The sequence below is a fragment of the Octodon degus genome, unplaced genomic scaffold (assembly GCF_000260255.1).
Source record: "Octodon degus isolate 3935 unplaced genomic scaffold, OctDeg1.0 scaffold00036, whole genome shotgun sequence".
NCBI classification, from domain to species: Eukaryota; Metazoa; Chordata; class Mammalia; order Rodentia; family Octodontidae; genus Octodon; species Octodon degus.
Genome location: NW_004524612.1, coordinates 16,051,978 through 16,189,141, shown reverse-complemented (window position 1 = coordinate 16,189,141; position 137,164 = coordinate 16,051,978). Strand labels below are relative to the sequence as shown.

The 137,164-nt window shown below is 44.9% G+C and overlaps 2 protein-coding genes and 2 pseudogenes across 2 annotated transcripts in view; 3 read left to right on the top strand and 1 right to left on the bottom strand.

The window, feature by feature from the left end:
* The window catches only part of Xkr6 (XK related 6), a 235,644-nt gene extending 230,610 nt beyond the window's left edge, over positions 1-5,034 (top strand). The window contains exon 5 of the mRNA XM_023714734.1: positions 2,246-5,034. Within this exon, the coding sequence (XP_023570502.1) occupies positions 2,246-3,210 (965 nt within the window). The 3' untranslated portion in view covers positions 3,211-5,034. The remainder of the gene's footprint in view (positions 1-2,245) is intronic.
* Positions 5,035-51,179: 46,145 nt separating this feature from the next.
* On the top strand, positions 51,180-129,469 carry Pinx1 (PIN2/TERF1 interacting telomerase inhibitor 1). The gene is made up of 7 exons (XM_004630757.2): positions 51,180-51,329; positions 57,314-57,423; positions 61,151-61,243; positions 65,970-66,048; positions 71,987-72,079; positions 78,094-78,170; positions 128,777-129,469. The coding sequence occupies exons 1-7, from the start codon at positions 51,311-51,313 to the stop codon at positions 129,284-129,286; spliced, it is 981 nt and encodes a 326-aa protein (XP_004630814.1). The 5' UTR covers positions 51,180-51,310; the 3' UTR covers positions 129,287-129,469.
* LOC101593045 lies at positions 58,260-58,692 on the top strand (annotated as a pseudogene).
* LOC101559666 lies at positions 60,162-60,469 on the bottom strand (annotated as a pseudogene).
* Positions 129,470-137,164: the final 7,695 nt, after the last annotated feature.

Sequence of the window (137,164 nt, the reverse complement as noted above, 5' to 3'; positions counted from 1 at the left end):
AGAAGAAGAAGAAGAAGAAGAAGAAGAAGAAGAAGAAGAAGAAGAAGAAGAAGAAGAAGAAGAAGAAGAAGAAGAAAGAGAGAGAGAGAGACAGAGAGAGAGAGAGACAGAGAGAGAGAGACAGAGAGAGAGACAGAGAGAGAGAGACAGAGAGCAAGACAGAGAGACAGAGACAGAGAAGAAGAGGAGGGGAGGGGAGAGGAAGAGAAGAAGAAGGGAAGGGAAAGGAAAGGAAGGGAAGGGAAAGGAAGGAAGGAAGAAGGAAGGAAGGAAGGAAGGAAGGAAGGAAGGAAGGAAGGAAGGAAAAGAAGGAAAGAAGGAAGGAAGGAAAGAAGGAAGGAAGCAAGAAAGAGCAGCTGGAAGCACAATGTTGCTTGAAAGGAATTTCCGGGTGTGTCTAGGATTGGGACACACATGGCCGTGACTGCCCATGTTCCCTTCTCTCCAGAAATCCATGACCTAAATCTGGTTACTCCTAAGAGAACCTGTTCCTCTTCCTCCCCAACCTAACAGCTCAAATACAGCTGGGCTCTATAGGCCCAGACTAGGAGCTGCTGAGTCCTCCGAGGGGCAGGTGCATCACCCCCACCCTGGCCTGTGTACCAGGAGCAACGCAGGACCTGAAAGTCCTGCACAGGCCGCTCAGAAAAGTCCAGAGGAGCTTGAAGGAAAACACCTTAGCTGCTCGGGAGGTGTTCTCCAGATTGGTTTCCATGGAAAAGTAGGGATTGAGTCTCCTCTCTACTGTTTGTTTTGCATCTCTGTTGTTATTACAGAAGTAACACATGCTCGTTCATTGTGGCAGTTGGCCGTGCAGGTGTTTCCTATGCTTGTGCCAACGTGCTGGGTTTGCCAGGGCACCATATTGTTCTGCAAGCTGAGTCCCCATGCGTCAACTTGTGATGAGGCAAGGAGGGGGGCTGGGGAGATGGGTGGGGGAGGGTAAATGCTGAGTGTCAGGTGGGAGGACTTTGATTCTTCCTTGGGGTTTGGATCACTGTGGGGAGGTCGGCAGAGACCTAGGAGAAGAAAAGCAGGACACAGAGGACTGGGGCTGTTCAGTTAGTCCCTAGATGAAAGGGGCTACTGGAGCCAACATTTTGTTTAAGAGAAAAAATATCTAATGGGTAGTTTTAATTTCAGCATTGAAGAATGTCATAGGGGAATTGTCCTCTGGGACAACAGAAAATATGGGAGGAGGTGGTTGCCATGGGATGACATTTGGGTCTCTAGTTGCACTTAGCTCTGAATTTTTAGGCAAAATGATCCATAAAAGAGGTGCCAAGAAGACTGAGGGGAGCTGTGCCTGCAGTGCTGAGGGTGACAGCAAGTTTGTTTGAGAGGGGGTAGGAAGGCGCATGGGCAGACCTGGAGCCAGTCCAGCAACAATGGATGGTGTACTGTTTGATTTAGTTACTAGAATCAGGTAGGCGGACTTAGAAATAAAGTTGGTCAACAGCCATTCAGTCGCTTGGGATCAGACACTTGGGGACCCTGTGCACTGGAGAGAAATGGAGGGCGGAAGCCTAGGGAACCCTGCCAAGCTGGTGAGGGAAGTAGGTGCTCCCAAAGCACTGACCTAGGAGGGAAATCAGAGCAGGCAGCTGCATCAGGCAAGGCCCAGGAGAAACTGGAGTTGGCTGGAGAAAGCCGTGAGGATGTGCAGAGACCAAGAGAAACCAGAGTGGCAGAGGGGGCTAGAGAAGTGGGTACGACATCCCAGGGCAGCCTCTCATGAAAGGGGGAGAAGCCAAAGGGAAGAAGGTTCAGGAAAGAGCTTCGTGGGCCCTTGATGAGCTAAGTCAGGGAAAAAGAGCACCTCCAGTGCTCTGAAGAGTGGACCAGAGAGTTCGCCACTGGTCTTCGCTATTGTAGTCTCTTCTCTGGGCTTCACTGAGAGCAGAGGCTGTTAGGGACAGGGAGGCCACTTGTCACATGCAACAGGGATCCCTTAAGATAGAACTCCTATGGGAAGACGTGGCCCTGTGCACCAGGCTCAGCTTTACCTCTGAGGCACTGAGAAGCTCCTGAAATTCCAGGACAGAGCCATAGCAGCAAACCAAGACACATGAAGCCTTCAGCATAGGGAGTGGCCATGGGCCCAAGTCTGGTTCCTGACTTTGTGTTTCTTTCTCCCTCTTCCTTTAGATCAACACGTGTGGGCGTCTCCTTGGCCGGCAGCCCTGCTGTAACCTGTGGTTGATGTCCAAGGTTTTGACTGTGTGGGTTTGTGTCTTTCTGGCAGGTGTCTCCTCTGTGACTTCCCTGATGTCCCTGGCTTGGGTGCTAGCCTCCTATCACAAGCTGCTGCGGGACTCCAGGGACGACAAGAAGAGCATGAGCTACAGAGGGGCCCTCATCCACCTCTTCTGGCGCCTCTTCACCATCTCATCCCGAGTTATCTCTTTTGCCCTCTTTGCTTCCATCTTCCAGCTCTACTTCGGGATCTTCGTGGTGGTGCACTGGTGCGCCATGGCCTTCTGGGTCATCCATGGCGGGACAGACTTCTGCATGTCCAAGTGGGAGGAGATCCTCTTCAACATGGTGGTAGGGATTGTGTACATTTTCTGCTGGTTTAACGTCAAAGAAGGGCGGACTCGATATCGAATGTTTGCATATTATACAATAGTCTTGACCGAGAATGCTGCCTTGACGTTCCTTTGGTATTTTTACAGAAACCCGGAGACCACTGACTCCTATGCGGTGCCAGCACTGTGTTGTGTCTTTGTGAGCTTTGTGGCTGGGATCGCACTGATGCTCTTATACTATGGCGTGCTGCACCCCATGGGGCCACGGGCTAAGGTCTTTGCCAGCTCCTGTTGTGCCGAGCTGCTCTGGGGCATCCCTTTGCCTCCCGATGTTGAGCCCATGGCACCTCAAACCCCTGGGTACCGGGGGGCCCAGGTTACGCCCACCAGAGCCGTGACGGAACAACAGGAGGATCTCACGGCTGACACTTGCTTGCCCGTTTTCCAAGTGAGACCCATGGGGCCCGCTACCCCGTCGGGGCGTCCTTACCACCCAGAAGGGCCCCTCATTAAGATTGACATGCCAAGAAAGAGGTACCCGGCCTGGGATGCCCATTTTGTGGACAGGAGGCTGAGAAGGACTATTAACATCCTGCAGTACGTCACCCCCACGGCAGTAGGCATTCGCTATCGAGACGGGCCGCTCCTCTATGAGTTGCTACAGTACGAGTCTTCACTCTAAGACCATCTTGACCCACGTTGAGAAGGGGACCTTAAGTTTGGTTTGCGGTCAGTGCCGCTTGCAAGAAATACAACCCTCCCTTCCCCCAATACACAGAACCACCACACCACCAACACCAACACCAACACTACCACTACCACCACCACCACCACCACCGCCACCACCACCACAAAAAAATCAATAAGTCACATCCCCTTCAGATAAGCTTTCTTTCCAGTCGCTATATGTATACAAAGATATTCTCTATGTTTTGTAAGTAAAAACAAAAAGAAAATCTTTCTTTTGTTTTTTACACATAAGAAACAGTATTGAAAAATCCCACACATGGTTTATAGGGTGGAGAAGGAGGAGAAGTCTCCACTCCAAAAGAAAAAATAAGTTTTATACCTTACACCAAGTGTAGATCATTTATGGGATTGGTGCTGATTGAAAGAACAAAACAAAACAAAACAAACAAACACAAATGAACAAACAAAAAACCTTCAACTGCCTTATGCCCTTAGGTGCTGAGTTTCATTAAGTACTGTCACGTTTTCTCATGCAAAACTCTCTGGTGATTTTTGTACCAGGAGAGGGAAAATTAAACAATCAAATGAAACAAATCTACAAATGAAAACAAAAACCAACCAATGAATCCAATACAAAGCAATCATTCTTCCTATCTGATGATTTGTATTGAAGAAAACAAATTTACCAAAAGCAAAAGCATCAACCCCTCCCCCATTCAGCTTCCCTCCCTCCTCTCCAGTCCCGTCCCCACCCCGCAGAGCCTTCGAGGAGCCAAGGGGCCATCTGGCTCTCAGATGGCTGCAGAGGCCCCTGGAAGGCTGTGCACGGCCTTCTTAGCGTTCACCTTGCAAGAGTTGCATTTGTTTCTCAGTGAAAAGCAAAGCAGAACAAAACAAAAAGCCACCCTAATTTGGTAAGGTCAAGAAATTTCACAGCCAATCCAAGGAGACTTCCATATCTGCCATCAAAGAGAATCAGTAATAATAAAACTCAGCATAGTAGCAAAGAGAACGACATCAATTTAAAGGCACAACACTTAATCGGTGACCGGCAACAATGATCTCTTCCATCATTTTAAGGCTGACAACGGTGTGCATTTATCGCATATGCTAGTGTGTAAGGCCTCTTGTTTCCATTTGGTGGGAAGCCTTAAACTGATCTGGAAAGAATTACTCATTTTTCATTTGTGCTTTTTTTAAGAAAAAAAAAAAGAAAATATAACACAAAGAGGAAAACTAGAATATATATATATATCTATATATATAAAAAGTCAAATTGTAATAACTGACCCATTTCAAAGACTGTTTGGTGCTTCTGTTATTGTGGTTGGCTGAAAGTCATTCAGCTCACCTGGTGCATCTGGGTTGAATGGGCAATTTGTGTGTGCAGTGTGTATGCGTGCGTGCGTGCGTGTGTGCATGTGTGCCCATAGTGCACATATACATATGTGTGTGTCCCTGCTGCAAGGTCTTGCCAGAAATACGCAAAACTGCTAGGAAGCAGGTGCTGTCGTGGCTTGGTGGAGGGCCAGTGCCAGGGGCCGGGTGGGGCGGGGGTTTCGAGGTGCCTGCATGAGGCCCCTCCCCAGAGAACGGGTGTCCACCAGCAGCAGCAGACGCAGGTCTGTGAGGCCACGTGGCTTGGTGAGGATTTGGTTGATTTTCTCATTGTACCAAGTTGCATACCTGGAGGGGTTGCATGTGTGTTCAACCATTTGTAAACTTTTATTTTGGGGGGTATTGTTCCTTTCAGGACTATTTCTGTTCTGGAACATCATCACAATACCATTGTATCTCTACTTGGGCACAAAAAAAATTTTAAAAAAAGGAAAAGAAAAAAAACAAAAAAGAAAAATATCTCCACAAAAAGATATATATATATATAAATAAGTATATAAATATACACACACAATATTTTTAAGTAAATACTGTTAGTCTTTGTTGTGTGTAGCTGTAATTTTTTAAAAGAAAATTCCAGATATAACTGTTTAGGGTGCAAGACCTCACATTGAACTATTCTGGAAAAGATGTTCAACTGAGGAATTTTTTTTAAATGTTTGTGGAGCTGTTTTCTCAAAAGTTATTAATCAAAGAGACTTTTCCTTCTTACCCCCTTCATTGTTTATCCAAATCTTTCTTTTAAAAAGCCAGTTGTAAAGCCAAACGTTCCCTTCTGTTTGGTCTCCCTGACCAGTTCGATTATTGCACAGCTGCGCAGTGCGTCCTTGCCCCTTTCTGACAGCATCCCTCGGGGTCCTCCCGCCCACTCTGAGGAAGCAGGATGGAACAGAGCACACCTGGGGCTGTGGTGAAGGCCATCTGGGCTGCCCAGGTGCAGCCAGGGGACAGGTCTGCTAGTCACACCCAGCTTCCTGCCAGCCAAAGTGCTTTTCCACCTGGTGCCCCCTGGTCCCAGTATGGCTGGCTGAGGACCCTGCTTCCGAGCTCTGCTGTGTACTCTGCTGAGGCTGGGGAAAGTGAGGCCATGTGAGGGGCCACCGCCTTAGGCTGGGTGAGAACTCAGCTCCTGTATGCGCCAGGTCTGGGGCTCCCTTGAAGCCCCTTGAAACTGTCCCTAGGGCATCCCCTCGGGACCTCTGCTTTCTTGTCTATGCTTGGGTGTATTTCCTTCTCATTTGTACCCCATCATAGGTTTTAATTTGCCATCTCTCTCACTACTCCACATGTAGTGCATGTGTGTGTACACGTGCACATGCACACATGTGTTCATGCTTACATGAAACCTAGAAAGAGAACTGGAGGTATTGGCTTCGAGCACGAAAAGTTGGACAGCTTTCAGCTCAGGGAGGTGGTAGGCACAGGGATGAAGGAGGAGTCCATGCTTGAGTTCAACTACTATCGGAGATAGCTCTGAGCCCCAGCTGGGACGAGGCACGTGTTCCCTCCTACCCTGCTCTGCACCTCTCCATGTGCTGGCACCTTTCCCCATGGTGCCACTGAGACTGTGCACCTGTTCACAGCTGCTGAGAAAGTGGCTTAGCTGAGAGACAGGAAAACAAAGGAGACAAACAGTGGAGAGCAGGAAGGGAGGGAGACAGGGAGACAAGCACTGTGACCAGACAGATGTCCCTCTGTTGTCACTTGATCCTCATCCTCTCCAGTCCCTGCTTTTCTAGTCACCAGAAACTCTCTCTCCACTTGTCCCAGACATCTACTCCCCCTAGCCCTTCTCTTCCTTCTCTTCCTGTGTCCTCCCCTTCAGGAGGCCACCGGTGGCTCCCTGGCTCTTGGTATCATTGTAGCAGTCTATGGGGGAAGTCCATCCCCCCCTCCCTAGATGACTTGTATCCTGAATACCCAGATCCTCCTGGACCACTGCACCTATGAGACATGGTGGCCGCATTCCCTGGGAATCTGCCATTTGTGTGGGCCTGAGTCTCCTGTGGTTGGCCAGTGAGATACCAGTCCACTTTATCCCAACCGCTTGCTAGTGGGTGGCCTATAGTATTTAAAAAGACATCTCTGGACCCCTTTGTTTCCCAGGAAACCCTGACAACAAACGATAAACTCCGGACATTTGGCTGTGGAGCTGTAGAATAAGATAAACTTGGCCCTTCATTCCCTCCTTGCCCCCATTAAAGCTGCCCACACATCATCTAAGCCCACAGAACACGTGGCTCTTCTTTTCGTTCACAGAAGTGGTGTCTCTTCATCACAGTGGAGCTGCATTTGTTAGCGTCATTTCTGAAAGCTCTGTCCCTGTGCCCAGATAGGTCTTGCTGCCTGTCAGCCTCTGCAAAGGAGGGAAGCTCAGCTGCTCAGGTATGTTTAGGGTGATGTCTCTGAGATCATAGGCACAGCCTGGAACAAGAAGCTTCCTGTCTCTTAGGGCCACCATGAGACCATCCAAGAAGCTCTGAAGTCCCTGGATCAATGACACTGACTTCACCCGTCCCAAAGCTTTTCATATCCCAAACATTTGTCCAGTCTTTCTGGGAGATGTCATCTTGCCCTCCAGAGTCACACTTGTCCCAGTAAGTTGGGAGCCAGACATACCATAGGGAACAGACACCCCAGGACGATCAAGGTCAAGGGAACTGTCCCAGTCTCTCCTGGCTGCATGTGCCATCACCGTGACATGACCTCAATCAAGGGAGACAGCATCTCCACAGCTGTGCCTCCTTGAGTCCCACAGTGGGTCCAAGGGGGCAGAACATGTCTGACCAGGAGGGTGAACCCGCAGGCTGTGTGCCATCTCAATCCACAGGCCCTGGCCCCCATGACACTGCGAGCCTGCCAAATTATATCATTTTTTACACTTTTCCTCCAATTTTACCTTCTCCCATCATCCAGTCACAGGGACAGAAGAAAGGCTGTCTGATGCAGGCCTCATTGGGAGGAAGTGTCCCACTTGGTGCATCCACCTGAACTCCCTTGGCATTCTGTGTGCCTACTGGAGGTCACGTGCTTTCCTGTTCCCTGTTTCTGCTGCTCCACTCAGGCATCTGGACCTGAACACACATTCTCTGTCCTTACCTAGGAGCCAGGAGACTCAGGTTCGGGGCCTAAGAGAGAGCTACGCTAGGCACACTTGAAGCTCTCACACCTGTCCCTTCCTGCCCATGGAGGGCTGGCCTAGGAGGCAGACAACTAGCCCTTGTCTGGTCTCCCAGAGCGTGGTGTTTTCTGTGACATTAAAGACATACTGAAGTAGCATGATCAGATTTGGTGGAGAGGGCATGGGACTCAAATTCAGAGAGTATAAAGGGAAGAAAAAGAAAGATGGTTGTAATTTCACCTAGATCCAAATGACATTCTCCATAGAGATAGGGAAACTTCCAGGGTAGCCTGGAAGCGCTCAGGCGAGTGCGGGGAAGGAACTAGCAAAGGGGTAGACCCACACCAGCCTTACTTAGACGGATTTCATTGCTTTGTTTGCCAACACATCCTCAAGGGTGATGGCCATCTTTAGCATACCACAGGTGTCCTCTGGACAATGAACTCCTCTCATGAAGGCCCGAGTACAAGTCTGAGCTCCTTTGTCCTCTTCTCAGACCAGCCACTGTCACAGAAGCAATATTCTATTCCCACCCCCTGCCCAGCCTAGGGAATGTGGATATGGCTGTGGACAGCCCCTCGGCATATTACAACCCATAAGCTAACAAGGGGACTGCCCCTGTGCATCCTAAATCAATGTCCCAGTGTCCAAACATAAAAAGGCAACCCCTGCCCCTCAGAGATGTGTTTCTAAGCTCCTCTCTGGGAAAAAAGACGATGTTTACTTTGAATTCCTGCAACACACCTCTTCCTCTCCTTCGCCTTCAGCTGCTTTAAAGCTTTTATTTCTGGCTCCAAACGGTGTATCGTTGCTTTTGGCCAAATATCAAGTGTGCTGCCTTGATCTCGCTGCAGCTTTCTTCCCTCCCCACCTGGCTCAGTCTGCCTTAGTCCTCTCCCCTGGGCACCATCTGCTTCTTCTTGCTCCCTGTGCCTTTTCTTGCAGTGGTTGGCAGCACACGGCCGATGCATTCTGGAGCCAAAGGTTGTGAGTGCTATTAGTGACAGCTCCTGAGGGCAGCAGACGGAGCGCGGCAGGAGTTCCCCCTTCTCCAGGCCAACACCTAAGAATAGACCACAGTGGGCATGAGCAGGCAGGGCCTAGGGACATCTGCCCTGGGCTGCCCCATCGCATGCAGGACAACATGCAGGTCCCAGAGGGGACCTTGACTTTGCCCACCCATCTCTAGTAGGAATCCCAAGATCTTGATCTAAATTGAAGTCAGGCAGCCACTCTATGCTCTTGCCTCCAGGGGGCACTACTCTTCAAAAGTCTTCTTCAAACCAAGGACGAAGATATTTATTATTTCCCCTTGGTAGAGCGCCAGCTGGTAATTGAGTGGCCTGTCCAAAGAAAACCTTGGCCATCTGTCTTGGTGGATAGAGACAGGCGCTCGCCAGTTCAGTGAACTCTTCTGCCTAGCTGCCGTTCAGCTTCTAGGTCCTCAGCTAGAGGGGGCCTGGGGATTTGCTCCAGAGTCCCACCTCCTAGGCACTCTCCGTAGGCCCAGAGAGATCAGGAAATGCCACAGGCTGATTCAGGGGCCCCACTGTGACTGTGGATAACTCACTTCACTTCTTGGTGCCTTGGTTTCTCCAGCTGTCAAGTGGATGGGCAGAGGCCCAATCTCTGCTCTCCCTCCTGCTCAGGGATGTTGTGAGGATTGGATGTTGCCTGTAGTGAAGGAATGGTGGGAGGAAGAAAAGTGACCTCACCCCTTGGAAAGTGGAACCACAGAAGGAGGGGACTTCCAGGTGACACTGGAACCCGGAAACTCCCAGAATGAGCAGAAAGAGAGAAGGGACAGGGAGAGCAGTGACATCCCTGGATTCTTTAGACATTCACAGCACTGTGAACCCGTTACAATGACACCCTGGTCAGCTGACCTGGTCACCTGGCTTTAACTGACCATTTATAATTCTTACACTAAATCTCCTGATATTAATTTGTCCCGAAGGACCAGAGAATACATGGGAATGTCAATCTGGAAACTGACATCCATTGAGCTCTGGGCAGACAAGAGAAGGGATGTTAGGGAGTGCTTGGAAGTTGTCTGAAAGTGGGGTGAAGCTCTTCAGGAAGTGTCTCTCACCTTGTTCTGAACCCTGCGGCTCACCTCATCCAATGGACTCACCTTCTCTTTTCCCCCTGCAGAGTACAGAAAAGAAAGTTTGCTTTTCAGTTGTCCCACTCCCCAAATACGTGTGTCCCCATGGTGGCCTTCATCCCTCCCTGGTGTGCTTTGACTGGCTCCTGAATGCAGAGATTCAGAGATAAACAAGGCTGGGGAATATCACAGATTGTTTTTCTAAATTGGGGTACTTTTTTCCATATCATTCAAATTAGAAAAGCTAAGTTGAATTTTTTTTTTCTTTTCTTTTCTTTTTTTTTTTTTTCTTTTTACTATGGTTTGACTGTTATCATTTCAAGGACCAAGCTACACCTTGAGCAAGAGAGCAGACCTCTCCTAAGAACCTGTATGTACTTCTTAGGATCCAACCCAGAGTGAGGGCAGGTGGGAACCAGGGAGGACACTAACCCTCAGGAGTGCCAGATATGATGCTGATTTGCTATTGGCTCTGGAAACCATCCTGAAAGGGAAAATTCTAGAAGCTTCAACTATTAAGGATAAATCAATCTGGCCCTGACCAGGTATATTCTGATCTAGAAATTCTCATTAAAATGGGAAAAGAACAGAAAGAATTGCCCTGAGGAAAAGAGTACTCACAAGGGCAGGTCTTGGTTGCTGCTGCCAAACCTCTTGCCCTTGATCATGGAGCCCAAACTCTTTCCCACCTGCTCTGACCCTGCCTGGTAAAGCACTTTGAAGATAAAAGTGTTATGGTTAACAAGGTGAATGCTGCTGTGCTGGCACAAGGGACTGAGTCACAGCCTGGAATTCAGTGACTTCTGTCTGATTTTGTATCTGATTGTTCTGTGACTAGGCCAAATCCCACCAGGGTTGTTTCCAGAAAGTATTTCTCATGGTTAACAAAAGGAAGGTATGCACAAGACCCCAGATCCACTTCTGAGTCCACTAGCACCCTTTTGGACTGGTGGATGGATGGTCAGGCACGCGGGAAGGAGAACCTTGCCAATGGATGCCACGTGGACCTCCAGGGAGCTGGACGCCTCGGTAGAGGGCAGGAAGTGTGAAAGGGCAAGGAGGGCTCCCGGGTGTATGTGGAGACAGACATCATCAACCAGCCAGCCAGTCCTTCCTGGCTGGAGTAGAAATAGCAAAGCATATTCTTTCCAAATAGAGGAAATTGGTTTTCCAGAGTGACTTATTTAAGCATGATTGGTAAGCAGAAGGATCAGAGAAAGTGTTGAAAGAAAGGAAAGGTGTAGTCTTAGGGATATATCCTGTATCTGGAAACAAAAAACATTAGATTATCTGTCTGCAGGCCTACTTAGGTCAAGTCACTCTGGGGCCAATTTCTCTTCTTGTGAAAAAAGAATATTGCTTACCTACCTCACAGGGGTGTTGTGAGGATAAAGTAATTAATGCCTGGTAAAGCACTTTGAGGATAAAAGTATTATGGTTATCAATTTGCTTCCATTTAAAATCCTTTTGAACATTAATTGAGCACCTACTGTGTGCAAGGCACCATGCTTTGTACAGTGGAGGGCGGGACATAAGCTAGCACCTCTGCCCTCTTTGGATTAAAGATATTTTAAAGAGCTAAGAGGTCAGAATCACAGTGTTATCTCATTGGGGGCAACAAAGGCAACCTCTGACTTTCTGCCCTTCAAAGGCCACTCCTCTTTCTTCCCCTACTATCTGGGAAAGCAAGAAGGATAGGCTGTAAGTCCTTTGGCTTCCCTCAGAGAATGCCCATCCAAGAAGCAAAGTTGATTGCTGGACTCCGAGAGGAAATGATGGCACCCGGCGGTGAGCGCTCCCTGTGCCCAGCACTTTTGGTTCTATTATTTCAATTGTCCCTCTTGTGATCAATTTAGAGTGACTGCAGCCTTCATCTCCTCTCTAGCCTCAGAGAATGATTTGCTTCTGCTGTCCTGGAAGAGGGTTGGTTCGTTTCCTAGGAAAGTCTGGTATGCTGTTTGCTGGAAAGTCTTGGCTTCTAAAGATGAGAGTCTTTACTACAAAACAAATCAAAACATGAAACTGTCTTTTTTGGGGAAGGTAATAATTTACATTCTCTTAGCTGCCTCACATAAAACAAAACCTTTTAAAAATATTTCTTGTTTGCTTTTCCCATCTGCAGCAAGTTCTTCCCTTTGTAAACACACACAGTGGACCCAGTCTGGATTCTAACATATTCTAAAACAAAGAGCATCTGTGGTTACTTGGAGAGTGTCGAACAGGGATTTACCAGTTTCTGCAAAGAGCCAACTCTTGGTTGACTTGGTTGAGCTGAGCAGGTACAGATTCCAGCCCTAAACTGAAGCTTCCTGCCGGTGCTCCCTGGGGCTTTTGGCTTCTGGAATTGTCTCTTCAGCAATCGCAGTTCCTTAGAAATCCTCTGAGAACATCCTCAGAACCTGATGGGAGCTTCCTCAACATGGTAGAACCAGCAGGAAGCCACTTGTCACCTTGAAATTATTAAACAATGCCTTTCCTTGAGCACAGGAGAGAAAGACTTCTACTTTCACAGGGCAGAAAAGACAAGGAGAAAAGGAGGGTTATTTGGCTTTAAAAACAGGCCCTTTTGTTGTAAAAAGGGATGGAGGCCCAGGAGGCCATCATGGCCCCTCCGTCATGGGCAAAGGCCCGAGGAGGCCCGCAGTGAGTCCCCTTAGGTACCCAAGGCAGTACCGATGCTTCACGTCATTTTCATTTTGACCTGGATCCTAAGGAAGGTGTGGCTTCCACTCTGGGGCTGCCATCTTGCCCTGGGTCGTTCTGAGATTCCCAGCCATGACTTTGCCCTTCTCTAGCCCACACTGAATGATGGCTCCCAGATTTGGTGTCGATTTGTTGGTTCCAAAAGCCTCCTCTTCGTGTCCAGTCTTTCCACAGACATCACTTGGGGTCAGGGCTCTTTGCTCCTCCATGGCTCCTTCCCACAGCCTTCTGTTTGCCTTGGCTCCACGCCTGCTGTGTGCTTCTTCCAGAGACATCCCACCATCCCTCTGAGCCTGGGCCTCCAGTGTCACCATTGGTCCAGCCTGCCAGCAGTCAAGGACAAGCGCTTTTTCTTTCTTCTTTTAAATCCATGTGCCTTTTAAAGGTCGGAGATTTCACGGAGGCAGAGGGTAGAAGAGAGGAACAGTGTTGGGGACACAGCAGGACACTCACTGATTGCCTATGAAGCTAATGCAGGCCACCAAAGGAAAATGTACAGTTCTCACAGTTCCTGGGCTCTCGGGGACTTCATCTCCTCGAAATAACCACACACGCACTCTGCCACGCTGTCAACCACTGTGCTGTAGAACCTGCTTCCTAATGATGGTTTTGTTCCTATTTGTTTGGAATTCTACTAATCATGAGACACTCAAGTGGGGAATAGAAGGTGCTGGCAGACACACCAAAAAACCACCTAATCTAGGAGGCAGGCTGAGAGTGTGAAGTTATCATGAACGGTACAGAAGCAAGGGGACAGGAGAAAGGAACCACGTGCTAAGCTTGCTGCTCACACTGAGATACACACATGTGCCAATCTTAGACATGTCTACATACCTATACGTGTATCTTCTCTCTTAAAGGGCTTAAAAGGTTGAAAGAAAAGACTATTCTGATATTTAAAGCTCCTGGAAGACTTAGAGTAGACCTGACCTAGATGGAGCATTTCCTTTCTTGAGAGCATAGGGTCTTGAAGAAACCCATGGCTGGTCACTCCCTTTTCTCCTCCTTGTGTAACATAAAACCAAGAGCAGGCTTGAGCTGGTCTTTAAGTTGGCCCCAGCTGTGACCAACATTTGTAGCAGGCTTGCAGCCAGACATGGAAGTTCTAGGAAGCAGCTTCCTAGACAACTCTCTGTTGTGCAGAATTCTGAAAACACAAGTAGACCTGCGTGGTTAGCAGGACAGTCACCAAAGTAGGGAAAAGAATGGAAGCAGGTGATGGATCTTGGAGCTTGTCTGTCATGGCTCTGAGCTCAGTGGCTGTTGGATAGTTTTTGGCACCAGGGTCTTAGACCATGACCTGCATGTATAGCTAACTCTGCAGGTGAAGCTGGGCTAGACCTTGAAGACTCAGGGACAGGGACTCATTTGCCTAAAGGCAAACTCTATAACTGGGAGATGTTCCAGACAATTGCTCTGGGGGAGGCATAACCTAGTTCCAGCAGGGCCACAGTGCTCCCGGTAGGACAGCATGTGTGGGCCTTTCCTGCCCCGGCCACAGATTGAGCATGAATGAAGCAACAGGATATTGGTTGTCCTCAAAGAATTGCTCCTGAAAGGAAGAGTGTAGTGCTGGGAGGAGAGGGCACCCATGCCCCCGTGCTCCGTGCCACCAGCTTTTCCTTTCTGAGCTCCTGCTCTGACTGGGAGAGCCAGGGAGGCCACCTGCATCCCTGCAGCCCACGTTCAAGGGCAGCTCAGATACAGGCAGGCGCCTGCTAGATTGCCACCTGAGAGGCCTGGTGGCAAAGACTACAGGGTCTATCCAGGACCCCACACACCTTCCTAGCCCCAGTACCCCAGAGAAGCTTTTGGGGCCCCTGTGGTCTGTCACTCATGCATGGTCTGTATTTCTGGAAATCCCATCATGTGGCCATGTGGAGCTGTTCCAGGACCTGCCAGCCCTCCTGTCACCTTTCTCCTCTTGCTTCACCCCAGCTGTGCCATACTAGTCCTAGAGCCATGCAAGCAGCCAATAGACTCCCTGTTTTCCCCGTGACATCCACACACACACTCCAACTCCCGGCTCTGGATGTTCTTAGGTTTCTTGGTTCTGACCCTGAACCCTGGTGTGCCATGCTTCCATTCTTTTTCCCCTGCATAGGCTTCCAGGTGACAGAGCATACATTCAAGAGACCCACTTCTCTGCTGCGGTCTCAGAGAAGCTGTTCTGTGGGATCCAAGGAAACTAACTAGTAGGTAAGATAAGGGCAGATGAGAGTGCAGTTCTGAGGCGGCCTGGCCTTCTTTTGTGGGTTTGTCCTTTCACCAATAAAAACAACAAATTTGCTATATAAAAAATGTGTAAAAAAAAATGTGTAAGTGGAGGAGAGGAAAGGAGGAAGGAAGGAGAAGGGGAGAGGATCATAAAGGAGGAAGAAGAGAGGAGAGGGAAGGAAGGAGAGGAGAGGGGAGGGGAAGAGAAGAGAGGGAAGAAAGAAAGTAGTCTCTCGAGGTGTCACACATCCTTTGGTGTCCTGGGCTGTCTCTGGTTTGCTGAGAGCTGAGTGTCTCAGTGTTTTTCAGCACAAGCCGGCCTCACATGGGCATGGCGCGGCAGTGGCTCTGCCCCAACTCCACCTGTGCATGAGGTGCTGTGGCTTCTCCTGAGCCCCTGGCTCTTTTAGCAGCATGCAGGGCTCAGGAGTCTGGAATCTGGTCTCTCTCCTCAGAGCCCACGTTAGGGGATGTCTTGCTACATCTGTTTAGTTTTTCTTGGGTGCTCTTCTCCCAAGCTTCCCTCCCCATTGTAATCCACTAAGGCTGATGACTTGCCTAGTAGACTCCTTATGGAGGCCCTGGGGAAGGAGAGCAGGGGTGGGGCTGTCCCATGAAGGTGCTGGAAGAGGCTTCCCATCTCCGGAATTTCTCAGGTAATTCAGGGCTGCGAATGCACATAATCTGTAACATTCCCTCAAGGGCTAACACAGTTTCTAGGTGCTCCTGTCCATGGAGCTCTGGCTGCCTGAGAAACGTGTGTTCTTGGATCTCTAGGAAGCAGGGCCTTAAACACCACTTATTTTAGATCCCAAATTCCCCACCCTCCTAAGGGAAGGGGCTGGACAAGCAAACCCTACTGGCGCAGGGCAAGAACTTGGCTGCTAGGTGCTGAGGCCGGAGGCCAGGCCCCTGCTTTCTTTAAGTCATGGGGCAGCAGCTTCTCATAGGAGTAGACCTATGCGTGCAGCCAGCATTCTCATCTCTGTTTCCTGCTCGCACGTGATTACACCCTGGGAGGGAGCAGAGGGCACACACACCTTCCTGAACTAGCCCAGGCTTGTCTCTGCTCTTGAGTTTGCTCACGTTAAAAATGCTCTTCTGCAGTCTATAGCTGAGAACGAAGTGTGCAGGCTGACTTTCCTAAAGGGGCAGGCTCATGGCTACCTGCTCTTAGTCAGACTCCTCACCTAAGGAAACACAGGGGAGCCCATGGCCAGCCCCATCTCTGAGGGCCTGGTCATCACAGCCAGGAGGGTGGTCACCTGGCTGTGTGTCACAACAGAGCTACATAGGTGATGCGTGGGTGCTACCTGGGCAAGAACTGGGGTCCTAGTACAGTGGGGGTGACCTTACCTATTTAACAAATGTGCCCTTTCAGAGGGAAAAAGAGGCTCCAATTCTCCATATGCGATTTAACTGAACACCTGTTATATATCAAATATAGTCCTTGCCCACGGTTAAAATAAGAGGGGCCAAAAAATATCAAATGACAATCCAAAAAATATTATAAAGGCTGGAAAGGAAATATGAACCTGGCATAAGTGAGTAAAAGAAAGACTCCTGGTAAGAAATCATTAAAAGTGAATTCTGTGGCCTTGGGGAAGTTACTTGGCCCTTTGTGTCATCAGTGTCCTTGTTTTAAAAGTCTGCTTCCCAGATCTCAAATGCTCTGGTGGCCACCACTCAGACGGACACAACTGCTCCAGTGCATAGCAGAGGGTGCCAACAGATGGGAAGTCGCAAGATGTGAGCTGAGCCTGGCCCTGCTTCCTGTCTCCTGTGCCAGGACCTGGTGCTCTTTGGGGTCACACACTCCACCTTCCACCCAGTCTCACTTGGGGAGCCATGATGATGACATTTGGAGTTCTCTCCCTTTCGGCCATCCTGGTGGCCAGCAGCTGCACTAGCCGCTTGAGATTCCACTCACTGTGGAACCCCAGGCTGGCGGAGGGCAGGGTTTGAGGCCAGCAATACAAATGTCCTGTCCAGAAGGAAGAATTGGGCAGAGAGCACTCCTCTACATCCCTTGAAGTAGACCAACTTCCAGACACCCAGGGCTGCTAACACAGGAGGCAGGTAGATGCAAAGAGCGTAAGAGGAAACCCTGGGAAAGAGGAAGAGGTGGTTTTCTGTCCCAGGAAGGTGCTAGAAGAGGCCCTTTGAGACTGAAGGACTGCTCCGGCAGAAGTCTTTTGTTTGTCTCTGTTGTCCTTGACCCTGAAGTAGACTTGGGTAGATAATTTGGAAAGTTGGAAGATAGTACAAATTACTAATTTGCCTTTTTCTTAAATAGGATGATTACTTTTGGAATAGACAAACCTCTGAATTTGGAAACCATTAAAGACAGAAAGCCCAGTTCAAGGAACCAGAAGAAAAGCTAGAATTACATGTAAATGATCTATTTCAGAGACCACCACATCAGACTCCTCCCAGCAGCAGCTTCCTCCTGTCTTCAGGAGCTATGTTGGCTTGGGTGTAGGAGGAGAGGTCCCTGCACAGGAGCCATCTCCATCCTGGCCACAGGTCTCCCTGTCTGGTCACAGTGGGCTTAGAAACAGAAGGCAAGTCCTGGGAGCCTTCAGGTCACACCAGCATGACCAGTGGACTTCCCTTGCCCAGCCCAGATCCAGAGCCAGGCAAGGGAGGTGGCGGTGCTCAGAGACCTTCCTTCAGGAAAGACAGGTTACCCATTCCCAAGTAGCACAGCTCTCACCTGGAGAAGCAGAGCTAGGGAGAGTTCAAGGCGGGCAAGGATGCTAACAACAGCTTAAAGGCCCCTCCAGCCACCTGGCAACCCCTTCCCAGTTTGCAGTGGCATGCAGAGTTCTTGGTGCTCCAGGTGGCCAACGGCTTCCATTCTCTTGGCCAGACTCTGTGGATGCAGTAATATTGACTCCAAGTCAATGCATAGTTCACAGCTGGGTGGGAGACATGGGCGTCTGCCCATCCTACTTAACCTAGAACTGGTGCTATTGGCAGCAAACTCTGCTTATGGATGTAGTTTTCTTCTTCCCGTCCTTCCTTCCTTCCTTCCTTCCTTCCTTCCTTCCTTCCTTCCTTCCTTCCTTCCTTCCTTCCTCCTTCTTTTTCTCTTTCTTTTTTATTTTCTCTTCCTTGTTAGAAAGACAAATTTCTATGTAGATTTTTCTTAGCATGAACTTCTTGTCCTTTCTTAGGAAGGCTTGGTTTTCCGTGTCTGAGGTCCCTCATTTCCTTTTAGAGGCTGAAATATTTTTCTTTTTCTTTTAGCCAAAAAAATAAATAGCATTAAGAAGAACCACACCAGTTCTTTCTCCCCTCTTTCCCTGTCGAGTTGGAGTAGGCAAATGTGCACGGGCTGCGGGGTCTCTGATGAGGATGGTGAGTTTTCTGTTCCCGCATCATGGCAGGAAATGGAAAGCCAGAGTGGTCAGGTGTGACAGAAGGTCCCAGAAGATCAGGGTAGTGACAACAATTTAACTTCTCCAAACCTTGTGGTGCCTTTCCTTGTGGTGCTTCTGTGTCATTCACTCCGCTCAAGGCAGCCACTTGCAGCAAGCAGCAACACCAGTACTTCCCTTGGTACTTTGTGTCAGGGCAGTGAAAGACTCTAATGTATGCCTAGCTAGATGCTGATGTGTCACTACAGTTATGCGATTGTATAATGAGGTTCTGATGCAGCTTTGGTTGGGAACTGATCATTCCTCTGCAAAAATATACTACTACTTAGCTGGAACTAATGGCTGTCTTTGGAGTGTGACATTGAGGAAGGACAGTGATGGATGGGATGGGGTTTTCTCCTGGGATGAGCTTTCTTCTTTCTTGTGAAAGTTGCTGTCTCCATCACATGAGTGCTTGGTAAGGAAGCAAAGAGCAGCTTCTTTTGGTGCTGATTTCTTTTTAAATTTTTTGTTCACTGAAGTTCCCTGCCTGTGACCAATAAGCTGCTTTTCCAAAATCTCAATTCACCAATCAAATTTGGCCGGGGACAGTTTGGAAGTAAAAGGCTAGAGTTCAGGTGTTTCTGACTTTGTCTCTGAACTCAGTGTCTTCTGTGATCTGTGAAAATCTCCCAGATTCAGTTTCCTCATCTGAAGAAAGTATCAGACCCTTCCCTTCCCTCGCAGGGAAGGGTGACATAAAAGGATTAATCAAAGGCAGAGAATCATTGCATCATTATTAATTAGGAAACAGCAACTTGACATGTTTTTGAGATTTTGTTTGAATGTTGCTACTATTTTAATCTTGGCGCTTCGTTTCGTTCCTCTCACTTCCTCCATCTCTGCTGTTCGCGTTCTTCCTTTGGCAATACCGACTGTGTAGCTGACTGAGATTCACCTAGCGCGTTGGGTAGTGCTATTTCACCCAAGGGAACAACATCACTAATACTGTATAAGGTGCTAGAATCAAACCTCATTTTATATACTTTGGTTCTTAGAGAAAAATAAAACATGCAGAATTCTTTCTGTGAAGCCTTACTATAGATTGTTATAGCCAATTGTTTATCCAAAAAGTGAGAGAATAGAAAATAAAGATAAGATGCTGAGATTCTGTAGAAAATGTAACTAAAAGATCTTTGCTATTTCCTATATTAATGTAAACTATCATATATTATATAATATATATATATATTTACATGTGCTTGGGGTAGAAAGAATGGGAAATGTAAAGTATGCTCAACTTTATTTTTAATTTTCACTTGCTTCACCACCTTTAGTGTGTGTGCAAGAGAGGTTTACAGTGGGGGTTGGATGAGGAACGCACAGTGTGATACATGAAATTATTCATATTTCTGTTCTGTTCCACGTGTTATTGGAAGGGGTAGGCTGAATGAGAGATGGTGGAAATAAGTGACAATGGAGATGTACTTTCTCACACTTTACACGTTGCTGTCACACCTTGGTGTTTTTCCTCCTTATTTGAAGGTTTCTCAACAGCACTGTAAAAATGACCGCCGCCTGGGGTGTTAACAGATTATGTTTACCTCAAGAAAGCTTTAAAAAAAAAAAAGACGGTTATTTTATCTCTCATCTCCTAAAGAATAATGACCAACCCCGCAATCGGAACGTGGGGCAGTTCCGCAGAAGTTCTATATGAGAATCAAACCATTTCTGGTGCTTTCCTTCACGCCTGCATCCTCACTCCCCAGCCCTTCTTTAGTTGTTACTGAAAGCAAGAATCTGAGAGATGTCTTTTGATAGAAAGTGGGGGAAGATGTTGGGAAAGTGTATTGGTGAGTCCCAGCTGTGCCAGAGCAAGCGGCATGGGGGCCTTTCTAAGGATAGCTGTGTAATTCAGATGTTTCGTGCTAGCATGTATGTGCGTGCATGTGTGTGTGTGTGTGTGTGTGTGTGTGTGTGTATACTGTATATACGTCTCAGTGTGTGAAATGTCTGGTGGACAGAGAACAAAATACAGCAAACAGAAATGAACAGAAAAAAACTATATCAAATGCTATTTTATCAGAGATGCACTTGTTCACCTTGATGAGAAGCCACTGTTTCACAACTATGCAATCTTCCCCTTTCTCCTCCCTCCTGCCTTCGCTTCAGATTTCCAAACTATTTTCCACATCCCTCACAGGATTTTTTTTTCTTTGTCCAAGAACCACAATATCTGACCCCTAGTTCAAGGTGAGCATGCTACCGCAATTCTTTTCTTAAATTTAAGAGCTAACAACAACAACTACAACAACAAGAAGTTTCCTTTGCTTTCATTTGAAATGATTCGAGGTAAAGCTGTTCGGTTCTGTGGGGAACTACTGATATGTACTTTATGTTTCAGTTACATGTTTACAGCCTGTTCTCATCTTCCTCTTGGTTGGATATATCTATCTTCCTTATAGATTCTACTTTGTATGGTATATGTTTGGGGGATGTGTTGACTTAAGGCAAGAAAAAAAATTTGGCTTAAGTAGAACAATAAGCATTTGACCAGGGTCTGGGTGGGGTAATGTCTACCTGCAGCTTTTGAGGCCCTACACCTTGGGGCCCAGTACAACCACAGCAGGGACCTGGGGGACTTGGGGAAGGATTTGACCTGATTGATGTTTTTCTTTGTGGTCATCTGTATGGAGTAACCTATCCCTAGAGGGTCACCTAGAATTTTTTGCCTTAGCTTTCAGCCAACTACATCTTTCCCAGCTGCTGTTCCAATCCATGCCCTATTCCCAGTGCCAAATGCCACCCTTGCTGATTCCCCTCTCTACCGCCAGCCACCAGTGGCAGCTTGCCTGAGTGAGGTTGATGTCTCTGATTTCATTTTGAAATGTGGGCACAAGGGAACGTTCAGGAGCGTGGTGGATCCTAGCACTCCCGATCTGTCAGAAGCCAGCTAAGCTGAATCGGCATGCCTTTCATGGGGCTCTAAAAACATTGTCACAGGGAAGAAGAGAGGTCCCACATTACACAAAGCACAAAGTAGGCAGGGGCAACCCTGCCCACAGAAGGCAGCTTCTCGGCTCCGTCCGTTGAGATCCTGCACAAGTCTGAGTTTTGTTCATGGTTTACAAATCTCGCACAAGGTGGCCAAGCCATCCAAGACAGTTTTTAAAAGATAAATTCAGACACTGCCTAACTGCTCCAGCACAACCCGCTCCCATGCTGTGGCTCGGGGAGCTTCAACGGGAGTCCGTGGGGATGGGAAGGGAAGCCGGGCTCCTGAGGAGCACATGGTCTGTGGCAGCCTTGCTCCTGCCTCCAAGTCGCAGATGTTCTCGTAGCTACTCAGGGGATCTAAATTAAGTGCTGTCACTTGCTTCTGTCCTGTCTGCTGACCACTCCTGCCAAGTCCCCTCCCAGGAACTGCTCACCCATTCTTTTTCTGCCTTATCCTTTGAGGTAGTTTTCTGGAGACCATCAGGCCTATCTTGGAGTTCAGCTGGCGTAAGTACCCCCAGGAGTCTTCCAGGAGCTGACCTGTGTTTAAGGCTCAGAAAATCTAGATGACACCCATTCCAGGACACATGAAAGCTCCTAGTCCCTGGCTGTCCTGAAACACTGTGGGAGCGGAGGCCCTCTCAGAGGCTGCTGAGATCCTGTCCCATACTGTCCCTTTATCCCCCTCCCCCACCATCTCATCTCAGTTCCAGAGATCCAGGTCTTGGAGATCCAGGTCTTCCAAGAGGCTCTGGCTCTGGGGTAACACTAAGAGGTCTCTCCAAAAGGGTATCCAAACTTCTTACTCCTCACCCATAGCCAGGGTAGGCTATTCAGCACCCATTTGGGGGTTCAACCACCAGCCTGCCTGAAAAGTGCTATGCCTGTTTATGGGGACCATGGCATTGCTGAGTCTCTGTTACAGAGCTGGACCCATGGAGCCTGCCCATCTGAAACCTGATAGGTCATTACCAGTATAAGCAGCCCACAGCCCAGGAAGCTTTCCCACCAGAATTAATGGTCCTGTGGTGGCCTTTGGGCTGGTGTTTGGCACCTGACTTTCTTTGGAGCCATAGGTATGCCATTTCTAATGCCAGGGCTAGGGACTCAGGGGTATCCCAGAGCCTTCCCTGGCCACTTCAGAAGGAGCCTGGACAGAGATGCTATGCTTGCTAGGATGGGAGCAGGGACAGAGAAGACAAGTGCTCAGGTTTCCCACTAGCCCAGGAATGCTGGGTCAGAAGAGTCCAGGGAGACCTGGGTGGTGGTGTTAGCAAGTTGAAGTGAGGCCTCTCTGGAAGGACAAGGGAGTTCTGAATCAACTCATGTCAAATGAGTGCCACAGGTGAGGGAAGCTCCGGGCTAGCACCTGTGCACTGATGATCCCACCCAGTCCTTGAAAGGTGACATCCCACCCCATTTTACAAGGAAACAGGCTCAAGCAGTGCCTGTGACTTGCACGGGGCCTTGCCAATCAAGGGGTCAAACTGGATATTCTGGTTCTTGCCCACTTCAGAGGTCCACCTTATCCCTCTTCCAAGGCCTATAAAGACCACGGGGCTCACAGTGCCTGGCATGAACAGTTGGAGACAGGGATGTCATGCAATCTGGGCACTCGATCTCCACGGATGCCTCAGAAGTGAGGACAGAGTGGGAAACATTGTGGTGATGTATAAAGTTGAGTGAGCAGCGCCCCTGTGTTTGCAGGTCCCCTGAGCACACCCAGAGTAGGAGGATTACGGGGAAAAGCTGTTGTGATTCCTGTGTTTGCTTTTGTTTTCCATTATCTCAAAAGATGATTCCAGATAAATGGATGCTTTCCCTTAGGATCCACTGGAGGAGTTGGCAGGAAGAGTTAGAACAAACTAAGGAATGTAGGCTTCCCTAGGTCAGTTCTGAGAAGGCTTCTGGGCAATGGCTCTGGCTCAATCTGGAAGGATTCAGCCAGAGACGTCCCCAGGGGTGGGGAAAGCACAGGGTTGGAAACTGCAACTGCTGTTTTGTCCCCACCGTCCTCTTGCCTGTCATGAGACTCAGTTTCCCCATTTCTGAAACACAGCAATGAAACTAGTGATGGCTGTCATTGATCCAAACATCTAAAACAGCAAAGTGAGCAAATCCATTCGATGCAAAGTCTTGAGTTCTGAGTGGGTGCGTTCAGATTTGGGAAGAAAAACGGCTGTCACCTCCTAGCCAGGGCATGCAGAGACCCACGTCAAATGAGAGGCTCAGGGAAGTGAAGCTTATAGCCATGCGAACTGATTACAGGAGAAAACAATGTAGAGGACAAAGGGAGCCCACAGAGCGGAGAGAGGGAAAAAGCAGAAATGGAGTGCAAGGGTAGGCACTATGGGCTCTCAGGACACAAAGGAGTCCCCCATCTTTGCTCATTCACAGGGTCACAGAAAAAGCTACCAAACACAGAGCTCCCTAAGGATGAAGCTCCTTCTTTCTGTTCTTTTACTGTGGCTTTCTTGACATCAGAGTCTTCTCTTAGACTTGGCCTAAAACCACCTGTTGCAGTCCCAGCTAATTTCTCTGGCTTTGGGGACAGAGACCCAGTCCTTAGATTAATGAGCACTAGGATGCTTAGAAATGTCATGGCCTTGCCATGTTCGGGAATTCCTGAGGGCAAGAACTGGAGTCACAATCTCTCCTTGTCTCTGCCTCCTAAAACGAATTGCTCAAGACAGCCAGGGCCCTACCTGGCCTTGCACGGACCTCAGTTGTTACACTCAGATGAATTGATTTTCCTTCTGTCTCTGCTGGGCCCAGTGTTTTATGTTCAAACTTCAGATGCAAGTCTCTGCCTGGCTTGGATGAAGGATGGTTGGAGAGGCCCCGAGTGCTCCCAGACGGAGAACAGTGTTAGCATCTCCAAAGTGGTGGCTTCTGCAGACACCTCCCTTCTGCCCCACTCCGATCCTCTTGTTGCATTGTCCAAAAATCCATTTCAACCTGGGTGATGCCCTCCATGGTGCATGTGCTGTGCTGGACTTTAGGAAGATGAAAAAGAAAGATCTCCCAAAGCAGTCACAGGAAGTTGGAGGACAAACCTAAGGCACAACCCAGGTGACACTGGCTTTTGGGAGAACAAGGAGCTCCTGCCCAGCACAGCCCAAAGTTACACCTCCTCTGCCCCCCAAACCTCCATCCCACCATCTTCTTACTTGCCCCCAGGACCTGCAGTCTTCCATCTGGTTGGGGGGCTGACCTGGCCTGAAGCTGTTCCCAGTTATTTCTCACCCAAACCCAGATCGTGTGAGGAGTGAAAATAATTACTAAACTAACCCAAAATTTTGGTTCCCTTTGAGCCTGGATCTGGGCCTTGCTCCCTCCACATTGTTCCCCCAGGTCTCTGTTAGCTGTCATCACTGCTGGCTGGACCACACCTCTGTTCTCACAGGCACTGCCTTGGCCACCCCAGGGTCCTTTGTTCCCCTCTCCTTATCCCATCTTCCCTCCAATCACACACAGCCACAGGGATGGGGGAGGGGAGCTTTGCCCTGGCCACTTCCTGCCCAGAGGTACATTGGATAGTGAGGATGCACTTAGGGTTAAAATCGAGGCTGAAGACGGCCTTGTGGGTGACCTGCTACACTCATCACTGGCAGCAAAGTTGCTGTCACTAGAGATGGTAGAGGTCAAGGGACCATTCCAGCCCAGATGGCCATCCTTTAATCTTCCAGACAGCTGAGCCTGCAAAGGAACAGTGTGGTACAAATTCCCTTCCAGCCAGTGTGACTCCAGTGCCCAAAAGCCAGCGGCTTCAGTAGCAACTGTGGTGAGGGCTGCCACGGGCGAAAGGAAGAACACCTGATTTTCTTACTGTCACATGTCCTGCCTAGCTCTGGAGGTGCCAAGCCCCACCATGCACGAATATAGAGGACACCCCATGGGATAGGCTACTCCTAACACAGATATATACTTAAATTACTTTTTCCCCCCTGGGCACAAAAGCAAAAACAATGTGTTTTTTTTTTTGTTGTTTGTTTGTTTGTTTTCTAGTTTCACCAGGGTTTGCAATTGGACACATTTGATATGCTGACTTAAATTTTTTTAGCTTCCTTTTGAAACAGGTATTTTTTAATGGGGCTTATTTTTTGATTTTGCGATCCCTGGGCTTCTTGCCCAGTGAATCAACGCTTGCTGCTGTGTTGGAAGTGCAGACACTGATGACCACTGTATTAAGCCAAATTTAAAATCTTTAGTCTCCTCCATCTGTAAGTGTTATGTATCTACCTCATTATGATTTTTTTGGTTTTCCTGTGCTTTCGTGTTGTGTATAATGTCAGAGGTGAAATGTAGATAAAAATATATATATATATAAAAATATATATTTTTGCTTTGCAATAAAGTTCAAAGCTATAACAGAATATTCATGAAATGTCATAGCCTTTTACTGTGCTCTATCTTCTTAGTTGTGAACTGTCCTTGGGAGCCCTTTGACCTATTCACCAGAGTCAATATTGTTATGTTTGCCATTGGATGAATTATTCTAATTTTTTTAACTGTACTTTTTTGACACATTGAATAAGACACTAGGATTCTTGAACAACTCTTGGTTTCAAAGGTGCTTTATTTCTGTGGACTCACATGATCAATGGAAGAGTCTCTGCAGACTGGAATCTTCCAGATACAATTCTTGATCTCAAGGCCTCATGCTTTGGGTTCAAAATGAAAGGTTTGTGTGTAGGGGGAAAAAGGAAACATTGATTTGGCTTTGACTTTTTCAAGCTGTTGGTGTTTATGTTCAACCTTACTTCTTTTTGTAACTTCAATTTCTTGGCATGAAATATGGAACACACTGACTCCCTATTGCTCTTGTCTATTTGGCTGCTTTTGACTTATTTGACTTTGCCATTTTCTCTAGGTTGGTTTTATGTATTGTACTATTTGGTGGTGAATTATGCTGTGCCCAGCCCCACCTCTTCTCTCAACCTTCTGGAACTCTCTTCCATACCATGTGTTAAGAGGCACGGTGCTTTGGAAATACTTGTAGTCTACAAGCCAGTGATGCCATAGAGACTCCAGTTTTTCAGAAGAGCCCTGACCAATTACAGGACCGGTTCATGGGATCTTGGATAGAAGGTGCATTGTCTGCAATTTATTCCTTTTTTCTATGTGTTTGGACAGAATTACTTTCCTTTAACTAAGCACACCTAGGTGGTGAGCCTATGTACTTTGTATAGTTCTACAAACCCTGTTTTTCTGTGTCTTTGACCAAAATATGTAGGGCTTTTCTCAAGTTCGTTCAATATGTTTTAAATGAGATAAAGAAAGGTCTATACATGAGAGTAAAATATCCTTTAAAATGACCCTTCTATAAAATCCTGTTTTATTATTCCCCAGCTACAAGGAGCTAGGGGAAAATAGTAATTGAAGGGGGGATCATTTTCACATATGATGACTTTTTCCATAAAATACATACCGTGCTACAAAAAAGTAAACACCTAAGGTTCAATTTCATAATACATTGGATTTTTCTCTGTTTTCTTCTGAAAATCATAAAGAATTGCTAGTGTGTATTGATAATTAACATTTTAACTTGTATTTGGGGAGGTTTGCTTTGTTCTTTAACAATGCAGAACTGGCATTTAAAACAACTCTGGCTAGGCTAGTCTTGGCTATTTATCTCTTTTTATGGTACAATGGTCTGTCTATGAATTGAAATGCAGATAAAATGTGTGCTGAAGGTGGAACACACTGGTGTTGATTTGGAGGGAAAATTATACTGATAAACATATATTTATATGTATACACATGTATGTAAGTTGGTGAGTGGGAATATTGGATGTATTCGCACACACACAACCACACAGATGGGCACAATGACAATATGCTTCCGGAATTGGTTTTCAATTTTGAGGAATTTGCTACCTCACTGAGCTTTCCAAAGTTTCTTTTAAGATAATTAACTGCATTGGCTTTTTGTTTTTGTTTTTTGCTCCTAGAAAGCACAATTCTTGTTATTCTTTATTCTTTTGGTAACATAGCTCTGGTGGGTTCAGAGGAGCCTATTTCATGTGGATTTGCATAGGAGCCTTCCTTGTACCCCACCTCGAATTCCACTCAATGCCCTGAGATGTCTGCTCCACCCCTTTGTACCTCCAAGAGAAGCCCTGCTTACTGAAGACCTTTGAAGCCTGAATACCAGGTTGGCTGTTTTTTCCACACAGGCTTTGGGTCCCCTGTCACCCTTAGCCACTTCCTGTGGGTGCCTCTGGGAATGTCAGGGTTGGAGAAGGAGGGCCATCTATATTTGTGGCAGAGGCATTTTCAGTATGAGTTGTGTTTCAGCAAATCATCTCTTTCTTTTAGAGGAAGGGTCCACCCTCTGTCTCCCAAGGAGAGGACACAGATAAAACCTCTGACCTGGATGAGCCCTTGCAGGAGTGTAGCAAATCTCCCTTGGAGGGAGTCCCTGGCACCTCTGTCAGACTTGTGTGGAACAGGGAAGGAAGGCAAACCACAGCTCACCCATTGACATTGTTTCCTCTCTCCCCACCTTCTGGCTCAGTGGCATGCCTCTGCAGACGTGGCTGGTGCTTGAACTTGGATGCTGATGGTGGTGTGTTGTTGCATGGGTGGTTTTCTATACTTCCATGAGGATCCCTTGAGTATTTTCTTATTGTGACTAATCTGGACACTTCTTTGACTCCTATGAAGGAAGAAAGCACTGCCTCAGATGCAATTGTTCTAGATGGAGATGCTTTTGGTTCTATTGGTAACTGTTTGGTGTTCTTGAATTCTTTAATTTGGAATCCACTTTGTCCAAGTTGGAATCCGTTTCAGCCCCCTCTCCTAACTGATTGTTGAGTTCCTTGCTTCCAGAGAACAACAACTTAGGCCTCAGGAACTTTAAAATCACTGAATCAGAGGCAGCCGGTGTATTTCAATGGGCTGTGGCAAATGGCGCAAGGATCTCTCTTACCCTGATTTGAGGTGTTGTATAGCCGTGGTAAAGTCTTGGACTTTGGAATTCCCAGGCCCTAGGATCTACCATGCACTGATCTTCCCCACACAAGGCTAAGGTGGAAGACAATGAGTTTATTTTACCTCATAGAAGTTTTCCCTGCCAGAAACAGTATTCCCACCTTGAATTCACTCTGCCAATTCACTATCAAGTGACTATTGAATGCTTACTTTGCCAAACACAGGGCTAGAACAATAGGAAATCAAATGCTGAAACAAACCCCAAGTTTTTTTTAATTAGAAAGAGTAAGAAATAACTATGATGCTATGTAGACAGACCCAAAAAGACATTCAAGGTGCTATTTTGGGCCAAAATAAGAAGAGACACTCTGCAGAGAGGAATAAGGGGTGGCCTGGGAAACACTGGGCTCTGAGGACTAGCCACATTCACAGTTGTGTCATGTCATCATTGACTTGAGATGGTGTTTGGCTTCTGCAAGAAATCAAGACCATTTCCAGCAGAGCGTATTTGTGCCATACTCTGTCTGTCACTGCCTTTTGACGTTCATCTTTCCTGTAAGGGAATGGTCCTTTCTCTGTAGCAAGGCTGACTCGAGGTTGGAAATGTGATCCAGGGAATGGCTGCCCCTTGTAGATAACCACATGCCCTCCTCAGAGGCTTCCAGGTCAACCCTAACAGCTGGGCTTGCAGGTGCTCACACATGTCCCATGTGCATGCCATGGCTCAATGCCCCTTTTGGTGCAGCTGTGTTCTGTCTGATGCCATTGCTCTGGTTCTTCACTTGTGGTGGAAACCAGAAGCAATGAGGCCTCAGGTGAGCTGCATGTGTCCACCAGCGACTTCAGGAGACTTAAGGGTGTCAGCCGACCACTCTAAATCTCATTTCTGGCACCACTGAACTTTCAAAGTTAAGGGGAAGGAATTTGAGTAGCAATTGAAATTTCTTAAAGAGCAAGCTTCCCAAAAGTCACAGAAGAGCCCAGTTTCCATTTCTTACTAAATCTTCAATTCACTCCTAATTAGGCCAGAATTTTAGAGCATTTGGGGCTACTGCAGCGTCCCAGAACCAGCTAAACTGTGCAGAGCTTGGTCAGCCCGAGGCCCTCACTGTGGCATCTGTGGCAGCTGGTTACAGTGGACACAGCACATCCTAGTGGGGCACTGAGGCCTGAGGTTTGGAGATCCCATACTATAATTTGTTCAGTGCTCTGGGCCTTTCCAGGTACCACAAGAATACAGAAAAGGAAGCCAAGAAAAATGGCTTCCTTTTGGATGATTTTTCTTACTTTGCTCCATTTTTCTCTAGTTCTTTTCCCCAGAGTTCTCAATTTTCTCAGCTCTTCATGTGGATTCTCATACAATTTGTTCAGTGTAATTTCATGTTCTGAGGTTCAGAAAAGCACACAAAGAGAAACAGTCAGATATCCAAGAAGAGCTGCAAAGGTACCAAAAAGTGAGAGACAGCATGAGGATCCATTCACAGCGGCGGGGCTTGGTGTTTACATTCTGAGTGTGGCCTGGCCTTGGATGTAGACCTCAGATCTCAGCATGTCCAAGTAGAAATATGGGGAAGATCATTTGAACTTAATGGAGGAAACAGAATTGGAAACTTCAAGTTCTCTTAGTCCTGCTCCAAATGGTCATTCTCTCTTTAACCTCCACTGTTACCAATCTATTGCCTGGGTTCTCTTTAACCTGGGTGGATGGTGCTCGCCTCCCTCCATCAGACAGACTGATCAACGCTGTCAGTGCAGCATCTCTTCAGAAAAAGAATAGACTTCTCTGCACAAGTAGTTTTTAACTCCACGCTCCAAATCCTCAAATTTTGATAATTCCCTTTTGTCACATACCAGCTGGGTTCCTGGTGAGCCTGGCCACACAAGTGCATCCCCTGACCGTGACATCCAGAGGCCCTTCCTGGCTCCTCACGTTCTCCCATGTTATCTGCCGTGAGTGTTTTGCCTACACTATCCTTCATCTCAGACTTAACTCCTACTGACTGAGTGCTTTGTACCAATTTGCTAAGTGCTTTTCTGTTGACCTAACTGATTCCTCACCTTCGTGTTATCACCCAGAGATGATTGGATGATCTTTCTTATTTTGCTCCATTTGTAAGAGATAACCCCAGGATACTAGCTCAGGTGTCCTGATGGAAAATCCCCTAGCATTTCCCCTAGGCTTCTGGCCCACACTCTCATTACATGGGTGGAGGTTTTACCTTTCTTTTCCAGTTGCCAGACTGAAGATTGAGGGCCTCGCCCAAAGTGGGGCACAGATGCCCACAGAGGCCAAGGATGGTTTACCCTGTGTGTGAACAATCCATCTGATATGGCCAAGAATAAGAATAATACATTCTATTCTGATGTATAGAATACAAATCTTTTCCTTATTTCAAAGAATTTTCCCTGAAAACAAATGCCTCATGCAGATCCTATGAGAGTCTACTTTTTAAGTCGACTGGTTTGGTCTTTCCCAGAAGACTGGTTCCTCCATGTGGTAGAGAAGACATCAGGATATGGAGTGATGACATCATTATCATTAGAGCCCAAACTGCTCAAAAGAAACTCAGCGATGAAACTGCATGTAGCATGATTTGTTCCCTTTACATTGGCCAAACTGAAGAACTGAGCTCGATGCCTCAGAAAGCTTATGAAGACCTTGACTTTGTCTGATGCTGCTCATCCAAACTGGCATTTATCTCTCCTGAGGTTAAACGAAGACATTTATTCTTTTCAGAACAAAGGGCTCAGTCAGAATGCACAGTTGAGTCACTCTGTTCCCAAGCCAGTTCTTCTGACTCACTCAGCATCCACTGCCTGAGACTCGGCCTCACCGTGCCGTTCTGGCTATCATTCTTAGCCATCATTTTTCATATCCACAGACCACAGACCTCATCTGAACCTTATGGCTTCTCAGAGCTTACATTAAGCAGGATGCTGTGAGTTCATGAGGGAGAAAGATGTTCCTTTACGAACTGCTGGGAGAAATACAGGAAGCAAAGACATGACATAAGGGTCTTTCTGGCCTTTGCATTAGCCAACTAACTTTCCAAGGTCTCCTGCGAGATAGGAAGCCCTGGGCCAATTCTACAAGGCCCCTGGAAATCAACAGTTACCTGTCAATTCCTTTCAAGTTCTGTTCTCGTAGAAAGCGCAGAGCTTTGTTTTGAGGTTCTTTATCAACAGAGTTCTGTGGGCAAGGTATAGGATATCCATCGTAGTCATCACTGACCAAGTACTCATCTCTCTATTATTTATTTAGCCTCAAGCAAGTCCATTTCAAAGCTACAGATTATGTTGAAAGGGGATAGATTTTTTTAGAAGTCTTCACTGTTCAACAGTGAAGAAAAATAGCATTCTTTATTTAAATCTTCAAGATCTCCTAGTTCAATTCAGTATACTTGGCCACTGAAAGTTGACCAGGAATAAATCTAGCAATATTCACTAAGTGCAACTGGGTGAAAGCCAGTGACTTCTGTAGGTAGAAAGGCAGAGGTAGGAAGCTCTCTTGCTGCATGCCAGGACCATGTGGAATCATTGTCTCCAGTTCCTCCTCCCCTCCAAGCATAGTCTTGCCTCTCTACAGTCCAGCTGGAGCGCTGGGTTTGCGCCAGCTCACTGTACAAGCCCAAGTAGATTTTCCTTCTTGCAAATGAAAATGGTGTTCCCCTAGTAATCAGCACACCCACTCCTGAAATGAATGAGAAAAATGTGCACTCTTCTTTACCCATATTAATGAACATAAGCACCCAAAGAGAGCCTCTTTAAGTTGGAGGTAAATATCTCCTAAATCAACTCTACTATATTTTTCTTTTGATTTAAAAGAGAATGACGGGGGCCAGGGAGATGGCTCAGTGGAATAAGCGCTTCCCTGGCAAGCTCACGGGCCTGAGTTCAATCCTGGTTCCGCCAAAAATAAAAAATAAATAAATAAAAAATAAAAGAGACTGACGAAGTCAAATGCTTACCACTCTAATATACTCAAAATAAACACACTCAAGGTATTGATGTTGATGAAAAACACTTTGCTTACTCTAATCCCTTTTCTGTATGTGGTGACCAAGTGTTTAGGTGTGTTGGGGTGAAGGCCAAAGCATAGCTCATCATGACAGAGGAATTGCCAGTATTGGGCCTGCAGATTCTATTGACCAAATGAAACAAAACCATGAAATAAGGGATCCTGCATTCCCCAGTCTTCTTTATAGGTCCACTCAGAGCAGATGACTGTCTCATTAAAAGTGAACTGGGCTCCCTATACTTACAGACCATTTCTGCTTTTCTATGGGACCTCTCATTGGCTCTTGTCACCAATTGTGACTAGTGAGGTCCCATCCAATATACATAGGAGGTACCCAAAGGTCAGAGAAGTTGATCTTCCTGAGGTCACACTAGTCCTAAAGACTAAAAGTCCATACTAAAATCCTGTACCCCAGTCATTGATTCACCGACCCCCTTCTCCTGAGAGCTATAAGTGTTCAGACCACCAGTGTTCACCTAAGTGGGCATAGATGGTGTCTGTCCTTCAAACACCATCCCTAGGAATGTCCTTCCACCAGGGGTAACTCTATAACTAGAGGAAAAATGCTGCTAAATAGTCTCTGACACCAAGCATAGGACATCCCAGCCTTGTCTCAGGCATGTGCTGGGCTCCAAGAGCACTGCTGTTGCCCTTCTGAACTCCATATCATCCTACTGCATTTCATCTTGTATCATGATCCCAAATCCTTAAATGTCTCAACCACAAACTATCTGCTCAAAACTACATCGTTGAGGGAGTGGATGAAGCCAGAGAGAATATGGGGGATTATCTGGAGAAAACAGGCATTTCTGAAGGTTGTTCAGGCAAACCAGCTTGGAAAGATCCTCCTTTCAGGGAAGAAACATGCTCTGAACTGCCTACAGACCTCAGCTGTCTTGGACAGAACAACCACTTTGTGACAACCAGAGCAATGAGTGGAGAACCAGGCAGTGGGTTGTTTTGGGATGTGGGCACAGAGCATGATTTTAGGATGACTGCTTTGTTATAATGGGTCACAGCTGAGTGGTGGACTCTGGGTAGTAAGAGCAGAGATTTGGAAGGCAGGGCCGCTAAGATCTCTTCCAGCCAGAGTTCTGAGTAAGCTTGAGCTGCTCAAGCACACCTTAAAGGATAGGCACACTGGCTCTGCCTGAGCCTTGGACTCTTGGCACATATGATAGGGAATATGCATAGGCAGTCACATGCTTGTTGATCCCAGCTGTCTACCTTCATCCAAGACAGTAAGACCCAGAACTGTGAGGTCACCATGGGCACTGAGCCTGTGGGTTCTAAGGAGCCTTCTTTCCCTTTGAAGAATATAGCAAAGTTGTGAAAACAGTGCCAAACTTCCTCCCATGGCCATCAATGATTGAGTGATTCCTGGGCTCCAATACCACCTCACCTTCTACTTCAGTGGTTGGAAGACTTGCTAACACAGTAGGCCCTTCTCGGCCATTAGGTGTGAGTCAAGGATTCACTCAACTCGACCCACACAGGTTGCTGCTAGGAAACCAGTGGGTCAAACCACCAGCTACATCCCAGGGAGATGGAACAGGCCTCAGCCCACACTCTGCACAGGCGTGGTCAGTCCCATGCCCCGAGTAACAGGCTCTTGCTGTTTAAAGTAGCCCCTCATTTAAAATTCAACCAGGGAAGAGCTTGCCACACGCCATTAGGAGGGGCAGGCAGGCTAGGAAAGACTGGCCAGTCCAATGAGTCAGAGTGGTTTTCTTGGGAAAGGCTAGAGAAGAGTCACTTGGGGAAGGCCAAAGACTAAGAAACATGCTGCCTGGCTTTTGCTTCTGTCTGTGCCTGAGGTACCAAATGTCTGTCCCCTCCTCTTGGTCACACAGAGAGGGGTCCCCCAGGGCTGTCCAGTGCGCTAGGGACTTTCAAACCTTTCCCTGCCCAGTTGTGGTTGTGAATCTCAAACTGACAGTTCCTCTGCAGTCTCCTGGCTTTTCTTGGCCCACTGCATGGACATGGAGACTGTCCCCTAGGCCCTTCTTTTAGCCACAGTGCTCTTTTGCAGCCTCTTGCTGCAAAGAAGGTGGAGTGGCTGCTACAGTTCCCTGAAGTTCTTTGGATTCTTGACTGCCTTTCTTTCCTTCCAGAGCATGAGGGTCAGAGGTGGCCTGGCCTTGGCAAGGGTCATCCGTTTGACAGTTGGAGGCTCCTCAGTCCCTTGCCACAGCCCCTTAGCTCTTATTTGACTTCCCTGTCCTCTCCTAGGGGCCACTCTTTTTGGTTGTTATGTTTTCCCTCCCTCCCATAGCTGGTGCTGCTCTCCCTCCCACCAGCCTGGGACAAGGGAGCCAAAGCACAATTGGCATTGCCCAAAGAGGCTCAGGCTAAGACATCTTTTTTTTTTTAGTACAGTGGTAAAAGCTCAGTGACGTGGGAAACTCCTTTAGGGTCCTTCACCCTTCAGCCCTGGTTTTCCAGTCCTTTTCTTGACATTTGAACACCATCCATTTATTATCATTTTTTTATGAGGAAGAACCTCATGCTGATGAGTTGTGCAAATGATGTCATTTGTTACCGTTCAAAGGGGCGAAGGCCATGGTGAACTCTGTGTCTGTTAAGATCTTCATTTATTGTGCTGGTTGATTTCCGATTGGTGCAATCTCACTTATCAGGGACCTCTGATTCTAGGAGAACAAAATCAGCTACTTTCTCTAGTTACTGTAAGCAGACACATAACTTTTACTGTAATTTGAAAAACCTTGCACTGTAATGGTTTAAAAAAAAACAAATCTTATTGAAACTGATTTTTGTATTTTTGATTACATCTGAATTTTCACATTTTTGTATCTAACCGTGACCACGGTAGCGCTTCCATAGCTTGTGTTCAAGGTCTTGTTTTCTTTCCAGGTTGAATTCTTAGGATTGTGTTCACACCAAAAGTTTAAGGGGCAGGACTGGGGCCTGGCTAAGAACTTGTCATGGGGGTTGTATCTCTGGCCAGGTCTCTGGCCATCAACGGGAAATCTTGCCTAGATGGAACAAGCTGACGTTGCATTCCATTGCGTGAATTCCCACAGACAGCTCACATCTCCAACTAATTCAAGGCCAGTGGTTGTGGCCAAACTTTTGCCAAGGACTCTCTCGACTGAGCTGCCCCCCACCCCTGCATTGCCCAGCTTCCTGGGTAAGGGAGGACATTTTTGGAAACAAAACTTGTGAAATTAATTTGTGATTATGATTTTTTTCTTTGTGCTGGAAACGTGCTGGGAAACAGATAGCATGATGTTATTGCTCTTTCTGCTTTTCCAACCAATACACCTGTTGTGCTCCTCGGTTTCTTAGTGGAGAAAATTCTAGACACAGACCTAAATATGAACTCTTCCTCCTGTATTTCTGGTTAGCAATTCTCCTTATGTATTCCTAACTGTTGACGTGTTTTCCTTCTTAGCATTGCTTCTCATATTTTACTTTGTTTTTTTTACTGAACAACAACAACAAACTCACAAAGGAACAAATAATCTTTCTCTTTTTCTCTCTTTCTCTGATGTGTAATGTTGTGTTGTCCAGATTCTGTATAAAAATATGTATATGATGTATCTGATATTTGGCAGCCACTGGCTGTTACTTTAACCAATATAATTAACAAAAATGCATAATGTTGGTGTTTGATTTTTTTTACAAAAAAAACAACCTAGTTAAGATGTTTGTGTATTTTTGCATGGTTAAAATGTACTTAGTGCATTGAGAAATGTCGTGGAGGTACTCAGTGAAAAGGCCGGTTTACTTTTTGATTCTAACGGTGATTGGTTGTTGACCAGACTATTCCCAATGATGTTTGTCTTCTTTAATTTAGCATAAATCTATTTATAACTTGTTTTAGTACTCAAGACTCAACATACTGTATCTATCTATCTCTATTGTATTTACTGTTCCTTAAAACCAGGTTGTGGAAGTTCACTTCATCTGACACAGTTGTCTCCATTGCTGACTTCTGTTGAACTGTGTTCCATTTAATTGCTAAATAGTCCAGATCTGAAGTATCCAGGCCCCATGGACAAGGGCTGTCATCTCTCCTTCCAGAGGTCATTCCTTGAGCAGTCCTGGGGCTCTCCCTTGTCACAGAACATCTCCCCCCGCCCCAGTCCAAGTTATATAATCAAGAAGAAAAGGCCAGGAAGGTAAGCAGGAACCTAAGAGTTATTTACATTTTTACATAATAGCACATATGCTATGTTATAGGCAGATAGGAAACAGACAGACTTGCAGTGTGAATTAGGCAGAAAGGCAATGAAAGATAGTGGAATATTCAGAAAGGGAGAACCTGGGCTTTCTTGCCAGAGTGTGGCCAGTTCCATGCAAGACTGCAGAAAACTTGGTGGCTTCCTTGTGCCTCAGTTTTCTCCTCTGTAGGATTAGAAGGGAAGTGTGTTGTGGGGATCAGGAAGAGGCAACTACATTTTCTTGGGTCTTTAGCACACTTAACGCAAAAGTGGGCCCTTGATTACCTAAGAGACTGGGTTGCTGGGTGGTTGAGGTAACAGGCAGGATCCCCTCTCATCCCCTGGACATCAGACATGCTCAAGGGAAAGACACGTCTTAAAGAGCAGGTGCTGTTCTAGTTCAAGATGGGCCTGGCGTCCACAGTCATCTCAGCAGCTGGAGGTCTCCTGCGCAGCCTGGAAGGAGATAGAATTTGCAGGCAATATCCTTGGCCAAATGAGTTGATACCTTGTTCCAGAATCCTATCTTTCCTTAGAATTTGTGGGCTTGTTTTTCCCTGGGATGCCAAGAGTTTGCTAGCCTGTATTTTCTCACCATGTATTTCAATAGATACCCCCCACACGTCTTGCTAGGAACCAAATCACAGTTGATGTTAGAAGTATCCATGGAGCTATTTCCAGGATCTGTTTCTCTGACACTGCTCTTCTGGCATAACAGTACACTGCTCTGCAGATGGGCCATGCCCTCTTCCACAGGCTGTGGCCAGAGCTGTTCTTTTCAAATTCTTGGGCTTAGTGACTTTGTAGTGAATCATGCATCCTGTGGCCAGCCAGGTGGACCAGAGCATGGACGACCTTGCTCTTTTCCCTCTTCAAAGTCAAGAACTCAGAGCTCAAAGGCTTCACAAGCATCCTTTTTCTTGGAGGCATTGCACACCTCAGTGACATATATAACTGTGACATACGTTGTGACATATGTCGATCATATTATAGTCCATCGTTGCTGGCAGATGTCTTTGAAAGTACCTTGACCTATCATTCAATTTGGAAGCATTTCCTATTTTTTCTCAGAGTCAAGCGTGGCTGCAAAAGGGCACGGTTCCCTAGAGATGTGGCAGGCAGGCTCTGCTCCTCCTGGAGATGGAGCAGTATAGGCAAGTGCGCTGACATTGGAATCTACTGGAAAGTCCGCTTGCCACTTGTCAGGAGCAGAGTCACTCTCATGCGTTGGAGGCAGTAGAGGTCACCAGGATCCCATGAATCAGCCCGACCCATTCATGGCTGTTCCAGAACAGCAATACCTCCTGTAGTCCAGCCTCACCCCTCACACATGAGGAGCAAGCAGCCTGGAGAGAGGAAGGGATATGCCCAGAGAAATGCAGCGAGAGCCACGCTGCCAGAAACTGCCTTCCAGGTCTCAAAATGTGTCCCTCGGCTGTTTTACAAATGCTGACGCAGAACCTTCATTTTAATTTGGGAAAATTTGGATGATGTTTTTCCAACCAGCAGGCTAGATCCCTGGGAAAGAAAAGGGTTTATTTTTCCAGTGGCCATAATCAGTGTGAATACACGCACACACTCCCTGCTGTCCCGTCCTGGCCATGTATAAGCCATGCTAAGAAGGGTAGCATTTGGGATGACAAGTAAGATGAAACCCCATTTACCTGGATTTTTGAAGAGTGAGGAAAACCAATGACAATAAGAAATAGGAGAATCTAAACCTATGACCTAAGTCCTAAGTCTCCCACATAAACAGATCACAAAGTGGTCTGACCATCCACCCATCACCCGCAGGCGGCCATTTCTGCTCCCCTTGTTCTCTTCATCCCTCCCTTCCTGCTTGTCTTCAATCCTGAGGCATCTGACTGCTCCAGGAACAATATACCTTCTCTTTTAGCTGTCTCTGTTCACCAAACCACAGCTATTTAATCCAAGCAAGGTTTCCTAATGTGTACTACAAATTCCTTCAGTTTTATTTATTTATTTATTTATTGCAACTTTCTTGGCTACCTTTGGTCTCCACTGAGCCACTAACAGCCAGAGCATATCTTCCTCACACAAAATGGCAAACCCACGCACTGCTTTGCACATCATCTTCCTGAACGTGGTGGCAGGCTTCCTGGCCCTGCTGCCTCCTTTAAGGAACCTGGAAGCTCCTGGCCCCTCTGGTGTGTTTTCCTTTAGGAGGGCTCTGAAGTGTGTCCCCCGAGGTCTCAAAGATCTGTTCTAGAATGTGTATTTTTCTTTGAGTTTTTAGAGCAGATTCTAAGATTTGCCCTTGAGCCCCACAATTCTTTCTTGCCTTCAGGATCAAGTTCCTGAGGCTCACTGGCAGGAGATCTGAGGGGCGCTGCCTGCCTTTGAACATGGTAAGAGCAGAGCATGACACTGAATGACAAGTGTGAATGCAACCAAAGTATCCCACCCTCTGCCCAAGGACGACTGGCTTCTAGTACTTGTGTCTCTGCAGTAAATCTCTGTGGCTTTGGGACCTTCCCCCTGTGTTCTGTTTAAGTTAGATAATTGTCTTAGTTACTCTTCTCTCGTTGCTGGGACAAATACCCGACATTCAAAATGAAGGAAGGAAAGGTTTAGCTCACAGTCACTGGAGGTTTCAGTCCATACTCAGCTGGCTCCAAGGCAGAGCGGCACATGGCAGAGGGCAGCCTTTCATGGTGTTGGCAAAGAGCAAGAGTGCAGAGGAGAGTAGCAGCTGCTTAAGCAGCTAACTTCTCTTTCCTCCTTGCATTGAAATGCAAATCACCTGCCCCAGGGCAGGTGCAGCATCCGTACCCACTGTAATCAATTACAAACTCCAGAAACCGCCCCATGACTGCATGAGGCTTTGGGGGGACACCTATACACAAACCATAACAATAATCACCTGTTTTGTATTGTGGATCCTTTAGCAAATATTTGAATACATATTAGAATTATACAAAGAAGTCCCATGAATCTACCGATTAACTTCAAAAATGATCACTGTCTTCTTGCCAATCTCTTTTTGTCCATATCCCCACACCTTGATTGTCACATTTCCTTTGTTATTATAGTTGTTAGATTCCTGGATAATATATTGCCCACAAAATAAGGTAACTTCCACAGGCCAATGGCAAGGTGGGGAACCGGAATGCAAGCAGCTGGCCTTTATGACTGACGTTTCTACTAGCACACATCTCTTCTCTACAGATGGCCCATGTTCAGGGGGTCTTCAGTAATTAGGGCACAGTGTCTCCATACTGGGATAGCCAAAGGGCCCAGGAATCTCCTACAGGGTGCACCCCAGTCTGCCCTCTCACGCTGAAGGATACCTTCCCAATGTCATGTGTGCTGCCGGCAGGCGTAGGTAGTCGACCCTTTGGCAGCAGCCATTTGAGAGCCCATTCTTCTATTCCAGGACCTTATAGCAGTCAGCTCACCCAGCTTTCACCAGAAGCTGGCCCTAAACAGCCTGCAGCTCTCTGAGCTCCATCTCCTTAGCTTTACTCCAGGTGACTCTACCTCCCTCCTCCAGAGCTTGGAGGGAGGTTTTCTCTGTTCTCTACTCTCTTCTGCAACTTTCATTGTGCATGGTTCCAGGCCATAGGAGCTTCTTTTGTCCCCCCTCCCCCACCCGAAACTGCCCAGGACTCCACTTCCCCATGGCTGTGTTTCTGTTCTTCCATCTGCTCTGGGGGACCATTCCAGAACCCTGAAATGCTTGTCCTCTTTTACAGCTGAGCATAGGCCTCATGGGGCATGCAATCATCTGGCCTGGCTTTCAGGCCACTGGGAAGGGCCAGATGGTTGCTAGCAGGGGTCTTGACCAGACTTCTGCAATGAACCTTGGTGCTTGGCCTTCCGCTCACCAGCTGAGCGAGCCTAGGAGAGAGATGCGGACAGTAGAAACTCAGTCAGGCTGCCCCAAGTCAGGGACAAGCCTACTTTCTATGGAGCCTTCCTTCCAAAGGGCAAGCCCTCTGCTACTGCGAACTCTAAATTCAGCTTCAGGTGCCCAGGCCCCCTTACTCTTGGGGGACAGGTAGCTGAGGAGAAAGGGACCCCTTCTCACCTTTTGTTTACGTTCAATCTGGCTGAATTTAGCTGTCCTTAACCTCTAGTTTGCTAAAGTCCTTATTGCCTTAATGACCACCTAATAAGCAGTCAGAAGTGTTGAGAAGGCCCTCTGTGTGTGGCACCCATCCGAGGGAGGCTGCTCCATCTCCCCACAGCTGCTGTGCCTGTGAAGAGCCCCAGGCCTGGCTCCAGAGCCCAGGATTCAACTCTGGCTGATAAGCAGAGCAATGTTTCCGCCTGGGGACAAGCCCAGGACTGCTCAGACAGGAGAGATGTCCCTTCCCCTTTTTACCACCGCCAAGCTTACTCCCTCCTTTGGTCTCCATGACTTCAGATCTGGACTCTCCCTCTCCTCTGCCTGCACCTCTCGCCCAGAGGCCCTCCACCCTCCATGAAGGCCATCCAGACATTTTTGTTCTCCAGAACATGCTACTCCCCTTCAGCTGCAGCATCTTTCCTCAGCCCCTCCACCAAGCTCTTTAAATGAAAGGCAGTTGCTGTCTTCCCTTGGACAATAATGAATGTATCTACTGTAAGTGCAGACCATGTAGAGAAGTGGCTGGGTTAAGAAAAAAAAAAAAAAAAAAAAAAAAAGAGGGTTTTTTTTGTAAAGCCTGTTTATTTTTTTAAGTCGGTTTTGAGCATTTCTATTTATCAGCCTTCACGTGGTTTTGGGGAACCCACATTGCATCAAGGTCTCATGCCAAAACAAGCCAACGGTTGGTTTTTTTTTTTTTTACCTTTTTCCTCCACGCACCATGATTTCAATGATTGTTTCGGTGTCATTTTAAATGTTTTCTTGTGACATGTACTGACGATAAAAGTCATCTTGACAAAAAAAAAAAGATTTATACATGAATCAGAAAGTATTTATTTCAATTTTGTACCTTTCCATTTTAATACATTATAATGTATTGACTCAACTGAGATAATATAAACGGTTCATTTTAATAACATGCGTGTGTGCCTTTTTCTTTATGCGTAGTGGGGGAGGGGCAGACACTCATGCGGTGCAAAATCTGGGGTGCTCATTGACCTCAGTGTTGGTAGAAACTGCTTACACCTGCGAGTGGGGAGCAGCTGGCCCCAGGAGAGGACAAGAAGGTCCCAGGGAGGTGAGGAGGTGAGTGTGGGGCCTCCTCTTGAGGTGCTTCACACTGAGTATGCCCTCCCAGCCAGGCAGGAAAGGCCATGTGTGCCCCCAAACAGCCACTGATAGAGCCAGATGTGGCTGGCAATCGAAGGCCAAGCCAGGGGCCAGGCAGGAAAAAGCCCAAAGAAGCCAAGGTCAGAAGAAGCCAGAGAGAAGAAATCCATGTGAAGATGGAGGTCTGAGGGTGGAGCAGGACAGAGAAGTTCGGGGTGTGTCCCCCTGCCAGTAGTGCCTTCTGCTAGATGCCCTCCAAATGGGTCCCCGGAGTGCACTGACTTCAGACCATGCCCCAGTGATGTCCAGCAGTAGAGTCTCTTATTGTTTGGTTAGGATTGTTGGTTATTGCTGTTTCAGGAGCAACACAGCATCAGTCCCAGGCTGGACTTGCCTGATGGCAGGTGGAAGGTGTGATGAGTGTGCAGGTGGGAGCAGGGGAGGGGAGGAGCAGGAGGAGGAGAAAGAGGAGGAGGAGGGGAGCAAGAGGTGTCAGACGGAGCCACATCCACGGACCTCCACTTCCGTGGCTTGCAAAGCCTGTGTGGCAAACAAGTGGTGCCCAGGCGAGCCCTAGACACTATTCCCTTCGCTGCATGCAGAAACAGAATCCATTTCCAAACTGCCATTTGGGAGGCTAGGAGAGGACACGACCTGAAGGAACCGTGTCAGCATGGGCCTCAGGAGGATGCCTGATGTGGCATGGCGGGCGTGCTTTGATCAGATGGAGGCGTGATACGGATGAGTGCCACTCGCTGATGACAGCCGGCCATTTGCTCCACCTCCCTCTGTGTCCCCCTTCTTCCTGTCTTCTACACCTGCAGCTTCTACAGCTGTCTCCGCCCTGCACTCCCCCTCTGGGCAGCACCCACAGTGCAGGATTGGCTTTCTGTGGAGGAGCACAGCAGAGGGAGCCTGCTTTGCCTCCTGACACCACCCAGTCAATCTTTGATTTCTTCCTTGACTCCGGACAGGGAGCTGATTAACAGGTCATTTCAAGTCCTAAACCAGTGCTTCCGAAGCGCTTCAGTTACCAGTATCTCTTTAGTCCTAGGAAGGCCCAAATCTGGGGATGTGATCACCAGGGAAAATGGAAAGCCCCCTTTAGAGCCCTCAGTCCCAAACTGATGCACCACCCTTAGCTTGCAGCAGGCTCGGCTGCTTCCAAGGAGTTGGACTCAAACAAAAAAAGATATGAGCACCTTAAACTAAGACCCTTCCTGCACTGAGAGTCCTCACTGTACTGTGTGTTTGGATCAGAGACAAGGATAGAAGACCCTTTACTGGGATTTTGCTGTTAGAGAACATAAGCCCAGAATTTCAGACTCTTACTCTGTGTTGATGTGTACTTTGGCTGTGTTAGTCCATTTGAGCTGCTATAACAAAATACCATAGACCACGTGACCTAGAAACAACAGAGACTTATTTCTCACAGCTCTGAAGGGTGGGACGAGAGTGAACTACTACCAGATTGGTTTCTGGTGAGGTCTCCTGCTGTGGCGTCATGTGGTAGAATGGGCAGGGAACTCCTTATTGCTCTTTCATGAGGGCACTAATTGAACTCCTGAGGGCTCCAGCCTTGTGACCTAAGTAATACCTTGGGGCTTAGGGTTTTAGTACATGAATCTGGGCAGGACATGGGTGGGCACAGACATTCATACAAAAGCCAGTCTGATTTTCTGAGTAAAGTTTAAAGACAAATTTGGGGCTCTGGGTTCACGGGCCATGGGAATTGTGGGAAGGACTGCGGTACATAATCGTTGTAGCTAAACGAGGGAACTGCAGGGACATTTGCGTCACTCAGGCAATGCAAGACTGCCAGCGAGAACCCCAACACCCAGCACAGCCCCTGGGCAAGCGTCCTAGCTAGACACCCCAGGCCTGCGGGACATCCTCTATTCTCTTGTTCTCCTTCCCTTCCTCCCTCGCTCCTTCTCTCCCTCTAAAGTGTGGCATCTTTCCTTTCACCTCTGGTGTATAAGCAACTGTCTTGACCCGGCTTCTTTCCCCTGCGAGCAGCACACGGGGCTCACTGACAGAGAGGCACCCTGAGCTTAGTCAAGTTCATGTGGCTCGTGGGTGGCACTGGCTCACGGGTCCGCCAACATCAGAACTGAAAGAGGGACAACGGTGTAAGGCACAGATGAAGCAAACTGCTAAGACCGCAGTCCAGCTGGGACCAGGACTTGAGTTTTCAGCAGCAGAGATTATTTGCATACGATGTGAAGTTCACACTGATGACCTCCGGTTCTCTTTCAGTTGTCCCTTATTTCCATGAAGATTAATTTAGAAGCTCAAAAGATTAATGTAGGAGGCCAGTTTCTGTTGTACACAAAATCAAGAGAGGAGCAAGTTTCCTGCTGCACTCCAACCATCCTAAGACCTGAGTTCATACTTCCTCGTTGGCCGCACACTTCCTCTTCTGGCTTGGCCTCTAGATTGGCTCCTAAATTTTCCACAAGCAGAGGCAAGTGAATGATAATACTAGCTCCTCTCAAGGGTATTTTCAAACAAAGATGGACAGAGGCTGTCTAAGGTGGCTGATGCTGTGATTCAAGAACAGTCAGTCAGTGTCACCTTGTGGCTGATCCTTGGTGTTCTCTAGCGATTGTCTGGGGAGGACCCCAAAACCTTGGCAAAGCCTTGTCACCTTGTCTTAACCCTGAACCAGCATAGTGAAGGAAATACTACCATGTGTCCTTTCTTAAGGACACATGGTAGCATTCACCCTGGCTTTGTGATATAGACGGAGGCAGAGAAGGATAAAAAAGATTTGATTGTAGGCACTGTGCTCTGTGGATGACTTGTTTAGAGTGGACCTAAGTCACAGTGGTCCTGTCTGCTCCATCTTCTGTCATTTATCATTTGTGGTCAAGCACATGGTTCTGCTTGGCCAGAGGCTTTCAGTCTCTCCACCTTGGTGGGGCGGGGGGCTGCGGCTGCCTGAGTTTTTGGCCTGGAGAGCCTTGGGCCTGGGACTCACATACTCTTCTCTTCCCACAGCCAGGTAGCTACATCAGATACTCATAGAGCATCAGTGTCCCAAAACACTCCCTCCGCAGAACAAAAAGGGACACACTGAGTACAGTGGGTTCTCCCCAGAATCCTGTTGGGTTCCATTAAGGATGGCAGGGCTGGTCCCAGGCACAGGATTCTGGGAAACAGAGTCCCTAAGGCAGAGAGGGCCCTGGCTGCTGCTGAGGCAGGATCCACAACCATAGAGGACACAGGAGAGTGTGAGGTCCTGGGGGGCATCTGGAGGCAGAAAAGACTGAAATCAGGCCAAAGAAAGCCCTTGAAAGGTGTGAGGCTGTAAGAAGAGAAAGCACGCAGCACAGGCAGTGGTTAGGATTGAACATCTGCGGGGAAAGCGACGGCGAAGGGAGAGGAAAGAAAATGGAGAAAGCAGAATGTGATGCAGCCAGCAGCAGCCAGTGCCCGGAGTGGCGAGGGGTGAGCGCACTGAGACCAGGGGAACCCTGGGGATGCAGCGGCTCCTGGCGTCTTATCGAGGAGTCTTCACTCCGAGAAGAGTGTGGGAGAGTTCTGGGTGCAGAATTGTGGGTTTCGGCTTGGATTTGCCACTGCCTACCATGTCTAGTGCATCTGCATTTTCATGGCTCCCAAGGGGGCCTAAAGGGGCCAGGTGGTTGCCAACAAGTTGGTGCCTACAGTAGGTTTCCAGAATGCCTTCTACTGAGGGAATCAGATGAATTAAATGTCCAGGTAAGACGCTTCTGTCTGTCCAGCCCATACACAGCCACAAATTCCAAGGGAGTGTGGCTCCTTCTCATATTAATAGGTAGGTAGATATATTTAAACTATTCTCATATGATAAAGAAACATGTCATGTTATTGCTTAATAATTTCGACCATAGAAATGCATGCTGTAAAAGTTATAATTTCATTTCTCACTTTGCTGAAAATGAGTTTTATGGTCTGAGATATTCTCCCCACATTTTCCATGCCTATATTAAGTATATATGTATACTGTTATACATACTTTTTCTTAAAGTGCATTAAAAAAAAAACAAGGTAGCTACAGTTTCGCAAATAAATGATTTTATTGACTTAACACTATTCCTCAGGACATAGTTTTCTAAAAGGGCTCTATCTAAATTAACTCTGTGAGTCACCAGTGCGCTACAGGACTTACAGGGCTTTCTATCAACTAGTCCCTCTTCTCTGTGTTTGTGCTTCGTGGTCATGGTTTCTCTGCCAGCTTCTCCATCACCTAGTGACTCAACAGGTACCACTCTGAGGAGTTCTCTGCTCAGAGGTCCTCGCCCATGTCCCTGTGAATCACTGTCTGCCTATTACTATATTGAAATCACTTTAGGACCCATAAAATAAAACACCAACAGCAACAACAAAGCCCAAAACTGTGTGCATGTATGTACCCACAGACCAGTTCCTGAATTCCCCCCTGCTGAGCACCATCTATAATTACATGTGTCACTGTTCTAAACCCTATATATTGTCTCAGTCACTTTGGGTTGCTGTTGCAGAATACACAAACTAGGTGAAGAGTCTCATAAAGATAGAAACGTATGGCTCACCGTTTTGGAGGCTGCAGGTCTCAGCTCAAGGTGCTGGCAGGGCTGTGTCCTGTGGGCGCCCACTTCCTAGCTCTCAGGGTCCTCACATGGCGGCAGCTGGGAAGCAGGAGCCCTCTGTGGTCTCTTACTAGGGCATTCATTCTGTTCCTAAAGGCTGCTCCTTCATGACCTAAGTACTCCCAAATACCCTCCTTTTGGGGATTAGGTTCCAACATAAATTTTGGGGAAGTCACCCATCTTCACTAGAGCATGGCTAGGGCCCTTGAGGCAGGTACCATCTCTCCAGTGGATGGAGACACCAAGACACAGGACATTTACTGAGTCAGCTGCCCAGGCTCAAGAGCTGGTAGTGCAGAGGAAGACGAAAGCAGGGTATGGAGAACAGGGACGGAGAAGATTAGGCTTTGAGCAGTGGCCACACACAGCATTAGATTGCTGTGACTCTCAGGTATCCGAGTGTCGGCTCTGAGTGCTCAGAGCAACCTCCTAGGACAGCAGATGAAGAAGCAGAGTGGGGACACAAATGTAGCACCAGAGCCATATTTGAATCCCTAACTAATTGCCACACCCAGGAAGCCCCTCGTGGTGGGGACAGACTCCACCAGCAGTTTCCTGGGCTCTAGGCTGCTTACTCAGAGAGCACCAGAAGCCAGAAACAAAGCACTATAAAAGGGGTCCTGGTGTCCTGGGTGTCCACAGCGGAGCATTGAAAGCCTCCTTAGCTGGTTCCAGGGTGTCTACTGCCTTGTGCACTGTTGAGGCACGAAGCCTCCACCAGCAGTCAGGTCTGGAAGGCTCGAGAGTGACTCAGTCAGTCACCATCCCATTTGTACTGTCACTACCCACCCTCCACTCTGCTTTTATTCCTTCTCTCTGCAGGCCTCTCCCTCCCCAGCTACACCACTCTCCCCTCTACCAGCTGCCCCTGAAAATATCACAGGATATGAGAAACTAAATTGTCACTGTCTCATTCAAAGGTTGGGAAGGTTCAGTTAGGGCAATAAACCTAAGTGCTAAGACTGAGGAAATCAGATGTGTCCTCTGAACTCACAATGTTTATTTGGATCTGCGGGCATGATTTTTGAGGATTGAGTTTTACAGATTTTCACAACCCTTTTCTGATGCCTATAGTGTGATGTCACAAAATTTTTCAGACCTAGAGGAAGACTCCCAGGCCAGCCTCGTCTTCAGGAGTCCCACAGTCTTCGTGCTTTTCCTGGCTGGGGTGTGCCTTCTGCTCTGAGCTCCAATGTCACTTCCCTTTTGACTACTCATATCATGGCCGGTGGCTCCAATTCACATCTACATAAACATGCTCCCTAATTTTTGTCTATTTTATGTTCTTTTCTAGCCACACAAATCACTTCTTTATAGCACTCATTACATTTATGCATATGGTTGATTCACATCATCTTCCCTGCTAAAATGGAAACTATGACAGCAGGGGACATGATTATTCCTGTCCACCTTTGTAACCCTGGCTCCTAGTATATGCTTGAAACGATAAAGAATTGCTGGCATAATCACCCTTACTTCCACCTTACTTGATATTATGATGACTGAGTGCTATCTATGTGCAAGATGCCATTCTTAGAATGTAACAGGTAGCATCTGGTGACTTGCTGTAACAATGCTACACAGTAGGCACTGTTCTTCCTATCTTACAGATGAAGAATAGCTGCATAGAGGAGAGAAGCACTCAGCCCAGTACACAGAAGATCAGCAAACCTGGTGAGTGACAGAGCTAACATCTGAACCCAGAAAGTCTTGTTTCCAAATCTAAGCTGTGAATTCTGATGCTATATTCCTCTAGTGGTCAAACTACTGGGTTGTGAGTTTTGGATTAAAGTAATTCTCTGAAAGATTTTGTACACAGAAACCACCTCAAATACCATCCAACTCCTTTTTTTATAGATTGCAATGCTGATGCCAAAAGAGGCAACTTGGGCTGGTGAGATGGCTCAGTGGTCTAAAGCACCAACTTAGAACAAGCTTAGCAAAGCACAGGGACCGCGGTTCAATCCCCCAGCACCACATGCCAGCCAGCCCCGCCCCCTGGTGGGCTGAGCTGGCCACACACACACAAAAAAAATTAAAAAATTAAAAATTAAAAAACAAAACAAAACAAAAGAGGCAACTTGACTTGCTCAAGGTCACACTGCCAAGCCTGGAGTTGGATTTAGGTTCTCAGGTTTTCTGGCCACCATTATAGTGCTCATATTTTATTGGGCTGCTGACTCTGAGAAGTAAGGGAAATTTAACTGACACACTCCCACTCTGGTTTGTTTTCTGGGTTTTTTTTTTTTTTTTTTTTTTTTTTTTTTTTTTTTAGGGAATGGTCTGCAGGGTGTTCAGGGTCTCACTACTAGATCTCACTCATAGTGATTCGCATGTTTACAGCCTCCCAAGAGCTGGGATTACATGTGTGTGCCACCACGCCCAGTCTCCTCTGCCATCTTAGTGCACCCCAGGGGCAGGGCCGGCACAGCAGTACTGGGGATGGAACCCCTGGCTCCTGTGCCTGCTTGCAGGTGCTTTAATCCACTGAGCTATTTGGCTGCCCTGCCCAGCTCTCTTTTTTTAAAAATAAGTAACATTTCTATAATCCTCATCAATATTTCATAGACATAGAGGATGCTGGAGCTGGAACAAACTTTGGATTCACCTAAATGCAAAATCTTTCTACAACATTCCTTTATGGCTTCTTACAGAGCATTTTTTGTGTGTGTATGTGTGTGTGTGTGGAGAGAGAGAGAGAGAGAGAGAGAGAGAGAGAGAGAGAGAGAGAGGTGTCACCAGTCTATCTCAGTCTAGTTCTTATTGAGAAAGTCACTCATCCCTTCTACACCCCACAAGGAGCTGGGGAGATAGCTCAGTAGAATAAGTGCTTGCCTGGCAAGTTCAAGGGCCTGAGTTGTTCAATCCATGGTTCAAAAAAAAAAAGGCCACCTTCTATACCCCATGTTGAGCACTAAAAATAGGGAGCACTTTTTGGTCCTCATCTCAGTCCTGGAAGTTTATATTTGTAATCCCATGGATAAGTTATTGGAATCCCATCAAGTTAATTCCAATCTACCACTTCCAGTGCAAACCATGGTGAGAATACAGACACTAAAACATATTTATAGTTACGGGGAGTCAAGGAGTCCTAAATCCAGCCACGGTGATGGCTATCCGGAAGAAAGGCTTCGACCCAGGGCTGAACCCGGGTTTTATTCAGCCATGAAGGAGGAGTGGCTTAAGGATGACTGACTGAGAATGGCAGGAGGTAGGTGAATACTGTGAGCTGGGCTAGTAGGAGGCCTGTATTTACTCAAGGATATGCAGAGAATAATCTGCACTACACAATTGAGATAGTATCTAATGTTTTGAGGTCTGCTGCTTCAGCTCTGAGGTGTAATCTTTCAAACCCCAGGAAGTCATGGCCTCTAACTTGTGGCTTGATCGCAGGCGACAGCATGGAGCACTAGCTTTCCGTTCCTTCTCGACCAGACTCGTATTAAAGAGCAGCAGGTGGGGGTTACCAGGGAAACATGCGTGCCACCTTCAAAGACTATCACCAGCACCTTGGTTAGACCAGCATGCATTGCTTAAAGCCAATTGAATGGATAAAGAAAAGTCTTAGCCAGCTCTGTACATATCAATACATGGATAGAGGGTCAGGCCCAGCCACAATGGAGACGACTGCTCTGCTTTGAAGGAGAGTTGCTCAGGTGGTCCTCCACAGTTCTGATCACTGGTCACTTGGAGCAGCAGCAGCAGCAGCAGCAGCAACACATATTTCTACCTCAGCCTTTCTGACCACATTTATCTTCCTGAGTCATGGACCAAAATATGTGGGACTTGGCAAACTAATTCACTAACTTCTGTGTCTAACTGCCTTCATGTTCACGGGTAATCAAACAGATCTCCTAGTTATCCTAAAACATTCATGATCTTGCCTTCCTAAGTCCAAATCCCTATTTTAATCTTAGCTGTTCCCCATGGAAAGTGGCATTAACTTGCACTTCCTCACCTCTTTGTTTCCGAGTAGTTCCTGACAGTAAATACTCTTTGGTGTTCCTTCTAACTTTTCTGAAATAAAAGAAGTTATCTTGTTACTCTAGACCTCTAAAGGGAGAGTTTTATTTAAAAACAACAACAACTTTGCATAGCTTCTGTGAGCATCAGGGCAGGCAGGCTCTGTTCACCTCCTGCTTATGCAGGGAAAACTTGTGTGTGCTGTCACCTGAAATTCACCTGAGAGACACCCGTCCAAAAACAATTCCCTACAGTTTTCCTGAGCTTTTCACTGCTACAATCTCATTACAGCGCCCCTGGAGACACATACACTTTAATTAAAAGTTGTAAACATCTATTGGAGCCCCTACCATACTCAAAGTTGGGCTAGGTGCAGATATGAATACAGAGATAGCTATCATAAAGGCAAAATTTCTTCTTCCTCTTCTTCTTCCTCTCTCTCTCTCTCTCTCTCTCTCTCTCTCTCTCTCTCTCTCTCTGTCTCTCACTCTCACTCTCACTCTCACTCTCTCTTTTTTTTTTTCCTGTCTCTCACTCTCACTCTCACTCTCACTCTCTCTTTTTTTTTTTTTTTGGCGGAACCGGGGATTGAATTCAGGCCCTTGCTCTTGCCAGGGAAGCGTTTATTCTGCTGAGCAATCTCCCCGGCCTGATAAAGGTACAATTTAATGCACGTGTTGCAGTGGAGAAGTTAAAAGCGTGTCTTCATATCACATTATTTGAGGAAAGACGATGTTTTCGCAAAATTAGTTATCTGCTTAACTGGTTTGTTCCTGCTTCTATACAACAATAGAAAGATATCAGATCTATACACACTATTACCAGTCCGTTCCTGGCGGGGCAGAGCCTGAAGAAAACAAGACATCATAATGCTACGTTTTCCCTTCAAGCAGAGTTGCTCCAACTCTGTGTACACCTTTCAGAGGACACTGATCACCCCAAAGGCTGTCTTCTACCTTTTTTCTTACCTGGCTTAGATTGGCAGCCGCTTGAGGGCAGGGCGCATGCCCGGAAGCCCCAGCCAATGAACTACCACGCTTCTCTCCGCCCCGCTGGGTGGCCACGCCTCTGTCGCGGCAAGGGCTCCGCCCCTCGCCGCCGCGTGGTCGGAAACGGGTCGCGCGCCCTGACGTCATCAGCAGGCGCCTCCGCCTCCCCGGTTCTTCAGGCGTGTGGGTTCCGCGCTACAGCTCTCTTCCCTAGTCCTAACCCTGGCACCACAGTCGCGCCAGTTCGGAGACCTGCAAGCAGTAGACTTGGCGACATGTCGATGCTGGCCGAGCGTAAGTGTCGGACGCGGGGCCCTGAGTCCCGCGCCACTGGGTGATGCTCTGCCGCCGCCGCAGAGGCACGGTCATCCCCGCATAGTGGATTGGGGGCGTCCCATGTCGTTTGAGACCCGGGGACTGGGCCGGGAAGCCTGGCTAGGTCCACCCTGCCAGCTGTAGAGCTGGCTCAGCCTAGCCTTTCCCGGAAGTTAGATGCCGGTCTGCTAGTGAAAGAGATTCGGGTGTCCCCTGGAGACTGTTGTGCTCCAGATGTGCGGCGCGCGGGGTTCGAACAGGAGTCGGGACTCGGGTCCCGGGACGGGCCCTGCCTCCGGCTGTCTTGGGCGCCCAGGGTGCTTTCTTCATATCTCCGGACCTCAGTTTACGAAGGCATAAAAACAGAAGGTGGGCGAGAAGGATCTGCAGACGATGAATCCAGCTGTTGAACGTGTGTTAGCGCACAGAAAAAGAAAAGCCAAAGAATTGGAAGCATCAGACAGAAAGCCTTTGGGGGTGGGAGTACCGGCGCATGAGGAAATCTAAAACGTGGGGGCGCCTTTGTTAGCTGCAGCTACTCCACCCACAACTAGGGTGTTGACCGTATGTTGCACCTGTCCACTTTTTAACGTTTTACCATCTGGAGTGAAACCCACCAATTCCCGCTCTCTGGGAGAGGTCCTTGAACTTCTCTGAGTGGGACCTGTATCTGAGTTTGCTGCCACCAGATGGCAATCGTGTCACCGTCGTGAAGAGCTGGCCCTGGGCTTTTTGCAAAAAAGTTGTGCAGTGAGCCTCACGCAGGCAGAAACAACTTATTTAACAGACCAGCAGCAACTGCATAGGGATTTTGCGAAATTAATACCGGCCTCGTCCTGCTCTCTCAGTGACCACCAAAGCACTAAGAGTAGAAAACTTGAAATGGGCCAGGCACCAACCTGATTTTACAATAGCGGGAATTGAAATTCAGAGGAAAATAGTGTACTCCAAATCATTGAGTTAGAAAGTAGCAAAATTGATATAGTTACTTCAGTCTACATTTTGCAGAGGCTTTTTGTTATTTCTAAATAGGAACTCAGAGGACAATGTTTTAGATGGTGTTACAGTTTGTGTGTAGTCTCCCCAAAGCCTCATGTAGTTATGCTCTTGCTATTTTGCTCTTTTGTGCCAGCAGGAACAGAAAAATAACTAAGATGGTGATCCTGTGTATTCTTATTTATTCATCAACAAAAATAAGCAGTCAACATCCTCCTGTCAGACACTGACAAAAGGATGTACAAAAGGTGGTACAGGGCGACAGGATAAATTCTGAGAGCACTTGGCTGACCTTGTCAGATACAAAGTTACATTTCTGGGTATATAGGTCTTGCTATATCTTGGTTTTAACCATCCAGTACAAAGTATAAAAATGAGGTATATAAAGTAAATCCATATTAATATGATGAGCTGTAAAAGGCTCAAGTCAATAACTTCTGAGGATAATCCACTAATATAGACTGCTAGACAGTGTTAGATGTTTAGTTGAATTCAAACACAGTATTTAGATGCCAATAGAATATTCACCTCTGACAGGACAAAAAAATAAATAAATAAAAATTAGAAAAAATATGAATATAAGTTTATTGATTTTGACACAGAGTGAACTATTATATGACTGATCTGTAAATACTTATTCATTTTTATTTTGGGGAATTTTTATTACTATATTCATTTAAGTTTGTAAATAATTTATTTACAATGTGCAATCAATAAAATAAAGCCAGGAAAATAGAAAAATTAAAAATAATAAATAAATAAATTGACTGAAAAAATGAATATTGATGCACCCTGTATACCTAAATTGAATCTTGATACCAGATACAGTGATAGGTGGGATTGAAGCTGTTCATGATCCATTTCATGTACAATCAATAAATGATTTAATTCTAAAAAAAAAAAAAAAAAAGCAGTCAAGATTAGAAGCTAGATTGTTAAGGTTTCTTACAGTTTTCATAGTCTTTGATAAGTACAAGTACTGATTCAGCATTTCAAACATTGGCCCTGGCTCTGGTATTAGTGTATTACTGTTTCCTGGATTAGTTTTTGGAGGCCTATTAAAATTTTCTTACAGTCTTTATGAAGTTAGCTTAAAATCAGTGAGATGGTTTTTTGAAATCAGTTTGAAAAATTTGAAGAGGTATATAGAAATGCTTTATGTAGATAGCACTAATTTTTGTGACATAAGTATTTTCACTTCTTTCCAGTTCTCTGAGTATTTATATATCTGTCATAATATACAACATTTTATGTAACTTTTTCATAATTTGCTAAACTGATGTTTATAGGATCTTATGGTAAAATACTTAGGATTAGTATTCTCATTTTAGAGATAAGAAAATAGAAGCATAGGAAATTTACAGCCTCATAATTTTACTACCCAGAAACTGTTCTCTGTTAATTTGTAAAATTGGGATTATCATGTAGGTTCAATTTTTTTTATCCTACTTATTTTTGCCTGCTTACCTTTAGCAGACATTTTTTGCTGTATTAAACATAGCATTTTGTTTCCCTTTTCATTGTGGACTGTGTTTTGTTTTATTTCCAATATAGACTCTTAGTCTAATTTTTATTTCTTAATTAGATTTTATTGGTACATTTTAGATATACGTAATGATCACATTCATCATAGAGAACTTGTACCTGTACAAGATACAACTTGTTTTGTTTTCCCCATTCCCTGACCCTCCCATCAACCTCTCCTAGGTTTTTTTGTTTCTTTGTTTGTTTTTGTTTTTCATATGAGGAAAGTGGGTTCTGGGAATTGAACTCAGGACCTCCCACTTGCCAGGCAGGTGCTGTGTCACTGAGCTAAAACCCTGGCTCCCTGGTTTTTAAATTACTAATGGTTTTCTTTGTATTTCACAAAAAATTCTTTAGCTTGTATTTCTCTAATTATCGAAAGCTACCCTATTGAGTCTGTCTAGGGGGCTTAAGGGTTAGCTCAGTTGTTTAAGCATTTGCTTGGGCAAACCCAGTCAGGCACAGGGGACTGCGGTTCAATCCCCAGTCCCTGCCCTAAGGCAGCCTGAGCCACCCCCCACAAAAAAAAGTCCTTTGTTGAATCTGTCTTCTATAAGACAAAAATTTTATTTATGACCCTTAACACTTCCTGGTCTTTATGTAATACACAACTTTAGACTCATTATTTATCAAGATACTAATTTTTTCATAGATGCTTTCCTTTTGAAGAACATTTTTGACACTTGTCATTCTTTTATAATAGCACTATAGTTAATGAATTTGAATGCTCATTGCATTAAAATTTTATGTTGCAGTTTTTTCAATCTTAAATATGTCTTAAATAATCTTTAAGGCTGTGGGTGGTATAGTTTGAGCTCTTGAGTATCTGAAAGTATCTTTGCAAAAAATAAAAGGAACTTCTGCCCCTGCTGTCCCGGTTCAGTGTCCCTGTCAAGTTAGCTTACTAGTGGCAGGAACCCTGTGGTATTAGATATGGGCTGATTGAAAGGTGAAGTCCCTTGGAGCTGTCACAGCTAACTGTACCTTGTGGGGACTATTTACAGTTAGATCTCCAAATAGGCGCATTCCCTGCTAGAGGCTGGTAGAGCACCTCATGCCAGACAGTACTTGGGCAAATTTGGGGTTCCCCACCTGAGGCCCAGTGTTGTGTCTCGTGTTGCTGTTTATGGTTGTATTGGAGTTCTCAGGACACCCCAGATGGGTGGTTTGCTGGATTCAGACACAGGACTCAGCATATAGTAATGTGGCTTGGATTTATACAGCTAAAGAATGCTGAAGCAGAGCAAGTAAATGGAAAGAGTTGTGGGTGAAGTGCAGGATAAAATGGGTGCACACTTCCAGAATCTTCTGCTGATAGGTTCACACTGACATTCTTCATTTCTTCGGCTAGGACCGAGAAAGTAAGCAGACTCATAAGTCACATCATTTGCATAACAGTTAAGCATAGTGTGTCACTCTTAGAAGAATGGTAGGAGCCTGCCTGAAATCCATATTCCCAGCAGAGGTGACCTTGTCAGCAAGCCTTTCAGAGTCAGCAGTAAGGCCTACTCTTAGCTCTTTTCTGTGTACATCCTGGCAAATTATTGTTAAATGTTTTTTGACATTTTTCTTTTATTAGGTGAAGAGCACTTCCTCCCCCAGTACCTTCATTTGGGAAACACTGTTGTTGCCCCCTTGGTGGAGGATGCCTGCCCTTCCCTGGGGAAGATGAGCTGACCTCTGGTAGCCAGTCTTGTGGAGTATTACAGTCTGTGGGATATAGATAGGCAACATGGGCTTCTTATCTTGGGAGAGACCGTTATTTTCCAGGCTACCTCCTTCATTCCAGCTTCAGACAGAGACCCCTGGCAAACACTTGTCTATAGACTCTGATTCACCACTACCAGCTACAGAATGCTAGTTAGCAAGGCTTACCTTTGGTGTTGTATTAGTAGACACGGTCTAGTAAGTGGTAACTTAGCCAGGTAGAGCATTTTGGGGTCATTTTTTTTTTTCTTGCAGAACACTATAAATTTGAGCCCCACTCATTTGGCTTTTTAAATGGCCTTTTTCTGTCTGTATACATGCAAAGGGCTTCTTGTTTTTGCTAGGATGTATATAGTTAAGGTTCTGTATTGATTTTACATGCAGTGCAATTAGCCCCTTTGACTGGAGGTTGTGTTACAGTTGTGTTGTGAGACTGCGGAGGTCAGGCTGTTGAGGCTGTTGATAGTGTGCTTCAGGTGATGCAGTGGGTGAGCGATAGTGACGCTGACATCTTCACATTCGTTCACCCACAGTCAGGTTTAGGTATCATTTTTTTTGTCCTGTGAATCTTTGTCCTTTTTTCTCTGCAGTAATTTTTCTTAAAGCTTCAGCAATGAACCCAAGTTCCTAGAGCTTAGTTATTTATATGCATTTAAAAGAATAGTTTGATGAGACGCAAAGCAATTTGCTTGATTATATTCTTTTCCTTTTCTTTCCTTCTTTCTTCCCTTACCATCATTCTTTCTCATTCATTCACCTTTATTGAAGGCCTCCTACATGTAAAATGTTATTTCCACTTCTTGCAGTGAAACAAAAAGATATGAATATGACCTTTAAGGAGATTATGGTCTAGCAGGAAATATAAATAGTTCCAATACAGTAGTATGTTAAATGCCAAAAGTGAAACAGATCATTGATTCTGGAAGTTCAGTGAATCAGTTATGTGTAGGGCATTTTAGCGAGAAGGGAAGCTGTCATTATGTGTAGATAGTACACATAATGAAGGTACAGGTGACTCTCCCTAAGACTGAAATGACTGTTGTGTGTTGTAGATTAACAATGTGAACTTTTAAGTCAGTAGAATGTTGGTTTATATAAAGGTCTGGATTTTGCTTGGGAACATTAGGCATATTGCTTTCTCCAAGGCTCAAGTTTTCTCAGTCGGAGATTAAGCCTTATTTCCCTTCCTTGGCTTACTATGAAAAATTGAATTTAATGTGTATAGAGAGGATGTATATGTCACATATGTAGTACTGATTATATAGCATTTGGCACATAAGCCCTGCAATAATAGCTCAGAGAAAGCCTCTTGCTACTGCTGCTGATGGTGATGATGACACGTGTGCATAGGTGTTGGGGTTTTTTTTTTCCTTTTTGGCAGACTCAGGGATTGAACTCAGGCCCTTGCACTTGCCAGAGATGCCCTTATTCTACTGAGCCATCTCCCTGGCCCCCACATAGGTGTTTTTAAGTGCAGCTGACAGCAGAGTATAGAAGGTCCAGCTTACAGTATATGGGATGCATTGAGGGAATGATTAAAACTTAGAAAGTCAATTTGTATATGAAGAACATACAGTTACTGGGAAAATAAGGAGAAATGAGCTATTCTAATGTCCACTGGGTTCAGTATGGTATTTGTATGTAATAAAATGTGTATCATATTGTATGCAAGTAGGTTGATATTTGCGTGTTCCTCCCTGGTTTAAAATCTTGATGGACTACTTTTGCATTTACAGGTCGACGAAAGCAAAAGTGGGCTGTGGATCCAAGAAACACTGCATGGAGTAATGACGATTCCAAGTTTGGCCAGAGGATGCTAGAGAAGATGGGGTGGTCTAAAGGAAAGGTACTTTGGAGAAAAACAAAGCAAAAACAAAACAAAAAGAGCAAAAAACCACCTGAACCATGGCAAGAGATTAGCAATCTTTTTGTATAAGTCTGGTAGAAGTTTTTGTTTTGGATCAGTAAGTAATATAGCGGAAATAAACTGTAGTGACTGGTGAAATTAGAATTGAATGTGAACACCAGATCTCTTCATTTAAACTGCACTGACTAGGCTCTTTCTTAGACACAGCTTTTTACTGCATCACACATGGAATCATACTTAAACACCAGGGCCTCCTGCTGCCAGGAGTGATGTTGAATTCCCTTCCATGGCTAGACTACATTTGCTTTCCCCTTTCCTCCCGTCCCATCTCTTACTGACTCTGGGTGGGGTCTGTACAGATGTTTATGCATACATGTACTGAGACCAGTCAAGGTCTGTCATGCTCTTGTCAAACCCAGTAAACGCTGCTTCACTCACATAGCCCTGAGTTGTGTGGCATGTCATCAGCTACTCCTTTGAAACTCTTGTCTCTTGGCATCCACAATACACCTCCTCTTCTCTCTGGCCTCACCAGCCACTTCTGAATTTGTTACCATCTCTTTTCTGCAAACATTTTGAGCTTTGGAGCTCTTTGCAGTCCTGCACAAGTGCTTTTCTGTGGACTGCTCCAGTGGCTTCATTCTCTGCCGTGCTGTGCTTTCAATTGTGTGGAGTCTAATTCTGTCCTTAGAGCTCCCAATTTGTATATTCATCAACCTGCTTGGCTTTCCTATTTGAGTACACATCTCAAGGGTATCATTTTTATTCTAAAACTCTTGGTCCCACCTAATCTGCACGGCCTGAGCCTCTGTGGATATGGCTTGCGCAGCCGCCCGCTCCCCGGCAGACCAAGACAGGTTTATTTGTATCTACCCCGCTTATTTAAATAATAAGAAAACCATCTCAGAGGGGAGGCGGATCCCAATAAGTAAGGCTGTTGAAAATCCTACAGCTACCGAGATTCAAGATATATGCTCAGCAGTTGGACTTAATGCAGTTATCTTGAAAAATAAGATGTACTCTAGGAAATGGAATCATGATGTTCAATACAGAGGCAGAGTTCGAGTCCAGCTGAAGCAGGAAGATGGCAGCCTCTGTCTGGGGCAGTTCCCATCATGTAAGTCAGTAATGTTGTATGTAGCAGAAATGATACCTAAGCTAAAAACCAGAACACAGAAAACAGGAGGTGGTGACCCAAATCTTCAGCAAGGAGAGGGAAGTAAAAAAGGAAAAGGGAAGAAGAAGTGATCGGCTGTGAGCATCAAGGGGCGACCCCTCTACCGGGACATGGTGGAGGCATCTTCGTCACTTTTTATTTGCATCAGTCACCTGAACTACACATTTGCGTGCCATCTTCATCATCAGAGTTGACCGTAAAATGAGTACATCACAGTAGATCGCAGTGGAAATTTGCATCTAGCTTTTAAAGAAAAATATTTCTTTCGATGAAGAGTTTTTGTGGAAAAGTATTTTTAAACGGACAGTAGACTTCCAGAAGTTATTGGAAATGAATCTGTCCTCTGTGTAAACATGTATGTCAGATACGTAAGGTTAGTTCGATTTCAAATACACATTTTGTTCACCTTTTAAGTTAAATAAAATTTTAAACTACAAAAAAAAAACCAAAACAAAAAAACCTCTTGGTCCCCTTACATCTTTTCCTTCCTGAGTCCTGATTTTCAGAAATGATATCACGTACCTGTGTATTCATCTGTTCATGTATTTAAGTCAGAGAACCTGGTTCCTCTCTTTCCTGTATCTCCACTTTCTGAGCATACCAGCACTGGGCCCTCTGTCATCACCTGTCCTTGTCTTCTCAACACTCTCAGCACCTCCCTTCTCTTCTTCCTCTGGACCACTGCCATGTGACAGCCAGGATGGTCCTTTAGAATATGGAAATTAGATCATGGTATGCTTTTGCTTAAGATCCAGTGCCTTCCAAGAGGTTTTATTTTTTTTTTTATTATTTTTATTTTTATTTTTTTTTACAAATAGTGTTTATTTTAATGAAGCTGGTACACACATGTCCATTTAAAACCCATATCCCAGGCCAGAAAGTACAAACAAAATCAAAAGGAGCAGTGTTCTAGTATACATACATCTGCGTGAGTAACTTTTAATTTTGAATGAAAATTAATTTTTCTGGGATCTTCTGACAAGATTTTTTTAAATCTTAAAACTGCTTTCTCTTCAGTGAAGCTACCCTTGGAGTTGATCAATCTCTCACCGTGTCTGTTATCTGGACATGAAAGCTCATGTTTCTCTTCTTTTTGGTCCAGACCCTCAGATTTTAAGCTTCAAGTTAAGGAAAGGTCATTTTTCCACAGTTTGGTTCTCTGAAAAACTTCTACCTCCCACTGAAAGTTATAGTCCAGGAGTGAAGCAATCACAAGCTCGAACTTCAGGGCCACCAGGAACAGTCGCACGGGTCGACCTTATGATCACAAGCCTGAAAATGCACAGTCCTGAAATCTGCAGCCTCTCTGTGCACACATGTAATTTTTAAAATGCAGAAGACAATGTGAAGAAAACTGAGGTTTGATCACCAAAAAATCAGCACGACGAAAACAATGAATAATGAGCACTAGAATTCAAATTACTGGATGTTTTAAAGAGAAGGGATGCCAGTTTTCATTTCCATTTTGAACACCACATTACAAAAGAGCTATTTTTTAAAAATAAAAAAGGATTGAGGGAAAAGAAAAAGAATAAAAAGACTAAATCGTTGAATGACCCCCCTTTTGTTCCTGATAAACTTCAATCACATCTTCCTCCATTCCCAATTCTTTTGGAGTATGATTGTCAGCAGTTCTCTGACCTTCAAAGAGAAACCTGAGTGAATTCATTGGAACGCCCTGTCTTTGATAGTATGATTCTTTGAGTTTCTTGAGATGTGTTGTCATTTTCACTTTGAAGTGAATCTCACTGCTATCCTGTCCAGTGACTTTGAGTTTAATGTATTCGCCTTTCTTCTTATCCCCCAAGTCCTCAGTTGATGGTTTTGCCTCCTGATCAGACATGGCGATGGTGGCTTCCCCTGGGTCTCCGCACAGCAGCGGCCTCGGGGCGGCAAAAACCTCTCTCGCTCCCGGCGTTTACAATCCCGTCTACCTACCTCACAGCACAACACTACAGAGGAAGCGACTTCCAAGAGGTTTTAAAATCAAATCCAAATGTCTACCTTAGTCCTCAGGTCCTTCTAGGTTCCACCCCTTCCTGTCAACTTATTTTTCCCTTATTCACTTGTGGAAGCCACTCTCCAGTATATCGTGCTGTTAGGCTCTGTGCTCATTGTCCTCCTGAGTGAATGAGTTCTCTTTAGGAGTGAATGTTAATTGTTGCAGGAGCCTTAGAGTACCTCTTTTACTCTTTCCGTGGTGTCCTTTTGTAATATTAAGTGATGGAGGGAGTGCCTTGTGACACTTCCTGTGGGCTTCTGTGTTTCATTCTGCTCTGAGCACCAACCTGTGATGTTTTCTGCCTGGTGTCTTTGGCGACCTCATATCTGGTCTCAGGTTGAAGAATTGGTGTTCGCTGCTATATGTGCATCCATGGTGTGAGACATTATTAAGAATTGATTGGCCTTTGCTCTCTGAGTGCAGGGATAGTGTCTCACCCTAGATGTTTAGTCATAATTGAATGTCTTGTTGAAGGAAGAAATAGCTGAACTCTCAAAAGTGCTAACTCCCTTTGTGTTTATTCGCAGGGCTTGGGGGCTCAGGAGCAAGGAGCTACAGAGCATATTAGAGTTCAAGTTAAAAATAACCACCTGGGACTTGGAGCCACCATCAATAATGAAGTAAGCAACAGTGTGCCATCTGGTGTTTTCTTTGTATAGCTGACTGTGGTTCTAGTACTGTTATAACTGCAATCCACTCAGTTTTGATTATTGATGTGTAGAATGTTGGTGTTGTAGGTAGAACATGAACCCTCGCTAGACTGCTGCATCTTGTGTGACATCCCACCCATTACCTTGCCTTTTGGTCTTCTTGGGATCTTTACCTGCTTATACCTGGGAGAACCAAGCAAGCTTTACTATTAAACTTTGCCAGAAGTCTTCTTTCAGGACAGAAAGGATGTTTTGTCTTCACGTGCATTCTGATATTAGCTTATACTATTAAACGTTGTTGGCACTTAGTTTAAGGAGCTACTGCAAGAAAGTCATGTTCAGACTGGCCAAACAGCTCAGTGGAATAAAGTGCCTGCAAGCAGGTACAGGGGCCAGGGTTTCGATTCCCCCGGCCTGCGGTGCCGGCTCCACCCCCGGGGTGAACTGAGACAGCAGTTGAGACTGGGCGTGGTGGTGCATGCCTGAATCTCAGCTTGTAGGAGGCTGTAAACAGGCGGATTGCTATGAGTCTGATCTAGTAGTGAGACCCTGAACACTCTGTAGATCCTTCGCTAAAATACAGTAATAGTTTTTTTTTTTTTTTTTTTTTTTTTTTTTTTTGGTGGAACCGGGGATTGAACTCAGGTCCTTGCGCTTGCCAGGGAAGCGCTTATTCCACTGAGCCATCTCCCTGGCCCCTCGCTAAAATACAAAAAAAAAAAAAGAAAGAAAGAAAGTCTTGTTCTTTTCCTTGCCTTGCCTATTTCTGAGTGTTGGTGCATAGCACTGGGTATATTTATATTTTTTGTTGAACATTGATACTATAAGTAAAAAACAGTGGCCTGCCATGCTTTTCTCATTTAGTACCATTATTTCCTTTAGAAATATTCAGGCTGAAAGCTTTGCACTAAATTTTTGTGTCCAACAGAATCTAGGAGAGAATTACTTTAGATGAACTGGAGTACTTTAGTTCAGTAGCTCTCAGTAGCAGATTGGAACAGCTAAAGTTTTCTAGACTAACAGCTAAATTTTTCAGTCATTAAAGAAAAAGTTTATGTAAGATTGGTTTTGAATGTAATTGTGAGACAGACAACATAGTCTCCTTATTTTCTTAGCAGAAGCACTGCCCAATAAACCTATTCAATATGACCTACCTTTAAGCCTTCTAAAAATAATGCATAGTCATAAGAGGTTAATTCCTACATCAGAAGTGCTTTCCAATAGTCAATATAGTTGGAGGTCTACATTCCCTGTTAGCCAATCACCTTACAGATAGGTATTCATTGATTTGTAGGACTTTGAGTTCTTCCTTTCCCTTTCCCCAAAATTTTGTAAGATTTAAATCATTTGCCAGTAGTCAGAATGGAGCAGAATATTTTCAGCTCTTGAGCAAAACAGAGAGCTTCTATGTCCCTCATTTCTCTTACCCTTTGAACTACCTATTGTCTGTCTCTCTGTCTGTCTTCTGTATTTGGTACAGGTTCTCACTATGCAGCTTGGACTCAGTGATCCTCCTGTTTCAGCCTCCCCAGCACTGGGATTACAGGAGTGTGCCACCACACCTGGACTTGGTGGCCAGCCCAGAATGCCCAGGGGTGGGGCCAACACATCATGTAGTGCTGTGGATCAAACCCCAGTCTCTGTGCTTACCTAAGCAAGTGCTTAGTCTGCTGAGCTATTTTGCTGGCCCTTGAGCTACCTAATTTCTGCTAGTGAGAAAAAAGTAATTTATTTTAATATTTAGCACATACTTTTCCTGTTTTCATCATTACCTTGACTATTGGTAAATCTTCCACATTTGAAGTCAGGCCTTGAGTGGTGATATTTCAAGCTTACATAACTTCTTCCATTTGAATGTATCGGGTAGTATTTTGATAAACAGTATTGCATAAGTGCCAGATTTCCTTGAATCTAAAATATATTCTGAACACTGCCCTTCAGCACACCAAATTGCAGATCCAGCTAGGCAAGTGCAAGGCCAAGCATGATCAGCTGCTCTTCAGTTGCACCAAGAATCTGATCTTAATGGAGTCTAGATCAAGTTTAAGAGAACGGGATGAAGCATGGAGCTCTATAGATGCAGCTCTGAATGTTACACTTGGTGACAGAAAAAGCTTAGAGGAGATTTGGAGGATCTAAAGGATCAGTTTGCCCAGTTAGAAGCTTCCTTAGCTGCTGTCGAAAAGTAGCAGGTGAAACTGTACCTATAGTGGTTTAGGAGAATCATTATCAGAACCTCACTGAGCACTTAGTTTCCTAAAAATGTATGAAGAGATTAATGAGACCAGAAGGAAGCATGAAATACACTCATATGGTGAATTCTGTGCATCAGATTGCATGAGTAGCAGCTGGCTCATGTCCTTCACGGAGTGAGAGCATGGTGCCCAGGTGAGGCTATTCAAGGAAGAGTGTGGGCACACTTGCTGTGCCACACTGAGAGTGCCAGGCTGTTGGCAGTGCTAGGGAGGAACTGATGGAAAGTGTGAGAGCTGAGAGCCTCTCCACTCACCGCTAATCTCCAGGAAGAGTCTAGACAGGTGTAGAAGGGATCCATGAGTTACAGGACTTGCTTGCTTGAGAAAGCTCTTGTTGCATGCTGTCTGACAGAGGAATGATGAAGGAGCCACACTGAGTGATGATGAACAACTTCTTGATCAGCGCTTACAGGGAACTCTTAGAAGGGGAAGAAGGGAGGTTGCAGCTCTCTTCAACCCTTCTGGGTGGTAGTGTCCTGAGCATCTCACATTATAGTCTGCACACAACTAGAGGAAAGTGGGAGAGAGTTGAGGTAGATAATCAGAGACAAGCAGTAGTGTTAGTATCTCCCATTCTGCCTAAGCACAAGAATGTGTGCATTGAAGAGGTGGATGTTGATGGAACATTTAGTCACATGACGAATACTTCCAACCAGGATCACCAAGTGAGAGGCAGGGAGTTGACTGGAAAAATTGGAGACATCATCCAGATGTCCATTGAAGGTAGGCCACACCATTTTAGTTTGGGCTGCAAATGCTAGTGTCATAGTCAGTCCTCCCACCAACCTCATCTAAAAGAATCAAGACTTTTGGGATACTGGTGAAGATGTAAAGGGTATATTAAAATTCCTAGGGAAAGGAGGTGGCACAGAGAAGTAGGGTTTAAACCAGCCACACCTGAAGAAGAACCATCTGGAATGGTTGTTGAGGAATTTTCCCCTGGCAAGACATGCCAAGTGCCCCAGGAAGCTGTGCAGTTATGGGAATTCTCAAGCCAGGCGTCTTCCTCAATATAAGAAAATATGGTAGTCCTTACTTGTATATAGCGCAAAGCCTTCTCAGAAGCACACAGTATAGTTCAGTATATTTAGATTTCCCTTAAGTGATTGTTGAAGGTGCTAATCTGATGGGCTTGACTTTTTTTCTGACACTGAAAGTTTTGTAAAAGAATTATAGCCATATACTTTGTTACAGTATGTGAATTATTAACACTGAACTACCTGTGTACTGTCTGGAAAGATCCCTTATGTTTTGGCTTTGTGTGTGTGTTTGCCTATGTGTATGTGCATTCATGTTTATTATTGTTTTAAGTTCTTATGAGAAGGGGGAATGGGTAAATAAGCCACTATATCTGGGTATAAATTGACCCAACTCAATTAGCAGTCTGCTGTCTATATGCTGGGGGTTGCTTTTCAATATAAGTAATCAAAGCTATTAGTAGTTTTGTTAAATAAAAATGACTAAGTAAATTTTGTAGGAAGGCAATACTAACCTAATCATCATGTAAACATTCTAGATGAAGAGCTCTGTGAGAACTGTTTGGCTGTTTTTCCCCTTAGATGCTTAATTCATGAGGGCAGCAAGCTTGGGCAGGGTTGGTGGGATGAGAGAAGGGTTTCTCTATTAAAATGCATTCATCATAGTTTTTAAGATAGGGCAACATGCTTAGATTTCTTATATGACATTAACAAAAATATTTTATGGCTGGCCTGATAGCTCAGCAGACTAAAGTGCCTGTGTAGGCAGAGTGCAGCGGCTGGGGTTCGAGCCCCATGCCAGCCTCACCCACAGGAGATACTGAGATGGCGATTGAGACTGGGTGTAATGGCACGTGCCTGTAATCCCAGTGCTTGGGAGGCTGAAAACAGAATCACTATGAGTCTGATCTACGTAGTGAGACCCTGTAGACCCTGTACTAAATAGAGGGAAAAAAATTAATATTAAAAAATGAATGAGTATAAGAAGTAAAGCCATGCTGTTATGTTGAGCTATAGGTGACTCAGGTCAACAATTTCTGACATTGCCAGTGAAGTGGAAGACCCAGTACTATTATGGACTACTGGACTCTTTTAGAATATTTTGCTGAGTTAACACACCTATAATATTCACATAACGGAACTAAACAAAAAAGGGGATACAGATGAATGTCCATTTTGTATCTGTGCATTCAAAATGGTTAGGATAGATATATAGTTACATTCTCTTAATGAATAGAGGGATTTGTTCTAATAGTGTTTGTAAATAGGATATCATGTCCGCATCTTGTACAGCAAATAACCACTAGGAAGAATGTATGCAATGTGTTAATTATTGAAACTGTCCTACCAATTTGATTTGAAACTGTCTCATTGCTATTTGTCAATAAAATTATGGAAAAAAATAAAAGAATGAAAGATACCTTGATCAGGTCAATTACAGTTCTCACTCTTTGGTGTTCTCAGGACAACTGGATTGCTCATCAGGATGATTTTAACCAGCTTCTGGCTGAACTGAACACTTGCCATGGGCAGGAAGCCACAGGTAGGGTGATGGTCATTGAATTTCGAGGAGACGTAATTTTTCAGTATAAAATATTTGTATTAGCTCTTTACAGAAAGCATTATTATATCTGAAAGTTAGTTGATTGAAGTTATTACAGATACTCAGTTCTGTGTACGTTTTGTTAGTGCTTTCTGTTAAGGACCATTTAGTCTTCAGCAAGCACTTTTTTCCCATTCACCAGTTGAGAATGGCAAGGTAAGTCCATTCAGGTTACCCCTTACATAGTGAAGGCGTTGTTTGTTTTTTTTTTGTTTGTTTGTTTGTTTGTTTGTTTTTGTAGGAATGCTTGAATATAACGAAAAGAATGCTTTTAAAATATAGCTAAGAGGGGCTGGTGAGATGGCTCAGTGGTCTAAAGCACCTACTTAGAACAAGCTAAGCTAAGCAAAGCACAGGGACCGCGGTTCAATCCCCCAGCACCACATGCCAGCCAGCCCCGCCCCCTGGTGGGCTGAGCTGGCCACACACACACACACACACACACACACACACATAAATAAATAAAATTTTAAAAAAATATATACATAGCTAAGAAATACCACATGGGACCATAGGCAGCAGCCAGAAGAGGGTCAATAGGGAAGGCTTTTCTGTGTTTCTCCATTCTACTGGGATTTGCTGCACCTTTTAATTGCTCAAATGGCCTAAAGTTCTGCCTTGAACTGTTGGGCCCTTGCAGCCCTTCCACCTAGGCCTCCCAACTGGCTGAGACTGCAAGTATGAGCCACTGCACCTGGCTGAGACAAGTCTTTATCAGGCAGTTTAACAAAAGAGGGTATGCAGTGCCCAAGAAACAGGTGACAAGACGCACTGTCACTATAGTCATCTGGAAAACGCAGAATAAAACCACAACATGGTACCAGAGCATGCCCATTAGAATTAGGAAGACTGATTACATCAGGTTCTGCAAATGTGGAGCAGAGGAGATTCCTACAGAGTATAGGTTAATAGGACCATTGGAGTCAGTTTGGAATTATTTGTAACAGCTGAAGATGTATAGCCTTTTATTCCTGTCCAGCAGATGCCTGTGCGTTTGTGTCTTGAAGACATGGACTGGAATGTGGGACACTGTTTCAGCATCCCCAAATAGACCATAATCAAATGCCCCCACTGGTAGAATACATAAGTACATAGCCATTTTTATAAATGCAAAGAAAAATATAGTTATATGTATGTATGTATGTATATAGAATATTTTTTGTCAAGGGTCAGACAGAAATACAGGTCACAGAGTCTCTGTCACACTTGTTCAGCTTGGCTGTTGGAGAGTCATAAAATAAAATTAAACAAGTGATTGTGGCTGTATCCACATAAAACTTTATTTACAAAAGCAGGGTATCAGTTTGATTTGGCCCATAAATTATATAGTTGGTTGCTAGTATAGAAGGCTTCTTAACTTAATGTTGACTGAAAGAATATGGACACAAAATACGCATCCAGTGTGGTTGCACTTACGTAATCTGTAGATACCAGGCTAAACTCTGATATTAAGGTGCTGTGCTTAAATGGCCAGATTATTCTAAAAATGGGGAGAGTGCTCCACCATGAAGGCCAGGCTAGTGATACCTTTGTTTGGAGGAGCATTTGAGATTGAGCAAGGGCTGCTGAGGAATTTCTGGGGTGATGTTAATATTCTGTTTCTTCTCCTGTCTGGCAGTTACAAATATTTGTAGTCATAATGTTATGTACTTTCTCTGGCTGTTATGTCCACCTCCAAAAATTAAATCATTAAAGCAAATACTACAAGGGCCAGCCTGATAGCCCGGCAGATTAAAGCACCTGCTTAGGCAGACGCAGGGACTGGGGTTTGATCCAAGGTGTGCTGGCCTCACCTCCAGGGCTGCTGAGACTGTGATTGAGACTGGGCATGGTGGCATGCTCCTGTAATCCCAGTGCTTGGGAGGCTGAACACAGGAGGATCACTATAAGTCTGAGACCCTGTAGACCCTGTACTAAATACATTTAAGAAGAACAAAAACAAAAACTAAATATTACAAGTTTATAGAAAGGGTTACCCTGAGACGTTCCTTCTTGGTGGGGATGAGTGATTTTGCCCCTTAGTGGACGTTTGGCATTGTCTGCAGACATTCATTCATTCATTTATTATCTTTATCACAACTGGGGAAATGTGCTTGGCATTTAGTTGGAGAGGGTCAGAGACATGGCTGGACCTCTTACAGTGAATAAGGAGTTGTGCCTCCCGTGCAAGAAACAGATAATTACTATGCACAAAATGTCAATGGAACAGGGGTTAAAAACTGTTCTAGCAGAAAGCAGAAAATGATAACACGTACTTGGAGGTTGGATACTTCTTAGTACTGGCTGGCAGTGCCTGTTTCTTAACCCTAGTGGTGGGTACAAAGAACTGTGCTTTATAATTTAATGGTGCAGATTTTAACTACACTTATGTATTATAGTACATTTTATGGTAAAATAATTAAAAATTGCATGGGACTCATTCTGATAGGACTTTAGTAAAATTGTGTAGTTTATTTTACATTAGGGCTGTAATGAAGGATAACTCTTTAGAGAAAGTGTCTCCTTAGAGAAACATACAGCAATTTTGAGTACCAGAGACCGGCTTCTGTCTTAATTGGTAGCTAATGATGTATAAATAACAGTTATTTTCCTAAACACATCAGATCATGACTAGGGTATTGCTTGTCCCCAAGGGGCCTTTACCAACCAGTATACTTGTGGAAAATGGAAACTTGAGTCTGGCCTCTTTGGGGCCCCCACACACCCATTCTTAAACAGGGAGACAGTCCTCTTTGTACTTTTGGCATGATGACTTTCTCAGTGCCTGATGCACTGAGTTAGAGAATACTTTGTGACTTTGCAGGTCATAAGAATACCCAGAAATGGTCTTTCCCCAAGATCTCATAGACAAAAGAGCTATGAGATTGAATTTTATGGATAAAGAGAAGAGAAAGCAGATTGGTGAGTGGCTCGAGGTGGCTCCTTGTCCTCATGCAGGCTTGTTTACAGGTTAACTTGTGCAAAGTTACTTTTCCTTTTCTGTGTAAAAGTTTGCAAGGACTTAGATGACCAGAAAGCGTCAAAGTTAATGATCTGTAGATAAGTTCCACTTTGGGCCACTAGAGGGGACCAGCAGCCACACCAGTCAGTGGTTAGCAGAGACTGTTGGGTCTTCCACCACTAGCTCCATTCCACACGAGGTCCTGCGCTGCTGGCCCAGGCTGGAAAAGGCCTTACAAAGGTCCTGTAGGGAAGGTCTCTTCCAGGGACTGGACCTGGAGAGCTAATAGGTTGTTTTCGTGCTATGTCACTTTTGGTAAATGCAGGGTCTTTATCCAAGTGACTTTTTGATCATAGTCACAGCATTATTTGTATTAAAGCTGGAAAGCAGGTGACACAGTAGCCTAGAAGATGCTCTTCTGCTGTAATAGTATCCTCAGCTCCTTAGGGTGCTTCCCAAATTCATACCACATACTTTTGAACTAAGCAGACAGTATGTGCTGTCCTCTACATACAGTCTTACAAGTGTAGAAATAACCCCATTCCTTTGTGAGGCTCAGCACTCAGCATATGCATTTAGATTTCATTTTTTAAAACTATCTTCTCTCAGTTACTCTCTTTCAGACTCGGGTAGCATTTTGGTGGACTTATCTCCGTTTTAGGAATCACTTGCCAATGTCCACCAGGTATCTTGCCATTAGTGGTTTTAAGTATTGGGAAATGAACTGGGATGTTGAGAATCTTATACACAGATGCGTTGTTTAGAATAGGCATCTTCAGAATTACTTTGCTTACATATACTGTAACAAGATTTTGAAAAAGCAGTATGCTCTCACAGTTATAGATCACCATTCAGGATTTTAAAAAATCATATATACATGGTTACAAAAGAATAATTTCTTACTCATTGGGGAATGTTGGCAGTTACAGTAAATCCATTACATTCATCTTAAACGTAGCCAATAAACAGTAAGTGGAATTTAAAAATAAAATCATTGTATCAATCCTAAATGTTTACTGTTGCTGTTAAATTTCATAACAACTTGATACTAATTATCATCTACTTAAAAATAAATGCTTCAGTAGTCAGTGGTGTTATATTTCCCATACCTTCCCTCTAAATGCTGTTTCCATTTCCTATACCCCATAGTGGTTTGTGTTACTATATTTTATTTTCAAACTTTTAAAAATTGATTGCTCTTTTATATTGCTGTATCACAGAATAAATACATGTAATTTTTTTTGTTGATTTCTATGACCACAACACCTGTAAAAAGATTTTATTTTAGATTATGTTGTCATTATAATTAGAAGATTACACTTAGTAAAACCATATTAAAACAAGGAAATTTCTGTGGCAGTCCATTTTTTGGTGAAAAAGCTTGGAGTTTTGGTTTGGGGAGCTGGTTAGTTGCTGTCTTAGTTATTTTTTACTCATTGTTAGGACAAATACCCAACACTCAAAATGAAGGAAGGAAAGGTTTATTTAATTTAGCTCATGGTTTGTGGAGGTTTTAGTTTATACTCAGCTGGCTCCAAGGCAAATGGCAGCAGTTTATGGCAGCAGAAGACAATGAAGAGCAGAGGAGGAGCAGCAGCGGCAGCATCCATCAAGCCTCTCTCTTCCTACTACGTGCTCCACGGCGAATATCGTGGCTCCTCCAAAGTGGCACTGCTGCGAAGAACAAGCTCCTCTAAAGACTGGGACTTCTCTAAGGGGCAGGGCAGGCAGTAGTGAAGTCCTCCTTTATATACACCTTGTGTGCTGAGTCACTCTGGGGCTGCCCATGCACCCTAGAGTGGAACCCATCGCACCCCAGGGCGGGCTCTCTCCAGTCCCAGAGCTGGTGGAGCTGATCCCGCTGAGCTTCTAATGTCAAGTTGACACCATGTATCAAGTACCACAGTTGCTGAAAAAAAAGAACTCATGCAGACTTCAGTCAGTGCTTGGGTTGCTCCTCATTGGTCTTGAGGGAAAGGAGACTCAGGCCTTCTCTCCAAGCACAGTGGAGGGGAGGGAGGACAGGCAAGCCAGGCAGATGCTGCCTTGGACCAGACCAGTGCTGGCAAGAGAGCATGTGGACAGGCAGGAGTGGGGCTATGTTGGGGGCAGACATCCCTCAGCTGGAGCAGGAGCCCAGAAGGGGGGTCGTGCCCTGTGTGGCTGACTGGCCCCGCAGTGAGAACAGCTGTTAGGGACACGGTACCATAGTTAGCGTGTGTGTGCACAGTTGTGTCTGTCTGGTGCTGTCCCATCAGTGCCACCGCCTGCATGTACCTCACTCATCCTCCTCTTGGTGCCTCTCGATGAGTGCAGTAATCCTGGCTGCTGCCTGATGGGATGGCTGTACAGATGAGATGCACAGTGGGCGCTAGCCAGCCTTGCACTTATGCCAGCCATTGGTACCTGGGCATTTCTTAGGTGGTTTCTGTTTAAAGGCCAGCACTGAAAATGTTTTGTGCCATATGACATCTTGATCACAAAAGGAGAGAAAATTCCAGGTAAGATGTTTTTAGGGAAAAAAAGTCCCAAAGTTTTTGAGAAGTAGCTGCAGAGGAGACTAATTCAGTTAGTTGGTATCAACCCATGCTGGGCATTGTCTGAAAACCTTAGCCACCTGTGCTTGCATTTTCTTTTTTTTTTTTTCTCGGAACTGGGGTTGAACTCAGACCCTAGCATTTGCCAGGCAAGCACTTACTCTACTGAGCCATCTCCCTGGCCCCTCTGTGCTTGCATTTCTGTCACTCAAGAATTTCATAGATATTTGGTGGATAAGCTTGCCTGACCCCGTAGTACAATTTTAAAAAATTCTTACTATTTGATGGGAGTTCAGTAATAAATGATGGGGCTTCTAAACATCTTAAGTAATCTTTGATTGTAAGAGAATAAATGAGAACGAATCACAAGGAATTCAATGTAGTGATTTTCCTCTTTAAGATTCTCCAGACAACAAGGAAAAGAAATCTTTCAGCCTTGAAGAAAAGTCCAAAGTCTCCAGAAAACGAGTTCATTACATGAAATTCACAAAAGGTAAGAGCTAGTGTTTCTTTATTTCTTGTTGAGATCTGTGTGTTCATACTTAGTTTCTGGAAGCATTTTTAGCACCTCACCAGCAGTGGCTGACTTTTTTGTGTACTAAAGAGACCATCCAGACAGCTGTTGGCTGTTAGCCAGGCAGTGTGGGGCTATGTTAGAACCGTCCTAGGATCTGTGCCCACTCAGACTTCCATGTGGCCTGGTTCCAGAGTAGACCTGAGAGCAGAAGTTAGTGTGTCGTTAAGAGAAATCCAGGAACATTATGTGGCTGTATCAGGAGACAATTTTAATTTAGTGGTAAGTGTTTTACCTCCATCTTCATATTTTACGGAACTAAATGTTGGTGTTGAATAGTTCCTAACATGCTTGTTGAAAGAGTCACCCTCTGTGGTGAGATCTCTATGATAAAGTGAACTCCCATGTTGATCCTGGTCATATTCCAGCCTCTCCATCTTGTGGAGAGTTGATGCCTGTCAACATCTCATTGTCATCTCCACAGTGATGGGGAAACATGTTTGAGACCTGGTGGAAAAGCGTGTCTACTGCCAACCACCTCTCAGGCCACTTCCCACCTTTCCTGGCCCTGCAATAGTCCTTTTGAGTGCAGTTGTTCTCTGTTACCACTAGGTGTTAGTCTTGAGCTGGTGAGAAACCATTGACCTGGAACGAATCCACTCCCCAGTTTCTTAAGACACAAAGGCTATTTATATTTACTACGTTATGTACTTAAGGTATACTACATATGGTGTGGTGGCACTGTGACATCTGGCCACAGGCATGTTCTCTGGGAGATGAGCTGTGTGCCAGGAAAGGCATGTCTCTGCTTTAGTTTTGTCAGCTGGACTGGGGCCCCTTAATTCCCAGCACCCTGCTGCATGGCAGTAGGACATGGAATTCCCACTACTCTGAACTTTTGATTTTGTTTTTCATTTGGGGCCAGGATCCAAAAGGTAGAACTGGGTTTGATCTCAGTGAGAAGCCCAGGCAGAGCCAAAGTTGAGACTTGGGTGCAGGGAAAGCCTGGTATTGCTTCTGCCCTCTCCCAGGGCATGTGGTAAGTGGCTCCATTCTTCCTCTCAGGCAAGCAGCCTTGCAGGTCATTAGCCCGTGGACTTCTGACCAGGCTTCTGTCCCACTCCACTTCTGTCCCATTCCACTGCAGGACAGGAGACACACCGCTCGCCACTCAGTCCTTTGGATGAGTAGGGGAAGGGAGAGCAGGGGAGGGGAAAGGAGAGGAGAGGATCGTACACTGTTCCCAGATCCTTTCACAGCCCTTCAGCCCCAGCGCAGCTCCAGCGGAGGTGAGTCAAGGGCTGAGGCAGAGCGCATGGGTGAGGGTGGAATGGCCAGCAGGAATGGCACAGCGGCTTCTGTTGGCACAGGCTCCTGTTGTTCTTTGGGACCAGACTACATGCCTAACCTAATCTAAAGCCTGTCGCAGCTGGGTAAACCTCTAATCTGCTTAATCGACTGGGTGCCACAAGTTTCTACTTTCTATTTCTAGTTAAGCCACTCCCTTGCTGGTGACCTCTGCAAACCAGCTGGGGCTTTGTACCTTCATTTTTCCTCTTTTTTTTTTTTTTTTTTTTTTTTGGTGGAACCAGGGATTGAACTCAGGCCCTTGTGCATGCCAGGGAAGCACTTATTCTACTGAGCCATCTCCCCAGCCCTAAACTTTTTTTTTGTGGGGGGGGGGGTTTGGCAGAACTGGGGCTTGAACTCAGACCCTCGTGCTTGCCAGGGATGCGCTTATTCCACTGGGTCATCTCCCCGGCCCCCATTTTCCCTCTTAGAATAAGATTTGTGTACTTATCAGCCCCATTGGGGGATAAGGGAGGCACTGGTGGTACACAGAGAGACAGGGTTCCAGATAAGCTGTTAAGTGAAGGAGGAGATGGAGTCGGGGGTGGAGCATGTGCAGGCAGAGTGAGTCCAGAAGACACGAGGAGGAAGCAAAAGTGGAAGTAGTGAAAAAAAAGTCTTTATGCCACCCATGTCCACCATCTGCAGTGAAAACTTACTTTATTAAAGTGGTTCTAATTTCCTAAAAGGAACTCCTTCCTCAATAGCCAGTGTTGGGTGTGCACGTCAACTCACAAGCTAGGCCTGGGCACCTGCCTGCCGGCTGTGATGCCCCTAGACACATCAGCAAGCCAGTTTCCTTCCGTCAGACTCAGGTTTTCTCTTCTGTAAATGTTGTAAGTCTAAATGAGGTTCCGTTTCAGGAGTAATGAAAGACAGCTCCTTCATGGCACTTGTACATTTTTGGCATTATGGCTAGTAGGGATTTTAGCCCATGGATATGCTCAGAGTGGAATTTACTGATTCATGTTGTTGAGGAAAATGGTTCACATTGTGACTCCACTATGGTCCAGAAAACTAAGCATAAATAGGTGACTCTTTATAGAGCTGATAAAAACTGTAGATAAAGTGGGTGCTATAAAATGTACTACTACATAAATATTGACTACATAATTATCAGAACTGACAGCCCCAAATTTGCAGTTTTGATTTGAAATGATTTATTATATATTTGTATGTTACTTCCATCCACATTTATTTGAAATCTAGCTCCAGTGTACGTATTTGAGAAATGTTAAGTAAGACCACATCTCCATAGGGAAAATGCCAGTTTATGCCATTTTTGAAGGGTTTTTTCCCTAGACAGTGAGAGGCTGTTGGGAGAGCACTGTTCTTCCTCTTTGGCTGTGCAGTGGGTAGTTGAAAAGTGCCAGAAACTGCAGCGGCTCAGCTTCATCGCAGCAATTCACGCAGACCTCGTATCCCTGTGCTAGCTCACACACTGCTCAGGTGAGGAAACTGCCTACGTGGTCATACTCCAGATGGCTGGCGGGCACTTAGCATGGCTAACCCCTCCCCTGGTCAGAATGTGGCTGTGAGGAGCCCTGGTCTCTTTTCTGATTCTGTAGACAGTTAATGTCAAATAGCACCATCTCACACTGCTTTCTTAGTAGTTCTTTGGGTCTCCCTCCTTCTAGCCTACCCTGATTCTTCCAGACTTTCTGCTTTTCTAACATTCTCTTTTAGTGAAGTTGGTTTGTTTTTTGCCTTGACTTTTCTATCCCATGTGTTACATGAAAAGAAGAAAATCAGAGTATAGTATTTTATTATTATTATTATTATTTTTGGTGGAACTGGGGATTGAACTCAGGCCCTTATGGTTGCCAGGGAAGCACTTATTCTACTGAGCCATCTTCCCGGCCCCCAGAGTATAGTATTTTAGCATTTTATTTATTTTCTTGATTGAAAAATGCAAATGCATTTTCTAATAATTGAAGCTACTGGCATAAGCTTTGTGTTTTTCTTTAACAAATATACTTGTAAAATTTCTTATTTTCTTTTTCTTGCTCTAAAAGACTCTACTTTCTATGCATTTGTTGGGTTTGCTTTGTTGTTTGGTTTTTTGGTTTTGTTTGTTTTTTGTTGTTTTTAGATGAGGTCTCACTGTGTAGCCTAGGCTGGCCTGGAACTCAGGGCATTCCTTCTACCTTCCAGCTACTGGGACTGAAGCATGCACCACCGTGCCTGGTGTACACATTGGTTTTGAGCCTCAGATATAGCACTGTTTTCTCTTAAAGCTCATTGAATTATTCCCTTGCTCTTAAATTGAGTGATTACAAATCTTGGTGATTCCTCAGTTCTGTTATCTGTGAGAGGCCACTGGCTTCCCTTGTAGATGTCTTGGTGTGGTGCATGTGTCTCTGTGTGGTGCTGTGTCTCTATTTGCTGTGCTGATTGCTGGGAAGACCAGGTGGCCCCCAGCTGGGGCCGACCGCTGAAGTGGGCCAGCTGACCTACAGTTCTCTCTGTAAACTGTCTGCTCAGGGTTGTGCAGACCATGTTCATTAGCTTCATTCTCAGAATGCTCCGTCCAGTTGAAAACCAGGGATAGATGAACCATGCCCAGGTAGATTTTATGATTTCCTGTTATGTTTAGCTTTCCGTATTGTTCTTTTCTCTAAGAGTCATCAGCAATAATTGCTGTGATTTCACCGTGGGTCAGAACTGAGACTAATAAACTTTTGAAATTCATTTTCTGTTTAGTTTGTTCAGAGTTTTATGTTTACAAACTGTTTTGCCTGAACCATTAATTAGCAGCAAGCTCAAAATCAACTCCATCTTTACATTTCTTCCTAAGTTCCTTCCAGTGATCTCTGAGTCTTCTTTCTTCTCTGTGTTCTTGATATCCAGATCTGATCCAGAGCAAGGCCTGTAACAATCCTATTTTCTACATTTAAGTGAGCTTTGCTAAAGGATAGATATTTGTGATATAAGAACCCACTGCCAAAGCTCTAGAAACACTTGTACCTGCCTTGGCACAGCTTACTGACTCCTGGTCCTGGCACTTTCCCTTTGACTTTTAAATACGGTTTAAATGTTAGTGCATTCATATTTTGGCATCCTGTTTTAGAATTGTGATCTCCCATGTGCCCTCCTGCCCTGACCCCTCCAACTTTTCTTTTAGTTTAAGTGGTGTGTAAGACCTGATCTACATTTCCTTTTAGGGTATCTCTTCCTTCGCGGGCGACAGGTCGGGGATACACAGCCAGCGTACTTGCCAGTGCACATTTTGAACTAAGCTCAGTGGGCTCTTCTGAAGTAGAATCTACAACCTGAATGCACTTTGCAGTGGGAATGGACTGTGCTGATGAGAGCCGAGAATAGGGCCCTGCCCCTCCTTCCAGTTAGTTTACTTCCTAAACCCAGGGACCAGTCATCTTTCCCCACTTTCTGACTTATTTCCTGGGCTCTTAACTCTGCTCTGCCTCATTCCATTCTTGAGTAGGCTTTCTCTGGGGTCTTTTGTTAAAGTTCTATTTAGTAGTCAAAGTCCGGCAGACGTAGTTAGAAGTCAGGCAGACTGGTTTCTGGCTCAGCTGGAGGCAAGGAGCAGTGCACAGGGGTGGTGTAGGGCCTTCCTCCACTCTGGGAACAGGTTGTACTGACTGTACTATTGAACCTGAGACTTCTGCCTCTGGGACCGGTTCTGTACCTGGTTTTGCATTAAGTTGAAGGGTATTTTGTTGTTTAATTTCATGGAGTCACTGAGCAATATCATATTTGAATGCCCTGGAGATAGTCAGTGAACCAGAACCTTCTGGGTCATGACGTTGCTTTGCTAAGTCAGTTTGCTACAGGACACCACCAAGACAAGTGAGCATATGGCAGTGGAACCTGGTTTCTTCCTCGAAACACAGATTCCTGTGCCCCAGACCGCCCTCCCCAGAGCGGTTACGTTTTCAAATGCACGTACCGTGAAGTTGACAAATGGGAAAGGCTTTGGCCCGCTGCTCACAGAGTATTTTGGGTGGAAATGGAATTCCAACGAATTGAGTTTCAAAATTGTTGGTTTGTGGGTTTGAAATTAAGTTAAGAGTTTAGTTTTTAAAATAAGAATCATAGATCCTTTGGACCCTGTTTTTACCAAAGCCACTTAATTTCCAATTAAGAACATATTTTAAAAGAATTTGAATTTATATTTGTATTTATTTTAATTTTCATTCTGTTAATAATTATTGATCTTGTATGTCAATAATTACTAATTCCACAAGTAAAAATTTAGTGTTTGAAGCTATATATTGAACAGTATCTTTTAAATGTGTTTCATAATCCTCCGTAAGTAGCTTGTGTCTTTCTGAGGTGTTTGAAATCTCTGTTCTAACAAAGAACCCAGAGACCCAGAAATTGTGTATTGAAGGTGTATCAGAAGCAGGATCAGCCTTGAGGCTTTTTCCTCCCATCTATGAGCTCCAGTTTATTTTTACAGTTTACAGGGAGTGTCAAGAGTTCTGATACTAAGGTAGTAACTTGATTCTTTAATTTTATTCATCAAAGAGTTACATTTTTAAGGGACAGGTAGAAAGCAGTAGTTAAAAACTGTATTTTCTACAAGTGATGTTCCTTTCAGGAGTTTCATAATTCAGATTTGTGTTCCTCATTTAGAGCAAATGGCCTTACTGAAAAGTACCATGTTGTTTTCCTAGGAAAGGACCTGTCATCTCGGAGCAAAACAGATCTTGACTGCGTTTTTGGGAAAAGGCAGAGCAAGAAGACTTCTAAGGTGTGGAACCACACTCCACTGGGACACTGTTTCATACTGTGTCATTTGCAGGTGTGGGTAGGACTCTATGAGTCTGCAACTGATAGCGCTGTGCGTTGCAGAGAAGGTTACACCCCCCTCCTGGTACTTTTAAGGACTTCTCACAGAAGCTAACACTCATCTTCTTGCTGCTAGTAGCTGGTAGCCACATTTTATAAGGAATCATAAAAAAGGATGCATTATATGTGTTCTGTTTGTTTCTTTATGTAAGGACAAGAGTTAAAACTTACTGCTGATTTGATATATTCAAAAGGAAAAATGTCCCCGTCACCAAAGGAGGTGAGGGCACATGCAGGGCCATTTGTTGTTTTTCTCTAGCTGCGCTGTAGTCTGGAATGTGCTTGGGAGAGAAGACAGTGCAGTGTGTGCACTCTAGAACCCATCCTTTCCATCATGAGGGCTTCTAATCAGTGGGCCATCAGCATCATTTGGAGGATTCTTCTCTTCAAAACTACAAAAGAAGGGAATGAGTAAGCCACCCTCTAGACTTGGTGAAGTCGTAATTCAGAACCCTAATTTTTAAATTGGCTGTGTAAGTCACAGAATTGTTGCACCATCTCCAAATGTTAACAGGCAGCCTTCTATGTCCAAATACTAGAATTTTTGAACTAAGAATTTCTGGAAATAATGGATTCAGATAAAACTGGTATTGTCTATGAAAACCTGGAAAATACAGTTGGTACAGCTATTAGTCAACTAATGTGCTCTGGTGTGTCATACTTAATTCTTCTAATGATTCCTAGTGAAGGTCCCTGGTGACTGTAGAATAAAGGGACTTATTTATCTCTACATTTTTCCAGGCTGAGAGAAGTCTTTTTTTTTTTTTTCCCCACAATAGTTGGCATTTATTACTTAATATTATTTTCAGAGACTGGGGAGTTATTGGTGATGAGAAATTGTATTGGGTGATTTCCCTTCAGGTTGGGGCTGAATTCCCAGCCCCTGAGTGCATCTTAGCACTCAGATGCTCTACCCCTTCAGAGGGAGGGTGGTAGATACACGGCTCCCCCCCCCCCCCCCCACACACACACACACACCATCTGCCTGGCTGGTAGCTACAGGGTCTGTGCTGAGCTGCAGGATAGCAGCTGATCCTGAGGAAGGAGGAATCTGACTTCTGGCCATATAGGATGATCTTTCATGAGAGAGATGAGCAGCACTGGTCAGACAGGCTGGCTCTGTCCCCTCTACCCCTCTGTAGTTGTCCCATGGCCTGGATTGGCCCTTCCTATCCACTGAGGATGAGACACCTGTCCTAGCTCAGCTTTCTTTCTCAAGCCCACCTTTGATGGTGCTCTGCATTGCCTAAGTACTCACGGAGAATCTAGCTTCGTAGTCTCTTTCCCTCAGCAGTCACCTCTCTGCCCTGACTGCTCCTCCAGTGGCCAGGCTTTACCTTGGTACCAGCCCTACCCCCTTCCCCAGCCTCTTTCAGATCTCTAATGTGACAGTCTCCTCCAACAGACCTCTATAATCCTTCCTTCTCTGGAGACTTGCACCTCCTTTGATCCCTGTCCCACCTGTGTCCCAGCCCTTGTGGAGATCTTACAGCTGATCTGGTCATGAACAGAAATATTGTTTATTGGCTTGTGGTAGGACTTTAAAGTAGAAAGCTTTCCCTTATAGGAGATTAGCATTTCTAATCTTCCATCAGGCTTTTGAGACTGCTGGGTGACAGGTTGTTAGGTGCCATGAGGCATTTCCACATGGCCTGATATTTCTGGAATGTGTGGTCATGTCATCAACACTCAGTCGTGTCCAAGCAAGCTCACCTGTGTTCCAGGTGTTTCAGCAATTTCTTAATGCTAGTCAGGGAAAATCTCATTTAGTTCAGTTAGTATAGATGGTGTCAACCTTGATATTGTGCTGTGTTTTTATTTTTTGAGACAGGGTGTCACAATTTCCAGGCTGGCCTTGAATTTACTAGGTAGCACAGGATGGACTTGAACTCATGGTAATCTTCCTACCTCAGCCTCCTGAGTGCAGAAATTACAGGTTCACGCCATCACACCCAGCCTTGAGCTGTGTTTTGTGTAAAGTTTCTGTCTGTCCCATTTTGGTTTATCTATAGTGTTTCCGCCAGTGGATGTACACGTGACTATGGCTAGGGTGGCTTCTAGCCCATCTGGATTCGTGCTTCCTTGAGTATGTGCAGGCCTGACTTGTGGGGGAGACCAGGGTGTCTGGCTCAGGTTTATAAGGAGAGACCACCTCCCTTGGCTTTCCCTCCTCAACTACATTGCAGTAGTGGCTTGAATACTTGTCTTGGCAAAGACTCTGGTTCTCCTATGGCCAGATGCGAGGAGGCTCAGAAACTGCAGTCATGTTGAACGTGAGAAGAGTGATGCTCTCTGGGAGTAGTGCTGCCCCTGACCTGTGTACACCTGCAGATTCTGGAGCTCACTGTTGAGCACATTCTGGTGCACAGTGGGCCGGCCTACTGATTATAGTTACTGTGGCACTTGATGTCACAGAAGTGACCTCTTTATTAAGCATCTGCCTATAGACACTGCTAGGTGCTTATGATATCTCACTGAATCCAATAACAGTCCCGTGAGGTGGTTGTTGTGCCCCTTCTTAGCATTGAGCAAACTGAGGTCCCTCCAACTCCGAAATCAATGTTCTTTCCCTGTCCTTACTACTGCCACTGTTAATTTTTTTGTTGTTAATTTTTTTTCCATTGAAAATTTATATTGAACTTACTTGGGTATGCTTTAGCAGTTTTCCTTGAGCTTTTATCAGAGACACTGGTAGTTAGTAGTGTATCTTCATTTTGTGGGAATATGCTTGGCTGTTCCCATTTTGTGGAAAAGAAAGGTTTAAATTTCAGGACTTCACCTCTGACCTTCAAGGTGGAGTGGCGCCAGTTTAGAGGTGTGGGGCTGATGGCAGCCTCAGGAGCCGTTTTCCTGCCTGGCTGGAGCTAGAGGCCCGGTTCAGGAAGCAAGAGTTTCTGAAGCACAGATGCTCTAGTGTTTGTATCTTTTTCTGGTCTTTCAATTGAGCCAATTGATTTGAATATTTATGACTAAGAAGCATCTCTACTTTTTGATTAATAGACATGAGGGATTTGACCTTTTATTTTGAAATAGTTATAGATTCATAGGAAACTGTAAAGAGAGGGTAAAAAACAGCACCTTATACCCTTCCTTGTGTCCCCAAGCTGTTAGTATCTTCTGTAATTCTGCTAGGAGATAGGACCAGGAAGTTGGCATTGGCATATATTTCTGTGCCTGTGGGCGCATTTGTGGAGTATGTAAACGTCTCTGTTGTGATCTTAAACTGTCCTTTCACCATAAGAGATCTCACTCTTGCTACCCGTTATGCACTCCTCCACCTTTCCTGCCTCCAGCACCCACTGCTGCTGGCGAATTGTCCAGTTGGCACTAGCACACTGGGTGAATGGATCAGCTCTTTCAGGGTTTAGAGCTGTGTCTGCTCAGATTGCCATAGTCAGAGCCCGGGATTTGGTGGTGATTATGGTTTCCATGATGTAATCACTGCACTTATCCACGTTAGATCTGTCTTACAGGTCTTCAGGGAACTCCTTGTAGAAATTAGATCACTTAATGTCTTTACAGTTTGGTCTATCAGTTAAATCATTTACTTTGGAAATCTCAGAAATATACCAGACTGAAGAGTATTGTGTGCAGAAGGGCAACAGGTTAGTTGCAGGTACTGTGTTGGAGTTGGAGGACTCCTTGGGTGGTGTCTTTTCTTCCCCCCACTGGATTAAGGACAACTTATTGTTTTTATGTACAGAAAACTCGAGTACACTTAGCTCAGTTTAGTGGCAAGCACTTTAGCCTTTGCTTTCTCCAGCTTGGCAATACAAGCCACAGAATTTGGACCCAGAATGTTGCCTCCCCAGTGACGATGGATCTCATCGCATCTGTCATTGTAGTTGGTCCTGATGGCTTCCACCAGCTTAACCAGCACACCTTTGTCTTCCCAGTTGACGTGTGTGAAGGCAACAATGGTACAGGTCTTCCTATTGACCAGATGTCCCAGCCTGGCCTTCCCCTTGATGATGCAGTAAGGAACCCCCATCTTGCAACACAGGGCAGGCAGGAACATGACCAGCTCAGTGAGGTCCATGTCGTGCACGGTCACCATGAGCTGAGCCTTCTTGTTCTCTACCATAGTGGTGACAGTGCCGAAGCCTGCTCTGAGGACCAGTGGCCTCTTAGTCGGGACATCTCCTTTGCCAGCAGCCTTCTTCTCTGCCCGGGCCAACAGCCTCTGCTTCTCTTGCTTGGTCTCTGGTCAGTACTTGTGGGCAAACTTAAGCAACTGGGTAGCTGTTTGGCGGTCCAAGGCCTGGGTGAACTGGTTAATCGCAAGGGACACCTTCACTTGTACAGGATGGCCCTCTGTCACTGCAGCCAGATGTAGTGGGGCCATTTGACAAAACTGGTGAGGTCTCTCTTAGGCTGGATATCCTGTTCAATGCCAAAATTCTTTGGCCTCTTCTCAAACAGGATTTACCACCTTCTTGGCTTCCTCCTTCTTCATGACAGTAGGAGCTAAGGCTACCTTCTTGCCCTTGGCCTTCTTCCCTTTTGGCACCTCAGCTGGCTGACAGAACTTAGTGTTTGCTTCTGATGATGAGATTGGAGACCACCTTCAGTCATCAGGAACATCTTTCTTTGAACTTCTGCAGTCCTTGATCCAAGATGAAAGGTTATAATCTAGAAGTATGAGACTGGGTGTGGTGATGCATGCCTGTAATCCCAGCGCTTGGGAGACTGAAACAGGAGGATCATTATGAATCTGATCTGTAGTGAGACCCTATAGTGAGACCCTATAGCCCCTATACAAAACACATTAAAAAATAAATTATCTAGAGCTATGGATTTAGTCCCTACCCTTCCCCTAAAAGGCACTCAAAATGTCAGTTCTCTTGGTAAACTTTGTATATGTAGCAGAACAAATTGTACCAAGCCTAGAATATGATCTCATAATTAAGCCTGTCTTTGTATTTCTACATAAACAGAATGTTGTATCAAAAAAACAGTTAAAGCCATACGAGATTTCTAGGACATGTTTATAAAGTTTAAATCACTTCTGTCATTGGTTACATGCATCTCACAGTGAAAAACTGGGGTATCCTCAGTGTTGGGTGCTGTCATGTCCTTGATTCAGTGTTTACCACATGGTAGGGATTCACTAAGTAGGAGCCTCATTTTGCTTCTCTTTAAATGGATTTGTTACACATCTTCAAAATTGTGATTTTTTTTATAGCTACAGGGTTGATGTTTGAAATATTTTTTCTTTTTTTTCTTTTTTTTTTTTTTTTTTTTTTTTTGTGGAACCAGGGATTGAACTCAGGCCCTTGCATTTGCCAGGGAAGCACTTATTCCACTGAGCCATCTTCCTGGCCCCCTATTTTTTCCTCTAAAATGTTTTCAGTGTCTCTTATCTGAGAGTGACTTTTTAGGCATTGCATCTTAGGCTGGGACAGTTTTATATAGCTTTAACTGTTTCTCCTTGCCATAGAAGTTAGAGTGCTTTTATTGGTGCTTAGTACTTCTCCAGCCATAGTGCCTATCAAGAGTCATTGGTTTCTAGCCCAGTTGGCTGTTCAGAAATACTTGATTAAAGAATGAAGGATCATCACAAATGTCAGCTACTCAGCAAACTTATTAACCTGTGCTGTACGGGAATGGCTGCTATACATGTGTAATTTCTAAATCCTTTCCTTTTGTACTATATTTGTGCTACATTAAGTGGAAGACAGTACTTGGGAGTGGAATGCCCCTAAATTAGAACTCTTTGTGTTTTCTAGAGACAAAGAAATGATCCAGTATATTGAAGTCACTTGGATCCCTTGAGACCGGCAGCAGGCCCTTGTGCTGCCCAGCGCTTTCTGGAGTTGTTTATATGAATGTGTGCATGTGCGCATGTGTGTTCATTTTCACTTGGCTTCCAAATTGAAGTTAAAGACACTGAAAAACATTCCATTAGTTCCTATCTAGTTGAACTTCCTGATAGTCCTCGGATTTTTTGCCCTCTCTCATTTTTTCCCTCCCCCACCTTCCCAATTTCCTTCCTCTGCCCAGTGTGTTTCCTGATTCAACCTTATCACTAGAGAAAATATTGCTACAGTACATCAAGGATTGAGAATGTGTTACCAATAGTCTCACTTTGTTGTTCTAAACAGCAAGGCTCCAACATAGGCCCTCGTTAAATAATGATCCATTTCTTCAACTCTGACTTGATTGAATCAGAAACCTTGTGATGGTTCTTATCCGCTCCCAGGATACCCAGTGAATGATCACTTTCATTGAACTCTGCTGGTGGCATTTGTTTTTTGAATCACAGCATGCCTTCTCTGCAGCCTGTGTTCCATTTGCATGTCTTATCATGGGTCCTGTTTCTTTTCCATCTCTGTGTCTTGCATCCAGAGCTTCCTCTTCTGCTTAGGTGGATTCCAAGGGTATTTTGGACCCCCCTTCTGGTTCAGCTTAATGCCATAAAGGCCTCAGTGGGAGATGATTTTGACAAGGGTCCTTTTTCATATTTTAAGATGAATTTTTACTGTGAATTAAAGGCCATGTCTCCTTCGTTCTGAATTTTCAAGCTGATAAACTCTTGGCAGACTGGCTGAGTTTTGCAAATGGCTTTTCAGGGGCAGATCTCATCGCTGTAGAGCCCCACCAGAGCCGGCATCACTGAGCTCATCTGCTGTGAAGAGCTTTAGTTAGGGAAGTAGGAGCTTGTGAACATGCTGAATGATACACCTGAATGGTCAAGTTTATTGTCTTCTGGCAAGAACAATTTCAGTAAATCTTTTCATCATTTGACCAGTGGTGACAAAATCAATATTCAAAATTATCTAAGCTGGGACATTGGGCTTTAAGATAAAATTTTATGAAGATGTGTAAAGCCTCATTTAATCCCGGAGATCTCTAATTTGGTAGTCTTTAAATGAAAAGTTAGAGGGTAGGAACTGACCACACGCTTCACAGACTGAGCTGAAGTCTGAGGTGTGGCAGCTTCTGAAACCCAGGGCACTGCTCAGAGGCTGCCTTGAATCACTGTGGCAGGCCTCCTGCTTGTCTGTTACCTTAGCCAAGGCCGACCTGTTCTGTTCAGGTCTGGGTGCTGTTTTAAAGGAGTGCATCCAGAGATGCAGTTGGGCACAGGAGTTTTTAGAAAGTGTGTTCCAGGCTGGAGCAGATGACAGAGTTGCATGTAGCAGACAGACAGGGTTAAGAAAATGGGAGGATGAGTAGAATGGGAAGTGTGTAGAAAAAGGGAGCAGCTGAGTTGGTGGAGCTGGTCAGCCTCAGGTGCCCCTTGCAGCTGGTTTTCTGCAGGAGCTGTCACATTTGTGAGCATAAGCACTTATGGCCCAAGCCCCTCCAGCACCAGCCTGCTTTACTCTAGAGTAAGACAAATGGAATCGACCATGTAATATCTTGTGGGTGTGCTTCAGCCTTGCCTTAACGGTTCAGGTTTGCCTTTGTCTATGTGTTTTGTTTTGTTGTGTTTTTTTTTTTTTTTTTTTTTTTTTTTCGGAACCAGGGATTGAACTCAGTCCCTTGAGCTTGCTGGGGAAGTGCTTATTCCACTGAGCCATCTCCCTGGCCCCTGTCTATGTTTTTTACCAGGCTCATTTGAATGTGAAAAGCAAATGATCCTGAGGTTCAGTAGCTGGTGGTCTTAGCAGATTCAAGATGTAAACACATTATGGGAAAGGTAGAATATGGAGGGAGACAGCATTCTTAGATCTATTTTATTTTTAAGTTCAGCTTTTTTCTTTTCTTTTTTTTTGTATTTTAGGGAACGGTCTACAGGGTGTTCAGGGTCTCACTACTAGATCGGACTCTTAGTGATCTGCCTGTTTACAGCCTCCCAAGAGCTGGGATTACAGGCATGCGCCACCATGCCCAGTCTCAATTGCCATCTCTGCTTGTCCCGGGGGTGGCTGGAGCTAGAGGCCCGGTTCAGGAAGCAAGAGTTTCTGAAGCACAGATGCTCTAGTGTTTGTATCTTTTTCTGGTCTTTCAATTGAGCCAATTGATTTGAATATTTATGACTAAGAAGCATCTCTACTTTTTGATTAATAGACATGAGGGATTTGACCTTTTATTTTGAAATAGTTATAGATTCATAGGAAACTGTAAAGAGAGGGTAAAAAGCAGCACCTTATGCCCTTCCTGTGTCCCCAAGCTGTTAGTATCTTCTGTAATTCTGCTAGGAGATAGGACCAGGAAGTTGGCATTGGCATATATTTCTATGCCTGTGGGTGCATTTGTGGAGTATGTAAACATCTCTATTGTGATCTTAAACTGTCCTTTCACCCTGTGCCTGCTTGTAGGTGCTTTAATTCACTGAGCTGTTTCCGTTTTCTTACCTATAAAACCAGAATACTGTCAAGATGGTGGTGTATGCCTATAATTCCAGCACTCAGAGGCTGAGGCAGTAGGATCACTGCAAATTCGAGGCAACCCAAACTGCATGGCAAAACTGTCTCAAAAAGACAAGGGGGGAAAAGCCAGGGTACTGAATTATGTGTTTTCTATAGGTGGCCCCAGCTGTACCACTCATTCTATAAACTCTTCTTGGTTGACCACTGTCACTTCCTCATGGCCAGGTGGGGTCCAGGTTCTTCAGCTCCTGGGCAGGGCTGTGACTTGTTTGTAGCTGAATCCCCCTTAAGATGCTTTGGGGCTCCCAAAGGTCTGGGATAACTCATCCAGCCACCCTGAGCCCCACGCTGGGGAAAGTCCAGTCTTGGGCTGGTCTATAGGCAGTGACCATGACTTGTGAGGTTTTAGTTTCTCCATGCCTACATTGTGGGAGTGGGGAACGTGCTGGGCCAAGCCCCCACTATGTCAGCAGGGACCAGCAGTTGCTTGAGAAAGACTCAGTGTGGTTGTCCAACCACCCTTTTCCTTGAACTACTGACCCACAGAAATAGAATAAAATGGTGATGTGAGTGTCACTCTAAAGCTACGACATTTTTGGGTAATTTGGTGTGCAGATAAACTGTAATGGCTCCTAAAGATCCACTGTCCTATGGCTCTGTGACTTTGTGTGGACAGTGAACCATCTTAAACAGTAGGATGAGGAAGTCATGCCCTTCAGCACGATAGCCATTTTATTGTGTCAATTTTGCATTAATTGACACTTAAGTAGTGGCCGAAGGAAACGTCTTCCTTCTAGTGACAACAGTACTGGATAGAAGTGCAGACATTTTTTTAAGAGTACAGTAGTACCTTGGTTCACGAACTTAATTCTTTCTATAATTCTGGTTGCAAACTGAATTGGTCATCAAGTCAGATTTCTCTGTGAGGTCAACATTGAACCTAACCATCAAATTTTGTTTGGGGGCCTGGAGATGGCTCAGTAGAATAAGCACCTGCCTGGCAAGCTCAAGGGCCTGAGTTCAATCCCCGGTTCCACCAAAAAAAAAAATTGATTTGGTTTGGTTTGGTTTGGTTTGCGACCAGAGTCTTGGAAAGAATTAAGTTTGTATATAAAAGCCTAGTGCTTTAAAAATGAATCAGAGACAGAAGCTTCAGCATTTATTGGGCATCATGGAGGTGACAGGACTTAGTGTAACAGTTTTCAAAGTGATGAGGTACTGTCATTGTTCCCATAAGAGTGACAGTGTTTTGGGGTGTTAGGGTTGGTTTATTTCTATAGTATTAGGATCTCCAGGACAATCCCTTAGAGTCACCAAGTTTGTGGCCCGTACCAAAGACTGCTTTTGTCTTTATGCTTTTGATGAGTCTTATCTCATTGACATTATAATGATAGCAAAAACATTTCAGAGATTAAGTTCTCATTTAAAGAGGATGGGCTTCAGATTATCTGGAGGAATCACTGAAAATTTCCCTTCTGTATCTGTTCACCAGTGACATCAAATGCCATTTAAGAATCCAGGGGTAGGGGCTGGGGAGATGGCTCAGTAGCATAAGCACTTCCCTGGCAAGCGCAAGGGTCTGAGTTCAATCCCCAGTTCTGCAAAAAAAAAAAAAAAAAAAAAAAAAAAAAATCCAGGGGTAGCCACTTGGGAGACTCCAAGAGACTGTCACTTGTCCCTTTCCTTCTGAAGTCTATCTGAGCAACATTACTTCTTTAGAGATGCAGAAACTAAGAGTGGTTGCCTACGAGGAACGTTAAATGTGACCCAGTCTCTGAACCTCAAATATTGGTGACTTCGGAGACTATCCCAGAAATAAAAAACAGTCCCTCACAGCTTGTCTACATTTCTGTTTTCTATTCCATAGGAAGTGTAATTTGTTGGCACTCAGACAATAATGGAAAAGCAGAGAAAACTCAAAGGATACGACATTTAACCATTCCATAGTTGTGTATTGAGTGCCTGGTGCATAGTTAGTACTCTGACATAAACCCAGTAGAGCTTGGCCCCTTCAAGGCTGTCATAGTCCTCTGCTGGAGGAGGGGGACACACTGCTGTAGCATAATGCAATCTGTCAGAGCCTAGGAGGACCTTTTTCCAATGTGTATGTTCTACACAGTAGCCTGAGTGATCTTTTGGAAATCTAATGGAAGCCATGTCACTCCTTTGCCCAAATCTGCCCTTAATTGCCCTGTCCCACTGGGCACATCCTTATGTGGCCTGCTTTGCACTCTTTCAGTCCCCTCCCCTGAGCCCCACACAGTCTCGCTCCTCTTCCTCTGCCCCTCCCCCCAGTGCTGTCAAAGCACTGCCTTCTTCCTGTTACTACCAGCTGAAGCACCTGGTGGCTCTTCTGTACAGAATGGCTCCTCCATACCTCTTGATCAGTGTCATTCCAGTTAGCCTTCCTTGAGTTCCCTGTCTAATTGAAAAAGGCAACCAACCCCCTGCCACACTCGTGCCCTCGCCCTTTTCTTTCTCTTTGCAGCAGTTATCCGCATTAGACTTCAGGCCTAGTGAGTAGGTGGTTCAGGAGAGCAAAAGCAGCATGAGTGGCTCATCCAGGCCTCAGGTTCCCGTGCCCCTGGATCCTTGCATGCAGCTGTAACTGAGCAGTCTGACTTGGAGACAGCGAGGACCTGTCAGCAGGCCTCCAGCCTTCCTGCAAGTTCATCATGGATGATGACAGAAATAAGTGTGCTGCAGAACAGTGAGACACTGGTGCCGCGCTCATCTGCTAGCTGTGATCTTTGGCTGTCCAGGAGACAAGGAGGCTGGGCTGGGGCAGTTTCCACGCACACATGTGGAATCACATAGCCGAGTCCCACTTCTTAGCCACGTCTTTTGCAAGCGTGAGGCAGCGCACTGAACACATCATCTGCTGGATGTGCAGACGTTCACATCTGCCCTCCCTGGATGTGAGGGTCTGCTTTGTACTTCGGTGTCTGTCAGAGTCTTCAAGACAGATAAGAACTGTCTCATTGGACTTGGGGTACTCTCTGCTTTTTCTGATCCCAGGCGCAGTGAAACCACCCCCCGGAGTAAGGAGCAGTGCACAGCTGTCTACTATTTGGCGCAGACAGCTTTTGATGAAATGAGGAAGAGGGAGGTATTGACTGTCTGGTTCCTGTTCTATCAGTGGCCTGTTAATCAACAGGATAAATTATTGCTCTTCAGAGATGGGAGGGGAGCCCCTGGCTAAAGGTACCGTGCCTTTCTTTTACCTTATTTTTCTCTTCCCTGGGAGAGGATCTTTGCTTCAGCCGTTTGCTCCTCCGGGGTTTTGTTAAGGACTGAAGGGAACCTGAAGGGAGCTCTTTTGATTTATCTTCTCTCCTTTCCTTTTGGTCACTCCACAGGGCTAAAATAGCCGAGTTGGCTTTAATATGTCGCCATTAGAGACCAAGCATTAGCTGAAATAAACCATCATGCCTCACAATGAAAAATGTCCCCTGATTGGCTAATTAATCAGTCAAAGGGGAATGACATGGCTCTCGGCTTGAGGGACTCTGCTAGAGAGAAACAGGCTGTTGATAAATGGTTTTCCAACAAATTCATATATCAAGGAATCTTAGTCATTTTTTAACTACAGTTTGTATGACTGCAATTTTTTTCTAACTTTTTCTTTTCTGCTGCTCTTGCTGTTTAGGCTCTGTTTTTGTGGGGTTGATAGAAAAATATAGGATTTTATATATGAGAGAATAAATGCTTTCTACTTTTTTATTGGTTTGTTAGATTGATTGGTTTTCACTGTCTGGGTTTATCAATAGGTGAAAATACAATTGGTTTTCCCAAAATAATTTATGGAATTATCTTTTCCTGGCTTTCTTCAAAGTTAAGCCTCCACATTGTGGCCCACACTGCCTCAGTTTAGCTCCTGGCTGTAGCAGTGACCCGCTGGGCTGGTCCTTAACCTCTGCATGCTCTTCCTTCCTCGTCTTTAAACCAAGAATAAGCAGAGAATCACCTGTCACCTGCCCAAGTTGCCATGAGGATTAGACAGATAATGCATTTGCAGCAGTGCCTGGTACAGAGAGAGGATTTGTTAAATGCCTGCTGGCGTTTAAGAAATTACTGGAGATTAAACCCAGGGTCCTCGCCCTGAGCTACATCTCCTTATTCTGAGTTTTACTTTGAGACAGGTTCTTGCTGAGTTGTCCAGGCTGGGCTCAAACTTGGTGCTCCCACTTCAGCTGAGAGTGCTGGATTACAGATGTGCCACCACACCTGGCTGCTGTTATTTCTGATCAAGTACATAAACACAGAGTAAAAATGTTAAGTCAGTACACGCTGGGAGTGGCAACCAGCAGTCTTCACTCATATCCTTTGCTGCTTTAGCTTCTTTTTTTTTTTTTTTTTTTTTTTTATGTGGAACCGGGGATTGAACTTGCTTTAGCTTCTAAATCTGTTGTCTACAGCATCTGCAGTTCTTTTAAAACTATCTGATATTTACGTCCACATTTTAATATAATTTTGTAATCTGATGTTTCTTGATATGTTGATTCTTAATAGCTACACTTGTGATTGGTTGGTTGGTCATCTTTACTAAATTACTGATGTGTTATAATTACTTAGTACTTGCATTTTTATGACAGAAAATATTGTTTCCTACTTTGCCAAATAGTGTGCTATCGCGCTTCCTTTTACAGCTGTGAGTTTGTTGATGTGAAGCACAGACCTCTGAGTCTGTGTGCTTTCCCACACCCTCTAGGGGCCCTTCTGGTAGCGCTGTGTGTGCTTGTCATCACACCTGTTGTCACACATGTCAGCAGCCGGCTGGGTCTGTTGCTCTCCTGGCACCTCTTCTTCCTGCCCATGCTTACAGCCTGCTGGGGGCCGCGACCATCCTCCTGGGCTCCTCCTCCACCTGTCAGCTCCTCATTCTCCTGCAGCTGCCTTCTCTGAACGTCCAGGTCTTAGCATCTCTGTCTTCAAATGATGTGAGATCGGTTTTAAATTCTGGGCTGAAAATTGTTCTCTTTGAGAGTGTCCGGGGAGTTAGTTGCTATCTTCAGGTGTCCATTGTTGGTGTCCTCACACAGGGCTATTCACTTTGTTTCTCCAGGAGGTTTTAGCATGGTCCTATCCTTGAATTCTAGGATCTCCTGGGCATGTGGGTTGGTTGTGATTTTGTTCACCAGAAACATAATATTTTTCTGTTAGTTCTGGAAAGTTCCCTTTTATTTCTTTCCCCTCACCTGCCACTTTCTCTGAACATCATTAGTTGCTTGGGCATCTTGGATTATTCCTCAGATTTTTCTTTTGTCTGAGATTTCTCTGTATCTTTGTTCTTTCGAGATTTCCTTTTAAGTGTATCTCCCATTTTTAATTTCTCGGATCTATTTCTGACTATCCTTTATATTTACTTATTCTTGTTGTTTTGTTTTTTTGAAATAAGGTCTCTCCATGTAGTTCTGGCTGTCCTTGAACTCACTGTGTAGTCTAAGCTGGACTTGAACTCAAGCAATCTGCCTGCCTCAGCCTCCCAAGTGTTGAGATTACAGGGTTGTGCTACTCGCCCAGTTTATATTTATTCATTTTGTTTCATGGGTGTAGTGGTACATTCCCTTCTCTCTGAGTGAGTCTTACTAATGAGATTCACAGATGCAGTTTCTGTCTTTTTCCTCAAGTGCCTCTTTCTTTTAGTCTCTTGTCCTGTTGGCAGTTTCCTAGAATAGCCCAGGAGGTAATGAGGAGCTCCCTTGGGAGCCCTTCCTGCCTTTTTATAGGTGATCTCTGGGATCATCCTTTTCACTAGGCAGCCCCTAGGAAGCAGGATTCACAGGGGTGCTGTCTGTGGAGGCAGCTTCTGTAGTGTGGCTTTCTGGCCTTGGGGGCAAAGGCCTGAAGTCTGTTGTCTGAGATGAAGAGGGCCCTCTTCCCACCCTGGCCCCTCTCCTGGTGTGGAGCCTGTTCCCTGGCCTCCAGGTATAGCTCAGGCCCAGCCAGCAGAGCCACATGGGTGCAGTGTCTTCAGAGAACTGTGCCTCCTGTCAGCTCAGAGGAGCTCCTGGTGGCCGTTCTCCAGCTCTGTAATGTGGACGGAGCCTTACTGTGCCTGAAGGGTAAAAGCAAACCCTTACCGAGGAAAAAGTATTCAGACTGGAAAAAGTATTAAAAGACTTAACAGCACTTTTCTCATCCATCCCTTGCAGAATGTAATGAGCTGTTGTATCTCAGAATACTTAGAAGGAAAGGGTAGAATGATTATTGTTTCTGAATTCTCACCTAGGCATTATTCCCACTGTAAAATAAAAACTTACTTTTATTTTATTTGCTACTCAGATATACTCCCTTATAAGGTACATGATTGCCCCAGAAATAATCTAAACTTCAGGCAGTCCGCTGTTCCATACAGCTCTTCCTCTGTCCACACCCCACTCCACACATGCTGCCTCTTACCTCAGCCTTTTCAGTGTGAGCCTGAGAAAGCCCCCCCTGAAGTGAAGGAGGTGGTCTTGATTCTGCTGTGTCCTCAGCGCTGGTGGTGCTTCTTCTGGGAGCTTGGCGTTAGTGATCAGCTAAGTGCCTTCATGGCCTAAAGTGGATCAAGGAGAGGTGCCCCTCTTAATATGTAGCTCTGTGCAGTGGACTGCAGAAAGTGCCCTCTGCCTGTAGAAACGCACCACCATTGTTGTACCTCGGCCTGGAGCCTTGTGTGTGGGACTCTTGTCACCAGCATGCTGCCCTTGCTGCGTGCTTCCTCCGTGCACACTTGGGAGGGCAGCCCAGGTCAGAGGCCTTGCCCCGGCCCCATGCTCCTCTCCCACAGAAGGGATGCAGGGTTGCTGCCAGGAGAGCAGGCCTCCCTGCGGCAGGGTCGTACTCTTAGGAAGGATGAGTGGAAACTGTGACTGTGATGCTGAAATGGAAAGAGGCGTGAAGTGTGTGCTTAACAGTATTTCCATTTACCCCTTTGACCTGTCGACGACTACTATGTGAGCTTAAACCATGCCTTGATTTCTCTAGTTGAGTTTTAGATTAAAGCATCGCAGGTGTTGCTTCCTATGACAGTGCTGGGGAGGGGAAAAACCTTTCTCAGAGTTGTAGGGAAGAAAGTGAAAGCACTCCCCATATTTTTTATTAGAGGTTTCTTATTTACCTGTAATTGTTGGATAGTGAACTGGAGTGTGAGCTCTACTTTTTTTCTTCTATCTCTCTTATCCAGTTAGATCATCACAAACTTAACTGATTTTGTATTTTTAATATCTGCTTTTTAATTGCTATTGATGAAACTGTTCTTAATCCCATCACCCTAGAGCTATAATCCTTGGTGCCTCCTTCATTTTGGCTTTTTCTTTTTTTAAGATAATCTGTTTTTTCAAAATTATCTCACTTCTGGTGTTCTTGTCCAGTGTCAAGTAACAACTGTAAAATACCAGACCCTCACCAGCTTGCCCTGCTGCACCTTTCCAGTTCTAACGGTCCCAATGCTGATCTCCCCAGGACCTTTCTTGGCCAGCACCGGACTGCTGCCACCTCAGCTTGGGGAATGCTCTTCCCATCATTGTGGAGGGAAGAGCAGAGGTGTGCAAGTCGTTGAGCAGGGCATAATGCTGTGTTGCTCTGTCGTCTCCTTGGCAGTTTTTTATTATATACTTCTGTGCTGGGCACACTGCAGGAACAGAACAGGTACGAGCCGCTGCCTTCTAGGGTGTGGCGCCTTTGTGAAAGCTTTCCTCGTCTCAGTCCTTTCACCCAACTCTGTTTGTCTCAGTGTGCTGATCTCCATGTGCTGCCTGAGCTTGTTGCCTTTTATTAGTGTAGGCCTTAGTGTCTCATCCAGGCATCAGATGCCATCCCTGCCCTGGCGCAGGTCCAGCTCATTGTCTTAGTAGTTGCTCACTTAGGTAACTGAGTTGTAATTAGGCTGATAGATTAAACTTCTTTAATACTAATGAGAATCAAGTTATTGATTTCTGTGATTCGTAATTGTAATCTTATAAATATGGCTAAGTTCCTGCTACCAAAATCTCTTACATTAACCATTATATTAAGAGTTACTCAGAATTCACTTCCATAGTAACTGAACAGAACAAGAGTGCTGTGCTTATGAAAAGTCCACTGCCTCACTCATCAGTGAGTGTGACCAAGCAGCAAGCCTGTGTACGTACCCACTGGGCACCACCTGAGCTGGCATCTTGTTACTGGGATGTCCTGAGTGCGTTCTGGTCCCTGGTAGTCTTTAGTCACAGGAGACACAGGGTAGACTTGCAAGCTCAGGGGCTTCATAAGGAAACAAACAAATCCCAAATGTGGAGCATAGTTGGCAGGAACTGACCCAATTTCTATAATAAGTCAGTGGCATGAGAAAAAAAAGGTAGTGGGGCAGATGTGTCTTCTCCATGTGTCTTCTTGTCCTGTGAATTAATATTGATAGTCAGGTGGAAACTGAGGTGAAAGGGAGAGGATCCTCGTGAGGTTTCTGGGCCTCTAGCGCACCCCCTGGACCCCTGTTCGCTGTCTGCAGACACTACTTGGCATGAAGAGAGAAGTGCCTGCTTCCTTCTGGGCTCTTTGGCATCTCTACTCCACCACCTAAGAAAGCCATTCTGGGGAGCAGCAGCAGTTAGGCAAGCTAAGGCTTTGGGCTGAGGTTTTGTTGTCATTTGGTTCTGGAGAGACAGAAGTCCAGGGGTGGGAGCAAGTTCAGAAAGTGATTGTTTTCTCCTAGGATGAAGCAAGAAATGCAAAGCTGTTCATCATTAGGACTGTCCAGATTTGATTGGTTTCCCTGAAGTGAAAGTGATTTCCATATGTGTGAGGTTTGCTCTTGTTTGTGGGGTAAAGCACACTGAGTGTCCTTAGTATGTGCATGGCTTGCTGTGAGTCACAGAAGTTTGTCCCCTTGCCACAGTGACCAATGTGTGGTCAGACCTATGAGCTTCACTGACACCTGCCAGCATGCTCCAGAGCAGAGGCCCTTGGAGATGTGAGCTGTGGCTTTGTGGCTTGTGGTGGTTTGTTTTTACAATACCAGGGATTGAGTCCGGGGAGCTCTACCACTGATGTAGCCACACCTTTCCTTTCATTCTTCTTCTTTATTTTGAAACAGTGTCTCAGTACATTGCCCAGGCTGGACTCTAGTTTGTGGTTCTCCTGTCAGCTTCTTCAATAGCTGGGATTATAGGCATGCATTGCTATGCAGGGCATCAGAAAGTTTCTTCATTATCCTAAATTTCACTCCTCAGTGCTTCCATCCCCCAAACTGCCTTTTTAATTTGTTCATTTCTTTGAAGTCTTTGGGATCTTTCATTTGTGTACATTTCACTTTATCAGTAGGATACAGTTGTGAATCGTATGTGTCGCTTACTTCCTTTGCGTATTGGAGGAACAATCCTGTCAGCTTGCCACGTTGCGGTAACTGCTGTGCGTTCTGTCTCCTTTGTCACTCTCTGCAAGCAGCACATCAGTGGGGAGTGGCAGTTCTTTAAGTCTAGACTGCCTTGTTCTTTCAGCTATCAGTGTGCTTAATATGCAGATCACAAATTTATAGCTTCCAGGATTCAAGCGAGAACAATACCAGAAACTCTGTATAGTTCTGTGAGCACTGCTTGTTTTTTAAAAGTCAAAACCTTAAGTTCAGGTCCATTTGTCACTTAACCCTCGCAGTGGCTTTGCACAAGTATAGAATTTTAGAGCTGGAGGAAAAGACCATCTAGTTTTCTATTGGCTTTCAGAAAAGGAAACTGAGGTTCAGAGAGATTAAGTTGGGTGAAAAGAATTCCTGACGAGCTGCTGCATGAGTCATCTGACCACTTTCCGCGCTCTAGTTTTTGCTTTCTCACTGGGGAGAAAAAGGGTGATGGAGTCAGGCCTGCCTTGCCCTTGATGAAGTAAGAAAGCTTAAAGCACATGTGTGCCCATACCTTGGAGGCCGCCAGTACAAGCAGATGTACCTGGGTCATATGCATTGTCACCTCTATTCATAGATGAGAAACTGATTTCAGGTTTGATTTTTATAAGCCCTAGATGGAAATCTTATCTCACGCCTTTCATGACTTGCACCCAACTCTTCTCTGTGGGGTGAGGCCTGGTCAATCTGTGAGACAGGAAAGCAGTCATTGGAGCTTTTGTGCTCTGGGATCCCATCCTTTGGTAGTGGTGTACTCATAAAATAGCTTATCTGAGTCTCATTCAGCTTGTGCTAATACAGGGCCGAGTGGGGGTGCCTCTGCGAGGGCAGCCATCTCACACTGACTCCCGGGGCCCAGGTTTGAGGTCCTGCACTTGCTGCTGCATCACATGGGTACTGCTGGGCACCACGGCCCAGTACAAGAGATGGGAATGGTGTCCTTTTCCCCTTGAGGCTAATGCTGCACTGAGAAGTGGTGCTTTCCTTCCTCTCAGATCTGCAGATTAGTTAACTCTTCTCTGCTGTTTTATTGCCCAGGACCAAGAGAAGCCCAGTGTACTCCCAGCAGCACTTTCAGAGTAATTATCACTGAAACCCCAAGGCACTTCTGATTGCCTCAGGACTGTTCAGCAGCAGGGTGGCTCTTAAGTTGGACAGGTTCATTTATGCATCACAATATTTATGTCCTCTGGGCCCTAGAAATAGCACCAAATTGTGTACATCAGGCTCTGATTAGATCATATTACATCCTAGGTCTCACCTTGTAGAAATGTCAGTAGAAGCAGGAGAATATAGTTTATGTCAAAACTGAGACAAAGAAGACAGTCTTACAGATCAGAAATAACAAATGTAGAAGTAGGAGTAACAGAGGCTTTCTCGTTGTAGACACCTGAATTCCTGTCTTGACCCTGCCCTCCCCAGTCATAACCTTAACCTTCCTGGCCCCTAGCCAGCCAGTGACAGATGTTCAGTACTGCTAACCCAGACCCTTGTTCAGACCTAGGTCCATGTTCACCTTTGTCAGAAGTTGCCTTAACCTGGGATGAAAGCACCTAGCCCATAACTTTCCTAGGTTCTACATTTCCACCCATTGTCCTTAAGCACTGTCATCAGATGCCAGGCCCTTTGCTCAATAGGAGCCACATTCTCATCTCTGCACCCTATAAGGTAGTGGTAGTATTAGACGCCTGTGGGGCTGTCACCCACTTGGTTGGGTCTGAGTGGCTCTGCCCTTCCCTAGTTGCTTTCTCCTGGGCAGGTTACTCACTTGGACACTTGAGACACCACCCAAGCCAAGCAGAAGTGACAAGGAAGGAACTGGAATCTTATATAATGGCAGATATGGATTCAGGGTATGACACGGGATCAGAGGCAGGGAGAGGAAAGATGAAAATGGCAACTCTCCCCAAGCAGCCTTCTGCTCGTAACATGGACACGACAGCACAAGAGCACTTAAAGTCTTTTACATTCTTACCAGTTTTACCCAGGCCATCTTAACAGTGACATCTCACTGAAATCTAGTGGAAAGTATAGTTTATAATAAAACATTTAACTGAGCCTACTTAGTGTAAGTTTTCCTGTCCCACCCATGCAACAAGTGCCATGACTGTCCTGTTTTAGGTCCAGCTCAGTATCTTCATAGTTGCTCACTGGATAAGTGTGAGTTGTAATTAATGGTCTTTTGCAATTATTTCTTTTGTCCAACTATAGTAACTATAGATTCCAAATTAAAATTTTTTCTAACTTACTGTGTTTTATTAAAGTTTAAATATCATACTACAGCTTATCAGTTTTCTAAGGAAGTAGGGAGGCTGCTCATCTTTGTAAAAGTACATTTTTTTAAGTGTTAAGAAACTCATTTTCTTACGTATCATGAGATCCAAAGAGACTTTTCTTCTAGATATAACAAAAATAGATACACAGGAAAAATCCATAACCTGAGCACCATAAATGAACTGTAGCTCTGTAGGTAAGAAAAAGGAAAGGAAGGTAAGTAGTAGCCTTTTTTCTGACTGCTGTCATGGACTGAGTTGAGGGATAATTGTTGATCTAATACAAATACAGGAACACAATTTGGGAAAACTGTGTCTTCTGAAAAGCTGGCACCAGGGGGAACTGCAGAGCAGTGAGTGTTTCACTGCTCCAGCTCTCAGAGCAGGTCCTGATCAGCAGAATTACCTGCTGGCCCTCCTGGAGGAGTAGCTCTTGCCTTCTTCAGGTGACGATGATGTGCAATTCCAGACATAGGCTAGGCCACTAGACTCAAAGTATTTACCTTTCCTGGATTTAGAGGAGGTGGTTTCCCATTTGAGAAAGTTACGAAAACAGTTGAGGTGGAAGGATTTTGGTTTTGCTTGGCTCACTGTCAAAGGACTGTTCCTAGATGCCCACCGTGCAGCTCATTGACTGATTTTACTCAGGAGTCCTCACTGCAGCCTTGACTGGCAAAATGAGAGTTTCCAGCATCGTATCTTGTGTATCAGTGAAATTGTGCATTATGCCCTATTTTTAGCCACATGCCAGTTAAAAACAGGTGAAAGCAGTAGGTAGTCACAGGGACTCATTCTGGTGTTTCCAGTTATGTTTAAGGAAAATGGATTTGGCAAGGAGTAAGAGTCAGCTGGGAATGCTCAAGAGTTCTTGGGCTGCAGACTATACATTTCAGTAATGTACTGTGTGTGTGTGTGTCCTTGCACACGCCTGTGCCTTAATGGGCATTTAACAGATGTCACCTAGGCAGGTCAGGCATATGCTAAGAGAAACTCATAGCTCAAATCAGTGCTTTGTACTTTCTTTATTAGGAATGCGTAACTTTAATTTTGATTAGGTGAAGGCATTGTGGTTGTTCAGTGCACCATTTAGAACTTTGTGCTTGAATGCATTAGGGTGGCTGAGATATTTTTGACCTTGAGATGTTAGTGCAGGTTTCTTCTCTCCAGTAGATGCTGAAGACATGAGTTCTTAATTACCAGATGTTGAAATTATTAAGAATTAGTATAGTTCTGTGATTGAAAATGTACTGTTTTCTTTTTCTTCAAGTTCCTTGAAAATACCAAAAGGTAGTGTGGGATTTTGGGGTGTCATAATGAACATTTCAGGTCTTCTGTTTCTTCTAAACCTGTGATTCAGCCTTTTTTTTTTTTTTTTTTTAAATAAAAAAAGTACCAGTTTGCTAATACTTCTCAGGAATCTACATGACTTAGAACTTGTTTATCTTTGGAATGCTGTTGGAGTGCTCCTTGATCAGTACCACTGTGGATGGGCAGGGCCTCTGCCTGGCAGGTCGAAGCTCAGTGCAGAGTTAAGGGTCAGAGTTAAACTGACCCTTATGAGACAGTGAACAGTTCAGTGGTCGCCATGAGACCTCATCACTTTGGAGCTTTTGGTATGGAGAGCTCAGTGCAGTGTTGCCTCCTAAGTCCCTTAGACACCCCAGATCTCAGAGGTGGGCGAGGTGGGAATTAAATGAGAGGGAGCAGACTCAGTCAGGGTCGTGTAACTGGGTTGGGGGGCTCAGACATGTAAGCGCCAAGAGCCTTGCTCGAGTTCCACATGAGCAGCAGCGTTTCCTATTACATGCTCTATTAGGCTGCAGATTGTTGCATGCTTTGAGATAGGGGAGACAGAACTGGAGCAGCTTCAGTTTAAGTCATGGTTCTTTTTGTTTGGTTGGTTTTCACTGTCAGCATTGCTGTAAGGCAGGATTTCTCAAAATGTGTTCAATCCCTGGCTCCGCCAAAAAAAAAAGTGTTCCCTGGAACTGGAGGTGTGCTGACAGATGAGGAGGGGGAGGATACTGACACTTGTCCTGTCACACGCTTAAACTCTGCTGGAAAACACCAGGTTAGACCTGTAATTATTTACTGAGGTTTTCAGTGCCTCTTTTTTAGAGCCTTTTGTATGGTAATGAACATGATACCTCTCTAAAATTTGTTATTTATTGGACTCTTAACGCCCCTTTTTATGGCTCTTGGAATTAAATTGAGGTAAGGTGTTTCAGGTGAGTAAGAACTCACTGAATTAAAAATGTTGGCAACATAATGGATTTTTTTATAGCCTGTCTAAGCACTAATTTACCTAATTTCTAGACCTGTGTGTCCCACATGTTGCAGTTGTCTGCCACATTGGAGAGGGCTATGTTGCAAACCCCCAGTGAATGACTGAAACTGGCTAGTTCCAAGCCTCGCATTACATAGTGTATAGCAGGTAAACATTAGAGGCCCAAAATGCAATCTTATTCATCTCCAAGTGCCCACATTGCAATCAAATCTGAATACTGAGGTTTGAGTTTAGAGAAAATAACTGTTAACTGATGCTTAGCTACTGGGGTGACTTGGCCCACATGCTGACGGAGAGCGCTCTGTGGTCCTTCTGTGGCACACATGCCATAGGTTCGCTACCACTGCTATACACTGTTAGCACCAGAGTTAATCTGTCCTGTGTGTTTTATGCCGTGGTACATCCTCAGCATGCTATATGTGTGTTTTAGTACTGTTATGAAATAACATAAGGGTCCTTTCAACACAGGCACTGCAATACCTTAACGTGTTCTGACACCACGATCGCTACTGTGTGACTCTCTGGTAGTTGTTGCGTACAGTGTGGGTGTCCCGCACAGCAGGCTGATGTATGTCTCAGGTGGGATGGCACAAAACCCTGCTATACAGACCAGAACTGTGTACATTTCAAAACTTGAATTGCTTCATTTTAAAATTTTCTACTTAATATTTTTGGACCACAGCTGTCCTCAGGAGTCATGGACACTGAAGCCTCAGAGGAGGGACTGACTATTGGAGATGTTTTAAGGAAAATGCTTTATCAGAGTAGAGCTAAACAGCACCTGGACAGCGTACCCAGAGAATGATTGTCACAGGTTTTCCCAGTTTGTTCTCTGGGAGGTGGACCAATGGCCAAGTGATTATTGTGATAAGCACTAAAATGCAGGGTAGAAAACACAAAAGCTCATCAGACCTGTGCAGATGATCTCACTCTGAAAATTCCTTCACGCTCCATTTGGCCAGGGGAGGACCTGTATGTTCCTCATCACTGGACTGTGATTTCACTCTGAAGCTCTTCCCTGCTGCTTGAGCTCTGCGCACAGCTCCTCTGCAGTGTGCCGTGTGCCATTGGGCGTCAGTTGCTCCCTGGACGGCTCCATCTCAGGTGAACCTAACTCCTCGCTGTCACACTGCCTGGCAACTTGGCAACACACGTGGACTGCTGTTCAGTGACTATGCCAGTTTTTCAAAAAGTTATATTTAGAAAAAAATTATGTTTAGGCAATTAAAGCAGTTGCTCTTTTATTCATACTAGTTCCTTTTTCAGGTGAGTGACAAGTTGAGGCATTAGGATTGAAGTGATATTTGTGTAAAGAGCCTATTTGTTTTTTGGTTACTTATGTGACATACTGTAAGGAAATTTTAATTTTAAGAATGAAATAATTTTACCTTTAGGTTATACTCTCAAGAGTTTTTTTAATAAGCAATGAGTATAAAATATAAGTCGTGAAGTTATAAGTTAGTGACTTATTTTTCAACATAAAGCAACATTGTTGGAAATCACACTGGTAACTTTACAAGGTCCCTTTTTTTTGTGGTTCGCTGATTGTAGAGGCCAAGAAAGCGGCCAGGGGAGCCAGTTCCTCTTTGTGCCACCCAGGCCAGAAGTTTCTGTCAATTTACTAGCTGAGGTGAAAGTTTGATAATCCTGAACCTTGTAGATTTGGTTAATTTAAAACTTCTCTTACTTCAATAAGATTTTTGCCTAGCCCATGCCTCCCCTTCCCTTTCATGAATTAATGTTAGACTTTTGCATTTATAAAGTCAAGAGGTTTTTACATTCTTTGACTCTGAATGAAAATCACTTTCTTGATGGGCATAGTATTTACTACCCTCTAAGTATTTGGGAACATATGTTTGGTATAGGAAATGAAATGTGAAAATACTGTATCTTCCAACACACTTAGATGTCTCATACTTTGAGTTCATGCTGTCTAAAAATTGAAGAATGAATTCTAGAAACCGTGGAGGTTAAGAGTAAGAAATATTTATGGTGGGGGAGAGATACAGCTCCTGAGAAGAAAGAGGGGCCCTGAGTGGGTTGCTGAGGACCTCACTTTTTAGGGGAAGTTTTATAGAGCAAAAACCATGTGGGTTAAAGCTGTAAACAACAGTAAGATTACAAGTACAGTCCCATAGGTAATAGTGATCTCATGGGGCAACAAGTCACGTAAGAAGTGTGCATGGGAAGAACAAAGGCTATTTCTAGGAAATGATGGGTGCGGAGGTCTCGGTCACCCACTGCACTGGCTGATGTCTATCAGGACTTCATTAGGCTCATTGTTTGTCTTTGGAGGAAGTAGGCTGGCTTGGTCATTTTGTCTTTATCTTGAGGCCTGGCCTCCAACAGATGTGTCTCCCGCCATGGTCAAGATATGTTTTACCTTGACTCTTTGAGGGCCCAGCCCTATCTGTGACTGCATGTAATATTTCTTTTTAACTTAGCTGTCTTCACTATGTGCATTTCTAGTTCCTACCTGCTTTATCCCATTCTCTTCTTCATCAGTGTTAAAGTTCCCAGTCTGACAAGGGCAGGAAACTTGTCTTGGGTAAATGCAGGAGATGAATGGGCTTTCTGATCCTCAGAAGGGTTCAGTGTGATTTTTGTATTTGATATCACAGAAACAAAATGGCATCTTAAATATGTTTACACACTGGGATTTTAGTTTTAAATCCTAAAGCCTATTTAGAAAGGCATGGGCCCACTAATTTAAAACTAGAACAGGCTTGTTCCTTTTTACTTTGTAATATTGTTTTAGCCTTGGCCAGTGTGTAACAACACTACTTTTTTGAATAAACAATTTTTTTTCTGTCTAAAGTTGATTATTATAGATGGTTCTAGGATCAATATATTTAAAAATGTATTTGTGGCCAGGGCTTAATTGCCTGTGTTAAGCACCTGCCTGGCAAGTGCAAGGTCCTAAGTTCGATTCCTGGTACAAAATAATAATCACCATAATAAAATACGTATATTTATATATATTTGCAATTTAAAATTTGAATTATGATAAATCACAAAAGATTGAGCTTTGATTCTTTGGGTCTTAACAAATTCCTAAAAATACTCTTTCATTACCACTCCGTGACAGTATCCTTTTTTAAAAGAAAAATCAGTGAAGAATTATTATGCCAAAGGCAAACAACTGTAAGCAGTTAAGCAGATCCATTTTAACAGTTTACCTTAGTTTGGATTTAAAGCCTTCCTAAAGGGCTGGGGAGATAGCTCAGGGGCATAAGTACCTGCCTAGCAAGAGCAAAGTCCAGAGTCCAGTCCCCAAGACCCAATCAATCAATTGATGAATAAATAAAATTAAATTTAGAAAAAAAGCCTTCCTAAAATTTTTGAATGTGTTCACTCTCTTGTGTAGAAGCCCTGCTGAGCAGTGTAGTTTTCACACATCCTACTGAACTGTTTGCCTCTTGTTTGAATCTGTTAGTGGATACTCACCACAGTAGCATTTGTTTTCAGTTACCTTAGTTAAATGAGAACAGATAATATGGAATGTGCTAGAATTCTCACAAGTGACTCATGTTGTCATGCTTTGTTATAACAACATTGATGATAGTCATGCTGCTTTGACAGAGATCCCCAACTACCTTTTACTTTTAAAAGTAGGGATGTTTTTGTTTGGCTATTGACAGGTGGCCTTTTGTAATTAAGATAAATGCCTTAGGGCTGGGGAGATGGCTCAGTAGAATAAGCGCTTCCCTGGCAAGCACAAGGGCCTGAGTTCAATTCCTGGTTCCACCAAAAATAAATAAATAAATACAAGATAAAATAAATGCCTTAATTCCAGGGGACCTTTCATTAGCATTAGTGCATTTGAATCTTTTTAGCAGAATTATCTAGGTCAAAACAGCTCAGCAAACTGAGCTCAGGAGTACAGCTTTTGACTCCGAAATATTTGATATAAATAATAATTTGGTTAGAAATTTTTCATAGACCAGTTATTGGAGTATTACATAATATTCTCATTAAAACAGTTTAGAGTCAGGTGTGGTGGCCCTAACCCATAATTCCAGCATTCTGGGAGACTGAGGCAGGAAGATTAAACATTTAAGCCCAGGGGCTGGGGTGATAGCTCAGTAGAATAAGTATTTGCCTAGCAAGTGCAAGGTCCTGAGTTCAGTCCCCAGTACCAGAGGGAAAACAAAACAAAAGCAAACATTTAAAGCCAGTTTTAGTGACTTAGTGAGAACCTGCCTCAGAAAACATGTAAAGGGAGAGCGGTGCTGGGGATATAGCTTAGTGGGAAGGCATTGTGTTCAATTCCTAGTTCCAGTCTACCTTCCCCTCCCCCCATGGAAATTAGGGAATACAAACCCTAAGACATACAGTTTTAAAGACAGAAACTCAGTGGTTGGGGTAGATATATAGTTGCATTGTCTTAATGACTGGAATGATTTGTTCTAATGGTGTTTGTAAATAGGATCACAAGTCCGCATCTTGTACAGCAATTAACCACTAAGAAGAATATATGCAGTGTATTATTTTTGAAAAAAAAAAATAAATAAAATAAAAAATAAAAATTAAAAAAAAATAAATAAATAAAGACAGAAACTCCATTATCTTGTGCTTCTAAGAGTTTCCCAAAGGCCAAGCCTGGGCTTTGTCATTTTTGTGTCACTCCTAGCCAAGTGCCCACAGGTAACAGGCATTCCACGGGGGCTGCTGAGCATTGGACTAGAGGCCTAGCAGCACATCCCAGGAGACTTGGGTCTTGGCTGGGTGACCCTCAGTGACATAGGGCCTCCAAAAGTTTATTCTGCCAGTCAGCATAGAAGGGGACAGGACTTGTGCGGGGTTCTAGGTGGGAACTGCAGTGACACCGCAGGTCAGATGTGAGCTCTTTAGTTCAGGTAGTAAAGAGGCCACCACCACTCTTACTTTTCTAACAGATGTTGGGTTTGATGCATAATCAGAAAGCTGTTCAGAGCCAGCAGTGTGGCAGACATAGAAATGAGGTTGGGGCTCTGTGAACAGAAATAACCAACCAGTCCTTTCTCAGAAATACATCTCTAGCTCTAACTTACTACTGAGGCCACCTGAATTTTTTTTTTTTTTTTTTGAGACCGAGTCTCACTATGCAATTTGGGCTGGCCATGTACTCACTTTTGTAGCCCCTAGGCTGGTCTCAGATTCGAAGAGATCCTCCTTGCTCAGCCTTCCGACTGCTGGGATTACAGGCATGCACCACCATGCCGGGTTCCGGGACCACCATGAGTGCCCACATCTAGGGCCAAGGCCACCTAAATCTAATTGTGGCTTCACAAGTAAGTTTTCCCAGTCTCTGGGGTGACGGATTAAGGATGGGAGCGATGCCCCTGGGCTGGCACTTCCCACCCCAGCAGCAGCCAGCTGTCCCCTGCCACTGCCAAGGCTGTATACATCTCATTGCTTTGTGTGCCACCACTGAGAAGGGCTGGAAGCCACCACAGGCTTGTGACACCTGAAACGCAACTTGGTGCCAACAGAAAAAGTCTTGTTGCAAATTAGTTTTGACTTTTAGGGTGAGTCTAGACTCCAAAAAAAGAGAAGTTTTCGTATTAGACATGTTCTGGGGGCGTAGAATGTATTCTTTGCTGTTGTTGAGAGCTCCAAAGGGCTTTGAAGTGCAGAAGGAACAGGATTGGTTTTGCATTGTAGGATGGGAAGCAGGCAAACAAGAATGAGAGTAAGAAGGGCAAGATGCAGTGTAATCCAGGCGAAAGGAAGGTCAGAAGGCACTGGAAGGCAGCCTTCCACAGGTTGTGATGCCAAGCTGGAGGGAGCAGCACAGCCTTCTGGGGGCGAGGGGATGGAGGGCTCCCTGGAAGAGTGATACTACACAGGGCCTGGGTGACTGACAGCTTGTCTGTCATCTTGGGCTTGGGCCTACTTCACAACCACGTTCTTGCTTAGCTGGCCTATCATTTTCCTTATTGTTTGTTTTACATTTCACCTGGTACTGTGAGGTGTTTACTTTTCATGTCTCCACCCATGTCTACCAAAAGCCTGTCTTCTGATGAGCCTCCTTTACTCCCCTGGCTCCTTTGCCCATGCCATGCTGAGTGGAAAGCTTTATCATGGCCTTGTCGGCCTCCCTGCAGACACACAGCAAAGAGCTGAGTGGCAGAAGATTCCTGTGACAGGCATTGGGATGCTCTGGAAGTGACAGCGTATAGAGGGCCAGGGAGATAGCTCAGTAGAATAAACACCTTCATGGCAAGTGCTGGGTCCTGAGTTCAATTCCCAGTATCGCAAAAAAGAAAAAGAAATGGGATAGAGATAAGGGACAGCACCTGCTAGAAGGTGAGACAGCAGTCTCACCTTCTAGACATGATGGGGCTAATGGAAAGAACACGTTGCCCTTGGTATGCAGGAGTTTCTTACATGTATGCTGCACTTTCAATGATTTGTTATTATGAAAGTGGTGTTTACTCTTGAAAAATTATGAACTAGATATACCTTAGGCAGAAGGAAAAAAGACCGTGATGCAAAGAGCAGACATATCCATAGTTGAATCTTGGCTGGTGATGGGGTGTCAGTGTGGTGGGAATGCATATGCCTTCCTGCCTGTCCAAAGCAGGGCCATCATGGACAGGCAGTCCTGACCACCTTCTCTCTCTGGGAGCTTGCTTCTTTGGCCCTGCCCCAGAGCCTGTGACGTGTTGTCTTGTTTGCCTCAGTGCCCTCTGCAGTGAAGGAGAGCTCCTTATTGGTCAGAGGCTCCAACACTCTGGAGGCCACTGTCCACCAGGTGGTGGATAAGAGTGTTACAGACATGTTCTCGCCATGTGCACGCACACACACGCGCTGGGCGGATGACTTCGTGGGATGCCGAGGGTACTAGTGAACTTGATGGTGGCAATCATTTCATAGTGTGTTTGTATATCACCTCATCATGTTGTGCACCTTAAATACATGAAACTTCTAGCTGCTGATTAGACCGCAGCAGAGTGCTGGGAGGTGGGGAGGAAGGCAGCTTGCCCTGCTCACAGCCCTCAAAGCTTCACTTTCCTTCATAGGACCCAGGGTTCCAGTTACTCTGTCAGCTGTGGAAAGCAGGAGATTCCTGTCACCCGGTGTCCTGAGAAAGAAGCTCAAGTGGGCTGGAGGGGCAGGAGGAAGTGGGAGCTTCAGCCCCGCATTACCCTCAAGGGGCTCTGCTTTTAGATCTGCACCTCCACCTTCATCCTGTGGCATTTTTCCCAGTCTCCTCAGTTCCCTGGAATTACATAATATTCCTGTTAGGGTCAGTTCCTGTTTTGCTGGGGAAAGGACTTGTGACTCTTTCAGGGAAAAACCCTGTTCTAACATTAGTAGTAGTTGCTGGAGGCCAGTGCATGATCTCATAAGGGAAGCACACTGCTCTATGCTTCTCTGTTCCTGTCTGAGTCAGCAGCCATGGTCACCTTTCTGCTGGGCTGGCTTCCCCGGCCTTGCTTCTGCGAGAGCTCATGGGTGTGTTTCTGTTGTGGTGATGGGTGATTAGCTGGCTAGTGGCTAACCTGTTCCCCAGGTAGCAGCTTCTAACTATACTGATCCTTCTCTTTATCAGTGAAGTGATGCATAGGCATGTCTTCACATCTATATATGTCTAAACGATAAGGAGTCTGAAATACATATTGTCACAGCCTAAAAAGATGAACTCCTTATTATCGTCAAACAGAATTTGAATTTGCGTAGTCTCATAATATTGTTATATATTGAATCAGGGTCCTAATATGGGCTGCACGTTGTAATTAATTGGTAGTATTATTTAGACTCATTGATTGATTGATTGATTGGTGGTTGATTGTGACAGGGTCTCGCAATCCACCCCAGCGTGGCCTGGGGCTTGCCGTGTGCCCCAGGCTAGCTTTGAGCCCAAGGAAAGCCTCCTTCTCAACTTCCTGAGTACTGGAATTATATGTGTGCACTACCACAGCTTTTAATCGTAGATTCAGTTCCTTCTCTTTAGAGTTTATGGTTGAAGACTTTGTGGGTGCAGAATTTCCAGGATTTTGAATTTTGTAGATTTCATCATCATAGTGTTCTTTACTACAGTGTCTCCAATTTTTAACTATTGAACAGTTTACCCCAAGTGGCAGGTGTCATTTCTACCAGCCGATTCTTGTATTGAATAAATTTGATAAAATTGTCATTTTTATATTTCCATTTATAAAAATTAATGAAAAGTATGCAATTGGTCTTCCTATATTTAAATAACTGGACTGCTAAGTGGTTAAATAAGCCCTACATTGTACCCTCCTGTCATATGCATGATCATTTGCTGGCCTCACTTTCACCATTAACTTCTCTCCTGTGGCTCTTTGCCTATAAAGTGGTTCCTGCTGTCATTTAACTTACAATATAATAAGAAAGACAGTAGTCAATAGTGAAGCCTATTCTGAAGTACTAAAGTCAGATAGTGTAATGTAAAATGTCAAATATAGATGTTTCTGCTGTAACACAATTGATATATTTGTGTAAAATGTTACCTTTGTAAAGTTCCACATTAAAAATAGTAAATCGGGGGCTAGCAAGATAGCTCAGCAGACTGAAATGCCTCCTTAGGCAAGTGCAGTGACCGTGATTTGATCCCTAGTACCACATGTCATGCCAGCCCCACCCCCAGGGTGGGCTGAGCTGGCCAGAGTCCGGGAGTGGTGGTGCACACCTGTAATCCCAGCACTGGGGGGCTGAGAGCAGGAAGATCACAAGTTTAAGCTGCATAGTAAGACCCTGCAGCAACCAAATAGATTAAAAATATAATTATGATTAAAATAGCAAATCTTTAGGGAAAAGTTAGCTGAGTCAAACTGTTAAATCTATATAGTTTTGTCTTAAAACATGTATTTTGCCTCCCAGACACATACATACACCATCCCCCAACCCACACAGAGTAATTATTGCCTTGTGAGGGAATTCACTCAGGCCAACAGCCCACTTGGGGATCTTAAAAATGATCAAAGACATTACATTGACTTGTGTGCTGAGATGTGGAGGATGGGCGTGAGATGCTGAGTCATGATGGTTACTACTCAGAGGCCTTGCGGGGTACTGCCTGCTTGAAATGCTGCTGCAGCTGATCCCCAGGGTTGGCATGCGGGGGACTTACAGGAGGTGCTAGGGCATAGCTAGCTTGACCGAGGGGAGGTGGCCTACGGAGTGGACATAAGTCCTCCAACAGCTCCACAGGGAGTTCTTCAGAACTGCCCAAATGCATAGAATGGCTGGCAGTTTCTTGGGACTCCTCTGCTCCCAGAATGGGAGCTGACCTCAGGCCAGGTGGCTGTACCCCAGAGGCTTTGCCAGCTGAGAGGCCCCAGCCCTGGGGAGCACCCTTACTCGCTCTTCAGTTTCTTAAAATAGGCTGGCAGAGGCTTGCCTTTGCAGCAGCCACGCCCAGAGTTTGGTCTTTTCCTCTTTCCTTCTGAGGATAGTTCTGTTCACACTGTCCATCTGTACTTGCCTAGGGAAAACTACATGGGAACTATACAACATGCCCTACCACTGACACCATTCCTGTTTACCAAGAAGGCTAAGCTGTTTGGTGGTGTAAGAAATCCCCATAAAAGTTAAGGATCTTCCTGTGGTGGCACATCATAGATATAGCTAACTTACCCATACTATCCCATCTGACCATCACAGATTTGAACAGGTAAAATGAAACTACAGAAACTACTGCCATAGTAGGTTTTTCTAATCATCAGAAAGTTCAGTTCCTTAAGTTACTTTTGATAACTCTTTAAATATATTGACAGGAAAAAAAAAAGGATTAGGGATAATTCTGTAGATTATAAGGAATTTGGGGGTCAGCGAAAATGGGAAGAAGTGGTTAGGTTTGTGAACCAAAAGCTCTGGGGTGCCACATGTATCCTAGGCCTAGAATCTCTTTAGGTAGCTAATCCTGAAATGCTCTTCAATATGATTTTCATGACAACAGACCTAACCTTTATGTACCTAAAGGGAAACGACTGTGCTCACTGCATCACGTGTGTCCTTAGGGTGTGTCTGACTCCTTCCATATATGGGGAGGCACTGCTGTGCACACCTGCGCACCTCACTTGTGGGTAACTGCAAATCAGCCTTTCTGGCTTTCAGTCACCATATTCTTGTGAGAAGTACAGTATTTGTCATCAAGGTTTTCTTTATTGAGTTTGGGGTTTACAAACCTTTGTTCTAGAGGAAAAAACAGCTTCAACCCCAGCTTATTGTTTAAACTGTCCCAGTGGAATTGCTATTATAAGATCTAATTGTAATTAGTACAGCAAATGTTTGTACATAAGTGAACACTACTAAATGGCTTAAAGCTACCTAAGTAATTTGAATAAGCATTTGTCTCTGCCTTAGGAGTTGTGAGTCAAACTATAATTAAATCATTTGGGTAGCTTATCACCTGAACCCTATTGGGTGGAGTCAAAGAATCTTGTCTTTTATCAGCTTTGGTTCTAAAGTACTAAAATTAGGATTCTGACTTGAGACCTTGCTATCATAGAGTAATACAAGAACCAGCTGAAACTTAGCACTGAAATAGTAGAATTTCACTAGTAGCTCCAGGTATAATTTAGTGTCTTAATTTTCAATCAGTCTTTAAATTGTAATCATATATAATTTCTTTAGGATGCATTTATAACAACCAAAGGTTTACATTTAAAACTCAGTCTTTAGCCTAAAATTTGTGGGACTTTTCCAATTCTTTTTCTTTGCAAAGATTTAAATTCTAAGTTCCTTCTGTTTATTAAGAGTCATCTGGTGGGTTTTCCTTTTCCAGGGATTCTTCTTAGTCTTATCTGAGGCAGCCCAAGCCTCTAGGAAGTTCACACAGAGGCTGTATTTCTTGGAGCAGCAGCTGGTCTCTGCCAAGGAGCGCAAGGCTGAAGGGGTTAGGACTTCTTTGTCATCTACTGTTCTTTGACAGGTTTATCTTTTCTGCATCCAAAAGAGTTGTTCCAAGCAAAGTAGCAGCTGCGGTGACATACAGCCTGCAGTTAGCTGTTCTGCTGTTGCCTGGAACTCCTTTGTAATTCTCATTCTGATATTAACATTAGATGGGGGTGCTAGGGTTTATGTGGCTGGCTGTGAAGCATTTAGTGAGCCTGGACTGCAGGCAGCTTTCTGACAGGTGCTTCATTTAATTGATGTTTGATTTGAGGGAACTTGAGTTCTTGGGATTTCTGTTTGCACATGGAAGAGCTGACATGGGGCATGGGCTGCACCTGTGACTCTTGACACTGAATGTCAGCACCCTTTCTAAAAGGAAGGCAGCTTTTACAGGAAACCAGATAGCCTCCAAGAGTCTTTAAGAGGATTTCTTTTGTTTATCACTGAAACTTGTAGAGAAAGTACCAGCTGTAAAATATCTATCCATTTCTTATTCCAAAGTCATTAACGTTTTGGGTTAGACATTGTGTGCCTGCTTACCTTATACTGTTCATTTATCTTTGCAGTATTGAGATTGGACCCAGGGCTTTTGCAACACTGAGCTACACCCCCAGGCCTTGCCTTGCCTTGCCCTGCCCTGCCCTGGCCCTGCCCTGGCCCTTGCCCTACCCTTCCCTTCCCCCTTCCCCCTTCCCCCTTCTTTCCTTTCCTTTCCTTTCCTTTCCTTTTTCCTTTTTCCTTTTTCCTTTCCTTTTTCCTTTCCTTTTTCCTTTTTCCTTTCCTTTCCTTTCTTTTGACAGAGTTTCACTAAATTGCTAAGTTATGCAGGCTGGGCTCAATCTTGTGATCTTCCTGCTTCAGCCTCCCACAGTGCCTGGAATTACAGGTGTGTGCCACCACAAACAGCTTTGTGATCTTTTAAACAAAGTAGTATGTGCTCTCTCAAGTTTCAAACAGTAACACTTGTTCTAGAATTTTTTCTTTCCAGATGATTAATAAGAAGCTAATTTTTTAAAAAATGGTGCCTCGTGCCGCAACAGTAACAAAACTTTGCTGTTATCTGAGTATTTTTCTTTTTTCTTTTAATGGAGTGTATAGGATGTCTGTAGTTTTGTTCAGATGACTATAGAAACTGAAAAGACTGATGCTGCTATTGATGTGTAACACACTGCTCTTACTGAGATATATATATATATAATTGTTAGAAACTTTAACTGTGCTGTCAGCTTTGGAAAAAGTTACCCCAGTTTACCATGTTGTGTTTTGATATATTTGGTACAAGCTCTTGCTATGCAGCTCCGACTTTCTGTTTTAGTCTTCCAAGCACTGGGATTAGAGGCTGCACAACCACACCTGTCTCCTTGGCTGGGGTGGGGCTGGCACACCATGCAGTACTAGGGATTGAATCTAGGTCCTTGTACTTGCCAGGCAGGCGCTTAGACTGCTGAGCTATCTCCCCAGCTAGTTTACCATGTTGAGTTGGTATTGTACTGAAATTAACAGCCCCACTGGTCTAGAAACATTAGATTTATTTTTTTTTCTATTTATACAGGAGTAGCTCATTGTATTAAATATGTAAGGTCTTACCTGTGTGGCTTTGATTACAGACACTAATAATGTAGTCTCAAAATAAATTTTTTAAAAAATCAGTAACATCACTGATCGGGTGAAATCAGCCACCGGACTCCAGCACCCTTGCTGTCTCACCATCCCCTCCGCAGCATGCACTGTGAGGGAGGCAGGAGCGCAGCCATCCTGCTGCTTGTTTGTTTGTTTTTTTAATGTATTTAGTACAGAGTCTACAGGGTCTCACTACACAAATTGGACTCATAGTGAGCCTTCAAGTCTCCCAAGCTCTGGGATTACAGGCACAGCCACCACGCCCAGCCTTAATTGCCGTCTCAGTGTGCCCCCGGGATGGGGCTGACATGGCACACTGGGGATCGAATCCTGGCCGCTGCACTCTGCCTAAGCAGGCACTTTAGTCCTCTGAGCTATCTGGCCGGACCTTGCTGCTTGTTTCTTATTGAACTTCACTTACAAGTTAGCTATCTGTGACAGCTCCTTTCTATTCATTCGTGTTCTGAAACATATAGCATCAAGCTTCAGCTGGTTCAGTATCCTCACAAAACTGTAGTTTCAATATAATCACTCATGATTTCTTCATTCTAAGAAATACTACCTTAATTATTTTCTTCCCGTCTAAGCCCTTTTTCTCCTTCACTTGGTTGGTTTTTCTTTGCCATCCAGCAGCACTGCTGTGTGACAGGTGATTGGCGGCATGAGGCACACTCCCTGTTCACAGTCTGCTCTGGAAGCCCAAGGCATTGTCCCTGATGCAGGGGGTGGAGTCTGCCTACAGGCATCCAGGAGGGGGCATTTGGGCATCTTCACAGCAGCTGGCAGGTAGAGAGGCTCTCTAGGAAAAAGGGTGCATCTTCCAGACTGAAAGGCAGAGAAAGCAGGCCCTTTGGGGGAGCAGTAAAAGTACTCTTGTGGCTGGTTGGTGTGGATAGAGGGCCAGGGTTCCCAGACTTTTTACCTTCTGGGTGATTTCAAAACTAACCCATCCATTCCTCCCAGAAGGTACATTTTATTCGTGGACATAGCACTTCAGTATTTATCTCTGAAAGTGAGGGACTTTTTAAATGTATAGCTCCATTACCATTGTTATACCATATAAAATTGATAATAATTGCATATGTCATCATTCCCACTTGCACTTTTCATAAATTTTGGTTTTCTTTATAGTATCTTTGAATTAGGATTCTGGTAAAGAGCACACGTGATTAGTTGATACATCTTTTGTGTTTATTTCAGTCTTTTGTGCATGGAATAAGATGAATCCGGTTTCATGTTTTTACATGTAGAAATCCAGTTTCCCAGCACCACTCATAGAACACTTACAAAACTGTCAACCTGGTAACATGAGACAAATATACTAGACAACAAATTGATGAGCAAACACCATTAACATTTACCATCCTTAACTTTTCAGTGGCTTAGGTATAGAAGAATAGTACCTCAATTTAAAAAGGGCCCTCTTGAAAAACCCTCTGCTGGGGCTGGGAATGTGTCTGTCTGTGCAGGAGCATTTGCCCTACCACGTTGAAAGCCCTGCATTCCATTCCTAATCTCCATCCCCTAAAAACAGGGTCAGTGGGGGAAACTGAAAGCCTTTTCACCTAAGATTTGGTACAGGGTAAGGATGCCTGCCCTTGCTACTTCTGTTTTAATAGAGTTCTAGAAGTACTAAGAAGAGTAATCAGACAAGAAAAACAGATGTGCTGTCCCAATTGGAAAGGAATAAATTAAATCAGCTTTCTTTGAAGATGTATGGTCTTATTTATAGAAAACTCCAAAGACTTCAACAAAGTTATTAGAATTAATAACTGGATTCAATAACATTTCAGGTTACAAAATTAGCATACAAAACTCCATGGCAGGGCTGGCCAGATAGCTCAGCAGACTAAAGCACCTGGTTAGGCAGAGTGCAGCAGCCCAGCAAGCCATACCGGCCCTGCCCCCTGGCACACTAAGCCAGTGATTGAGACTGGGCGTGGTGGTGCATGCCTGTAATCCCAGCACTTGGGAGGCTGAAAACAGGAGGATCACTCCAAGTATGATCTACGTAGTAAGACCCTGAACCCTGTAGACCCTGTACCAAATACATTTAAAAACAACCTGAGTATTTTTGACCTGATCCTAATGGTATACAGTAGCTTCCTTCCAACCTGGTATCAGTTTCCCAGCCCGCCCCAGACCCAGAAATACCATTTCACCATCATTTCAATTCTTATATGTAAATGATATTTGGTGTGGGTTTTATATATATATATAATAATCTGTTATTTCATTTATTTGGTACAAGGTCTCACTATGCAGCTCGGACTCTTAGTGATCCCCATCTCAGCCTCACCAGTGCTGGGATTATAGGCATGTGCTACCACACCCAGTTTCGATGGCCTGCTGGGTATGCATGGTTTGGGGTACCAGGGATCTAATCCGGGTCCTTGCTCTTGCCAGGCAGGCTCTTAAACCACTGAGCTATCTCCACAGCCCTTGTAAATAATATTTGGATAACACAATTTAGCTATTAGGTTATTTCTTCCTGTGTTGATTTTTTTGTTGCTATGCTTCATTACATAGAGTATGAATTTTTTAACAATAAAATATATTATGAGTTTTATTCATATTATAAATTCTTAGTCAGGACCATAAGGGCTTAACTTTGTTCATCTTTTATATTTGCCCACACAGAATTTCTGGAATTGATAAATTCTAGAAATAAAAGTGTAGTATCATGTTACTCCCTTGCTTATCTCCCCTTATATACACACTAGTATATGGTCACAGAAGTAGCTCTGGAAAGCTGAGTGTCTGGTCTTCTGATTGTACTGAGAAGGAAAAGAGAGAAGGGGTGTGATCCCCTTGTTTTGGGTATATTCTTTGTGTGTGTATAGATGACTTTTAAAGTTGTGTGGAATATCTGTATGGCTATTCAGTCAACTGGTTATAGAATCATTTCATTTTTAGGAATTTTTTTTTTTAAATTGCCTTGTGTGCCTCTTGCCTTGATTACATTCTCCATTTTATTCTCTCTCTCTCTCTTTTTTTTTTTTTTTTTTTTTTTTTTGGTCTTTTTGAGACAGGGTCTAACTATGCTGTTCAGGTTGACCTTGAACTCACTTTGTAGCCCAAGCTGGCCTCAAACTCAGTGATCCTCTTGCCTCTGCCTCCAGAGTGCTGGGGTTACAGGCATGCGTCACCATGACAATAGTGTTTGTTTATTGCTCTAGTTTGCACACAGTGCAGACTGTGAGTGTAATCTGACTCCCAGAGTTTTCATCTGCACAGTGGCTGTGGCCCTGGTTAGGTCAGGCTGATCAGCCCTGCTGAGTGACCATGGTCCTGAAAAGATCTGTTAGGTCACAGGCGGGCAAGTTATGTCTCTGCTGACTTTCTTTCCAGAATAGAAGAGTGGTTTTTCTAAGCCTGAGAACAGAAATTCCCATTTTGATAATGGGATACCTGGGCAAGCATTAGCCTCATTCCTGAAGTCCTGCAGCAGCTGCTGTGTTGGAATGGCGTGCTCACCTGTCCGGCCCTGTTCAGTGTTCCCTGTTTTTGTACACGGTGTAGTACGGTAAGACAGAGCAATGTAAATCTTCAGCTGTGAGATATAGACAAGAGCTACTCTCCAGAGTGTGGCTGAATCTGGATCTTTCCAGCAGCTACATCTCTCCTCCCTCCACCTGAAAAGGCCAGGGTTTCTGAACAGCATAAGCCTCCTTCTGTGCTTGGAGGCGTGTCCCATGGCCTCACTTGTTCCTTCGCAGTGTGGGACGGGAATTAACCCATGTCAGTGAGCAAGTCCTCAGGCATTACGACAGAGCCCAGTGGAGGGAAGCTCATGTGCCTGCAGAAGGCGTTCCCTCCGAAGCCACTGATTCATAGGCGCCCCACTGGAGGGTCCCACGGCAGATTGGCTGTGCTACGTGCCCAGGAGCTGGTAGCACAAGGCTGTGAGGGGCAGGGCTGAAAGCAAGGACCGGCTCACTCCCACCAAAAGGAAGTTATAAAACCGCTGTCCTTGTTCCTGCAGTTTTAACAAGCAGAGATGCAAAATCTGTGTTTAAAAAGAGAGAAAGGCAATTTCATTTAAAGCAAACTATTTTAAGATACATGAAAAACTTTCTCTTTCCTCATTCTGCACCCCTCCCTACCTCACTCCCCTCCGTCTGCATCCGTAGCCACTCACATTCCACCCCCAGCTGCTTTAGTTTATTGCTAGTCACGGTGCTGTCTGCTCTGGAAAGTCACAGGAAGAGCTGATAAGGGCTGAGGACAGAAATCTCAGGTCTTATCTCTCCCTAGCACATGGGGCCGAGAGTGCATCCTTTTCCTGTCCTAGGACAAGAGACATAAACGGGCCATCTCCTGGCAGCAAGAACTTCAAACAGGGCAGGGGCCTGCCTCACTTTCTAAAGGAGTGAGAAAGGAGAAAGTGGGTCAGGGAAGTCTGGAACGTTGTGTCACAACACCAAGCTGCCTGTTGCCTTCTAGGTCAGCGCGTGGAGCTTCTCAAGCAGCCCCTCACTGAAGAGAGCGGGCAGGCGGTGGGGTTGAAGGAAGCAGCATCAGAGGCCAGCATCATGCGGCTGTTTTGTTTGGGTAGAGTTTTGCCAGGACCTAGATTGGGCCTGGGAGGCTGAGATTTGGCTTTTCATTTGGTGACAGATCAAGCAACTGGTTTTAAGTGCTTTTGTGATAAGAGATTGACACCCAGATGGCCTTGAGTGGGACCAAAAGAGTGGAATATCAGTTTATTTTCCTTCTGTCCATCCCTCCTGCCAGGAAGGTGGAAATAGTACTCTCCCAGATGCCATTCATCCTATGACATGAAAGTAAGGTGAGAGTGAGCGGGGAGAGCTGGTGAGAAGGCCAAGCCTTGCTTCTTGCAGTCTTTGGAAGGCACTGGCAGGGGCTCGGGTGCAGGGGCACGAGGTCACTGTCCTAACCAGGCCCCAGCGCTGAGGCCCTCCCTCGCTGGTGACCAAGCACTTCCAGGTTCAGACAGTTGTTAAAAGTCCAAAACCTAGTGATCGTTTTGAGATTTGTACAATTTGTAAGAACTTTGGGGAATAGTCTGTCATGTTAAAAAGGCCTAGTTTTATTCTTGGAAGCTTGTTCCTCTTTTGTTGCCTAGTGCTATGAGATCACCAAGGGCAGTGACACCCACCCTTGTAGAGGTACATAGACAATGTCTCTTCATCTTTGTCATTTAAACTTTTTAGAAAATTGTATGGAAAAAAGGTAAAACAAAATCTTAACAACAAGATGATGAGAAGAACAGTGGTTAACACATTGCAGGTTCCTTTTAATATCTTTCTTGCTAATATTGTGTACACCTGTAACGCCAGACTCTAGAGGCTGAGACAGGAGGATCACTGCAAGTTCAAAGGTAACCTAAACTACATAGCAAGACTGGCCTCGAAGTAAATTAAGTAAAATAAAATTTAAAATTATAGCATATGTAAAAATCAAGAAAAGTGCTCATTGTAAGATTATTTAGTAATGACAACTATTTTTTATGCTCTTCTTGGAATTATAATCTCATTGTAATAGATAGGGGTTAATAGGTTTATAGTTAATTTTGTTGTTATTTAATTTTTTCTAAAAGTGAACTATTCCAATTTTTTTTAGTTGCGGTAATGCTGACACTTTAAATGAGACATCTTAAGTATTTTCATTTGTAAAATTGCTTTCTGGTGAGTTAAAGAGTCTGTGAAAGTAATATTGCAAACATTCCTTGTTTAATGACTGAGTTTCAGTGGCACAACTAGGTTGTTAAATCAATTAGTTGTCAAATGAAGAATTATGTATGTGTAGTGTGTCCATTATAATCTGAACCAAAAAAAAAAAGGGTCAAAGGAAACTCCAACTTGATGACTTTGCTTTTATTTGCACAACTTACATGCAGTACTATAATGTATAGCAGAACATAGACCTAGTACTGTACAGTGCACTCAGCAAAAATTACAGTAGTATATAACAAGGTATACAGTAGCAAAAAAAAAAAAAAAGACATTGAGGCTGTAGGAACAAGATATACCAAAAAAAGACTGGTTATAAGTCCAGACAGCATGTCTTGCTTGTAAATCTAAACAGTTGTTTAACAGGTAAATTGTTAAACAGGGAATATCTGTAATTAGCCTTATTGCATAGTAAGTAAGAATTGAAAGAGGGGCATGTTTTTCTACTAGCTACGTTAGCCTGAATTAATTTAACTTTCTCTTAAAAGTAATCATGACTATTCTTTTTTTTAAAAAAAATGCTCTGAAATGTCTTAGTTACTCTTCTCTCGCTGCTGGGACAAATACCCAACACTCAAAATGAAGTAAGGAAAGGTTTATTTAGCTCACAGTTACTGGAGGTTTCAGTCCATACTCAGCTGGCCCCAAGGCGGAGCGGCACATGGCAGAGGGCAGCCTTTCCTGGCAAAGAGCAAGAGACAGAAAGGGAGAGAGAGCGGCAGCTCAAGCAGCTGGCTTCTCTTCCCACCTTACATTGCAGCACAGATTACCTGCCCCAGGGCAGTGCAGCATCCACACACACAGTAATCACAAACTCCAGAAGCAGCCCCAAGACTACATGAAGCTTTGGGGGGACACCTAGACACAAACCATAACAAAAAGGATCTTATTCTCTGAAGAATCTGAAATCACTTCAGCACGCTCTGCATTTTGTAATAAAGAACTCATTTGAATTTGCAGAGTTCTTCAACGCTTCTGTGCAGGCGGGAGGGGGGAGAGCCCCTGATGGCCCCTGGCCTCTGGTTGTGCTCTGCGATTCAGGCCCTTGGCTTTGGCTTTGGTGTGGGCACTAGCGCTCAGTCCTGCCCTGGAGAGCAGCGAGAGAGCCAGCTGTGGCCTAGACTCAGAACACAGTCGGCTGGGATTATTTTTAGGCTTCATTCAGTGGCATTGGTGCTTGTTTAACACTGATCAACTCTGAAGCATTCTCATTTATCTTCTGACGGACAGTCTAGTGAAGCGAGGGCATTGTCACATGACTCAGGTGGCCCCAGGTTTCCAGCCCAGGGTCTTTTTAGAAGGCAGGAACCTGCTGCTCCTTCTCTGCCCCCTTCTTCCTGGAGGCTGTGTGATTCTTGCTCAGTGTTGTGATCAGTTACTTGGAGAGTTATTGCCATGGAAAACCATCTCTTTACATGTTTATGTTGGCTTTTCTTAATGAGTGGTGTGGGAGCAGCTGAGTAGGCAAATGGAAGAAAGAATGAAAGAGGGCGTTGTTAACATTGGCGCTTATGGGAGGCATCTGGCATTGTTCATGCTTCTCTACTAAAGGTAAAAGAAAAGCAAGACACTCTGCTTCCTTGTTCTCCATCATCCACATCTGCACTGTCTGCTTTGTTTGTCCCAATTTGAATTCCTAGCCAGCTTCTGCTGCCTGCTTATTAGTGGCTGTCTGCATACTCAAGGTCATGGAGTGACACTAGGGCCCTTCATAACCTAACGTTTTCCCTGTCTTTCAGCCATGCTGCTCAGAAGCGAGCACCTCTCTGCCACTCTCCTGCTGGCTGACATGTTCATCCTGCAAGCATTTCACCACTGGCCAGAGCCTGAGATTGTAGGCTTCAGAGCCCAGTGCCTGCAGCTCCATATACAGATAGGAAGGAAATATGTTCCAAGACTTCTCAAACCTTGGGTAGCACTAAACCCTTCTCATTGCAGCTAAACATCTGCCATGCACTTGGCCATAACTTGCAGTTTGAGATACAACAGCAAACTAGCAGGAACTTTTTTTCCTTCTTACACTTATATTGATAGAAGATTCATTTTTACTGTGGAGCTTATCGACCTCAGCAATTTTCTTTCCTTACTGAGCGAAGAACTTTCACCTTTTCCATTAAAGAGTGTCTTGGCATATCTGAATTCCTAACATCACTCTTCTTTATGCTTTGAGGGTATTGTTAAGAATAATAAGGGTTACTTAAACACAAGTGTGATCTTGCAGCAGTTGGTCTGGTAACAGACACTGTTAGAGTCATTCACGTGCAAGTAGTGTATACAGCATGGATACGGGACAGCGGAATGAGAATGTGCTCTAGCAGTGGTAGAGAAAGGGATTTTATCAGAGTGGCAGGCAGTTTAAAATTTATGAATTATTTCCAAAATTTCTCATATTTTCAGGCTATAGATGACTATGGATATTGAAACTACATCTTAGTCTATTTTCTGCTACTAAAATAGAATGCCTGAGACTGGGTCACTTACAAAGATCTTTTTGTAAGATCTTAGAGCTCTGGAGGCTGGGAAGATCAGTTTCAAGTGCCAATGTCTGATGAGGGCCTTCTCTATCCTTACATAACACATGAGAGAAACAGCCTAGGAGTTCAGATCTGCCTTCTTAGAAACCCACAAATCCCATCAGGCCCTACCCTCCCTCCCTCCCTCATCCAACCCTGATTACCTTCCAAAGACCCCCCAACCAGAGAATGTCAACACAGGAATTTGAGGGATTAAGTTTCACTTCCATAAAACTAGGGGACATGTTCAAACCATAGCACCATGAGAAGTGAGACCATGAATAAAGGAGACTGCTCTGTGTGTACACACTCACGTGTGTTTTGGAAAAGGATGTGATGCTTCTAAAGTTAGCAGTCTACTACTTACAAAAGCAGACCATAGCTTATAAATTCATTCAGTTAATACTTAGTATCCATTATGTGTACTTGTGTAAATAGATAAACTTTATATTGGAGAAATTCAAAACTTTGTGGACACATTTGGAATTAATATAATTTTCACACCATCAGATGTTCTTTTGATCCTCCACCCCAGCTACTTAGAAGTGTAAAGATAATTCTTACCCTGTGGGGTGTGCAGAGAATAGGCCCCGAGCCATGGTTTGTCCGTCCATTCTGCGGAGGGCCTCAGGGAGTCCATGCAAACTGGGTATCTGATGTGGGCTGCAGGCTCCTGTGTTGTTCACACGTGTGCACACATGTGTAATTCCTCTGTGTGTGTGCCAATTACTTGCAGCACAATTCTTGTTCCATTGTCACGGTTTTGATTTTTAGCACTGCTTCCAATCAAAACTCTAGTTGGGGTTTCTGTTTGGTTTTGACTCTTGCGTACTTGCTAACACTGAAAGTGATTATGTCTCCCTGACAAATTCCCTAAGGCTGGTTATTACTGAGACTTTGTGTGTTTAGCCTAATTTCAAAGGTGAGTGATGGATATCTTTTAAAAAGTACAGGATTTCACAGTTGGGTAAACTTTTTCTGAGAGCAAAAATAGCTCTTTGCCGGAAGAGACTGACTGCAATTATTTAGAAACCATGAAGGAAATGCAGGAAACCACGAAGGGTCATGGCAGACAGGGAAAGAAGTGCCACGATCTCTGCCTGCTGCCTAACAGCGTAACACTGTCGCCTTGCTGACCTTGGCAGCAGACTCCGTGATGACTCCCTAGAACTAGAAGCTTTCCTCGCTTGTGTCTTCACACCACGATCTCAAGGAGGCTGCGTCTCACAGCTTGCTGCCAGGGCTCTGGTGGAACTCCCATCCGGCTGCGTGACTTCTCCACCTTTGCCTCCTGTGTAACGTAGGTCTCTCTTGCTCCCCAACCTGTAAGATCAGGTCAGCCAATGTAGGCTGTGGCTTCTGTCCAGCCTGTTCCACAGAAAGAGTGACAGTTCCATAGCATCTTGATTTTTCTAGGCGACTTACTCCTGGAAGATGACTGTGGTGGCAGGTAGAATAATAGACCAGAAGAGAGATATTTGGATCATTTGATCCAGTTCCTATATATTGCTGAGGGCCACAGAATAAAGTGTATCATATCCAGTGGAATCTGTGTGTTCCTTTCAGTAGTTAGAGAAGCATTTTGCTTCATGAGGCAAGGTCTTGGAAAGACTCTCTACTGTAAAATGCAGATCTCATTGTTCTTACCCTTAACATTAGGTCTCTCTCATGTTCCAGTAGATCTATGCCAACAAAGCGAGGCCAGGTTACAATGGGTAACATTGGGAGCTCGCACCAGGCTTGATCCAGGCAGGTTTCATGTCTTATGCTTTTGTTGATTGTGCAGGATACTTTTGTTCTCAATAGAGCCTGGGCTGAATACCGAGGAAGTAGGTCCTGTCCTCAGGAAGCTTATTGTTTCCCTGGTGATATGTTTGCAAAGCAAATGATAGCAACAGATAATAGGAGCAATTAGTTGCTGGTAGTAGGAAATAACCAAGAAAGGATGTCCTGCTAGGAATCAGGCTTGTGGAAGGAAACAATCTTGAACTTGAGCTTCAAAAAAGTGGCATGTGAGTCTATGATTGAGGGGTCTGGAACATTCCAGGCCTGGGTGGTGAGGTTCGTTGTACACTGCCCCTTCTGTTAGAGAAGTTAAAGTACACAGACAGCAGACAGTGGGACCTCACAGTACCATCATCCTGATAAGTCACTGTACACCTAAGTTTATCTCTGTCCAAACAGGTGGGTAGAGTTTTGGTCTCCAAGGGATCTACAAGACATAATTTGGGTTTGTCGGAACTGTCCTGCTAAAACGATTGGGAAATATAAAGAATGTTCTTTCGAACTACATGCTTGCCAAGCTTTCTTAACCTCTCACAGAGTAATCCAGCACCCTGATGACAGACAGGCTACAGGGGAGGTGAGCGCTGGTTCATCACAAGCAGTAGCCATCAGAACTAATAGCTGCAGTTACTAAACCCATTGCCCTTTAGCTCTGGGTGTTTGCTTTTTCTTTGATGAGCAAAGCTCATTGAAGGGTGACTGTTGTGGCATGACCTCTGGCCCTTCCCATGTAAGTCAGAGAACTTGCACCACCCCATCACTAGTGAGCAGCCCTAGCCTAGTAGACAGCCCAGCGAGCTAAGGCCTTTGCTTCTGACTGCAGTACCTGGGCAGGTGTGTCTGTTGTGAATCACACGTGGGGCGCATCTGCTCCAAATGCCGCACTGAGCTTTCTCAGCAAACTTACTCCTTTCTCTGCTGCAAATGATACTGATAGCTTTCTTCTGAGAGTGATAAAGAGAATCTTTGAACATTTTACTGATATTCCATCTCAGTATACACATCCAAATGACACAAGAGCAGAGTTCTCTATAGTGAAGCTCTGGCACAAAGCATATCAAGCTGCCAAGATTCCAGATAGGTTATCTAAAAGAAACAATTCATCTTCCTGTGAATGCTGGAGGAAAGTGGACATCTGTGGTTTAGAATGTTCTTCAGGTATCTGAGAAGGTTGTGGTGTGTATAGTTTATATCATAAGGGCCTTTTTCTGCAAGGTCGTCTTTTGCATCTGCTGTCTTTATCACTGATTCTAAGTTGCTGGAGATGGTTTAGAGATTAAGATTTTCTTACTATGTCTGCGTACCCCTTGATTCCACCTACTGCTAAAGGGAAAACTGCATCAACAAGTGCTGTGGGTGGACTACGACCTGAGTAAGATAGTCTCTGTATTGAAAGTGTGCAGGTGAAGGTTATCCAATGTCATCCTAAGAGGGACCCTGGCCTTGTATAGAAGGTTGGACTTGAGTGTGTGCAGTTGGGCTTTGTCACGAGAGAGTTCACATGCTAATTTGGCAAGTTATTGAGCCAAAGCCCCACTTTAGGGTCCTATTTACATAAATTGCAAACTAGGTAAGATAGGTTTTTTTCTCTCTGTTTTTAAAAAGTAGTCTATCTCTGACAATTTTTCTCCCTGAAACTTTCTGCACTACTCAAAGTTGAGCATGGAACTTAATCCCTGATTTTATAATTATATTTTGTAGGGCTGGGGTGACTTGTAAAGAGAGAAAAGCTGACAGATGAGACCACCGCAGACTAGAGGTCAGGGCACCATCACGGAGGAGCGTGGCTGTATCCCTGACACCGTGGGGCCATGGTCCACTCCTCATGTTTCTGAGCCTTGGGACTTACAGATTCAGTGCTTCGAGTCTCATTTCTGCACTGCACAGTGGAGAGAATGTGGCTCTCTGGGCTGTAGTGAAATCGTTTAGGACGCCCCAGGATGCTGAGTACCTGGGGCTTTGCTGGTGGCTGTCTTCTCCAGTGTGTCACAGATGGTCTTTCGGTGAGCTCAGCAATCCCAGCTAGCTCTTCTTGCTTCAAAGTCCACGCTCTGCAGTGGAAGCAGGTCCCAAGTCATCTGCCTTCTGGTCCATAGAGCACAGGGTTGGTTCTATACAAGTTGGGGTCCTTGTTAACACTAGGGTAAAATCAACCATCCAAAAAATTTAACACATCAGACTATTAGATTAGAATCAAAGATTAACCAATCAAACTTTTTTTTTTTTTTTTTTTTTAATGTGGACTGGGAATCAAACTTGGTACCTTGTGCTTGCCAGGCAGGTGCTTAAGCCACTGCTGAGCTATATCTCCAGCCCCAAACTTTTTTTAGAACAGTATAAGCTTTCATTTTATATATTTTTTTAAAGTCACTACTAAAAACATGTAGAGAATATCTCAAGATTCTGTGTTTGCACGTGTATCTTTTTTAATGAACAGGAAGAATAGTGCATATATTACAAATGTTGGAATTGTGATTTTTAAAGGTTTGCTAATTCTCCAACCATTTGTCCTCCCATTCACAGACCCTTCCTTTGAAAAGCTCCTATCTTAAGTGTGCGGCAGGGTCCAGGGCACAGCTAGTTAGGTGTGGCACACCCTGCCTAGAGCTCTACCATGCAAGAGAGCAGCTGCCAAGCCAGCACCATCCCTAGTCACAGAGAGCTGGGATCCCTTGTGGGCTCTCCCACCTCTCCCTGTCCCTGAGCTGCAGAAAAGCTGTTACCAGAGAGCTGGTAGAGCTTGGTATAAGAGCAGCAGCTGAGGGATTTGGGGCTGCAGAGGCTTACAGCTGCGATGCCATCTTCACCTGTTCATTCCTTTTAGAACTTCCACTGTCCAGTTGCAACCTATTAGCATCAGTAATATTTCCCCCACCTGCAATCTACCATTTAAGAAAAAAACTTAAGTAAGGTATGTGAAGGAAAAGTAGAGATTTTAAGCCATGTGACATAAAAAGAGAACCCTCAAAAGTGCAATGTTGGAATTTAGACTTCCAGCTTCTTACATCTTTGTTTAGAAGGCTGTGTTGGAATGTTTTTCCAAGATTGATGTTTAAAAGGGATTCCTATTCTAATTAACAGTCACTTCAAGGTTTGACCCTTACATTTTAGCTTCTATATAGCAGTAGTTCTTTAAGATGAATTCTTAGGTTATTCAGTACTGAACAGACTTTGACTCCTCCTGATCTCCTGAGTGATACACTGGATGTGATCTTTGGCCATAAGCGTTCTTGCAGGTGGTGAGTAAGCTTGTTTGGAGGTAGAGTGCAGCCATATTACTAGTCACCTTACTAGGCCTGAGAGTCACAGTGTTGTTTTCCATGATCCGGGCTCAGCTTGCAACCCATTTACTGGCCTCACCAGGCCTTCTCTGCACTCTGTACTGTGGAATGATTGTCACCCAGTGCACAGGGCTCTGTAGGGACCAGTACATTTTAGTCCTGCAATGACCTTAAAAGGCACCTAATTTAATCTGTTTATATTACTTGATTGGGTAACTCAGGCCCAAAGAGGCCTTGGCATTTACTTAAGGACTTCCATTAGTTAACATTCTCATCGTTTACAAAGTAGTGAAAGTTAAACTTAAATACTGTACACTTTTTTGAGGTTGTGTATGTGTTTAATGGAAATAGAAGATGCCAAGTTGTCTGTTGCAAAATGTTAAAAAGTAACAGCTCTTTTTTTCAGTACTTGTTCATATTATAAAAGAAACCAGATATAAAAAGTGCTCATTTTCTTAAAAACATGTATTTTTCATATGATGCTGTGACCAAGAATATAGAATAATTATAATCTCAGTAAAGCTGCATTTCTGATTTCAAGTGTGTGGAGTGTGAACCCAGGGCCGTGCTGCAGCAGAAGTCGGATTTTCAGCGTGCTTATCCTTCCTCTCTGTGGTTTTCTGCAGGGATGTAGTCCTGTAGTGGGAAGGTGGCTGCCCAATCTTGAGCCACTGTCTCAGCAAGCAAGTCATTCTGTCCACCCCTCCCCAGAGATGAACAGGGTTGGGTTTGGGCCCGTCCTTTGCTTGTCCCCCCAGTATTGTAGGACTCATTAGCAGCAGCCTATTTTTTGGTAGAAAGATGTTCTGAATCCAACAAGTGAGTAAAAATGGTCTTGTGTTTCCTAATAACGAAGTGCATGACTAATAGCAGCAGTCAGTTCCTGCTATCAGACTGGTAAAAGCAGGAGAGCATTTGCTAATCCATGAGTGTGGCCCGGATATCTGAAGGGTATGACTTGAACCAAATTTCAAACTCATAAATACACTGCAGAAGAGGGGCCAGCTCGCAACAGGCAGCTATCGCTGAGACCTGTTCCATAACTGGGCCTCCTGCCCAGGGCCCGTGTCCCTGTATGACTGGGGTGTGTGCCCTCATGGGAGGCAAGATGTTTCTTGTCCATCGTCTGTGATTGACTGGCTAGTACAGAGAGCCTTGAGAAGGCATTTCATCCTGCTGTGCAGCTTCAGTTCTTGGTGTATGAAGAACAAAAAGACAGAGTGGTCTGGTTTCTGTCTCCCACAGCAGCATTTTTCTCCCAAAATTACCTGATGGGATTCCAGAAAAAAAAAGGGAATGAATGCTAATAGATCATTTAGTCTTCTTCCCAAAGCTTAGTTGTTTATCCCGTATGTTTTACATTTTATCTTTGAAATTTCAAGTTTTAAGGCATGACTTTGTTTTTTTGGACCAGAGGCTAAAATACAAGGCCAGTTTTGATTTGATAAGTAGTGATGTTGGAAGTAGCGTTTGACAGAGTGGGGCAGCAGCTACATACGTTGTCTGTGATCCTACTGGAATTTCACACAAGATGCTGCTTCTCTGAGAATTCTACTGAGCTTTTTTGTTTTGTTTTTATCAAGGGAGAGCCACTAGGTCAAGAAAGCACAGGGTCCATTTGTATGTGCTGAGTTTGGGTGGCTGAATTAGCTACATAAGCAAAGCAGCGCCAACTACATTCCCAGTAGTAGTTGAATCCTGATCTGGAATCCATGCGGAGTGGCTGCACCTGATGCGAGTGAGACAGAAGTCATTGCCCATGTGGGTTAGAGTCGGCTCCCGTCCCACGTGGAGAGTTAGCCTATGATACCTGTTTCTAGGTCAGCACACAGATCTGTGTACTCCATAAGGGAGTTGAAATCACTGTCAAAATCACAAGGGCTGGGAGATAGCTTGGTGGTCTAAGCACCTGCCTGGCAAGCTCAAGGCCCTCAGTTCAATCCCCAGTACTCATGCCATTCTTTTCTTTTCTTTTTTTTTTTTTTTTTTCTGAATGTATTTTATTTTATTTATTTATTTTTTGGTAGGACAGTTTACTCGTGCTGAGCTGGCCACTGAAATTGGGTGTGATAGCGCATACCTGTAATCCCAGGATTGGGGAGACTGAGACAGGAGGATCACTACCAGGAGTCTGAGCTGTGTAGCAAGACCCTGTACCAAATAAATAATTTTTTAAAAGTTAAAAAAAAAAAAAACACAGAGCTCCAGAGTTTCAGTGACCCTAGTTTTATGGGAGACCCTGGGGACTTGATCACCATTTATAGCATTGTTCCTGAGGAAATGTTTACACAGAAATCCATCTAGGCAGCTTGCCAGCTAACATCCTACATTGGCTGCTGTCAGTCCAGCTACGGGCCCACCTGGTACTCAGCCAGAGGGTGTGCAGCTGCCTTGCCCTGTTCTCTTCAGCCTGGGCCCAGCAGCAGGGAGGAAGAAACAGGCAGCTGGCTCTCAGGCTGTCCTAACTGCATGTGCTGTGCATGGAGTCCTGGCTGCTTGATGCTTACCACTTTCACCTCTCTCCCCACGCAGGGTGAGTGCAGCCCCGCCACTGAGAACAGAAGTGAGACCTCCACCACAACCACCAGCACCTTCACCATCCAGGAGTACTTCGCCCAGCGGATGGCCCAGCTCAGGAGCAAGCCACAGCATCCCGCCCTTGAGCCTGGCCTCTCAGAGATCCATGTGGGATGGAAAGGGGGAAAGAAGAAAAAAGGAGAGGCAGCAGATCAGGACGTGGAGAATTACCTCCACACCAAGGCCAGGCAGCCTAAAAAGACAAGGCGGGGAAAAGAGGAGAGCCAGGGATGTATGGCCAAGAAGAGAGCCCAGGCCCAGTGGCAGCCTGCAGATCCCCATGGGGATGAGGCCACTGAGGACTGCGTCCAGGCCTCTGGTGACCAGGAGTGTGCCCCGAAGCCCAGAAAGAACAGAGCAAAGACAAAGCTGCCACGGCCAGTAGAGGTAGCTGTCGAGGCTGCACCAGGTGAAGCCCCTGTTAAAAAGAAGAAGAAGAAGAAGAAGAAGAAAGCTTTCACATGAGGTCTCTCCAGCCAGGACCTCCGGCCACTAGGCTGTCAGTGCTGCCCAGCAGACTCTGGCTAAGTCAGAGCAGAGTCAACCCATGGAGCTGGGCATAGCCTGAGTGTGCCGGCAGGTGCCATAGCTGCCTTCATGCCTATCCTCCGGATCTTGGCTCACATAACAAATAAATCCTTTTAAACTCTGAGCCACTCACATGAGTGTATTCATACACACAACTGTGTGCGTGTGTGGGTGTCGGTGTGCTCTGGCTGAGACCTCCCTTGGGAGCTGGGACTTGTGCTTCTTCCTGAAGAACTTGGTCTAATTAAGGGATTAAGAGGCAACAGCTTGGATTCAGTGAGTTCCTTCTGTTCTATAGCCAACTGCACCCCTCTGCCAACTTGGAATTAGGTGACTGCACTCCCGGGTGAGGGGCTTTGGTGTGTTGTACTCTGGGTTTGCTGGAGCAGCTGTCCTTACTGGGTGTCTTGGTCACCTCAGGCTCTCAGCTGACACCTCTGCTGAGGACAGTCACCCTCTGTGGCTCTGCTTTAAGTGTGGTGTGAGGCCAACAGGTCCTCAGAAGGATGCAAGCACTGTGAAATCAATAGTACCTTGAAGTCAGTCTCTTCTTGACTGAGACTGCCTGCCCAGAGCTCTTAAAGATATCTGTCTATAGCAGTCAGAGACACTTTTCAGCCCTGCCCCGGCTGGAGGCTGTGCTGTGGTCTGGCCACCTTCACCGGCTGCTAGCAGAGCAGTGCAGCCTCAGCCCCTCGCCGCGGTGATGCCTCCCCTGCTGCTTTCCTTCTGTGCTTCCTTCTTTTCTTCCTACCCTGTATGCTTTCATCCCCTCTTGCTTGCTCTTGTTCTCAGTTCCCAGTTCCTCACTGCCCCTGCGCCACCTCCCTGTCCTGCTGAGGCATCTTGTACCTGTGCCACTGGCCCTGCAGCAGACAGGGTGAGGCCCTGGCTGGCATTGTTCACTCAGTTTATAGATCACTGCTGGTAACAGGAAAACTCAAGGCACACTCTCATGACCTTTTGCCCTTGATTTTAACTCTCAAGGTCAAACATGACATAAGCCTAACCTCAACAGCCTTAAACCTGAGAGAGAACACCATGAGCATTTGGGTTAAGTCTGTAAGTACAGTGAATGGTGCTATCTGAAAAGACCCCCACCCCCACTGCACATGTACACACACACACACACACACACACACACACAATTCCTGGGCTCAGCCTGGTCTCTGAATTTTATGGTCTCTCCAGGTGTAGAATCCCAAGCTAATAAAGCCCCAGGAATTATGCAGTCACTTTCCTCACAGAGGGCACATGCCCAAGCTACCTCTGCTTGTCCCATCTTGCAGGTGAAACTGGAGGCCCAAGAGGGAGTGGGAATGCATGAAACCCAGGGGCACTGTCTCCCGTGAACAATTCCTTTCTGCCTTGTATTGCATTAACTTTAACTTCTCCATCAATAAGGAGAGCTGGCCACTGGTTTGCGTGCATGAATGTCATAAAACAGGCAGATGCTGTGGGGATGCAAAATCTGCAGTAGCCTGAGCCTGCAGAACTACAGCTTGTACAGAAAGGATGCAGGTGTGGCTGGAGCTGCCTTGTGGGCTGGAAAGCAGGCTCCTGGACCATTTTAACAGGCAGTATTCTGAGAATGAGGTACAAGTTTAACTGTAGAGAGCATTTGATTTGAAAGAGGGGGAGCATTTTCTCTAGAAATCCTTAGCCCTTCTCCCCCCACCCCTGCCAACTCTTAGCTACTTTATTGTGGATCAGAGCAGAAGTTGTAACAGTGAAACACTCAGAATTGCATTTCATAGGCCATGATACTTTTGAAATTGTTAGCACAAATGAACCATAGTTTTTGCCTGGAATTATCTGACCAGGTGGAAAATACATCAGTTTTATGTTCTGTGCTTTCCTTGGCATCCTTCAGTTTGAAGAGGAAAAACAGGTTCCCAGGAAAAATGTCCAATGAAGAGGCTCCTCTGTATTGTCTTGCAGCAAATTTCTTTCCTCTTCTATTAATTTTAATAGAGTATTAGAAGATGAAGTCTTATCCAGACATGATGGTACATTGCCTATAAGCCCATCTCGCAGGAGGCTGAGGCAGGAGGATTGTAGTGAGTTCGAGGCCAGTCGAGGCTGTATTGTGAGTTCAAGGCCCACCTGAAATACGTGAGGAGACCCTGTCTCAAGAAAGAGGAAGCCCTACGTGCCTGCCCTTATTTCAGACACTTGAAATTGATCAACTCCTTGGAACCCTCAGACAATCCCAAGAGAGAGCCATCATTACAATGCCCTTTACAGATGCGTCTCTTCTAGCATCTACAAGTAGGTTGATGCTACTCTGTGGACCCACAAAGCTCCAGACCTCTCTGCCAGTCAAACTAGCTCTTCGTCCTCAACCCAGCCCTTTACTAGCCTAGCAAGGTTCCGTGTTGCCAGTGCGCATGTAGGTGCTGCTTCCGCGCAGGAGTGGATCTGGAAGCGGCTGGCAGATTGCAGGTTTACAAGTAACTCTAGTGGTGTGACTCGTGTCTGCTGTAGAAAGCACCTTTGGGAGCACTGTGCAGTAGACATGCTCGATGGATTTGCTTTTCCAACCTAATTGGTTGGTTATCTGCAAATTGGGTAGGGAGGTGCCTTAAAGCCTGTTTGCAAGCCTAAAAAAAAAAGAACTTTTAAGTTTTAGGAAATACTGATGCTTTGGGAAGATAAAACTCAAATGAGCACTTGTGTCTAGCACAGGTCATACCTCTGCCTTCCCTCCCTCACCTCTTCTCTGAGTGGCAGGCGCAGGCCAAGACCTGTCTTCTCAAGGAATCAGAATCCCAGGAGAGTTTCGGCAGTCTCCGAGTGATCTCAGCTCTTGATCAGCAAGCAGCGGCTGTATTTAGTTTTGAGTAAGAACTTCCTTGCCACCGCCACCCTGTTTATCTCGAAGCTTCTGCAGCCTCTGCAGTTTGGAGCCTGTTGTGCTGGCATGTGGAGCCCAGGAGGTCAGATTGGGTGCTCCAACGAGATTTTATGGTGATGGGTTATTAACAAGCAAATTAGTACCATCTTCTAATGAAGAAGGTGACTAAACTCCTTGCATAGAAGGAAGGACACAGTCTATTTAGGAAATACTGAATATACTAAAGTGACGTGAGAGCTGTCCTAGAACAAGTAAGCAAGAAAAGGCCAGTGAGGCACTGCAGACTCCAGGCTACATGGATACAGATAAGCAAGGGAGGTGAGCGGGAGCTCCCTGCAGAGCCCTGAATCTGAAGGCCACTTCCTCCACCTCAGTGGTCGTGTGATAGCAGCAGTGAGTTTTAAAGGGAGGGAGTTGCAGTGAGTTCTTCAGGGGAGGGAAGAACCAAGTAATTAATTACATCTGAGATGTTCCATATTTTCTGTATTGGATTTCCTTTGAAAAGGAAAGGTACATGGATGATGAAAAGCAATTATTCTAAAAACGCTTGCTGAGCCTCAGCTTTGGGCTATAGGTGAATTCAAGGTGGAGTAACTCATACATTATGGAATCTACCCACATCTGCATCCCACCAGTTTCTGTTCATGTAGTGGGCCACCGTGTCATGGAGCAGTCTCAGTGGCCTGGCCTCTGCTTGCCTGCCTAGGGATGTTCCAGCCCCCACTCCCACTCAGCATTCGCCAGACTTGCTCATCAAGTTGGGCTGTAAGCAATGAGGACTGCTAACTCATTATTTGGCTTCACCCTGAGGTGCGCTTCCTTCTGAAATCTCCCTTCATAACAGCATTTCTAACTTTGTTTCATGAGTGAGATGGTGGCACAGGCATTCCTCCATGTGCGAGCTTTTGCCTAAGCCAGAAGCTATGTTGAAAGCAAGAACCAAGTTCACTTCCTGTGCCCATGTCACTAGCAGCCTTGCTGAGGGAACAAGTTGTGGAGTGGGAGGTGGCTTACCCATTTCATGAGGGACACCCTGAAACTGATGAGACAAAAACAGGTAATAAAATGTTGATTTGTTAAAATTTTCCACTCACGCCTTCAAAACTTGGAGAGATAAGGCTGTGAGGAATCTGGGGTGAGCTTGGCCCCTGGGCTGAGCATCCTCATCTTTTTCACCTTCCAGAGACTCCCAGGAGGCTTGTCTCCCAGCTTCCAGCCATGCGCCCTTCCACTGCCCTCAGCCAAGCTTAAGGAGGATGCTAGAGGTCTTTGAGTTTTAGGTCGGAGATCTGTCCTCGCCTTTGATCTCTGTTCTCGGAACGACATGGGTGCTCATGACTGGTGTTTCTGCTTCCTTGTAGACGATTCCCAGATGTGCCTCTCTGTCCCCCTCTGATCTGGAGCTTTTATCCTGCATCTCCAGCAGACCCCACAGAGGCCCTCAGATCAGAGGGTCACTAGGAACTCTCATTCATCTACCTCCCATGCCATGATGTTTTTATCACAGGCTCTCATTCATAGTGGCTCCAATATTAAGGATCATTTTCAGGCCGGGGAGGTAGCTCAGTGGAATAAGTGGCTGCGTGACAAGAGCAAGAACAAGATCCTGCATTCAATCCCTGGTACCACAAAAAGTTTTCAGCAGCACAGCCTAGTTAAATGTCTGCCAGCAGTGCACAAGAAGCGGATCACTGCCCTCACAGCTCAGGGCTTCTTACATTGTGAATGCTGCCCTGGCTCACGGATCTCGTGCCCCTTTGAGCCCTGTTGTATTCCACCAAGTCACTCCAGACTCCTGCTCCCATGGGCCACCATGGCTCCCGTCCCTCTGGTCCCCTAGTTGCTACCTTGGTTTGCCTGTGACTGTGGGTCTCTGCCATCACCTCCTAGTGGGCTTCCCTTCACCCACTGCCTTAGAAGCACTGTACCCTTCTGGATCATCGTAGTACTTCTGCACCCATCCAAGTCTGCCATCATTACAAATTTTTGATATATCACTGTCTCCATTTCACCCTGGATTCTATGAAGACAGCATTAATCTCTATACTTGTAGCACCCAAAATTAAGCCTTGCACAAGTAGAGCTCTTAAATAAAAAATGAACAAACCATACCTAGACAAGAATCTCCTCTGAAGGCCTGAATTATATCCCAGATGATGGTGTCTCGCTGTCACTACACCTCTTCTTTAGGGTTCCCTTCAAATCCTGTCAGTGAATCTGGTAACTCTGAAACCTCCACACCCAGTCTATTTAAAGGCTTGATTATCAAGTTTTCCCCTAGGACCTTCACTGGTTCCTGGGATCTCTTGTGACTGTAGGTCTTTATACTTACAAATCTCTTACAAGGGAGAGAAAAGAAAAAGAAAACTGCCCTTAAGACTTTAAAGCATAGAAACTATACTCTGCGTATTTTAGTAGTAGATGCATGTCATACACTCATCCAAGCCTACACAATACAGAATACCAAGAGTGGGCCTTAATGTCAGCTATGAACTCTGGATGTTCATGAATGTGTCAGTGCAGAGTTGTCTATTGTAACAGCTGCACCACTCTGAAGGAGGTGTTGATGGTGGAGATGTGTGTGTAGGGATAGGAGGTATATAGGAAAATCTCTGCACCTTCTTCATTTTGCTTTGAACCTAAAGCTGCACTAAAGTCCTAGGGTGCAGTTGGGATCCCCGTCGCAGGGAGGTGGCTGCCATCCTGCAGGTGGAGAAGGCCTGACCTAGTCATCCTAGTGCTGTCCAGAGACCTCACAGTGCTCTCGGGCCTCTTTCACATGCTCCAGTGACTAGCACTCAGAACAGAAGGGCTCAGCCTGACACAGGAAGGTGTGGCCAGGTCATCCTGAAGACAGCAGAGTCCCAGGAAGGCTTAGGACTGGCTGCTGGAGGTGGTAACCTGGGGGCAGGGCTGGGGCTTACTTAACACTGACTCAGACTTCTCTCAGAATTGTGAGGTGACAGCCTTCACAATGCTTCTCTTACCTGGGACTCCTGGGCAGCCCCAAGTTGAGCAAGTTGTTGCAATTTAGCCTAGAGGGATTGCAAAACTCTGTGATGGGACACTGCCCATCTGAGATGAACAGATGATGCTAAGTGAGCTGGAAGGGGAGAATGTGTGGCCAAATGCTCTGGATCTGTGGCCAGCAACCAGCTCAGAGGACCTCTCAGTGGAGCAGAATAGGGGACACAGAAGCAACCTTAAGCACATCCAGCCATCCAACCTTTGACAAGGGGCCAAAACCATGCCAGAGGAAAGGTGGTCTGTTTATAAAAGGGTGCTGGGAAAACTGGCTATACACATGCAGATTAAATCAAGACCCATTTCTCTCATCATGTGCTAAACTAAAAGTGAATCAAATATCTAAATGTTAAAACAGACACTGCTGGAAGATAAAATTGGTAAAGTCTTGATATAGGCAAGAACTTTCTGAATGGAACTCCAATTACATAAGAAATAACATCAAGAATCAGCAAATGGGATCAAATCAGAAAGCTTCTGTAGATGAAAGCAGAAAAACAAATTAAACAGCCAACCTACAGAATGGGAAAAAATATTTAGCCAGCTATTCCTCAGACTGAAGATTAACGTCTGTAATACATAAAAAACTGAAAGACAAGATAACTCAGTGGACTCAGCACCTGTTTAGGCAAGCACAGGGACCTGGATTTAATCCCTGACACTACAACGTATGCCAGCACTGAGACCCTGTACCATATCACCAAATACATTTTAAAAAGGCAGACAACTTTATATATAAAAAAAGAACTGAAAGATACTAGAGCCCCCAAGAGACCCAACCACAAATGAGCAACTGAAATGAGACTTCTCAGAAGTGGTGTAAGTGGCCAATAAATACATGCAAAAAAATGTCCAGTGTCTCTGGGCATTATGGAAATACAATTAAAACAAAACTGAGATTCTGTCTTACTCTAGGAAGAGTGGCTTTCTTTTTTTTTTTTTTTTTTTTTTTTTTATCACCGAATGCCTTCAAGGCATGACTGGCTGTATTGTGTTGTGGGGATCGAACCCAAGCAACCTGAGCCTGACTGTTTGTTGAAGCAGCCACTTAAAGAACTGAGCTACCGGGCAGGCCCCCAAGAGTGGCTTTCATCAAGAAGTCAAATAACAAATGCTGGTGAGGCTGGGGGGAGGGGATGGAGTCCTCTTACATTGCTGTTGGGAATATAAGCTAGTACAACCACTACAGACATCAGTATGGAGATTCCTTTCAAAATTTAAAACAATTCCATTCAACCCAGCTAGGTGTCTTCCAGAAAGAGTTAAACACATATACAAGGATACATGCATACCCATGTTTATGGCAGCACAACTCATAATAGCTAAGCCTTGGAAGCAACCTGCATGTACATCAGTGGACTAATGGATAAAAGAAATATGGAATTTATATGCATACTACTGTGTCATATAGAGGGAGAAGCTTGAGTCATCTGTAGGAAAAAGGGATCCATCTTGAGAATATAATGTTAAATAAAGTCAGGCACACAAGCTTAAGTACTGCACAGTTTCTCTTATCCAAGACACTCAAATATAAATAAATTACAGAGAAAAATAAAAGAGGTATAGTAGGAAAAAAGACTGAGCTTTTCCATATGAGGAGGGAACCAAAAGAGAGGGGAGGGAAAGGAGATAGACAAACAATTAAGATTGATTATGTACACATGCCTGCTCCCCATGGTGAATGCAATCGTTACATAGCACAAACATCTAGCAGTAAAAACAAATTTCTTTAAAAAATTAGAGGACCCTTCTAGTGTTGGTCCCTGAGACAGGCAGAGTGGACAGCCTCAGCTCTCCAAGAGCAATGTGTTAGTTCATTGCCACTAGATCTGCCCTGGAAGAAATGCTAATGCAAGTCCTCCAAGCTGAAATGGAGGGATGCGAGACAGTAACCTGAAGCCATTGGAAACATGAAGTTCTCTGGTAAAGAAATA

Bases quoted from the DNA above. Each gene is read 5' to 3' on its own strand.
- Pinx1 (XM_004630757.2), top strand. The intron at 61,244-65,969 runs GTAAGCAACAGT...TGGTGTTCTCAG, and splicing joins GAGCCACCATCAATAATGAA to GACAACTGGATTGCTCATCA. The intron at 78,171-128,776 runs GTGTGGAACCAC...CTCCCCACGCAG, and splicing joins AGAGCAAGAAGACTTCTAAG to GGTGAGTGCAGCCCCGCCAC.